This window comes from Catharus ustulatus, chromosome 6 (assembly GCF_009819885.2).
Source record: "Catharus ustulatus isolate bCatUst1 chromosome 6, bCatUst1.pri.v2, whole genome shotgun sequence".
Classification (NCBI taxonomy): domain Eukaryota; kingdom Metazoa; phylum Chordata; class Aves; order Passeriformes; family Turdidae; genus Catharus; species Catharus ustulatus.
In genome coordinates, this window is record NC_046226.1 from 15,753,395 (window position 1) to 15,896,802 (window position 143,408).

At 39.7% G+C, this 143,408-nt stretch overlaps 4 protein-coding genes and 2 long non-coding RNA genes across 9 annotated transcripts; 4 read left to right on the top strand and 2 right to left on the bottom strand.

The window, feature by feature from the left end:
- The first annotated feature begins 1,492 nt into the window (after positions 1-1,492).
- On the top strand, positions 1,493-11,957 carry LOC116997846 (alpha-1-antitrypsin-like). 2 transcript variants are annotated; one of them, XM_033062986.1, is made up of 6 exons: positions 1,493-1,539; positions 2,261-2,378; positions 6,235-6,900; positions 7,863-8,133; positions 9,895-10,042; positions 10,626-11,957. In XM_033062986.1, the coding sequence occupies exons 3-6, from the start codon at positions 6,252-6,254 to the stop codon at positions 10,818-10,820; spliced, it is 1,263 nt and encodes a 420-aa protein (XP_032918877.1). In that variant the 5' UTR covers positions 1,493-1,539; positions 2,261-2,378; positions 6,235-6,251; the 3' UTR covers positions 10,821-11,957. The 2 variants fall into 2 exon arrangements, with proteins under 2 accessions (XP_032918877.1, XP_032918876.1); XM_033062985.1 differs by having other exon boundaries at positions 2,261-2,360.
- Positions 11,958-27,721: 15,764 nt separating this feature from the next.
- On the top strand, positions 27,722-33,473 carry SERPINA10 (serpin family A member 10). The gene is made up of 4 exons (XM_033063507.1): positions 27,722-28,460; positions 29,409-29,682; positions 30,377-30,524; positions 33,282-33,473. Exons 1-4 carry the CDS (start codon positions 27,740-27,742, stop codon positions 33,471-33,473), a joined length of 1,335 nt encoding a protein of 444 aa, XP_032919398.1. The 5' UTR covers positions 27,722-27,739.
- A 2,403-nt stretch (positions 33,474-35,876) lies between these two features.
- On the bottom strand, positions 35,877-96,993 carry PPP4R4 (protein phosphatase 4 regulatory subunit 4). Of its 3 annotated transcripts, XM_033062881.2 has the most exons (24): positions 96,780-96,993; positions 96,232-96,305; positions 75,758-75,860; positions 68,585-68,732; positions 67,808-67,881; positions 66,714-66,820; positions 64,297-64,404; positions 62,210-62,331; positions 60,565-60,687; positions 58,234-58,403; positions 57,081-57,200; positions 54,119-54,196; positions 53,222-53,305; positions 51,923-52,105; positions 51,127-51,232; positions 50,223-50,370; positions 47,242-47,386; positions 46,313-46,354; positions 44,161-44,236; positions 43,707-43,787; positions 43,289-43,382; positions 42,780-42,850; positions 41,872-42,004; positions 35,877-37,036 (listed from the first exon to the last, which is right to left on the bottom strand). In XM_033062881.2, the coding sequence occupies exons 1-24, from the start codon at positions 96,891-96,893 to the stop codon at positions 37,012-37,014; spliced, it is 2,529 nt and encodes an 842-aa protein (XP_032918772.1). In that variant the 5' UTR covers positions 96,894-96,993; the 3' UTR covers positions 35,877-37,011. The 3 variants fall into 3 exon arrangements, with proteins under 3 accessions (XP_032918772.1, XP_032918773.1, XP_032918774.1); XM_033062882.2 differs by lacking the exons at positions 75,758-75,860; positions 96,232-96,305; positions 96,780-96,993 and adding an exon at positions 71,385-71,465; XM_033062883.2 differs by lacking the exons at positions 35,877-37,036; positions 41,872-42,004; positions 42,780-42,850; ... (15 more) ...; positions 66,714-66,820; positions 67,808-67,881 and adding an exon at positions 71,385-71,482 and having other exon boundaries at positions 68,600-68,732.
- A 653-nt stretch (positions 96,994-97,646) lies between these two features.
- Positions 97,647-101,104, top strand: LOC116997823. Its single transcript, XR_004418247.1, has 2 exons — positions 97,647-97,809; positions 99,831-101,104. It is a non-coding gene; the product is annotated as an uncharacterized LOC116997823 (long non-coding RNA).
- Positions 99,443-105,596, bottom strand: LOC116997824. The gene is made up of 2 exons (XR_004418248.1): positions 105,474-105,596; positions 99,443-99,928 (listed from the first exon to the last, which is right to left on the bottom strand). It is a non-coding gene; the product is annotated as an uncharacterized LOC116997824 (long non-coding RNA).
- A 35-nt stretch (positions 105,597-105,631) lies between these two features.
- DDX24 (DEAD-box helicase 24) lies at positions 105,632-120,976 on the top strand. Its single transcript, XM_033062942.1, has 9 exons — positions 105,632-105,995; positions 106,226-106,962; positions 109,945-110,322; positions 111,929-112,082; positions 112,435-112,950; positions 115,016-115,091; positions 115,679-115,867; positions 118,262-118,391; positions 119,848-120,976. The coding sequence occupies exons 2-9, from the start codon at positions 106,233-106,235 to the stop codon at positions 120,069-120,071; spliced, it is 2,397 nt and encodes a 798-aa protein (XP_032918833.1). The 5' UTR covers positions 105,632-105,995; positions 106,226-106,232; the 3' UTR covers positions 120,072-120,976.
- Positions 120,977-143,408: the final 22,432 nt, after the last annotated feature.

The window sequence follows — 143,408 nt, forward strand, 5'->3', positions numbered from 1 at the left end:
AAAGATTCCTTCTTTAATATACACAAGAAAAGGCATTTTCTTTACAAATAGGACATTGAGGTGCTTCAGCATGTCCAGAGAAGGGCAGCAGAGCTGGGGAAGGGTCTGGAGCACAGGTTTTATGAGGAGCAGCTGGAGGAGCTGGGGGTGATTATGCTGGGGAAAAGGAGGCTCAGGGAACACCTGATCACTCTCTGCAAATACCTGAAAGGAACTTGCATCAAGGTGGGTCTTGGTCTCTTCTCCCAAGTAACAGAAAAAGAAGCAATGGCTTTAAGTTGTATCAGGAGATGTTCAGATTTCCTCACCAAAAGGATTATGAACATTGGAACAGGCTGCCCAGGGAAGTGGTGGCACTACCATCCTCGGAGGTATTTAATAGATGTGTAGATCTGGCCCTTAACTACAAGGTTTAGCGATGGAGTTCTCAGTGCTGGGTTAACACCTGGACTTGATGATATTGGATTTATTTAGCAATCTATGATGTATATGATGTGTAGCACCTTTTCTCCTTGAGTCCCCTACCTCCCAAGGGGATGCTCCTCCTGGATGGAAGGTGTTCACTGGGGCACTGACCTGTGAACTCTTCCAATCCCTGTCATACCCACACTAGCACAGTCCCTGTGGCTGCCCCTCCATGGGTGCTGCAGGAGCACACCCTTACACACCCTTACAGGGGATCCTGTAAAACACAGGTGGCCTGACCAGGTGGGCCCAGCCCTGTGTAAAAGCAAGCTCTGGTGTCCTGGCTGCCCTTCCCTGGCAGCCATTTGGCAGTGCTGAGCCTTGTGCCAGCCCACACTGGGAGAACAAAGCAGCAGTTTGTCCTTCAATCCATTCTGCATGAGGCACTGGGTGACACCACTCTGGCTGAGGTGTGCTGAGTGCCATGGGGTCCTGGATGCACATCTGCCATCAGCTTCCCATCCCCACAGCAACCCCCAGCCACTGAAAATGTCAGTACTGCAGCTTTCATTTAAAAAGGGATGTCCCCAGAAATTGGCCCTTATTAATGGCAATGTACATAATTAAGAAATATGCCAGATGAAAACTATATAAAAGTCTGGCATAGAGGAAGCAAAATACCTAAACTGAGCTCTGGCTGCAGCATGCATCCACAGCTGTCTTTTCCTTAGGCTCATGTCTAGTATTATGTGTATGTTTCATTTTACTCACTTCAGTTACTTCTACTGTATGAACTCATGCAGTTTACAGAAGTTAATGATGCATGTGAACTATTTCCCAGAGTAAGTAGCTTAGATTACCATCTGGAGGATGTGTAGGAATGAAGGAGACTCTTAGGACTGTTCTAAGAAAAGGCTGAGTCTGGCCATGCATATACAGCAAAAATCAGGTGCCTGCCCAGAAAAATTGTCTTCACTGTTTACTCAGCACCATTCCTAAAGTAATAACACTTGTCTGTCCTGGTTAATGTTTTCTAGAGGACGTTTTGCTTTCATAATGCTATTCAACTGTATAAATAAGAGAGGGAGCTGCAGCGTAGTCCTGGTGAAGACAGCAGGATCCTTGGAAGCTGCTGTAAGTAGTGATTTTTTTGGCTTCCTATAAAGACTTTAAAAGTGTCTCCTCTTGTTGAAGGCAATCAGTTTTAAATCTTTTCTAGGGTTATAGCTTATACTGAAACCTGTCCTATATAATGATGTTTTTATCATGTCACCTGGATATAATGGACATAGGCATCACAATTGAGGCAATGAGTTGCCTACACATTGTCAGGACACTGGAAGAAGGAGTAAGAATTTAAAAGCAGAGCAGGGTGTCTTGCCAGAAAGCTAGGTGATCTCTGGAGCCAAGAAATCCTAAAAGGGGGACTGTATCTCCTGCTAGAAATAGGCCCTGATTCATTAAAAGCCTGAGGATGGGTGCTTATAACTTATTTTTAATGTATTGGTCCTTCTTTTTAAGTAACTCTGGTGATTTTTATACTGAAGGTCTACAAGAAATACCATTGCTTAGGGAGTGGTGTATCTAATGTCTACTTCCCTTTTACATGAGACATTATTGGGGTAATCACCAGATTACAGGCCCATTGAGAAGGAAGTGGAGAAATTGGTGATTTTTACACGTTCAGAGGATCACACTGAGGACAATATTTTTAATGAGCCAGAAACTGGGCTGGTCAGGTGTACACTGTAATGTAGAAACTGAGAACCTTGTCTGGTCTGTTCAAGAAAATCCCCTCTATCCTAATCACTGTACTCATTCTTTTTTGCTTGCTTTTTTATTCTCTTGGCCTCAGTGATGCTTCATCCCTCAGTGTGTGCAGTAACTCAGGTTCAACAGCAAATACTCATGGTGACCTGGTAGAAGAGTGAGAGCTCATGTTCACCTGCTTCCAGGTAAAATAAGGCTTAGAGGTGGGTGGTGCCACTTTCTGGGTGAGTTCTCCAATGCTAAGCTGGCTCAGAGAAGGGAGAAAGAACACAAAACAGCCTTGTGAACAGCCACATGCATTTCTAAAGGATGATGTAAACTAGGCTTCCACATTTCTGCTGCAATAGGAATTACTTTTAATGAAATATTCACAGTGGTTGGATTCTCTGAACAGTCCAATGCCCTTGGCTTGTGTTTGCCATCTCCTTAGGGGCTCAGGCATAGAGGTAAGAAAACTCTGAACAACAAGAGAAGTGAATGTCTAGATGATCAGTCTGGAATAGACCCTGGACCTGTTCAGGTGCACATGACTAAATATGCAGAGCTTTCTGGCCAGCCAGGAAAGCACATGTGAGTTTGTTGTGCTCCTTTGAATAGGTAGTCCTGGACAGCAGGCTTCTGAGGTCATGTTCTCGCACACAGGTATGGCTAGTCAACTCTTTCTTTCGTGATTTTTTTTGTGTGCTTGGGTGATTCTTTTTTCAAGTCTCTGACTAGCAGATATTTAGTTCAGCAGACACCACTGGTGGTTGCGGTGCTGTAGCTTGATGTGCCCGGTGCCCCCACAGTGCTGCTTTCAGGAAAACTATTTCTCAGATTTAATTCTTCAGAAACAATCAGGAGGGAAGCAGCACCATCTGGTGAGCAAACATATTTTCTATTTATGCCTTCATATATTTTTGAGTAGTGCAAATTTTCATGTTGTCTGAAATGAGATTATCAGTGAAGCCCCCTTATGGGAGTACTATGGAGTGAATATTCATCTCCTGGAATATTACATGGGACTCTAAAGGCAGAAAGAATCTCTTCAAATCATAGAGACAGAAATCAGCCCTAAAATGGACAAAACAGCTATATCCACAAAGAAGCAAGTTCTGTCAGCCAGAAAACTCAGTCCAGCCCACTCCCAGGTTTTCTGGTGGAATTATTCTAGGTAACTTCAGCTAATCCCAGTGTTCTCCATTCTCTTTCTGAGGTGCATGGTAGGGAAGAGGTAATACACTCAGCAAATGTTATCACCAAGTCTACTACAGATAAATTGCTGAAAACATTGTCCTCCAAGTGCTGGCATGCTCTTGTATCACTGTCAGGTTTGATTGAAAGCTATTCTTTAAAGCAACCTGTTCTTGAACGCCATAAATAAACTGTCATTGTGTAACACATACAAAGAAAAGAGGCAGAGGTTAAGGTGTTTCCTTCCAGGCTCAACAAGTCAGACTAGATTTGGAACTAGAATGGAAGTGCTTTTCACTTCTACTGCCATGTTGATGGATAAACTGGTTTTTTTCTGGAAATTATAGAAGTAAAGGCCTTAAAAAGCTTTCTGAAAACTTCACTCCTTCACTCTGGGAATTTCCTAAAGGCTTTACAGCGCAGGTTCTCAGCCCTTTGCTTTTAATAAATCATTAGCAACTATGCTCCATTGGAAAATCCATCAGTCCTTAAGACCATATGAGAATCTGCATCTTCTATTCCCTGCTGAAAGGGTATTTGCTGTCAATTTGTCAGTGGTTGATCACTTGCTAGCCCAGAAGCCACAATAACATGCAATGAAATAGTAAGTATCAAATATGAAATAATAATCTCCAATCATATTCTGAAGATTCAGAGGGTGCAAATCTTATTATAAAACTACCTCTAGGATTCAAAACAGGGACTGATGAAGAGGGCCACTTGTATCTCGAAGGCTTAAACAACAAAAAAAGACCTCTACAAATCACAGCTGCTAAGTATTTTATCATCTCATGCCTTTAAAACTAACCATTATCAAGATTTTTGTGAGGTCTGACTCATGAATCTTGACTGTTTGTGATTGGCCAGTACTGACTAACAGATGGATGATTCAGATTGTATTTAATTATCTGTGAATTCAGACCTGTAATAAAATGAAATTAATTCCATGAAAGTATATAAATTAACCACAAAATGTGAACATGTTATAACTACATGAGAAAAAAATATCAGGATAGGGAAAATTGCCTTCAGAAAACTGTAACTAATATTTTACAGAACCCTTACAACCAAACCATTCTATATCCTTTCACCATAATTTTGAGGTCAAGTCAGTTAAAACCACTTTTTAATTTGCCTTCCAAATAAATAGAATTGGCAGTTTGAGGGGTACAGAGAAAAGCCTATCTATCTGGTGCTATATTTTGTAATAAATATTAAATGTGATGAGATAGAGAACAGGTAGCAACTTATGTTTAAAATAAAATGTTTCTCTTTTTTGGAATTCATGTTATTCTTAATAAATTATGACTACAGCTGAGTAAAGAGTTCATAGTAAATAATTTATCCATAGGCAGCTTCTGAATCAGCCTGCTGGATATGTGGAAATAGATTAGGCTTAGCTCTGATGCTTTTGTTTGGGAAATGATTCCTCTTCAAAGTCTGACTAATACATTGGCTCACTGATAGCAGTTCTAAAAACTCAGAACTGTAGCTCTTGTGTTAAGTTACAAGTATCTAGATACATCGAGAATTATTTCAATGTCAAAATCAGAAGGGACCAAACTATAATTTAAAACTACTGTGTACAGTAATTGAAAATGCAGCTCCCAAGAACCCAACCCTTCTATTTCTTACACTTGTTAGTAATGCTGTTATTGCAAATAACCCTGCTTTTTAAAATTACTGATAACAAAAATGTAAATGTTTGAATATTTGATTACAGCTTGAAAATGTTTTGTTGTTCTCATAAGTCTAGCTGTAAGTGGATATTCAACTACTAATACAAATTGCTCCCTCTGATGATATAGAGAAAGCAGGACCAAAAGGATAGCACTTGCTAACGAGTCTCTCAAGTAGAGTTCATGCCAGAGATGAAAGGTGCAATTGGTGTAATACATCGCTCTGTGCACAATTTTAGCAAATCCGGCTCATTATCTCCTCAAACCCTGTGCAACTCTTGCATCATTTCTTCGTCCTAGATTCCTCCTCAGAAACGAGGCCTACTGGGACATTCATACCCCCCTTTTCAAGGTCCCTTTTTAAGAGCTTATAGAGTGCAGTGTCAGCCAAGTGTAACACGTTGATAAACGCTTCACCCTTTGACCAGTGGAGCAACTGATAAAAATCAGGCCTTGTTCTTTGTTAATGGCACTCACTGCTTCTGCTGTGCTGGAAATGAACCCACTCCAATGGTGTGGTTGAAGAGACAGCACATTGTTTCAGATTCTTATTTGAAACATTACATTATCCCCATTCAGAAAAAGAAAAACCCACCTATTCCTTGGAGAGGTAGGTGTTTATATCTGGTTTACTACTGAAGGACAGCACCCATTATCTGTCCTTTCTTTAAATAGGACACCTTATCAATCTGACCAAAAGTTTATTTAAAGATCTCCTGCCTGCCTGTTTGCTCAAATCCTGTTTTTATGTAGCTATTGATTGCTGCTCACTTGTATGAATTTTCTTCTTATCCCCTAGCTCACAAAACACCCAGACTTCTTCTATGATGAACTTATAAGGAATTGTTCAGACCATTAGTGTCAAAAGCAGAGTGGTACCTCAGCCTTTCAGTGATTACCAGAAGGTGTTTTCTGATGGGATATGCTCCATTCTCCAGCCTGCTGAGGGTGCTGTGTATTCAACTAACCCATGCTGAATTTTGTCTCTGCAGGTATTTAGGGTGGGGGTGGCAGAAAGAGTTGGCGGAGACTTGCCAGGAGGCCTGGGAAAATAAAAAAAAATCTGGCAAGAATTGGAGAACATGGAAACTGAGGACAAAAGAAAGAGATAAGACTTTATAATTCAGTGGTAATGACAAAATAACTCTTTCTACTTAATTAATTTACTTACCTCAGCAATAAAATCTCCTCTTCTTTTTTTCTTTAGGATTTTAATACGAGAACATGCAGACCACATTCTACCTAAGTTTGCTACTGGCTGTGTTTCACACTGCTGCCCACAGTCAGCTCCCACCCAGTGACCACAGTGGACATGATCCAAATGACCCTAAACACCACATACATCATGGAGGTGAAGCGATTGCTTGCCTCAAACTTGTGCCGAACAATGCTGACTTTGCATTCCAGTTTTTCAGGGAGCTGACACAGGAGACACCTAATAAGAACATTTTCTTCTCTCCTGTGAGCATCTCCTCTGCCTTTGCCATGCTGGCCCTTGGGGCCAGATCAGCCACACAGTCTCAGATCCTGGAAGGACTGGCCTTCAACCTTACAGAGATTCAGGAGAAAGAGATACACGAAGGCTTCCAGAACCTAATCCACATGCTGAACCATCCTGAGGGGGGAGTCCAGCTCAACATGGGGAATGCCATCTTTGTAACAGAGAAGCTGAAACTCCTAGAAAAGTTTTTAGATGATGCTAAAGTTCTGTATCAGATGGAGGCTTTTACAACTGACTTTAACAAACCCACAGAAGCTGAAAAGCAGATCAATGATTATATAGAGAGGAAAACACATGGGAAAATTACTAATGTGGTCAAGGACTTGGACCCACAAACCGTAATGCTTCTGGCTAGCTTTGTTTTCTTTAAAGGTGAGTTTCCTCTAGGGTTCCCATTCTCACTGTTCATTCTTATCAACAAATCTAATGTTGCCTACCTCAACTGAAAAATGGTCTGGGGAAAACTTCAAATGCTCTTTTCTGAGCCAGAAGACCCCCTAATGGCATAGTGGAGGTGGTGGAGAGGTAACAGGACCCCTCCTCTCGACAGAGGGAGGCAGCTGGAGGCCACACAGACTTGTTTCTCTCTGTGACAGCTCCAGGAGCTCTGCTCCAAGCCACAGCCTTCCGTGCAGCCTGAGCTGGTGTTCCTGGGTTTAACCATAACTCCAATTGTCCCACATTATTCTGATTTTCAGTGAAGGCACTGAGACTTATATATGACCTAATGCCTCTTTTCAAATTATGCATTATTCAATAGCCTAATTTACTACACACTGCTTTTTTTTCCCCCTATCAGAGTCCTCTGTACATGCACACTAAAATTTATATATGGGAGAAGCTAGTGATGAATAGGGGAGAACATTTTAAGGAGCAAAGCAGAAACATTGTGCTTTTCTGATGTGGGTTAGATGTGCCATTAAGCCTGACATAACATCCCTCAGATATGAGATCTTACATTATTTTATCCATTAATTGAGGCTTATGATAAAAGTCAATAGAAATTAATTGCATGCAGTATATGAGTAAACAGATGATGTTTACAGAGAGGCCACTTAGATCTGAACAGAAAAGCAGTGGTAGGTACAATAAAACCACCTAATTATTTCATTACTGGCACCTGAAACATAAATTGAAAGTAGAATACAATGCAGTCTTTTGAACAGGCAAAACATCCTTGTATTACTGTAATACCCATTCTAAAGTGTTATGTTTGAAAATTCTGTATTTAAGACATGGAGAAATAGGTGAACATCATTAATAGCTACAAAAAATTTAGTGAATGATGGGATAGAACATGGGCTATTCAGTTAAATTCTCCTTCTCTGTATCAGGCAGCTGGGAAAAGCCTTTTAAAACAGAGTATACTGAAGAAAGGGAGTTCTTTGTGGACGCTGAAACGACTGTGAAAGTCCCTATGATGCGCCAGACGGGCAGTTTTGACTTCTATTTTGATGAGGATCTGTCATGCACTGTGGTACGGCTGCATTATAACGGGAGTGCCACTGCATTTCTGGTTCTGCCAGCAAAAGGGAAAATGAATCGTTTAGAGCAAACTCTGGACAAGGAAACCATCCAGAAATGGTCAGACCATCTCTTCCAGAGGTAATCGTCTGCCAGTCAGCTGCAGCAGCACCTAATTTATAGTATTTTTTCTTTTTGGGGAATGCAAACACTATGAACGTGGCAATTCTGGGAACTGAGTGGGGTATTTTGGGCTTGTGTGACCTAGTTGCAAAAGTCTTGCAGCTGGTTGGTACTTAACTATTGTTCTGTTGATGTGACATGCTGCTCTCCCAATCAGAGTGGAGAACATCCTATTCCTCTCTAAGGAACACCAGGCCTAGATTGGTATTTCTAAAATGCTCCATGGACTGAAAGGAATGGTTGCAATTTTAAGCCAAATCCTCTGTACTGAGATTTCAGCTAATGTGTTTATCCTCTCTTATATCACTGATACACTGTGACTCAGGCATAAGTCTGAAGCTCAAATAAAGCAAAACTTTCAGTTTGCAGTAGTGCTTATAGACATGATATGTCCTACAACTGCAGCATTCAGTTGTTAGAACCGGCAAGTGATTAATTGTGGATGTCCTGATTTTCTGGCATTTTGTTTTGAAACTATAAATATCTAATGAGTTTCTGTTAGCTTCAACCATCGACACCAACATCAGCTAATGCATTTTACAACCTTGTTTGTCTGAGAGAGAGATCTTAGCAACAGTAGATGAGTAATATCAAGTTAATACATGCTTAATTTACCAAGCTCTGCCCTAATTCACAACTAATAAGGCTGTACAGTTCACACCCATATATCTCAGTGCATCATCACAGAAATACCAGCACAGTTAGTAAAAACATAATGAGTAGCAAACTGAATATGAGCTAATAATGTGATACCTCAACTATCAAAATAAAAATGTATCATTCTCAGCTGCAATATCAGGAAAACCTAAATGAATTTGCGCTGCAAGGTCATGAGGATCAATATAGGAATAAGTTCTTCATGGGATAAACTGTGAGAACCAACTGTCAATTTCTGTTCCATTGTTTTGTTGTTGCCAGTGCTGATAAACTTGGTTCCATCCTCTTCTAGAGGCTGAGCCGTATCAAATGAGGGCTACAGCACTGCAGTTTGGGTCCCATGTTTCATTATTCATTGCTGTTCATTATTCAACCTAAGCTATCTCTGGGCAAGGCAGCAAAAGTCTTGAGCCACCTAAAGGGTAATAATCACTGCTGTGGGTGACTTGGACACTCTGAGGATCCCTGGACAGGGTATGAAAAGAAATCCAGCAGAAAGCACACTGAGCTGGAGCTGCCTACAGACAGATCACAGTCAAAGGCAAACTTGATCGTGGCCAGCCCAGAGGGGGAAGACAATTAGAGGACATGGAATCTGAATGTACAGGCAGCAGGGAACAAACCTTTCCTGGGGCCACGCCAAATGCCCCAGTTACGCCAAAAATACTTATTTGATTTGAAATGCTGGATTTGCCACACTTCTCCCCAAGCACACTTTGTCAAGGCTTCTCTTCAGCTCTCCACCTTCCTGGGCAACATGGGTTATCCCTCATCTCTGCCTGTAAAGGACTCTTGTTACTGTTCTACTTAGCAGAGTGCTCTCAGATTTCCTGAAACAAAATGCCAGATAAATACCATTATGATTGCTATTATTGTGACTGGGAATGATAGTTCTTGTATCACCGTGAGAAGCACCAGCAATTGAATTAGTGCTCATTGTACATTCAGGGTCCAAACCCCTGGGATTTGAGACTCATGGGAATTAAGCAAATTTCTCACCATCATTTATATTGGTGAAAAAATCCTTCTCACCACCCTCTGTGTTTCTCTTCTACCTAACAGCTTTATGGACCTATACTTCCCCAGATTTTCTATTTCTGGGAGCTATGAAATAAGTAACACTCTTAAAAAGATGGGAATTGTGGATGTGTTCACCAACAAGGCAGATCTCTCTGGCATCACGGGTACCCCAGAGCTGCAGGTTTCCAAAGTAAGTCTGTTGCTGTTATCCCTTTCCTTTCTTTCACAAACATGCAGGAAAGCCCATCAGTGGCAGCATCCAGAAACACCAGGAAAATACAGCTCCCACCTTACCTGCAGCTGGGTCACCCAGGCCTCAGCCTGCAAGCTTACAAAAGGAGGTTGGCCCTGGGGGACACTGGAGATCAGATTAGATTGCGGCATGTCTGTTTTATCCAAGACTGGCATTGGCCAAGAATTTTTCTGTAGTATCTGAAACATGGGAGGAGCATCAACCCCTGACTCCTCAAGGAAAACCACTAATGCTCCCAGGCACAGCACAACCTGTCCTCCTCACCCTGGAGACTCAGTTTTGGAGTTGCAGACAATTACAGGTGGAGTCTTTATCCTTCATCCAGTATCTTGGATGTCTTTTAGATTTCTGTAGCTCCATCCTAACCCTCATTTAAGCAGCCATGACTACAACAATAGAGCTCTTCTGCCTCTACTGACTTCTCAGTGGATCCCTCAAAGTAGAGGTATTTTAAAAAAACTCTGATTCATTTCTCAAGAGGCTGTTGACTGCCCAGAGTGACTCTATTTTTTTTTCCTAGGTTGTTCACAAGGCTTCTCTGGATGTTGATGAGAAAGGTACTGAGGCAGCAGCAGCAACTACTATTGAAATAATGCCAATGTCTCTTCCTCCAACCATTGAATTCAGCCATCCCTTCCTCATGCTGATTTTTGATAGAGATACAAACAGTACACTCTTCATAGGAAAAATTGTTAACCCGACTATCACTAGCTGAAGTGACATGAATTTTGTTTGCTACTACTAATTAAAGATGTGAGAATGCATTACATGATTTACTTCCATTTGTACCAGCTCATATATGGTTCTTTGTTGGTAACAGTTTTTGTTTTATGTCATCATCAAAAACTATTGGTATTGACCATGACACTTGCTGAAGAGGAAAGAAGAAATTGTTTTAAATTCCGCTAGAATTTAAATTCAGCCTTTTTACCTGACTGAAAGACAAGGGAAGACGTAAGCTTTGCCAGGATTTGGAAATAGATATTTATATTACAATGGAATACTCCTGCTTAATATGAGGTAGTCAGTAGGTAAAATTATGAACATTCTTGCAAACAATGCAGAAGTAGTTGTAATTTACCATAAGTTAATCTGAGATGGGAACAGTTGAATCAACACTATAGGGACACAGAAACCTGAAACTTCCAATGGAGACAGCGCTGGGAATGGGAAAAGCTGCCTTCAACAGCTTTCTACACCAGAAACCTTTTATCAGTCTTTGTATCAATCTAGCAGCAAACCTTCCCGAGTTTCTTGCAGCTTAAAAGAGAGCAGGAGGACCAAATCTGCCTTGAATCTGAAGATGTTCACCAGGTGTTGCCAGTTTGACAGATTTAGATGGAGTTACTGACTTCTCACACATGTATCCATCAGTGGTGAGAAGGAGGATGTAGCTGAATGGCAAGGTGAGGTTTTTGGATGGCAATTACAAAAGCACACTGTCAGATGAGATTTGTGGAAAACCTATAACGAGACTCTGGAAAATCAGAGATCTTTTAAATGCTTTTGTCCTTTTACAGCCAAAAACGTAAGTAAGGAATGTGTAAAAAGCAAGTTATCTGACCCAGGCAGGAGTGACAGGTACCTAGGTAGAACATAGGGCAGCTTGAAGACTGGCTGGGAACCACCTGCAATGGACTTCCCTTGATAGCTGGTATCAGAAGGAGTACAATTGGCCCTGTTTTCCCTAAAGTTGTGGGGCTTGGGAAGAGATGAAATGGTGTCATGTCATTGGAAATGATGCTGGGTGCAGTCAAATGGCTTGGGAAGCAAAAACAACCTCAGCAAGGTCTTGTGCACCCTCTGTGAAATTAAGAGCAAGTGTGATTTTATTAGTGTAGTGCAAAGCATTGTCTCCCCTATTGCAGTCTAAAAGAAAACCCCTTTTTTCTCTGTGTTCCTAGTAAATACCCTCTGTTAACACAATGCTTGATGGTGTTTTTTGCCTAAATACAGTCTCAGTATGGATGAATATATCAACAGCTCCTAGCATCGAAGGCAGAACTCACAGTGACAGAAATGCATGTACTTTTCTGGCACAATCCTGCATACTCCTCCATCTGTTTGGGTGGCTTTGTGGCCCAAAGCCCCTCCCTGACTGCAGGTTTTTCATCTCCCTTAAACACAGTTGCAGGGTGCAGCCCCAGTGGGGTCAGTCTCAGCTGTTAACTGCTGTTAAGCAGTGGGCATCCAACAAAGCAACAGGAAAATCTTTATGGAGTAGAGAGCTCAGAGAGGCCAGATCCTTAGTTATGTGTTGAATTTGCTAGGGGTGCAGTTGAAAAATGGAAATCATGTATTTTAGTAGGGTGATTCTCAGTTTACATCAAGAAGTGTGGAAGAAAGAGGCCACAAATTAATTAAATACTGCTTGCTCCCTTGTAAACCACTTTTCAGTGGATGACAACAAACAGAGAAATACAGCACAGCACAAGGAAAGTTGTCCCCACGTAGCTCTGGGAAAGATTTGCAGAGGAAGAGAATTTCTTACATAAGCCAATTCCTTATTTTTGGAAGGAGATTCCTTCCTTTCCTACCCTGAGTGCCTTGGTGCCCTCACAGCTGAGCTCCCTTCTCAGGCAGGATGCTGGAATTCTGTTTTCCTCCCATATTCCAGAGAGGAGAGCGGCCAAGGCAGCGGAGGGAGGCACGGGAGCAGCTCTGCGCTGCACAGTGCATCTCAGGAGGGTTTTGCTAGCCTTGCTTCAGCAGGCAGTATCTCCTGCTGTACCGACACCTTGCTGGCTGTCTCCGGCAGGATTTGCCAGGGGCGGTGCCGAGGAGAGGCAGGCAGCGCACGGAGGAGCAGCCGCTCCCTGCCCAGCTCCGCATCCCCATCCTCCGAATCCTGCTCTCGCCAGCCTGCCCTCGTCACTGCAGACAACAAAAGGCTTTCCCGTTTTCCTCACTCTTCTCGTTTGCCCTCCGGACCAGCTCTTTTTCGCAGCCTCCCACTCTCCCTCCCGCACACGAACATTTTGTGCCTCCCCCTCGCTGGCACCGCTCGTTGTGCAGGAGGGGAATGCTCCTCCTCTCCTTCCCAAAAAACGGGGGGCAGCCATAGACAGAGCTCCTGCCCTCCACAGAGCACCTGGAGGGCACTTAGAGCGCACTGAGGAAGGCAGGGCTCCAGGTCACCGGGCCATTTGCAAGGTGGGAATTTAAATGAGCCAGAGACATCTCAGGGACAATTGATGACCAGGTTCATCAGCCACAGAAACAGCTGACCCAGCTACAGAGTGTAAGGATGGAATCACAGCTGTGCTCGTGGTGATCCCAGGTTTGGGTGCTTGTCTCTTGGCCAGGTGCCAGTCCTGTTTCACTGATCGACTTGGCACCAGCCTCCAAGGGCTCTGAACGCCCCATCCCGGACTGCAGCCTCCTGGGATCACACACTGCTTGTTGCAGCAGCTGTTCAGGGTTTTGCTCTTTTCTGATCATCACTAAGGCTGGAGGAAGGGAACCAAAAATCCCCTCACTTGTCACCCCACACCCTTCAGCCTCCTTACAAAGAGAAGTCAAGGGGAAAAACTCCGTATTTACTCTTCAGGCAGGTGTGATCTGATAGCTCCTGCTCAGCAGGAGGAAAGACACGGGTCAGTAAAACCTCTGACTTTGCAAATACAGTAGTATTTGCTGTATATTTGTTATTGTTGTATATTTGTATTTGTTGACGCTTGTAAGGCAGTGCCCTGCTTTGTGTTAAACTAACAGCACAGCCTTGGCTCTGCACTCGCCAGGTTCTGCCTGGACCTGCCCAGGCCTGCCTGGAGTTTTGTTTTAACTACCTTGTTTGTAACAGTAACTATCCAGCAATTTGGTTCTGTAACCCCATTTGTTTAAATTTTTCCTTAGCTTTGTATGATCGTACGCAGATATTCATCTAACTAGGAGATGCTAAGAACAAGGAGTTCTGCACAGAATGAAGTGTCTGTGGCCCTAGAATGAAAAATGAAGGCATAGAGACACAGTGGGATGATAGCAGGGGACTGGAGAGCCCAAGCAGAGATGATACAGAGCACCTCAGAGCTAAAACCACCTTGACAGTGCTCATCAAAGCTTTACACACCTGGGAGCTGGGTGAACACAGTTTGGGGCATAACTAGTAACTATGAGAACAGAGATTGAGTACACAGTGTATGTGGAACAGAGCACAGGAACTGTGTCCAAGTGTACTGTGGACCTGTGAAACACTGAAAAATATCAAGGGGAAGAAACATGAGCAAATGTATAACAATGAGCCCAAGTAGACCCCAGAGCACAGAGGTTACATCTGCCCCTTGCACTTCTGGCAAGGATATGGCGATACCTTTCCTTAGGTTGATGGTAGATGGATGTTTTGGAAAGAAAACATCCCCCCCTAAACACCCCTTTGTAGTCAGTCAGTGAGCTCTGCCAAGTGCTTCAAACCTTGTGGATCCGTGTTGGACAAAAGGCAAATCTGGTGCAACAGGGGGAAGAGGGATCAGGAGCCAGGAGCCAGCCCTGTGTGGCAGTCCTGGTTCTCCCCCAAAGACCCTCCCACCAAACCTGCTGCTGTGTGTTGGGCCACAGGACACTGAGCTCTTCCTCACATCTGGGCAGCAGGACCATGAGGAAGGCTGGCAAGGGGCCACATCACACAGGCAGGAGCTGTGATCTGCAGCCCAAGGACCTTCTGGGTGATGCTCTGGGGCTAACAGGCACAGAATTCTGTTGAGGGGATCTGTCCCACAGACAGAACCACACACTGCTTTCTTTATTAATCTAGAAAGTAGTACAACAGGCATCAGTAGGACTCCTTTTTCTGTGCCTCTTTTTCTTATCTGTTACAGTGATACTCTGTTATTCAGTCACTAGATGTTTGGCAACTTGACCAAAAGCGCATTTTTTTTTTTTTCCCCCTGGATAGCTACAAGAAATAAGTTGTCATCATTATTTATTCTGTTTTATCTTCAGGAGCTGAGCCAGTCAGAGAGACATTAGTGGAAGGTATCAGCATGCCTCCACTCACTGATGAAGGAGAGCAGTCACTGAGAAGAGATCAAATCACAACTAAAAACTCTAGTGGGTTGCTTTTTTGATGGTTACATGGAAAAACTATTTTAAAACAAATCTTCACAGCTGCAAATAACTGTCAGTCTTGTGACAGCAACACAGAAGCTGCTGTGGCAAAACCCCTGTGTGCTCATTCATGTGTCAGAGCTCCCAGCCCGTGACCAGAACCGATGCTGACACATCCAGTGGTGTTGGGGCACTGAAAACAGCCAGCATTTTTAAGGACACCTTGTTGCAGGCCACATGTGAATGTGGCTGTGCAGATAGGAAACAAGCATGAGAATCTGGTTTTCTTTGTTATCACTCCCTAGGCTATCTGGGTATAATTTGAAGCACTTCTATTACAGCTTGATCTAGTTCTATCCATTATTTTATATCCCTGGGTTGGCTATATTAATTTACACAGAAAAGCTATTTGCCTGGTAAATGGTGCAGCTGAGAGATTATCAGACTACCTGCTGTGTTGAAATAGCTGGCTTCAAAGCACAGGAAATAACTGTTTTATCAATTTAACATGTTTTGCCACAGGTAAAAGTCTAGCATGACTTAATAATTATATAACATTTAAAACTTTAACAAAAACTTTAGGAGATTTATTTTATTTTATTTTATTTATTGGGGGATTTAATTTTCAATATTGTCAAAATATATCTTGAGTCCTTTATACAGTCATGGGGAAAAGACACACGACTGGAGTGGCTCTGCAGTGGAAATGAGCTCAGCCTGTCATGCTGGCCAGTGAGGGTGATGCCGTCCCATGGAGCTCAGCAGCACCAGCCAAGAAAACCTGTCTGACTCAGAAGCCTTTCCAAATAGGCAGATTTTGTGTCCACGTTTCTTTGTCAAGTTGGTGTCCTTTGGTCACAGAAGAAAAACTTCCTAATGATTCCAGACTTTAGTAAAATATAAATGCAAAGTTCAAGGGTGTGTTTAAGCTGGTGGCTGCAGAAAAACTTGGCCTCTTTGGTTAGCAGAGAAGATAATCTTGCTCTGCTTCTGCCTATGGCCACCAGAACTGGCAGCTCTGGGGCTCAGCCTGGCCATGTGTGAGACCACTTGGTCAGAGAAAATGGGGCTATCCCTACAGGAAGGGCTGATGATAAACAGGAGTTCAGGTGGATTTAGGACTCAGTGTCCTATTTCTTTCTGACAGAAGTAGCCACACAGATACACTGACACACACTGATCTTTACAGTATGGTTTGGGGATATCAAAGTGTTAACCACTGTTAGCATAATTAAAGCAAATTAAAGGAGATGGTGGCTAAGGCACTCTCAGTGCACAGAGGAGGTTCTATGAGAAAATGCTTTGCTAGCTTATACCTTTATTTTCTGCTCTCTCAGGGCAAATTTAAGATAACGCTTATGTTTGCTTTGCAGTGAGCATGCTGACTTTGCATTGTTCTTCTACCCAGACTCCCTATTGCTTGATTTTAAACCAAGAGATAAAACTCTGGGCAAAGACTCCATTGCACAGCTCATTTTTCTTTTCAGCAGAACTGAAAAAAAGATGAGGCATTTGCATTTCATGCGTGCTTAGGACAAAATTTCTAGCCTTGTTTCAACTTTTGCTTTTGCAGCCTCATCTTTTAGAGCTAGTTTGCTTGCAGGCTTTCAGTGTCATGCTGTGGACTGGCCTCAGCAGCTCAATCTATCACATCTACTTGAACTAGACACGCTGTTACCAACATAAACTGCAGCATGTCCACAATTAATTACTGAAATGGTCCTTGCCCGAGCAAGGGCAGTTAAACCCTCAGCCTGCTCAGTGGGGTAATGCAGTTGAGTCATTGTACCACTGTTGCATATGGAGACTGTTTATGCCCCCTCCCCTGAGCAGCATGAGCTGTATTGGTGTAATGCAGGGAGTCTCCCACTGGCTCAGCTCTCGGTGAGAACTCAAAACACCATGGCAGGTCCGGGCTTGCCAAGAATAAGAGCTGCTGTGTAAGCCAGCTAAGCATGGGAGCCGCACAGCCACAGAGGGACAACAGACCTAATCTTGTGGTGCTGGCTAGCAGTGGAAGCTGTGAGTTTTGCAGGGTTCACATGTTGAATTTTGGTCAAAAAGGCAGAAAGAGTTAAATCAATTTCCCAAAACTATATTTAGTGATGTGCTCAATCATTTCATTACACTAGAGGCATACAAAACCAAGGTTCTGCTATGATCTAAAGGATTGGTTTAAAATAATATAGTTCTAGATTGAAAATTTTCTGTACAGAAACTTTTGTTCTGACATAAGAAATCTTTTTTATTTGTCATCTGGTGAAGTGTTTAAGAGTTTAAGCTCACTCAAGAAGTCATGCATGCTAGAACAAAAGTTCACACAAGGATTTAGGAAATTAACACTTTCCCATCACAGTTGCACTGCATTATTTCCTCAGGTAAACAGCCCTATGTCAGTTAAAATTTACTGATATAACAATAAAACATCCACACAGAAAGCACTGGTAGTTTTCCTCCCCTTACTACTGGAACAGTCTGTATCTTATATGTTTCCTTTTTATGTGAAGAGCATTAGTTCTCTATTTTCTATCTCCTGATTCATGCTCCTGATCTGCTGCAGCCCATCATGTTACACATTACCTGGGAGCAGCAATTTGATCTGGTACACACTAGCAGGAGGCTGAGCATCTGAGCACATTGTCACACATGATCCACGTTACTCATACACAAGTCCAAGGAGTTGAGACAGGACGTCTGCAGCAGGCTAAAACCAAAGATGTTTGCCAGACCAACCTACAGGAGTACAGGCAGGGTGGATTATCATTGGGTCTGACCTCCCACAAGCATCAAAGTAGGTGCAATGACTATGTTCTTCCTTTAGAACGGGAGCATCTTTGTGTCCAACCTTAGATTTTCCAACACCTACTATGGCTACGTTGTGCCTAAGCTGTAAGACAGCTGCAGTCGAGGGAAAGACAGGTTTGGGTGGCCAGTGTATGAACCATGATGTTCAAAAGTCTGTTCTCTTACAGTCTCTTGATAGAGTCCTCAATTCTTTGCTATTATTGCACTGTGTGTTCACAAGAGCACTTGTTTGCTTTTTGGTCAGAGAGAGCAAAGTCTTGTTAAATATAGCCACTTGCTCAATAAAACATAGCTGAAATATCATATTCACCCTACGCTTATCTTCTGAACAGAAATGTTGGCTGACAAGAAGTCTGACCACAGGACTGGCTGTCCTTTAGAAGCACAGTGACTGGAACTTGAAGACACCACTGCTCACTGGAGAAGAATGGGTGGTGGCTTGTAATTTAAACCTCCTGTCAATGCAAATGCTTCCATGCTCATTACAATGCCAAAAAGAAAAATGAATACCTCCATCAAAAGCAAATTACATGATGCAGAAATCTTGCATTCATTCTATAATCACATGCTGACCAAGGTTACTATCATTTACTATAGAGTGACTTCAGTGGGATCCAAAAATTGTTTCATTATATAGGGAGAAAAATAGGTGCTTTCAATCAAAAATGCCTAAGAAGGAACAAGTGAAGATGCTAGATGAGGCCTTCTGGGAGGTAAGAAGGATGTCTTGGATGTGTTCAGTCATTTATTCTGATCTGGCCACAGCCCCAGGAAGTATCTGAAGTAAGACTTCTCCCACACTGGAGATACCACTGTCTTTAAAGGAATATATAATATACAGTGTATTATAGGCTTTTAAATGCTTCAGTTTGGCACAAAATCCTGACTGTAGGAGGCTATGAATCTTTCCAAGGAAAGGCATAGAGAACAGTGCTGATATATTGTAGTTATGACTGTAGCACTGAAAAGCAAGACTAACCTACAGCTGAATCACCACCAAGGTCCTGACAGTGAAGGTGCTTTGAGCCGACCCATGGTCCACATCCTGTGGGAACACAACTTTCTACTCCAAGTGACCCAGAGAGTTCACTGAGAGACTGCATTGTCCATGCCAGCCACGTGGGAACGTGCTGTTACCAGCCAAGGAACAGACCTCGAATGGCCAGCTATGTTTCATGGATTGATGGAATCTTGGGCCAGGTTTTGAGTGCCTACAAGGTTACTTTTTCTGAGCTCTGTTCGATGAAGTCTCAGCTTTCTGCAACTCTGACTGTCATCCTTTTCTTCTCTCCTCCTTCCAGCTGTCCTATCACCCTATAGGAATGGATACTCATATCAAAACTGTTAATCATGAATGTATCTCACTACTCTTTGTTATCCTGGAAGCGAGTATTAAGATTTTATCTACCTCTGACACATTGATGGGATTAATTTACCAGCATAAAAATAAGTATCAGAAAGCAAACATATTTGCACTTTTTTGGTACATACAGAGTTATCTGGGCTGCAGATTCAGTGAAACCTGGTTTCCATAACTTCTCTGGTGTGGATAATCTGATGTCTGGCAAAGGTGAGCTCACCACTTCCCCCCACAGTACAGGCTGTAAAAATGTCCGCCCTGGATCAGGTCATTCAGCTTCATGAATTCATGATATGTTTCAGACCTTTATCATTTTGTCACAGTGGATGAAAAAAAAGAATACTTTCAAAATATATAAAGTGCAATTGAGAGAAGGTGAGAAAGAATGAGATAAGGGAAATATAACCTAAATCTCAGAAAACCTGAGCTGAAAATTTACTGACTCAAAGTTGAGAGTTAGATGGCATTTTAACCAGAAAATACCAAGAACTGGGAATAGCAATTCTGTAGTGGCCTAAAAGAAACCTCTCAAAAGAGCTTTAAACTTGGCACCTGGTTTCCATCAGGACTGAAAGTGGTTCATGCATTTGCTCCATTTGCCAAATTTTTTTTTCCAATACAAATTTTGTTCTCACTAGCAATGTATGTGCATCCTTAAGAAGCTGCATTTCAAAGATGAGTAAGGTTGCTAAGTGACATTAGTGCCTAAATCAAGGAAGTGAAAAATTAACACCTCACATCTGGCACTGCCCACATATTAAATGGAATATTCTTATGAAACATAAAGAAAGCCACATTTGAGTACCTATATAGCTCATAGACAGAGGTTGCTGTCCACTTAATTATTTCACTGTCTAAATAATTTTCCTTATGAGAAAGAAACAAATGGAAATGTAGATATTGTAGATACTGTCTTCAAAACATAGATACATAGATCACAACACAGATGCTGTCTTTGAAAACCTCAGGAAGGGCCTGGTGACAGACCAGCATGAAGAAATGTATAGAACCAGAGAGGCACAAACATGTCTCATGGAAGAATAAGTAAAGTGCTGGAGCAGCTTGAACAAAGACACCAATTCCTGTATGAAAACTAATTCCTGCTCAAATACTCCAAGAGAGCACAGCCAGCTAGATACAAACTTCCTTGAGGAAGAAGTGATGCTTTTGAATATCCAATCCAGGCATCCTCCAATAGGAAGAGCACGCTCAGTGCCAGTTCTGCAGCAGATTTTACTGCATTGATATTTGTGTTCCAATGGAAAAACCCATAAGAAACACAAGTACCCGACCCCACAATGCAGGTAGCACTAACTTGCACTCATTTGGTACTTAGAAACCCTCAGCACATTTCACAAGTGCCAGAGGGCACCTTTTGCATGTCTGCTGCAGAGGCCAAAGTGCAGAGATTTCTTCATTACATCAGGTAATTGCTTCAGGCCAGACAGTCAAACACTGCAAGTCCCAGGAACTTAGATTGATTATCTCCTCACAGCAGTAAGGAGATGCATGTGCAATGCATGTAAATATGGAATTTGTCTAAGAAATAGTGGGTAAATAGGTCATATTTCAAGTTCAGGTCATCAGAAGTTATTGATTGTAAAATTTTCTGCCATTCTGAAGGTGCAACAAAAAGGCTTTTTCCCCTTAGACCTACCAATCTCTTACATACTTGGTAATTCCTGCCTTTTGAGTTGAATTTTTTCCAGGAATTTAAAATAGAAATGCACTTGCATTTCACATCTACTGGAGAAACTTTGAGATGCCTTCCCAGGAGAACAGAAATATCTACCAGAGCCATTTTTTTAAGTTTGTGTCTCCTGGCTGCTCAAGTCCTGTCTCATGACACAAACTTAGCAAAGCACAGAGAAGGGCAGCTGTCCAAATACACAAAATTATCCTTCTTCCCATCTGAGAACTAAAGGTTGTGATGACACCTGCTGGCTCCATGGGGACTCGGCAAAAACCAGGCAGCCCCTTCTAGAGCTCTTCAATACTTGCAGGTAAAAATGGAGGATAAATAAATAATTGTGAATTAAAATTTTTATTGCTGCAAGTCAGAAAATCACAGGAAAAAGGCTTGGAACTTTAAAAGGTCATTTACTCCATCCCCTGGAATAAACCAGGGTTTTTGCTGCTTCCATCATACATGATGGATGATTGCTTTACTTCTTACTGAAAACTGATAGTGCTTTTCTGGACACAGCGTTACAGTGTTCCATCATTTTTGCATTTCCTATGTAAGGTTCCACAGTAAAGTGTGTTATTAAGAGACAACTACACTTTCATTTGTGTGTTCAAGGACAGTTAGCACTTGACTGTGAAGTCGAAAGCACAGTGGAGCCATTTCAGCCCTATTTATGAGCTACTACAGCTTTACTGCTTTGTCCACCTTGTACAGCAGTACACCCATCCCACGCCAGGTGACATGCAGCAACAGGAACCTTCCAAAGAGGCTTTCACTACAGGAACCCTGTCACATGAACAGTGGCATAATTGCACAGAAGGAGACAGGCTTATAAACAGTGTAGGCCTGGAGCTGCAGCTCTATCCTGATGATTTCAAATATATTGTGCCTTCTTGGAGTGGGAGAAGCAGCAGTCACCTTGATGAATCAGCTCGTTGACGAACTGTGCTCAGGAGACTGTATAAAGAGCTGTTTGATAACTGTTGGAGCATGTTAGTTTATGTGTTATGAGTAATTTCACAGTGAAAGAAGAACTACAGATCCCTGCAAATCATCCCCTGCACTCTTCCTGATATTTTGTTCAGTCTAAGAAACATGGAAGAGGCTTGATCACATTCAACCTAAATATTTTCCTAAATTGACAGGAATATTGATTTTTACTTTCCCATCTATGTCCAGTATAGTCAGTATTTCTAACTGGTTTTGTCTAGATCCCTCAAGACATCATAAATACCCTGTGTCTGCCCTTGAGAAATCAAAGGAGTATCCACTAGCTGGGGGCAGAAATGCATCTGTTTAGTTACTACCTTGTTTGAACAAGGCAAGAAACTCAGTTCCAGAAAATCTCTCACTGGGAAGCTGGTACAGATGCAATTAATAAAACCATGGGTCTCCTTCCTGGAACCTGCTCTCAGTAGTGCAGTCATGCCCACCAGATCTCACAGCCCACTTGGAATCTCAGCTGTGGTCGAGTTACAAACTGCTAAAATGGGTCATGGCATGTGGAACAGAGGCATTATTAAGGCAAGCACTATTGCTGTTCCAAGGAGATCATAACTGGGAGGAATCATACCCAGCACAGGGAACCTAAGCCCCCAAACTCTGAATATTAGGATGACTGGCTTCTTCAAGGTCACAGAAGGTTTCCTGAAACTGACTGAGGAAATTAAGTAATAGGAAAAGTAGCCACTGAAATAGAGGTGTTGCCAGTCCCACAAGAACTGCAAAGGAATAATTCTGTCTTATAACAGAAACTCTTTGATTATTTGGAACAAGCAGCTGAATCTGCCTCTGCAGTATCTACCCCCAGGTACTCAAGAGTCACAGAGTTTTGTCAAGCAGATTGGTGAGAACCTGGACTACATCATCACTGCCAAGTTTTTCAGAGTTGCATATGCATCCAGAAACAGTTGTCTATTAGAGAACAGATGGTCTTTAGCTCAGCTGCTGCCCAGCCTCGGCACTGGCACAAGCTCCCAGCAGAAACACGACTGGGCAGCAGTGCACTGTACTGGCCTTGCGTGTTCTGGTTTCAGAGGTGGTTTAGTCCTAAACTGTGGAAAAGTGCAATTCTGCCGGAGTCACACACTGTCACTCCTCTCACAGTAAGTCACTGAACATGTACAGTTTGACAGAGTGTTACCCATATGTTGTGTGGAGTTTAACTGCTCAGAAAGCTCTGTTGAATCCAAAGGGCAACTGGCAATATAAATAGGAGCTGGTGGGAGGAATACGTTACTCCTGATAGTGTATGGTGGATATGCTCAGCAAAGTGTTACCTGGCATAAAAAACTAGCAAGGGCTTTGTGAATAACTAGAGAGGAAGACAATTCTCTCAGATTTCTGTACACAGCCAATAAGTCTCATAACAGCCTTTTTCCTCTGGGTAAAACAGGATTGATAAGGACTTTGTGATCCAGCAAACGTTTAGCATACAGATTCAAAGACTTTAAGATTTCTTCAAACCCCTCTTTTCATACCATCTATAAACAATCTTAATCTTTTTAATATTAAACATCAATATTGAGTGTCTTAGCTTCCAGCAGTGACCACATGCATCAGTGTCCTGGTGTGAGGAGGAAGAGGCTTGTTTGCTACTGTCATGGTAAATAACTGCTGATTGTGCTGAGCACAAAAGCTGGGCTCTGTGCCCATCAGGTTCTCCTTGCATTTTCTTTTGGGCCACAACCACAGTAGCACAGTCTCCAGAAGGCACAAGATTCAGAGGCAGACCACAGTAGTGCAGCTTTGTTCAACCACATCAGATGCAAATTTCTTCCATGCAATGAGAAGACATTTGAATTCCAAATCCTACTGAATTAACCACAAATACGTATAGACTAGGAAGTAGGAAAAGAAAAAAGCCCAGTCACATGGACAGAGAACAGAAGTTCTGAAGTCACTGGAGCATCCACAGTGAAGCTTTTCATGTTTAGGGACTAGACTGCCTGATGTCAGAGCAGGGCCTTCAGTTTGTAACCCTATCTTATTTCCCATATTCTTTAATACAGTGCCTACACTCGTATGACTGGGATTGCTTCTAAAAGGAAGAATATTTTCAACTAATTTAAACCAACAAGAATTTAAGAATCTAGAGCCTGTGACCCCTCTGTTGAACTTTTTAAGAGTGTAAACCCTACAACCACCCTCCAGTATGGTGTCTTTGCAACAAGGATACAAATCTGGTTAGACAATGGAGGGGCTACATTCAGTTCTTAAGCCTTTCCTAATCAAATCTTGCATTTTGTAAGCAAACACTCTTATAGAAGCAATACTCATCAGCAACAAACAAAATTTTAAAATTGAGTCCTGGATGCTCTAATTCTTTATGGGCTTTCTAAAATGTCCAATACAACCACTTAGATTGCATATAATATTTTTTTTTCAGTTCAGTGGAAAATTAGAGACTAGTACCCTTATCTCACATTTTAATGCCAAATTATTTTTATTTTAGAATCCAAATAAAAATGAGGTGTTCTATTTCATTTGGGAGTGTTTTTGAAAATAATTTAGGAGCATGAGGGGTAGATAGGGAATTCTATGTCTATGTTTTATCTGGAATTAGGCCAATTATCAAAATAGTGAAGAGTTTAGACCATCCCATGCTACAGAAATTGTTGAATGAACTATCTGTCTTAAAGAATGTGCCTTGCCCAACTAATAAGGCTCAAGACCCAAAGCCAGCCTTCAAATTTGCTCAAGCAAGACTAACTGAAAATTAAAAAAAATTATTAATGCCTCCCATAGCTCTGTATGACTTTTGCAGGAATATCAGCTTGGCCCACGTTTTATTTTAGGAGAGAAACGTCCCTCAGTGGTTATCAGGTAGTTGATAATAGCAGACTGATGTCACTGAACACCTGGCATGCTCTTCAAAGAGGGAGTGGAGCCCTGGCCTCTCCTCTCAAAGAGTGGCCAAATTGCAGGGCAAGGGAGATGGTAACACCCCTACAAATGTTCTGTACCTTCTCCCTCCCTCCCTCCCTCCCTCCCTCCCTCCCTCCCTCCCTCCCTCCCTCCCTCCCTCGTGCTTCCCCTGCCTTGGTGAATATTGGCATATTCTCATATGTAAGGGGATAATTTAAGCAGGATTGGATACATCTTCCACTACTGAGTAGCTCAGAACCTGCCTGAAAAATAATTCTCACGGGCTATTGGATGTGAGGGGCCACATCCTGATAGGTGCTGAAGGGCTAAATGCAAAGAATTTATTTTTCTCTTGGTTCTCATGAAAGACAAAATGTATTTACTGGAACATAACCCTCCCTTATTATGCCATTTATAGGAAACACGTATCTAGTGTTTATAAAGCAGTTAATTTATAACAGACAAAACCAGATTATTGGTCTTTGGAAGAGCAAATATTTGTTCAAAAACTTCTAAATGGGACAGACATCTCCATCTCATTTTTAAACACAACTGATTGAGAAAAGTAACGGAAGAGCTATCTAGTAAATAGGTAAGATAAGATTTATATTAAGCATTTCAATTGTAAAGGAAATATTATTATACTTTATATATATATACAGTGCAATTTTATATAATTATCAATGATTCTCTAGATGCGATGTTTTAAATGGCTGTAGACCTTAATCAGCTTCTAACAGATTTCTCTCTTGCTCTAATGCCTTCAGAAGAAGGAGCTTTTCCTTGATATAACTAGAAATAAATATTTCTTAAAATGGAAATAATGTTCACTTTGCTCTAACACACATTTATTAATGAACTTTCTGCTCTATAGAGTTGTCTAAAATTAGCAATAAGCTTCACTCAGGTCTAAAAATACATGTCTATAATGCACATAAATTCTACTTTATTGTTCCCAGAAGTGTTTTTCCTAGTTCTAGAGGACATGCTCTATTTCTACCTAGTAATGGTGAATGATGCAGCTGCTGTAATGTTAACTTTAAATGTTTGCAGTCTCAGATTTGCAGTGATTACTTAGTGCAACTGCAAGGTTCTTACTCCCATGTTCATTACACCCAAATCAGTAGCATTTGTGTATGTGTTTGCCTGAGGATTCAGGAATCTTTGCTTGAGTGTTGAATCATTTGGGATAAACCTTTAAACAAGAGCTTCTGTGTTCATCCTGCCCTTTCTGTCCAAAACCCATCCATGCTGGGAAGGCAGAGCCTTCTGGAAGGCAACTCAGTCCCTTCACATCTCCTGGGGGAAGCTGGTGGCCAAGCTCTGTCCCAGCCCTCCCAGAGAGAGACACAACAGTGACGTCTGCCAAAGGCAACACTGCCAGAGGTTGTGGAGGAATTGCACCCTGCCTAGAAAAGATGAGGAACAGCTTGCACTCTGCAATGACTGGGAGCAGTTAGGCCTGATGCTCTTTTAGAGGGGCTGATGCTGCAGAAAATCCTTTCCTTGTGATTGAATATGACCAAAAGCAAAATTTCCCAATCCCTGCCTCTTCACTAGAGCTGACTCTGCAGTGTCCAAGAATGCTTCTTCAAAGTAGGGATGACTCCCAGAGGGAAGAACCTCCTTCTTTGCTGCCAGGGCAGGTGCAGCACTGCAGCAGGAACAGGACCTCTGTGCCTGTGTTACTTCCCACAAAAGTGGGTCACTAGATAAGCAGAAGGAATGCTCAGCAGTTACTGCAGTAGCTCTGAAGTGCACTGCTTCAGCCTGCCAGGGGACAGTGAGTATCCCAGCACTCCAGAATTCGCATGCACCGCTTGACCAGCAAGGCAGGAGCTGAAGTCAAGTCATCCCCTTCCCCACCCCAGTCGTGTAAATCCAGATACTGGGAATCTCATTAAAAATAAATCAAGGGTTAATGGGAAAGAAAAATAAAGAAAAAATATTCACAACATATTTGCTGCATATTTTGCTCTGTTCTCAGTCTGCCATGCACTGGAGAGCAGGCATAGATTCACCAAATTCACTGCCTCCCAATTAAGTCATGACAGCCCATCTGTGTTGCAGCAAGTACAGAACGTGACCTATTATCTCAAAAGAAAATAGCACACCACCTGACTGCCAAAAGCACCTCGTGACTTGGCACCCAAATGTCTCACTACTCACATCAACATACCTTTTCAGGACTAACTCCCACAGCCTGAATCAGCCAACTGTGAAATTCTGCTGAACTCTGAATAAATCGGATAAAACCAGCTTTCCCATATGCCAGATCACAAATTATACAATGACCGTAATTTTTGCTGTTACAGATCCTCAACTTAAAAGAATTGCCATGTGATTCTAGACTGTTGAATCAATTACTACTTTAATGACAGGCCATATAATCCATCTTTTAATCTCATTTATCCTTTGCCCACTGCTATACAAAAGGAATCTGTGAGGTCTGGTGTTCCTGTTTAATTTACAATGGCAAAATGCATCTCCAAAGATTGTGGCGATTCAGAATTTTTCCATAAGGTGCAATTCAACACTGTTGTATGGGAGAGAATTCATATATTGCTTTAATGGAAAGATGGATGATAATCATATTTGCACTTTAGGCTTGCAAAGTACATTTCATTTGCAAATTTACACAATGTCTGATGCTAAGGTTGCCTGAGGTGCCCTGTAAGATCTGCCGATTCTTTTCTGAACATTTTGTTGGCCAGGTTTAAAGTATATACCCTGATGATGCAAAAAGACCACTTCACTACATCTATGACCATTGTGAATGGAAGAACAATCCAAAAAGTCATTTTGTTTCCTTTCTTTTTTCCTAGGGGAAAAAAACCAAAAACCTCTAAAGAGCTCATTATTGCATATCAACATGAAAACACGAATCTATGTACTTCTCTTAAGTGAAATGTGTTTTGAATTCATCAAGGCTGATACCAAACTTAAATTTCCAAAGGAGGAAAAAGAGAGTAATTTCTTGGAAAGAAATAACATCAGTACTTCCAAAGACTGGTATCATCACAAAAATATCTCTAAGCCTTTTGAAGACCAAGGTTTTGAAGATCATTGTCTTGAAGACTTCACTCTTCACAACTTCACTGAAAAGACTGCAAATTTTGGATTTAACCTCTACAGAAAAATTGCAATGACGCATGATAACAACGTAATCATCTCTCCCCTCTCAGTGTCAGCTCTCATGAGTGTCTACATGATGGCAGCCAAAGGAGAAACATACAGACAAATTGTGAAAGGTCTAAACCTCCATGCTGTGAAGGACAGAGTGGACTGCCAGCATCTGCCAGCTTTGTTTAAACAACTGATAGGTAACATCACAATGAATGAAGAATTTCTCCTGGTGCAAGGTATGCTTTCTTTTATTCAAAAGGACTTCAGACTCAAGGAGTCTTTCCTGAATTTATCTAGGCAGTACTTTGATATGGAATTCCTGAAAGTGGACTTTGAAAACTTAACACAGGCAAAACTTTTCATCAATCAAAACATTAACAAAACAACCAAAGGAAAAATCCCAGGGCTATTTGAAGAGCTGGACCGCCATAATAAACTGGTGCTTGTGGACTACATTGTCTTTAAAGGTAATTGCTGTTTTTATTTTGCAGAATAATTATTTATTAGAAGAATCAAGACTCTAACTTAAGCCACATTAAGGGAAGTTTAAATTAATTTAGATGTAGTGTTTTCTCTATGTCTCTATCTAAGTTTACTTTTTTCTATTAAGCTTATTTAATAGGAAATTATTTTTCATAATAGGAAACCACAATTCTTCTATGCTTCTATTCTTCCATGCAATAGAGTGTCAAAGAGAAAAAAAAGCCCTGTATCAGAATATCTCAGTCCATCTCCAAATTATCTCTCTTTATGACAGAAAACAATGTTTCATTTTCATTCAACCATTAAAATGAGTAAGTCTTGATCACAATAGTCTTAAATGCTGGATACTGGGCATAAAATCATGGACTGATTTAACACAGCACACAAAATCATTGAAACAAAAATAATTTCTCTATTTCCATCAAGAATCATCTGCCCCAGAGGAACCCAAGCCCCCCATTATATTAACTTACAGGGAGAGGGAAAGAAATACCAGTGATGGGCAGAAACAATTCCATGGAGAGGTCAATGAATCCCCATTAAAAATATTGGATAATTAAATTAAATACAGGATACTGAACAGCTGGTAGAGAATTTCAGAGAAGATTACATGTTAGGAAAGGTCGGATGCTCACCAGGCATTTATAAAACAAAGAGAACATAAATTCTGAACTTGAGTAGCAACTAACCAACCTTAGTAAAAATATTTCCCTTCTTTCTGTGCAAATGAAGCACAGCATGATTATTTTGGAACTTTTCTGTAAAAAAATTTGTATACAATAAACATACAATATACTGAAATTGTCATCCACTTATCCCTGGCACAACTGACAGCCACTTCAACTAGATACAGAAAAGTTTTTCAAACTTTTCAGAACATTTTTCTGACCAAATTTAAACACACTAAATATTTAATTTCTTTCTTTCCTCAGGCAAGTGGGTCTATCCATTTAATTCAGAATTCACAGAAATGGAGACTTTCCACATAAACAAATACAGAAGCGTAAAGGTACCCATGATGTTCAAGACAGATAAAATTAATTCAACTTTTGATGAGAACTTAAGATGCACTGTGATAAAGATACCTTACAAAGGGAATGCCCACATGCTGATTGTTATCCCAGAAAAAGAAGGAGACTACATTTCAATTGAAGACCATTTGACTACAGAGCTTGTGGAGTCCTGGCTTGGAAACATGAAAATCAGGTATTTCTTTGACACCCATGGGGCCCTAATGTCTTTGATGTCTACTGCAACAAAGCAACAAAGTCCAGCAAAGTTTAGCTGGTCTTCCTAAGTCTTCTCCCATGGTAAAATCTCTGTGGCAAGAGGTATCTACAGAGTAGAGGTCCTTTAATGGCCTATCCACAGACCAAGTGGCATGTGAAAGTTTTGACTCCAAGGGGACAAAACTCTGACTCCTCTCAGTCAAAAATGTCTCTCTCTGTGAGGGCATGAGTCTTCCCATATTCTTCCTTAGGTCCCCTCTTTCCTTAAATTTAGTATTACTGAGCAAAAGCCACAATAAATCTAGACATTTATTAAACTTTATTACCAGGAGAAACCCAGAGGAATTGATAAATTTGAATATAAAAATGTAAACCCAAATGATTCCTGTGAAATACAGTTCCTGAAGTAACAGTTCTTTCCACCAGTCAATAGTGTATTGCCCTGGTATCACGGCACAGTAACTGCTGGTGGAAGTATTTATACAGAGGAGGAAATGATTCCTAGCATCACTGGCAATCCACAGGTTAGAAATTATTTTCTGCCAAACTAAATGCCAGCAGAGACTCTTCAGTTTTTGTCCCATCTTTTTCTGTGTAAAGCTTAATTCCTCAATAGTGTGCATATCAGCAGGCAAGTGACCTACTGTTTGCATTGAATTTTTTTTTAACAGAAAAGTGGATATTTCATTTCCAAAGTTTAAACTAGAGCAAAAATACAAAATGAAGAAACTGCTTCAAGGTCTTGGAATCAAAAAGCTCTTTACACGTTCAGCAGATCTTAGTCATCTGACAGATCATGAATATGTAGCAGTTTCACAGGTAAGCCTACTAAAGTTATTTGCTGTTTGGATTATAATAGCATACAAATGGCCCAGCCAAGACAGTCATATAAATTTATAGGGACACTAATAACAAAGTACCTCATCTACCAGGTATATACAATCTACATATCTCAATCAGGACGGATCCCAATTCAAGGTGTGTAGAGGTAAGGGGCAGTGACATCCCACAGGTGCTCAACACCTCCCAAAGCTAACCCATCACAGGAGAAAAGCTCTGCCTCTAGAGGAACATGGTTGGCAGGGAATGAACACAATTTCACAAAACTGTGAACAGAAAAGACATTGTAAATGACAGTCAAATGGTGAAAGCCAGGACAAGGAAGGAAATTCAAGCAAATAACTCCTCATACACAGTCCAGAGACAGGTATGCTTCTCAAAAAATAAAGAACCTTAGAAAGCTTAAATAACAAAATCTCAAAAAGGTAACAGTGAGGAAGAGAAGTCAAAGCACTCCTGCTTTTCCTTCTTCATACTATGGAAAAGAAAAAACAGAATCTCACAGCAAAGGATTGGCACAATATAGTTCAACTCCAGCCCACAGAGATGTTCCACTTTGTACGCTAAAACTTTTAAAAAAACCTTTACAAAGGTAAAGGCAAGGGCATTGAACAACCAGTAAGACAGAAACACAGCCCCATGGAAAAAGAGGAGCAGGAAGAGATATTTTGTACCACTGTTTAAGGGAGAGCATGGATGAATTTCAGAAGACTGATCGAAAACAGAGGCAGAATGAGAACCAGAAGAGAATGGAAGACAAAGGACTTTCAATCACATCAATATAAAGAAGGAATAGGTTTATGTGACCAGAGATGTCTTATGAAAAAGAAACAGCTTGTCTATAAAAAAAGACAATTTGCTGATAATAGAAAATTAAAAGGCATGGTCAAAGAAAGGAGATGAAAGACATAACACAAGGGATACTTGTGCACAAGAATGGAGTGTGTGGAACACAAGATGAAAAGCAAATAATTCTAAATACAAATTCATACGTTACAATAAAAGTTAAAAATTTCTGAAACCAGATGAATTTATAAACAAGACCTAAATGAAATTCATCTGGCACAGGATTTAGAAACATAGCTTTGTAAACTTAGGTAAGGAAATTGTAGCATGTAACTGCTTGTGGCTGTGGAGGGTTGTATGGCTCTGACAATCCAGGACTGTAACTCCAGGAGAGGCTTCCCAGAAGCACAGGATGGTTAAGGTTGGAAGGGACCTCTGGAGATCACCTGGTCCAACTCCTCTGCTCAAGCAGGATCACATAGAGCAAGTTGATGAGGTCCATGTCCAGACAGCTTTTGAGTATCTCCACAGAGGAAGAATCCACAGTATCTCTGGGCAATGTGTGCCAAAGCATTTCCCGATTTTGAGGGAACCTTCTGTTTCAGCTGGTGCCCACTGCCTCTGGTCCTGTCACTGAGCACCACTGACAAGCCTGGTTTCACCTTCTTTGCACCCTCCCTCCCTTTGGGTATTTGTACCCTGTGGGAAAGAATCCTGCCAGTGCTGCTCTTACAAGCCTGCCTACACCAAATCCTTATAGGAGCCTTTGTGATTAGCCAGTTACTGGGGTGGTATGATAATCAACTTCTATACTAGTTTCAAAAACTCCCATGCTTGACCTACAGGTTTTCAAAATTGCAGTGGCTTAACAAAACAGCCTTTCTAGGAAGATGTAACATCCTAAGAATAAACATTTAATGGATAAAATTGCAGTGATTTTCAGTTTGCATGAACTATTTCACTGTTGGGAAATCCTATGGCAATCTGCAGCACTTTTCTCCCTTCCTCTTGATCATATAATTTTCATGTTAATTCTCAGCAGTTAACTCTATTGTGTTATGAAAAAAATCACACTTTAACAGGAGCTGCTAACTGATATTAGAAGCAATATGTGCATCAGCTACACAGTGCCAGAGGAGCATCCTGTCCCTGTGAATTGTGAGAGACAAATACATTATTTAAGATTAGCAGAAAGCTTAACACTGGTGAAGTCCTTCAACTATTGTCACATAAGTAATTCCTACAATTAGGAGTTTAGGAGCTGAAAATCCACAGATGACCAGGCAGTTTGTACTGACACTAACACAGAAAAAGCACTCAGAGGTATAAGCAGACTAAAAGAACAAAATGGAAAAGATGAAAAAAAAAATGAAAAATCAGATTCTGTCAGGCTGCAATTTCAGTGGGAAAGGAAAATCTTCAAACCAATCCAGGACTGTACCCCACTGCTCTACATATTGAGTCTGTGCTACCATATGTACAAATTAGAAATATACAGAGGAAAAAGCAAAGATTGGTGCATTGCCTTAAGCTCTCACAAAATCAGCTGTGAATGACATATCCTGCCAGTGTTTGTGACTGGTGAAAACAGATTTCCTACAACTGAGAAACTCCTTTTAGATAGGTGTCAAAGAGGAGCACTTTACTCAAATGCAATGGTTGCTTCATGCAAAACCCCCAATCTCTAAGTGAGGTCAGAAACGTGGAAAAGTGCAGTGGACTCCTGAACTAGCATCCACACTGAGCATTGTGGGCACAGTGGCTGTGCTGACTCCTCTGCTGCTGAGGCAGACAGCACAGGGGGTTACCATCTAACAGAGGTAGATTGCACTGAATTGCTCATTTTAATCTTAACAGAAACCCACTTCAACTGAATGCCTTCACCTGGAAAAATACTCTTCATGTTAATAATTACTTCTGCCACATATTTATTTCTGCCTTGCACTTCAGGTTGTCCAAAAAGCAGTTATTGAAGTGGATGAAGAAGGAACTGAGGCTGCAGCAGCAAGTGGGTCACAAATAACTGCATTCTCAGTGCCTCCTGTCATCAAAGTGGACCGGCCATTCCTCTTCATGATTTTTGAAGAAACTTTTAAAACATTACTCTTTATTGGGAGGGTGGTTGATCCAACAGAAATGTGAATAAAGGTAATAGTTTCTATTCTTTGGTATGTAAGATGCTTTATTTTTATTAATTTATTTTAGAATACAAAGACACTGAAATATGAAATGTGAAAGCCTTATTTTGTCTCTCCAGCTAGCACTAGGTTGTCCCAGAAATATTTTATGAATGTCACATAACAAACTAACTTCATTAAGGCTCAAAGTAACAAAAATGTGACTTGTAAAATCTATCTTTGGTACAAGAAAACCCACCACAGAAGTGAAATTTTAAAAATCAGTATTTTAGTGATAAATCTGAATAAAAAGCCCTGAACATTCACATGCCAAAATATTCAGGAAGCTCATTCCCAAACACTGCATATTCCTCAATGTTATCTTCTGTTGCAAAGAGACTGAAGAGCCCAGTGACCTCAATGTTAGCACAATTTTGCCAGTTATAAAAAGAGAAGCAGTATCAAGCTCTAAAAGAGAATTTATAACCTTTGTCTAGAGATCTTTATTTTATACCTGCAGACAATAAGTCTATTAATAAGTCTACATTGTGAGTGTGACCTCTTTCAACGTGTTTATGCAGACTATCAAATCACCTCATTTTCTCAGAGTACATGATGTGCCTTAAAAATATTATTTAAATTAAAAACAAAATAGTTCTGAAAAATAACTTAAGTATTCTGATTTTGGAAAAGCTGGCCTGTACTATTTCATAGCACAAAGCTAGCCCTCTCCTAAACCCAGAATTTCTACCTAAAATATCATCTAGACACCAGAGTGAAATAGACACAGAGTAAACAGGACTCTGTAACTGAACTAAGGCAGACTTTGGTAGGAAAAAACACACCTCCATTAAAGTAGAATAAATCTATTCACAGAGTTGACCTAAAATCCAAAAGGTGTTGCCAAGATGTTTCAGAAAAATATTTCCATTACCAAAACACAATTTCCTTTTTTCAAGTAGAGCAGTGCTTCCAACAGAATGACAAGATCTTAAGATTCAATAGGTTTTAGTCAGCAGAATCCTATGCATGAAGTACAAAACAATGCAAAAAGCTACTTCCAGGTTTATGAAAGTAACAGATCTCAGCATTATTCTGCTTGCTTGTACAACCTTCACAAAATAATTGCCCAAAAAGGAGCAGAAGACTTTTCCAAATCATTTGGCAGGGAACTTCACAGGTGTTTATCGATAAGCACACATAGATACATCTGCTAGAGAAGATACAAAAGATGCATTCATTATAGGACAAAGCTAGTCAATCTCTAAAAATCACATCAGTTACCATTTGGTGTCTGCCCTCAACACTGATGTAAACCACTCACAAAAGGACCTAGGACACAGGCTCTGCTACCTGAATAGACTATGAAGGTACATGTAAACTAACTCCAGACTGGATTCCAAGTGTACCTAGAATCACTCCTTCCTGCCACTGGTGTATATGAAACCAACAAATTCCACTGCACAGTTGACCTTCAGCTGTTATTCCAGAGCTACAGCTGACCAGCAAGTATAAACAGTTCTCTGAAGGGTTCAAATGGTGAACCCCTTCAATTGGTGCTGTTTAACAGAACTAACCCAGGAGTGGCCCCTAAGAAGACTGCTTGGATGGAGGTCTGTAGTGCAAAGGACTGATGAAAGTATGCACAAGACACCAGAGGTATTGTACAAGGAAAATGCCCAGTCCAAAAAATGTCAGAAGAGACCATTTAAAGATTACATTGAAGAAATTTTGGGCTATTGAGTAGAGCACGTGTGATCAGCATTAAATAAATTAATCAGTTTAAAATGACAGACAGTGACAGCCAAGAAGGATCAAAAGACAGACTGCATACAGAACTCATTACATGATAATAAAGGGGAGAAAGAAGTTCTAATTTCCGAACTTACTGGCTGCTCTGCACTGCTCTAGTAAAGGCATCAAAAGGGCAAACACAGTTTTGAGTCTTGTTCTACAGCTGTCTACTGATGATCTGAGTTTGGTCCCTGCCAAAGGTCAGACTGAGAGCAGACTGAGCAGCCTCCTGTCCTGTGGGTGAGCAGCTGGCACTTGAGTCAGCTGTGCCTGGGGAACTGGGAGTATCTCTTTGCATCAATGAACCAAAAGCAGAACCCAGGAGGAGCCAGCCCAGGTCATCTGTACACCTATATCAATATTGAATGTTAAACATCATAAAACTCATAGAAGCTTTTAAAGAAATTCATGATTTACAAGATCCTCTGCCAGGCTGCAGAAAAAAACTGAAAAATTAAGTATTTCCACAGAACCCAAACAATGCCTGTGACAGGATGGAGAATACAGCTAAATCCAACTGTAGTGTAGGAAGCTTAAGAATTCAGACAGTGCTTAATCCAAAGAAACATTATGTACTTCACACAAGACAGCACACATCCAGCATTATTATAAATAAATACCCTCCATAGGTAAGTCCTTTTAATTATTTTAATTATAAAGATGCCCTGAGAATTTTTTTCAAGAACATGCATGTACAGCATTGTCCTAGGTTTTATTTTGAGTAAATCATCATTCATGTTTTTACATTATAAAAAGTAACCACACACACATATGCATACACAGACCAGATCATCTTTGTCATACATCAGTAAATTTTAAAAACCATATATTTCTGATATCAATATATTTATGGTGCCTCCATTCTGAAAGAGAAGCTGACAATAGCTTCATAATATCTCTCTCCAAGTATTGGCATAAATAGAACTTTTCAAAATATGATTGCATGTTTTTCCACATAAATTTTGATAGAAACATTAGCATTAATACAAACAAATGCAGATGACATCACTGAACCATGACAGCTTGCCAGAGCAGCTGATTAAAAACTAGATTCATTATTACAAATTATTAAAGTGAAAATACAATTTGAAATACTAAAATTAAAACAAGTCTTTATACAACAAAGCTTACGAAATAAAACTTTTTTTTACATCATCTGGAGACATTTTCTTTTAGATTGCTTTGAAACGTTCACAGAATTTTTATGAACCTAGTACTTGTAAAAACATTAATTCCAAATTCACAGCACAATGCTTCAAAAGTCTGTTTTTATATAGACTGATGAATAGTTCTGGACTTTGGTCTTAAATTAGGTTTGCAGATTCCTTAAAATGTGGAATTATCTTTTCATATTCATAACAATTCCTTCTATTTCTTGCTTAAAATATTGGAGCTAAGAGTTGCTAAGATTGTAAATAAGCCAATTAAATAATGGGAATGCGCATTCTAAATCCAAGACTTCAAGCTACAAAGGCATAACTGAAGAAAACAAAATCTTCTCCTTAGCTGCAGCAGTTAAGAGCACTAGCTGAAGATATATTTCATATCATTTCACTACAATGTTAGAATTCTGCAACCATTACATCATTTATCAGAACATATTTTACAGCTTAAAATTTTATTTAAAATATTTATTTTAAATTTTTAACATTGCAGGATGCATTTTATTCAGTCCAGGCATTAGAGAGTCCCATCTGCTGCTCCCACCTTATCCCACCAGAGTGTTGCTTCCTCCAGTCTCTGGTTCCCTCATTTCTCTGCCAGATGATCTAGGAGTTTGATTTTCTGTTTTTTCTTCATACAAAAGAAGAAACACACATAATACATTGTTACTATATTATCAAATTACATAACATATAAACTGCTATTGTGCACAACATTTTAACATAACCCTTAGCTGCTGTACTTCAAAAATTACAAGCTGCTCTATTGCACCCACTGAAAAAGAAAAATGGACATATTCTGAGGGCATTCTTCTCAGGAAGGGTGAAGTTCTCCATGAAGTTGTTTACAGAAGGTCTTGTAGAGATCCATCTGCATGAGGTGATTAAGGTGGTACAAGCATCTACCTAGGGCTATAAAAAGTGCCAAAAGTCTGGCACATTACACTGTGATTTTTAGGTGCTCTGTTGACCACAAGGTCATTTGGGTAATTTCTGGATTTTTCATGCCTTAATTTTTTAATCTTCAGACATACTGTTTTTCAGTTTCAAAGAGCTGTAGCTGTTTCAATTAACAACTATTTATATGAGTCAGAAATATTTCAAAGAATGGGGCATATTAGAACTCTTGAAAATACTGATTTGCATCAATGTTTTACAGCATCATTTACAAATAACACAATATATTGTTCTGCTTCACTGTTTTAAAGCATATATTATATGATACTGTATCAGTGTCAGGATACCTACTGGCTTCATCATAGAAATGGGACACCATACACATGCCAGTCCCACTGGAACTTGGAACTTCCAGCATCTTCAATGTCATGATGAAAACATGATTAAAAGCTGTAAGTAACTAACTCAAAGATCAGAGAAGATCAGCGGCAGAACTATTTCATCTTGTGCTTAATTTTCTAAGCAATTATATGACTGGATGAAAGACATTACTTTAAGATACTTATCTTAAACATGTAACTGGTACATCATGGTCACGCACCAAACGGGAGGTCTTATAGGTCAGCTGTGGACATCTTATAAAATACTGGTATTTCTTTAGATTTATTGTTGCATAAAAATTAATTTTATAATAATAAATTAGTTATTTTTTATGTAACAATAAATCTACTCCCTCTTTTTAATAGATGGAAAACCTGTACCACACATCCTTGAAGAAGGTTTTGATTCAAAGTGAAATAAAATCAGCCAATGTCTCTATGTCTATAGGCAAGATGCAAAATACTTAAATGCTATCTATAAAGTTTCTAAACAGCTTTAAACAACTGCATGTTGAACATTTGCAACCATATTACAGCAATATAAACTGAAGCAAAACATCTTATATCAAAATTAATCTCATAAAACTGAAAACATTCAAAATAATATAATGAAGCTACGTAGCATAATGATACAAGATCAGACTGATTGATACAACACAGTGTTTATGATTTATGCCAATGCCTGCACTAGGATGATTCATGATCTAACTGGCAACTCTTCAACAGGAAGTCAGAAAAACTACTCTGCTCTGCCTATTAAGAAAGATCTCTTGTGGGACAAAGTGCTCTTTCTGATTCTTTCCTACTCCATCAGGTATTTAAAGTCATCTCCTTTGTGATGCCCTCATTAAGTTATATAGGTGCTGTTTTAGCGTAATTCTGGCATTTTCTGTGGCCTAAGTATTACCTAAGATATAGCACTGACCCCAACACTAAAACAATATTGCCCTGTCACCTGCTTGTGAGCACTGGATCATGATTTACTAACTTTTTTTTTTCTTGCATCTATGTTATTTTCAAAAGAGATAAAACTTTAATTTTCACACACTTATGAATTAGTTCAAACTGAATGTATGGATGCGTAAGTGTGGCAAGAAAAGACTTCAGTTCTCCATCCAAGTAACTCTGAGTTTTGAAAAATTCCTGGAGCACTATCATATATGAAATCAGAAATTCTTCATCCCTGCAAACTGCACTATATTGTCAAAAGTGAACATTTCCCAATATTCTCTAGAGTAATTTTATGGAAAATATTAGGCTTAAGCAATTAAACAATATTTTTTCCAAACATACATCACTTCAAACTAAAAATCATAAATTTTGTTTGCTTATACTTTAATTTTTGTGTTACTGCCCACATATTTATTTAGAAAAAGAAATGTATTAGAAGTTACCTTAATTAAGTCGCAGAGTCAGCAAACTAAAAGTTAGGTTTTGCCAGAGTTGAGATGGTCAGTGCAAATTTTAACCAGCACTACGTAAATCTGCATGATGATACAGTCTAAAAAATACCCAACTATTATTTTATCACCTTAGTGAGTTTTCTACCTTAGTCAGTCCACCAAAGGTGATGCTCACTGATGAGCTTCTATTCAATTGTACCTCTCACTGCACAATTGTCAAATTATTCTCTCTGAGTGATCTCTGTCAGCTGTTTGTATATTTGCATATCAATTTTTTCCATCATTCAACTCAGAAAATTTGTTGTTTTGTTGTTCGGGTTTTTTTGAGTGTGCATATATTTAGCACCAGGCGTGACTCCCTGAGTAAAAGAAAGACAAAAAGTACAGCTGAACATATCTGTGATTGAATGCATTTACCACCAAACATTCCTGTATCTGTATCTCTGAGTATCTCCTTATAAAGCTGCTTCATTTTAAAATGAAAACAGTTAAGTATTGGATCAATTTACAAAAGAGAAGCTGAATCTACAGCACAGCAGACATTAGACCAACTTGAGAGATGTTTTTTCCAATAAGAACACAGAACACTAAAACTCTTATTCAGAACTAAAAACAGGAGATCCTGAGCTTCCTCTTCTTTCCCCAAAACTGTTTTTCTTCCCCTGGTACATCCTCTTTAGCTTCTGAACCTATGCAGTTCAGGGGCTTTTTGAACCAAAGCATCCAGATCACTGTGTTTGAGCTCAGATACCAACTTTCAAACACTCTGCTCTTAAGGTATTCATTTGGGAATGGTACACAGAGACTTGAAGCTGTGTTTCTTACATTCCACTCTCCTGCCTGAAGACAAAAGTGCAAACTGCTCTGTGTGAGCCTTTTCCTGTCCTTCTGTATTTAAACAAAAGATATCAGTTTTATTTTAAATGAAAGATAGAAAAACCTTTGAAATTCGGAAAAGTTTCATGTGATATAAAAAATATGTCTAACTAACCTTTGCACTTCACTGCTTCATGAATATTAATCCATTCATTTTCCCCAAATCCTTGTGGGACAGCAAATAATTGGAATTTCTACAGATTGCTAAAATATTTACAACATTTGAACTAATTTTCTGGTTTTAAAGCAAGGAAAAGAGGCAGTGATTAGGGTGAAAGAAAATGAGGTTTTGAGCACACCTAATTTCTGAAACCACGTAGCACTCCGTGACATTTTATGTTCTCAAGATAAATGCTCCATTTACTTTATAGATGGCTGAAAATGTCAGCATGTCTACTAATCTAACTGCTGACTTTGAAATGGTGCACTTTGAAATAAGTGACCCCCTAATGATCACCTATAAAAAGTCTGAAGTACTGTGGGTAGTATTAAGAGAAACCATCAGACACTGGCAAAGACAGGGACAGAGGGCAAAGTAATTTGGCACCTTAAAGTACTTTTCCTGTGAAACCACTTAACACAAAGTCCATCTGCATAAACAACTTACCTTCCAACCTTCTCTAGAAAATAAAAGCAGTTTTAAAACTATAGGTCACTATGCAAGCTTGAATTCATTCTAGAAAGCAATTTATCTTGTACAGTGAAGATGGTAGAATTCCAGCAAAAAAAAAAATCAAGTACACAAAGAGCTAAATGAATACTGTCCTGAGAATTTTTTTTTTTGTTTGTTAAACTTTTGAGTGTTTTATTTTACAATTTAGTAATTTTATTAACTTAATATCCTGAATAAACCTGGGGAGATTTTTTTGGTTTGTTTTTTAAAGGAAACTGAAAATACAGAAGTGGAAAAATATGTTCATACATATATATTCACCAAAACAGACCATCACTATTGTTTCCTCTTTATATCTGGCCAATCAGCATAAGATGTTTCCTTTTTCCTATCCTAGCTTCCAGTTGTAGTTTCTGGTACATTGAAGTCTTCTTTCCCAGACTCCCTTTCTTGCTGTAGCTGGCTCCATCCCTTTCTCCATTCTGCCTTGGCTAAAAATGCAAATCTCTGCTAGCAAAGAAAAGTCTCAGTTTGAGCCCACAAAATTACAGCTAGTCCAATGACAGTAATTTAGTTATAGTGTAAAAGGAATCTGCAGGGAATTTGTTGCTACAGTCTACAGAGATTTGGGTGAATATATGTCACAGTGATTTTCTATGACTTACAGTTTTAGCACAGGAGCAAAAAATACATCTTTGATTTTGTTCTTGTAAAATGCTGAACAGCATAGGCTGATGTTTAATGGAAAGCAGCCTGAGGAAGATGCCTAAAATGGAATCTTTGGTTTGTCTAAATGGCTATGGTAAGGCAAAGAAGGCAGCATTAATAACAAGTAGCACTACCTGTTCATCCTAAGCCTCAAGACTCATCATGGAATTGTTACATAATGTTACATAAACATATATAAGTCCACAAAAAAAAAGAAAATTAAAAACTAAGTAGTCTAAAAATAATTTTATTCTATTTCTCCAACTACAGGCAGCTAAATCACTGTGACTGTAGTTATTACATATCAAAGGCACTAACCTTCACTTTGTCCCATTCTACCCTCTCAATTATGTACCAGCTGAATGCAAATATGTGCAGGAGAAACAATGTGAAAGACTAATTAGAAGGTAATGCCATCTTAGAAACACTTATAATTGCACACATCACATTTCTACCCTGCTATTTTAGTATTTCAAAATCTGTGTGCAGAAGTATAATAAATACAGGCCTAATTTTACATGGCTCTTTTGAGCTCCTTTTGAAAATGTTACCCCTAAGGCTCCATTTCACATCTTGTCAAACAACTTACATGCTCATCTTTCGGGACTGACTTTCCTTGTTTCCATTGTTCTTTTGGTCAGCTGAGTTAAATAAATTGCGAGAACTAGAAGGGAAGGGAGCATTCCCACTATTACCAGCAGAATGAGTCCGGAATGAATCATCTGAAACACAGAGGTGCAGCTTAGAGAAAGAATTCTGGTTGAAAACAGTACACAGAAAGTAAACAGAATGAGCTGTTTTTCCTGTGGCAATAGCGGCATATTTCCAATGGCAGTAATCCAGAATTTTAATGGAATGGTTTCTACTTAACATTTCTTCAAGTATTTTTATGAAAAAGTCTCACTAAATAACTGGAATACGTTTTCAAAGAAAATATTAATACACTAAATGCATGTAAAGAGTGTCATTTCTTGCACCAATCTTCAGCTGCCTAAAGTTTAGGTATTTAATGTAATTGAATTGACTAGTGCCTATTGGTAGTGAATGGAAAAACAGGTTTCTCTAGGAAGCCATTCATCTCAGTCTCATCTTTAATATCCAAACCCTTTAAAATTTAGTGGGCAGAACTGCAAACAGTAGTTTTTCTCTCTTAATTCAGTAGAAGTTTTACATAATATTCATTCTCCTCATATCAAATAGGCAGGGGAAAACTGCAAACCTAACCTTTTTATGGTATCTGAAATTCCAACTGGGGCATGACAAACTCAGTTTATTTTGACTATATTTATATGTAAATTAAAACAAATGTATAGGAAAAAAAAGAATCTGAAAAATACACTTACTAGACTAGCACTTAAATGGCCAAGCATATTGGGTATCTATTATTCTGCGTTCTTTAGGAGAATGACATCTTAGAGTAGGCCTGTCTAATTCGGCCCATATATTCAACACCCACAAAAAACCCCTGAATTAAATACATTACAGTGATCTACTTACCACAAAAGGATAACATACAACTCTTTCCCATTCCTGATACTGAAGATGTATATCCTGTAGCAGAACTTTTACTTTAAGAAAACCAAACAAAAAAAAACCAAGTTGGTTATTTCCAAGTGTTCCTCTCAATTATATCATCATGCCATTTAATAGTATGGGAAGTTATTCCTGAGTTTTATATTAAAAAATTAAATGAGATAGTTATGCTGAAATGTCTTTAAGAAATGTGTGAAGTTAGATTTAGCAATTCATATAGAAAAGTATTTTTAATATATGATAAAAGGTGACATATATTAACTTAAAAGGAATTCGTAACCATTTCTAGGCTTCAGCACGCCTTAGACGGTATTTCTTCCCTCAGTTAATCAATTAAACAGCGAGCTGCAGATATAAGTCACAACTGAGTGAGCACATCACTACTTTCTGAGATCCACTAGCATTAATTTCATAAGAGCTGTCTATTAGCAAACATTTGCCCATGAGGTAAGCAATGAAGATTATAAAGATACTTAGGACACTTGTCTATGTTGCTGTATTTTGGATGCAGTACTTGAGTACTGAAAGATTGGCTTCGAACCAGCTTGGATTTTTTTTCTTCTTTGCCTAAAATGATAAAGAACATTTTTAAATATGAATATTTCATTTCTTCAACAATTAAGAACACTTTAAAATATATTTTTCTGTCACTCTATGGTAAATGAACAAGATGATTTAAATACTTCAACAAAAAAAATAAACCTTAGCCCATTATTTATGTACTACAGAGTAAAATAAAACTAAAACCATAGAATATACATTAAGTTCTAGGAAAAGAATCCTTTCCTCTGTGCAGTAGGTGAAATTTGGATCCACAGATGTCAACAGCTGGGGTTTAACCTGATGATGTGAGATCAAAGGATTCCAGGTGAGTTTTTGAACTGTTCTTACCTGCTGATGTACCAGAAGAGCTTCCAGAAATAGAGAGATTGATACTTTTTGCCAGCACTGATGATGTTTTACTGTCTCTACCTACAAAAAAAAAGTCCAGTATAATCCCTTCCCTCTTAAAACTTATATTTATAGAAAAGAGAGGACATATCACAGAGTAATAATATCTAATCCAGAGCTACTAGCACTTCAGAAATACCACAGAAAAGTACTTGCACTATAATCCAAAATGAAAAATAACAGAGAACTAAAACTGTAATGTATTTTACTAATAAAGCAAAAAAAACCCCATATATAATATATTATAGATAAATAACTTCAGAAATTTATGGAAACAATTTTTATTTCCAATTTCTGAATCTCTATTTATTGTATAGTGTATCCTGCTCCTTGTCTACCACCTTTGTAGAAGAGTTAACCATGAATAAATGTGTACACAAATAAAGAAACTTACGCTTCTTTTCAAACACTTTATCATTAATATTTGTAGATCTTCCTTCATTTTTCTGCTTCTCTTTTTCTAATTGTTCCTAAAAGAATGAATAATTTTCTTAGCTGTTACTCAGGTAAAAGTAAATAAATTGTGTTTCCAAATAACAGTTCACTTCTACTCTCTCCTGTTAGTAGTACAATACCTGATGAATATCCAGAGAACCAGTTAAGTAGTACAGAAAGAAATCAGTACAGAAAGAAATCTCATTTAGAAACCACAGTCTGAAGAAGGCTCAGAGTTGAAGTTCACATCTATAACTTATAACTAAAATTATGCCTGGCTTTGGGGGGTTTTTATATTCAAAAAAGATACAGACATTGGCAGCTGGCTATGTAAAAATTTTCTGTAACACAGACACTCTGAAAATAGAATAGGCAACACTTCTATTTCATACAATTAAATGAAAATGCTTTTCTTAAATTTTAAGGTGTGCCACATATATTCACATTTTATAAAGATCTAAAATTAACATCTACAGTTGATATAGCTTTATGAAAAAAAATCAACTATGTAAAATTGTTCAGTTACATGGAACTTATCTGCCCTTCTGTAACACTACCCAGCCTAAAGGTATATTCCATTTGGTGAATAGATACCACTCCAACTTCAAAAAACTATACAATATTAGCTTATTTTCTATACCATTTTCATAATAAAAATTGTTCAGTGAACCATAATTGCTCTAATCTATTTTTTCATGTAGTTCTAATTACTACCCAATCAAGAAAAGAAAGAAGTAATTAATTCAGGTCAGGGTTGCTGGAAAATAGTTTCTACCAAGTCAGCTACTATAATTAAGGAAACCTACTAACATATTCAGTATTAAAATCTTTATCAGCCAGATACATTTAAGTGGGCTGAATGGCTCTTCACCTGTTTGGGTCAGCAACATGTCACCATTCACTGTGTCAATTCTCAGGTTCCCCAAAAGCATGCCTCTCACAGACAATGCTTAATGAGGCCTTTGTGATACAGAAGGGTTGCACATATCAGTGCCTTATATCATAAAAACTCAGGTGCTTTTCTAAGGTATAGCTGTAGAAATGGGGTAAAAATTGATGCCATCACACAGTAACACAGAGCACACTGAGGCTATTTTGCACAAGGCAAATGCTTTCAGAATAAAAGCATTAACTGTGTCTACCTGAAGACTGCTAGAGCTAAGTTCAAGATTTGAGTGTGTGATGCAGGTTCTGAGAGCAAAGCTGAGCTTGAGACAATGGGAAGAGGCAGTAAGTTTGTGGGTCAGGTGCATTTGCTCATACTGACCTGCAAGAGCTATGGACATCAAAGTGGACCACAAATATAGGAAATAATGACATTTTTGGGATACTCTTGAATCTCTTCCAGATCATTACAAAGAAGTTCATTTACTACAAGTCAGAGGAACCATGTTAACAATGTTAGGATCTTCTGAATCCTATCAGCTGCTCAGCTTCTCCCATCTCAGGCTGGAGAGAGGCAGCAGAAGGGAGGACTGCAGTGGTCTAACCTGGCCTTTGTGGAGATGCAGTGAAGATACAAGCTGTTGTGCTGAAGTGCCTACTGCTCCTTTTGCTTTTCTCTTTTTTCTGGCTAATAGGAAAGCCTGTAACAGAGAGCATTCTCCAGCTCCTTGGGACAAAAGAAGTTATGAGATTAGTTTCTTTCCCTAGCTGTATGTGAATTCTGGGGTGTTTCATTGATCAGTTCACCATGTTATATATAGTATTTATCAAGAAACTCAAGTTTACCTTTCTAATTGCTATAGAAAAATTTAGGTAGTAAAGAAAAAAATGTTACATGTTACTTTGAGGGACTTTATTATAAAGTGTAAAATGAAACCACACAGATTATGAACCTATCAGGTCTCTCTAAAACATGTATTTCCCCTACCTTAAAATTATTGCCTCACTAATATGTACCTACAAACTATTTAAAATAATGAGTGTACTGATAAAATATATCATTTCCAAAAAGAGATGTTCTTGTCTCTCTTTTTCTTGATCCAATAAATCATTTTCATAAAATCTTTTCTGAAACTTCAAAATAAAATCAATAAAAATAAAAAAGTCACTACATGAAAATGGAAACTAAGAGTAGTTGATAAGTATTAAAGTTAGTAAGTACTTACAGCATCTACAGAGATCTCCATTCTGTCCAATTCTAACACCGTCTATAAAGAAAATTTTTTTTTTTTATTACTCAATGGTATGCCACACTTTGAAGCAAAAAATTGTCTTTTCTTCCTAAGTATTTGAAGCCTATGCTTTTATTTAAACCTATTTTTTATTTAAACTGCACGAATGCAGTTTAAAAGTGTCAGAGGGTATTCTCAGAGCCCTGCTGAGACTCACAATGAATAGATTCACAGAGTATCTACATGGAAATCAAAATACCCTCAAGGAAGCACCACAGCAAGAATAGCTATAGCACAGGCTTAGGAACCAGGACTGAAAATAGGAATCTGTAACTCAGGAATCTGTATAACTCAGAAGGTTCCACACAGGTGTTTACCCAGCCTCTCTCCTGCAGACTGGCCCTGTAAGGAAGCCACCTACTTGAGCTATTTCACTTCATGGTTTCTAAATTTGAGACTAAGCATGGGCATTCCTTAAAGATGTACTTTTCTGAATATACACATTAAAACCACATTTTTAACATTTTAAAATCTTGCAAATGCTTTGTATGTGTATTGTAAAATATATAGACTAACAATATATCTCTGTCTCACAGGCCTGATGAATTTTACTAGAATCAACATTCAATTTTTCTCTAGTCATTTGCTATTTTTTCATAAATGGTCATTGAGCCAAAATCCTGAATTTGAGTCACTACAAAATAACTGCAATATAAGTAACCAAGGAAACATCAACACTCCTCAATTTCACAGAACGTACTATACTACATCTTTTAATTGTTCAAAATTACATAAGAGAAAATGGATTTTTTTTAATCTCCTGTTCTTACACTGAGACAATCAACAAAAAGTGTAACTTTAGTCATCTTAACTTTCAGTCATAAACCCATGATTAAATGCTGCTTAAAAAGAAAAATGCTTACTCTTTTCACAATAGTCAGGACATCTTTGTCTTTCTCTTGACACAGAAGTTTCCTTATACATAATTCCAGCTGCTGAAGTAAATGTTTATCAGTGGGAATCTTCAGAGTAGATTTTACTTTTGGCAACAAACAGCATAGCTTCATTCTACAAATAAAACCCCAAACAAACAACCCAAATATTTACCTTTTGATACAGATATTTAATATATGTTATTAATTCTAAATGTATTGCATGCTAGTATTTGACACAAAATAAAGTGGTCTCATTTTTCAGAAGTGATTGTTGCTTATGTGTTGTTTCCAGACACTGTTTTCAAAAAGTCTCTACAGATCATGAATATAGTCCATAAACAATTTAGGTTTGTCTGGGTTGGTTTTTTTTTTAATCTAGAAAAATAAGGAGAAAAATAAGTTTTCCAAGTGATCTGCACACCTAACTTTATCAGTTACCTAAATATCCTGGAAATCTGGTCCATTGGTACAAAGGAGCCCAAGTCTCACCAAAAACCATGTTACTGCAATTCCATACAACTGTAAGGATGAAAATATATCATACAGACTAAAAAGAAGAAAAGGAAGCCCTTCTTTTCCCTTCCTCATCTTCCTATTTATGTCTGGAGGCTGCCCCTGCTTGTGCTGTTCAGCAAGTCCCAGTGCCAGGTTCTGCACTGGGGTCACAACAACCCCACACAGCACAACAGGATGGGGATAGACTGTCTGGAAAGCTGCCTGGTGGTAAAGGACCTGGGGGAGCCATTTGACAGCAGCTGAACATGAGCCAGCTGTGCCCAGGTGGCCAAGAAGGCCAATGGCATTCTGGTCTGTGTCATTAACAGTGTGGCCAGGGATTGTCCCCCTGTACTCAGCACTGCTGAGGTCACACCTCAAATCCCATGCTCAGTTCTGGGCCCCTCACTACAAGAAAGATACTGAGGGGCTGGACATGTCCAGAGAAGGGCAGTGGAGCTGGGGAAGGGTCTGGGGCATGTTTCTGATGAGGACTGGCTGAGGGAGCTGGGGGTGTTTAGCCTGGAGGAGGCTGGGGGAGACCTTGTCACTCTCTACAAGCACCTGAAAAGACGTATTGTTGGGGTTGGTTTCTTCCTCCAAATAACAAGCAATAGGACAAGAGGAAATGGTGCCAAGTTCCTCCAGGGGGGCTTAGATTGGATATTAGGAACAAGTTCTTTACCAAATTGTTTGTCAAGCACTGGAACAGACAGCCCAGGGCAGTGGTGGAGTCACCATCCCTGCAGTTATTCAACAGATGTGGTGCTCGTGGATGTGGTTCAGTGGTTGACTTAGCAGTCTTAAGCTAATGGTTGCACTTGACGATCTTAAATGTGTTTTCAAACCTAAACAATTTTGTGGTTCATTCCCTTGATTCTGAGATACTGTTTCTAAACTGTTTATGTAAAAAACGTGTTCATTGCTTTTTATCTCATTAACACCAAAATACTCTGCAGATTAAATTTAAAATATTTCATGCAATTGAGGAAATAAAAATTCCTTCATTTGACCAGACTCTAATAGCATGTAATAGTGACTAGTTTTAACCTACAGAAAGAGATTAAAAGAAACACCAAGAACAATACATGGTGATATTTTCACAGTCACCCAGCTTTGGATCAGAGACAACTCTCTGCCAGACATGGTAACTCTGATTATAAACATTAAAAAAAAAAAATCGTATGAATGCATCTTACAATTTTTATAACTTCAAAATATTTTAATCACAAATTAATCACAATTTTCCATTACCAAGAGTTACACCACACTGCAGAAATCCAGAATAGTATCTCCCTAAGTCTGTTTCAAAACCATCAGCTAACAATGTCTAACCTGTGAACTGCACTCCACTGGAGACAGTGCATTTCTTTTGTACAAAAACAATCCAGAAAAGAATTAAGACAAAATAAATTTTAATGTCAGCTAAGGGATTGCAAGTTCTTTAAAGTTTCCATTAAATTTTGATATTGTATCAATAGAGCATTTAATTAAAATATTTGTTAAGAGGAATAAGCTATTTCAGATTATATACAAATTTAGTTTATTGTTTTAATATAATCCTCTTAATTTAATGACATGAGACATGAATGTTAGTCTATATGTACAAAATGATTTAATTTTTAGGATCCTGCTGAGTTGAGATGTGGTAGTTATACTAAACACAGTATCTGTTTAAACAGTTTCACTTGGTAATAAACAGTATGTGGTGAAGCTTACTGAGTGCACACATGTATGTGCAAATTATGCTTACATAAATCTCTGTGCAGCATTAATATTAGATGTTCAGATATGTTAATGATGACAACGTGAATGACACACATCAGAAACAAGATTAATCACACAAAATATGTGACAAAAAAAGACTTTCCTAATGGTAATAACTGCCTGGTCCCTATCTGTTTAGAACAAAAAGAAAAAAAAAAGCGGTTACTACAAAAGTAACAGGAAAAAAACACTATATAAAAATGAGCAACAGACAAAATTCCTTAATATTATTGTATTGTTTTTCAGTTTTCCTTAACAATGAAGTAGATGCCCTTTTCCATAACATAAAATCTGTTCTAAGTTGTTCAATTCACTGAAAGAATTGCTTGAGCGTTTTACCTTATCTATAGTGACAATGAAATGGATGGGAATTAATGGAGATTGAAGTTGTGTTCTCTCTCAATGCCCATGAGACAGTGTATTACTTTCTTCCCATCTATTGCAGGCTCTCCTCCGCCTCATTGTTCCCTTCACTCCCAAACCCCAGGGCTTTTGATCTATCTCTCAAACACTCAGAACTGACCTGCATCTGGGATTTTCTAGCACCATTTCCACACTCCCCTGCATTTTTAGTACTGGTCATTCTGAAGGCTCTTTACGTTTTCGCTCAAGTCCCATTATTTAAGCAAAACATAAAATTTCTAACATTATTTCTTATTATATTGTTTAAAGCTATTTTCATGTACACTGCTACATATTCTTCATACCTGACATTTGCCACTGGGTCATGTGTAAGTTCAAGCACAGGTAAAAAGAAGTATTTACAGAAGAATGATTTTGAAAACAGTTCCATAATGAATTCACAAGTATCTAAAAAACGAAGTCTGTTCCAGTAACTTTTTCCTTGGCCCAGTTCTGAAAAATAAGAATTTGCAGATATTATCTGTCAAGCTTTCAATGTCAGATAGAAAACATTTCACAGGTTGACCTTTGACTTAAAAGATGATAATCACTGGCATCAAAAGACAATTTCTCAACCTACCTCAATTCTGCCTTTTAGCTAAAAACTAACATTCTGAATTCAATTAATTCTGTCAGTGAGCACTTGAAAAGGCAAAAGAGCAAGTGAAATAGCTACTGTGTTTAAACACAGTCTGGTATGCCTTTCTAACCTTGTCACAGGAGTATCAAAATTACATTAAGGAATGTCAATGGGAACTGTTAAAATTTCTAAGTTATCTTTAAAACACACAGCATACACCAAAACATCAAATTTAGGTGACCGATTAATAAATTAATTTCTGAGATTTATTTAGCACTTCTTATGCCAAAGCCTTGAGAGAATTTTACTTCTACAGAGGAATTCTGCTTGTTATATTGCTGCACCCACAGCTTAGTAATTTTGGCTAAAAGAAGTAGGGTTGGAGGGGTCTTGGCATATTATCAGTTTCTGCATTCTGCATTCTTTCCCAATCCCTTTAGATAAGCTCCAGATACATTCCTCACACATGCGCAGCACATTTTGTTGGTGATAATATGAGCAACTGAACATCTTCCAAGCACAGTCCCTCCAATGATGGAAGGAAATCACACTGAATAAATGTAACTGTAAATAGATCTTCAGTCAAAACCAACTTTCATTTCCCAGTAATCGAGGAAAGATCATCTTACGTTCAATCAGTTTCTGAATAACCTCATGTCTCTGCTCTTGTTTGCGATTGTAGCGCAAATAAACGCACAGAGTCCGAGCAGCTGCTTTTTGGACTGGCAGGACATTCTTGAAAGAAATAAAGGAAACACAATTAAACACATTGGAAAGAATATGACTAAAATACATATAGAATTAGAAAAAATAGCTAAAAAGTAGTCAAACTTTGTAAATTTTGAAATAAATGTCATAATGGAAGGAAGAATAAGGAAGTTTGGCCAATTCATTTGCCCAACTTGTAGATTCAACTATTTTATAAGCACTTTAAAATATTCCATGTTTGCAAGGCATCTTCTGTATTGCAAGTGTTAGAAATAAAACTTAAAAAATCTTCTCTTACAACAGTTTTATTCTTGAATTAACCCAGTAAAATTTCTGACTATAGTTCTAAATGATAATTTACTTTAGAAATGCAAAGTTCTTTCATAAAGAACAAACACAATGTAATGTATGGAATCAGGGAATAGAAGGTGTATTTCAGAGAAAAAAGTTTTGATTTTAGTAGAAACGAACTGATGATGAGCACAAGGAAAGGAAGAAGTCTTGGGTAGGATGAAAATTATCAATCCAAATTTTGCTCCTCAAATGGGGGCAAGTTTTTGGCAAAAATTCTCATTAAAAAAATGTCGCATCTTGATACACCATAAGAAAGGGAGAGTACTTTCATATAACACAGGAAGTACTACATATAGCAAATATCCAGGGGTGTAACTTGCATTAAAAAATAAAAACAAATTAGAAAGCAACAGGTGGGCTCACATTTGTCAAAATGATTGTCAACATCCTGTGGAGAAAACGGTAATAGATCTGATCACTTGATATGATATGAGGGAGACATGCATATTTTTGTAGTAATTTCTCATGTGTTCTCCATTTTAAAGAAGTCGCTGCTCTCTGTTCTGCTGTTGTTAATGCAGGAATCAAGTCAGGAATAGAGAGTAACTAGAACCAGAAAAACAAACAATGATTTTACATTTTCAAGCTGTGCGTCTTGTCACTATGCTTAAAAAGCAAATCACAACAATGTAAGAATGGAAGACTAATCCAAAAGCTATTTCAGTACCTAACTAAATACACTTTCATCTCCAGTGCCTTCTTCTGACAAAGGAAACCTAAACACTGTTCTCTTTGTAACACCCTTTTACAGATATTAAGACCATTATGCCAACTCTCCTAAGCATTCTCTTTCTCAAACCAAATGAATCCCATTTCTCTTTTATCCTCTTAATCTTTGCAGTTATTGTTCTCAGTCCCCTAATTAGTTTTAGTAGGAATTAATTTTAGTAGGAATTATATACCTTTTCTCAGTAGAATTTATAGTAGCCAAGCTAAATTCCCTTTAGCATTAAGAAAAATGGAACAGACTGCCACACCTGACATTGCATTTGCTTTATGTTATATGTATTTACAGCTGTAAACGTGACAAATTCAAATTTTTAAATTACACTGTCAACTTCTGTCTGTTCAGGAAAATAAACTTCTTCAGTTCTTATACTGCTGCAATATCTCCATTTATCATACATTTAGGAAGTATGCTCAAAACCAGCATCCTTTCTGTTCCATCTTGGAGGTGAAGAGTCATGGAATAAACCATCATCCAGAGCCACATACAATTAAATTAGAAAAGGTGGGAGCTGAGTTCAGATCTCTAAATTCAGTGTCTTTACTTCAGGAAATAGATTTCTTTCTAGCAGAAGTCTGAAAATGGCACCCATGAGCAATTGATACATCAATATGAAAAATATTTAAAATAGATGAAACTAAGTTTTGTTTCCACTTAACTGTGGTTAATTAGAAAAAGAAAATGTATAAATTGTTCATTTTCATATTAACTCTAATCTTTCCAAATTTCTTTTTAATGTTAAAGCTTATAAAGTCAACAATCCAAAAAAAAAAAAAAAAAAAAAACCAAAACCAAAAAAACCACCCCAAACAGAAACTTCATCTCTCTCCAAAGCAGAAACTAATCATGAAAGCCTTTTCCTATAAAATTTGTCTGAAATTTCTTTCTATTTTCATTTAGAAAGAAAATTCTTAAAACCCCATGAGAATACCCACCTTGCTTTCTGATCCATTGTTTTCTCCTCCATTAGTCATTAGTTCAAGGATTTCAGGAAGGTGACCTACTAGGGCATCTAACACCTATTTAAAGAAAGTCTGCATGAAAGAGGTCTGTAAATTAACTCAATTCCATTTTTAACTCTCACTAACATATCCCTGCTGGCACCTTAAGTTATTGCTCTCTCATGTTGAAAAAAAAAAAGGAGATTAGTTGCACTGATTAGTTGCATTGATGGCTGATATTTTAAAGCAGTAAGCAATGTAAGCATTACAGGTCTCAGTTTTCATTCGCGTGATCAGATGAGTTTTCTAACTGGCGCAGTCTAACTTACTACTGGAGCACCTGGTATCATAGGAAATGGTGATTTTTTTCTCAAATATAAATATGTCTCTTTTTTCCATCCAAAAAAGTCTCACTATGTTAACTGCAATACAACTGATTCATGTTCTATGAAAGTTACCTGGGACCAAAACTCTTTCTGTAAATCTCCATCTTTGAACCATACACAACTTCTTTATCTCCTCTTCAATTGGACAATAAAAATAAAACACAGTAAAAGACCTTGAATCCTACAAACTATTATTTTAACAGTATAAAACCCAAAGTTTTTTAGAGTTTGTAAGGTAATAAGTAATAAAGCAACTACAACTATTAAGAATTAGTATTTTTAAAGGCTAATAAATTTAATGTGGGTTTACTAAATTCAAACACCTTCCTATTTTCTTCCTTTTTGATCACAGAAGGCTCGCATTGTTATGCAGTCTGTGCTATAGAAGTAAAAGCTGTTAATCATTTCAAATTGTTACTCTACTGTGTTAGTGAAGAGTTATTAAACATGAAGATAATCTGCCTTGATGTAACAAGCAAAAAGAGTTCCAATAAAAGTGTATTACCTCCAGTGACTCATCCTGTAATAGCGTAACCAGTTCTTTATGTATTGTATACACATCAGAATTTAAAAGTTTAGCAACCTAAAAAATGACAGTAAGATAGCAAGGTGAAACATTCTTTAGTTCCATGGTACAACAGTGCTTACTTTACAGCAAGCATGAAGAGACACAGAAAAAAGTGTTTAATATCAGTTTCCTAAAGTTGTGTACTTTCCCAGTGATCACATTAAAAATAAGCTTATATAAAGAACAGGAGTCAAGAAACAGGCCTATTACCTAACTATGAAACATGCTTTTAGAATTAACTCTATTTCACATTTACCAAAAATGTTTTAGGCTGCACTGCAAGGCTAGAAATTTCCTTGCGGAATATTCAAATATTGTAAATTAGGAGAGTTAAGAGTCAGCCTGCTGTATAATTTACAGAAGATAAAACACAAAATTTTCTTAGCCTGTGCTGGTTTTTAAGTTTCCCCAACCTTCTACCCGAAGCTTTCACTCCTCACTTCTTTTGGTTTTTGACTTTGACTTATGTGGTTCATAAGTCTCATGTAAATTTTTTAAAAATACTAGCAGTCCATCTCCATGCTATTTAAAAGGTTTTATAGCAAGTATAACACGAATGCGAGGAATGAGATTTTTCTGCCACAAGAAATATTTAGATGATTTTTTTAATGTTTTTTTAAGCAAAGTGAAAATAAGAGCTTATTTCCAATCAAGACGAAGCTTTAAGGAAATGGTTACAAGGACTTTTATTTTTTGGACAGTAATCCAGCTAGTAGGGAATGCCATAAATTACAGTAAATTCACGAATACAAGCCGCACTGACTATAAGCCGCATCTCTGGGTGTTGGCAAATATTTTGGTTTTTGTCCATAGATAAGCCGCACACGAATATAAGCCGCTCTGTCGTTCGCAGCGAGGACCCGCGTGCAATTATTAACAGAACCGCGGGAGGGCGGGGTTTACTGGCTGAGCTAAGGCTGTGCAGGCTCGGCCCGCTAGGGGCCGCTGATGGGGCCAGGTGGTCCAGCACGGTGCTGCAGCTCGGGGCCGGCCGCCGCTGCCCCTGGGCTCGGTCACCCCGGGTCGGCGCTGCCCCGCGGTGGCAGGCAGGGACGGAGCTTCCCCTGCTCCTACGGCAGCGGCGGCGGGCGGGGACGGAGCTTTCCCGTGCCCGTGGCGCCGGCGGCGGGCAGGGACGGAGTTTCCCCGCTCCTGCCGCGGCGGCGGCGGGCGGGGACAAAGCACCCCGTCGGCTCCCCGAGCCGCGGCAATGGCTGCGCGGGGCTCCCGTCGGCTCCCCGGGCCACAGCAATGGCGGCGCGCGCTTCCCCCCGCCTCCCTGGGCCGCAGCAATGGCGGCGCCGGCTTCCCCCCCCCTCCCCGGGCCGCAGCAATGGCGGCGCCGGCTTCCCCCCCCCCCTCCCCGGGCCGCAGCAATGGCGGCGCCGGCTTCCCCCCCCTCCCCGGGCCGCGGTAGGGGCGGCCCGGGTCCCCCCCCCCCCCCCCCTCCTCCCCCGGCCGCGGTAGGGCCGGCCCGGGTCCCCCCTCTCCTCCCCGAGCTGCAGCAATGGCGGCGCCGGGCCCCCCCCGTCTCTCCCCTGGGCTGTGGCAGAGGAGGAAAGAGAGCTCTCCCGCCTCTCTCCCCGCCCCCCGTTCTGCCTACACGGAGCCAGGCTCCACCCGCGGTGCAACAAAGTAGCGATTTGTAACAATCGCAAAATGCCGACTTTGCAGCTGCTCGGCTCAGCACTCTGGCAGGCACTTCTGAGGTTGTATTAGCCGCTCCTGATTATTAGCCGCATTTCCGGTTTAGGAGCAAAATCTTAGTCAAATTGGTGCGGCTTGTATTCGTGAAATTACTGTACTCAGTTTTGTCTGTCATGTGGTTGCCAGGTTAGGCTATTAAAATTAAATCAACAAGAACTAAATGTACCTTTAGACCAAGGTATATTTTTACAGGCTGTTTTAAATGAGCAAAAATACTTTCCTCATATTCAGGCAGTACCTTAACAGTGTTACACAGCTAAAACAAAATATTATGTAGAATTAGATGCAAATTATACAATTTCAACAATTATGTTGCACTATCATTCATTAAAACAAGATATCAATAGGTAATGAGAACAGGAAATCCATATGTCTTTATTAAAATGGTGGAAATAAAGTCATTTTCCCCTCTACTATTCATTTAAATGTTTTCGGCAAACTGCTTAATTTACCAATTTCCCCAGCAACAAAATGGAATCAAATCTGAGCTCAAAGACTGAAACACAAGGATTCTCAGGGAAATAATATGAAAACATTGAAGATTTCCCTACATTGGTTGCTATATTCAGAAGACTGTATTTTAATTTCTGGAATTCATTCCACATAATTAATATTACCTATGTATTTGTACCTTTTTTAAATTTTATGAAAATAACAGAGTAGAATTTATATAAGCTGAATGGAAATATATAAATACATATGCTGTTACACCTGCATAAATTTCCAAGTAGTTTTGTATTAAATTGAGCATTTCATTTAGATTTCTTCCACATATATATTCCTCACATACACCAGTAAACTACAGTTCTACAGGTTTTCAGGCACAAAAAGGGCAAGTTCCTTTCTCCCATTTGTCTAATATTATTGAAAAACTTCAAATATTATAGTTACTGCATTTGTTTATGTTTGTGGTACTAGATCATCAAAACTTTCTTTTAATTTTGCTCCTTAAAATCTGACCTAGCAATAATCTCTTGTACTCACATGTTACACAACTTTAATAAAATAATGTGTGCATATATGGGGGCTATATACAGACTTTAGAAGGAACTGAACACCCTTGATGAACTAAATAATATCAATAAATTTTCTGAAGTCTTCTTATTTTGGCTGAACAGTCAAAAATACAAGCTTAAAGACGAAAACAAAATAAAATCATGTGAGCATTAACAAAGAACCACTATAGACTTACTTCAAAGAAGCTTATGGCCATGGTATATCTGACAGAAACTTCAGGGTCATGACAAAGGCAGAAGAATATAGAATAAAGTTCTAAATGGAAGTTCTTAGGATCCACAAAAACAATCATGGCCTGGGGAAGGATAAAGTCCTTTATTAACTACACAGCTAAAGGATGACGCTAGCAGAGATTATCAAATGAACTTGAGAGAAACAGGTGCTATTTGAAGGAGAAGTGTAGAGGTTTTGCTGGCCTTGTTAAAATACAGGCACCAAACAAAACCCAGAGTTGAGAACTAGACTGAATTTACTTATCTTCCAGACATACTGCAGGTTGTTTTTCTGAAGATAAGGACGAAAACCATGAGATATAAAACTTCAGATTTATAAATATTGTTAATGTTTCTGTACACTAGCAAAAACTGCAAATGCATACTTCAAAAACAAACAACATTTTAGCAAGCAGCAAAGCAAGAATCTGAATTTCAATATGATTGTGTTTGTACATACCTTGGTTTTGCTCAAATAAACCAACAGATGTCTACCTACATACAGTGTGCTTGCCTTTAAAAGGCAGAGGAAAAAATAGGAGTCTACTGGTTCCTGGTGCAAACATGTTTTAATTGAATACAAATGCAGAATGTCAAAATACAAAGTAGGTTTACAGAAATATTACTGGTGTATTTAAAGATCTCACATAAAATTGAAAAGACTTTCTCTACTCAGGCAGGAACATGACTAAAACATCAACCTGAGCATTCAGTTTCAATCTCCAGCTCCCTGGAATGATGTGACATGCAGCGAATGTGAAAGTGTAGATTCAAGTGGTTAGAAACTGGGGACTCTGTTTCACACACCTTTTCCAAAATCCTCTGTGCTAAGCATTTGGAGAAAATGTGTAGGAAAGAATAAGACCAGTAAACTCTTAGAACACCATTTCCTCAGCCAAAATTTGCCATTAATTTTCTGAGGCTCTGCAAAGAGTAGTATTTCCTGCTAACTCTTTTGGACAGCCTCACTAACTGAAACTTTGAAGGAAAGAGCTAAAATCTAGCTAACAATGAATAATTTGGGAATAACTCCTCTATCACTATCAGTATAGTCCTACTTAATGAACTATATGCACAACACAAATTAATATTCAATCTTATATTAATATTACTTACTGGAAAATTGTAAGCACAGTTCTTCCTCACTGAAATATACTTCTTTTCCTGTTCCAGAGTTTGCAGATGTAGTTGATTATCATTATGCCCATTTTCCTGCTGTAAACCCAGTGTGGAAAGCTTCTTATAAAATTCCAAAAACCGCAAGTGCTGTTCAGGAGTAAAAATGCCTCAAAAAAAGAAGAAAAAAAAAAACCAAACAAAACAACAAACTTTCCTCATTACAAATGCTATTAATAATTTACCCAAACATATCTTCTTTTCAAATCCATCAAATATTTTTAATTTATCCCTTCTCTCTCCAATCCCCCTTGAATCTAGCAGAGTATAATCAGTACACACAAGTACTCACAACAAACTGGAGTAACTAGCAAGAAGAATTCAAAAACTACAAGTACATTAGTAATAAGAGAATAATCAAGAAAAGGCTAATTTTTCTATTCCAGAGAGGGAGGAAAACTATACATGATATGTATCAAGAAGGTTGAAATGCTTAATAATCTTATTTTTTATTTCAAATTCCATTAGTATCATCAGGCTGAGTGCTATTAATAACTATGATAAAGATTTAAGCTTGAAGTAGAGAAGCAACAGGTCAATGGATCTTAAACAAGATGTTTTCAAAATGTGTAGTCAGACATGCTTCATTCCAGTATTCAAAATACTTTACTAGTTGTTGAAATCTTAAATAAGTCAAATAACAGAACAGAAAATGGTTGAAGTGGCACTGATGTTCAATAGCTGCAGAGGGAAAGGACAAGTCATGTAATTAGGTAAGTCAGCTTACTTTCATATGTTTGAAGAAACTGAAACAAAAAAAAGAAATTAAAAAATCTAGTACTAAATGCCAACACACACAAACACCCACATACACCCCCCAAAAAATAGCAGTAGTCAACATGGCAAAAGAAAAACCTGTCAAACTGATTCAATTTCCTTCTAGTATGGGATAACAGGACCTATCAAACAAAAGAAGCAGGAAAGGTCATAACTTTCCCAACAGGGGAACAGGAATGACAGATTAAAAAGTATAAAGGTGCTCCAAAGCTGATTGGAAAAACAACTGAGAGAAAACTACCCATGTACGACTGACAAGACAGGCAACTGTATAAAGTAAGTTCTATCCTAGTTGTGGTACTATTCAGTGTTTTCATTGAATTTCTGGATGCTAGTCAAGAATCTGCTTATTCAGTATTCTGAAAGCATCAACCAAGGACAGAGACTGCTTATTCTTCAGAAGACAGAATTTAAAATGATTTTCAGTAACTGGACATATGGTCTTAAAACTTCAGACTATTATTCCAGTAGAACAGCAGTAAGGTACCATGCTTAGCTTGACCTGCATCACCTGCACGAGGGCAGGAAAGAGGAAGACTAACTAGCTGATGGATTTTTTTTAAAAGGTAATTTTTCATACTGAAAATTGTGAACAGAAATATATCTGACAAGACACATGAAGTAACCCTTTCACTTCATTCAAATGTCCTAAGGACTAACACTTCAAGAAAAATGTGAACTTGTCAGATGGAGTTCAGAGGTGAAGAAAGGTCAGGAATTAGTCATATAACCTAGAGAAAAGAAGACTGGAAAAACATGATAAACACAAGATGGGCTGTCCTAGCTCTGTTTCTCAAAATAACATTTTGACACTGTGGAACAGCCATTTCAAGTAATCTGCAGTGAAGCAATAGTTCCTTTGATAGTCTCTAACATAATCATGAAGGTTCACTTTAAAGAACTGTAGGAAAGATCAAAGGTTTTAGGAGTCTAGGGGGAAATTATAATGCAAAGCCATGATTCTGTGCTCCACAGGTAATACATGGGGAGCAGAATTATCAGGGAAAGTTGTGCTGTGCTCAAGTGAAAATTCAAGCACAAATTATGGGCATAAAAATTGAGTACAGACTTGGCCTCAGCTGCAGCTGGGGAATCCACATGGTATCAGATGCCCTTTCTCCCCTGAAGTTCCTTATGGGCCCCACTCTGCACTGTTCTTTAAAAGGAGATCAAGTACAGAAATAAACAAATTCAACAGCATAATGTTTTCAGAGGCTTCTAGTTTCAAAAATTTGATCATCATAAGCTCCAGAACACCCAAATAAATCAGGCAAACCAACAAAGATAAAGCACCATGTTTCCATCTTTGACCTTGTCTAAACAAAACAAAAACAACAATAAGCAATATGCAGATGGTCACCCTAAGAAGAATTTTCCAAAATCTCAGTGACTACCATTTAATTTGATACACTCATATCAAGATATTTTCCAAGGGGTTCAAATTCTCCACTCTTCCCTTATTTTTAAGATTTTTAAAAAGAAATTAAATCATACCATATAATCCATTGCACAGTTTCCCTAAGTGGAAAGATAAAGAAACTAGGATAGATTCATCTGCTTTGAATGATTTTTCACAGAATGATTTCACTAATGGCAGAACAGTTTGACTCCGATCATCTGAAAAACAAAAGAAATTTTTAGTCAGACATTTGTCAACATTTTAAAAAGAGCACAGAGACTGAACTTCTGCAATAAATTGAGAAAAAATTCATTTAACATTCTCAGGATTACTTTTGGCAGGCACTCACTGAGGGTACAAGAGGTAGAGAAAATGATCCTAAATTAAGTATAGCTTTTCTGTTTGTTTGTTTGCTTGTTTGTTTGCTGTTAGTGAAAAGGCATCCCCCAGTAAAAAATGAGGCAGAGAATAAATAAACAGTGACAACCTTCTCCATTCACCAAGCATATATAGAGAGAAAGAATACTGCAGTATTCCTACAACAAAATTTCCTACAACAGTAGGAACACAGGGAGATCAACACTGAACATGACTGTTGCAGTAAATAGAATATGCTGCAAGTTAATTTTTTTAACCTACAAAGAAGTGTTTAAAAATCTTTTGGTATACAATAAATTCACAGAGAAACAAAATAATTAAGGACACAGGAAAGAAATTAAATAATTTAGAAACTAAAGCCAAATCCAAACACTCTGCATCTTTATAAAATAGCAAATTTTTGAAGAAATTTATATCTTTGGACTTATTCTAAGCAAGATCATTGTATTAAAATGCTTGAGTTTTAAAGGGATCATGACTTTTTAATGGTAGATCAACAGCAAAATTCAGCAAATAATTGTTGCTGAACAAAGTAAGGTTGCCCTGAATAAATATTTTGATATTTGAGAGAAATACTAGGATGTAATTTTGGGTCATCTACCTTCAAAAGTGTTCATTTTCTAGTTCAGCCATGAAAGCAAAACCCACACAAACCCAATTTTTAGAAACATTCCTTAAAAACCTGTAAATAACCCCTGATTGCTTTCTCCAAGCTTCTTACAGTAACTCAAAGCAGTAGCTACAGCAGGGAGCGGGGGAGGAGGAGTGAAGACTGAGAGGTGCAAAGAGAGGCACAAACTTGATAGCATCAATACAGAAGCTCAAAAATTGGAAAATTAGCCTACTATCATACTTACTGATATAAACACTAACTGCTAAAAGTCTATTTACAGTATTCCCCCCAAAACTGTATTATTTTTCTTTTCCTTATCCACTCCTCTATATGCCTTAAATACAACCATTTATTGCAGTAATTCATCACCAAGTTCCTGTACAGTACATTTTTGTTGAGCTAACACTTTGTATTCTGTGTACTAACAGCTCTACATTAATTAATTAAATATTGGCAACACAATATTCCCGTAATTTATACTGATTTTCACTCATTCCCTCTAGGCATTCATATTAGAAACTTGGAATATGATAATTGATTTCATGGACAACTAGCTCACCTCCCTTAAAACTTTCTGCATATAAAGCACTGCAAGACATGAAATATAAGAAAATACAAAGGACAAAGCAATAAACAAAATAAAATCAAATGCCTGAATAATGCCGTCAGAACAAAAAGCATTTAAATACAATTAGAAGATGCACTAGAGCACTAAGAATTGAACTAGCAAGCCTAAATTAAATTCTTACCTGCATCAAACATATCGAGTAGATTCACTAAGGTCTCAAAAGCCGCCAGGCGCACACTGCTGCCCTCATCTCTTGCCAGTTCCACTAACTCAGGAAGCACCACAGTTTTTGTTAGTTCTGTCCTGCAACATGAAGCAAGCAGTCAAAAGAAAACTTACAACGAAACAATACTGCCACTGCAAAACAGAATTCGTCCTTGAGATACTCATTCAGATATTTTTTGGCTAGTCAATAAGAAAAAAGTGACAAAGTTGTAAGGAAATTGAAGATAAATAAAAACCTCCAGTCAATCTCGGGACTTTTCTTCTCTGTCAGCCAAAGAAACATGCAAATTTTAAATGCAAGACTTTATCATTAAAAAAGCATTCAAATTAGCTCAAAATAAATTAGAGAAAATGTAGTCTGAAAAAAATCAAAGGACTCCAGCTATTTCACTGTATCACTAAGAAAATTCTTATGATCAAATATGCTCAATATGATGGTCCAAAGCCAAAATTTAATTAGTATGAGCCATGTTGGATTAAAATGTATGGAAATTTTATACATCAAAGATAAGCGTTCTTTACTGAGAATATCTACTGCTCAGAGAAAATATGATTCTCCAACTAGCCTAAACATTGGGTTTGGTTTAAAGTAGTAAAGAAAGGTTCTGCTTGTCCTATTTTGCCTAGGCATGTATGACCTACTAGCATACTTACAACATAATACTTTACTCCAGGATGCTGAAATGAAAATGCTCAAAATATCCCTTCCAATCAGACTACAGCAGTAACAGTTGCCCCTTTTGTAAGTCAATATAAACAATAATGCTTACCACCAAAGTCATTTGCACCCTACAGAGTTTATTATACCTACCAGCAAATCAAGAGGTGCTAACAGTATTCTTCCAAGCAAATTATTAAAAAGTCAAATAAAATTACGAGAAAATTATAGATCATTTAGCAGCAATAACACCAATTAGTAAAAATAAACATTTGGACTGTTGTCACATTACATCTTCAATATTTACCTGAAAATTTGCTCATGACTGTTTCGTTGCTTTTTTTATTTACCTACTACCTATTCATCCTCAAAATGACACACTGGAATAGCTTCCATATTAAAAGTACTCAATGCTCACCATTTCTCATGAGATTAAATCATCTAAGAGAAGGGATTAAGTAAAAACTACATTAATGCTAAACACAAACGTTGGTGAGGAAAGAAACAAAGGAAAATACACGGAGCAGACCACTAGTTGATAACAAAGCATTTAGCCGTATCAAACCCACTATGCTAAGGTGGGGTAAATTACCAGTAATGCTGCCATTTGCCACTGCCTAATATCTATGATTTTTTAAAACTTTCAACTCCCAGACAGAATAAGTGAAATTTAGTTCATTTTAAAGACACTAAACAGAATTAAGAAAAATTCCTTTCCAGTATGGTTACTTATTATTATAAGATCTAATCCATCTCTGCTGTCTAGCATTGGGTAAGGAATGTTACTTGATAAATTTTCAATTCTGTAAAAGAAGTTACTGCTTTTTTTTATTCCCTGACAAAATAACAGGTAGAGAGACACCTTGAATTTTAAAATATTTGTTCTCTCAGTGACCAACCCTGTGTGTAATTAACATTTTCTTTTATTAAAGTTCCAGACTTTTTCAATCCTATATAGGAATATTGAAGGCCTTCCAGCTTTGAGTAAAAGCTGATACTGAGCTGAAATTTGCTTACAAAAGCCATTTAGCATCCTTTCTCAAAGCACTGCACAGTAATTATTAAAACTGCTAATACTTGACAGAATTTTTAAATAACCAAATACCACCAATGGATAATTGAGATCATTTCAAGAAGCTATAGAGGGAGTCATTATTTACAAAAAACTGTTGGGTTCACAGTTCAGCAATTTTACTGTAAAAGAGAAAGAAAAATCTAAAACTGGAAAAGAGACAACTGCCAAGAGCCAATTACTAAGAACACATCTGTACACTCCAAACTCATTACTGAGTATGCATGAATTCAGCAATTTTATAAGGAGTTTTTAGGTTAACATTTTAGAGAAATATTTTGCATTTAAGATCAATCAGGCAAATTGCACTCACCCTATTCCTCGAGCTACATGTTCCAGCTGCCGACACATGCAAGTTCTAACTTCATATTCCACATCCTGGCACAGTGATTTCACCAATGGAAGAACCTCTCTTTTAATACTAAAAATGTGAATATTTTTAAATTAATATATAATGCTATAAAATATGTGCTACAAACAGGAAAAGGAATATTTACTGTCATTATTATTTGCTCATATTTCATCTATTATTTCTTATAAACTACAAAAATAGAAGGTAGGTTACTGTAGTAGAATGCTGTAGCAGAATGCTAATAACCATCTGCAATACAATTTTGACTTCTGAACAGCCACTGAAAGAATAAAAAGATTATATAAATGGAAATGCAAATCCCAATTAAATGTCTGTAATACCTCATCTTTGAGATGCAGGTATCATCCAAGACATAATTAGGAAGAAAGGAGAAAAAGAATTTAAGATTAAAAGCTTGAATGTTGCAATGCCTTCAGGCAAGCAGACCAAGTATTCATGTAAATCAATGGCAGATACAAAATAAAAATTTTGACTCCTATTTCAGTAAAAACACATATTACAACTTGTGTTTCCCTTCACTTCCCAGGGTTCTGTCATAAGTATTCATAAAATAGCACTATAAAAATCCTTATGTTACTATAAAACTCAAGATAAATAATATGTAGACACTGACAAGCAAATTTTCAAGTCAGCTTGCATAGCCTCCATTCATTCCAGTGAAAATTAATTTAGTTCGTACAGAAAAATTCAGTCTCAAATTTCAAAAATTTCAAGTTTCAAAAAGTTACAGTCTTGGAAGTTCAGCATTTTAGAATACACTAAATTAGGGGCTACATTAAAGAAAATACTTTTTAATCTGGAACACTGGAACAGAGGGTAGAAAAACTAATGTTCCGTGACAAGGACAGGATATAAAATAACCTGGGAGTAACATCAAACACGAAGTTTTTAATTATAGCATAAATTTTATGAGGAAAAACTGTGCCATTCTGTAGAAGAAAGTGAAGATATGCTTATATATTGCCTAATGAGGACAGATATGTCTTCTGGGCCTGTACCAAGAGCCCTTCTGAAAGGGAAATTAGAGTGTGCCCTGAATTTCAGTCTGCCACATTCTAAACCTGTGGACCCAGCTCTCTTTTCAGGCCTCTGAACTGCACTCAGAGCTCTCTACCAGAAGAACAAGATGTCTCAGAAAATTCTGAGTTATCTTCTTAAAATGTAATGGTTGTGCAGGAAAGGTGCTACGACCTGTTTACTGAAATGAGGAGATTCCTGCTCCAGAATAGCAAGGAATCATATTGAAGAAACACTACAAAAGATGTGATTATTATGGCTACTAATTAACACTACTATATTTTCACACAAGATTCCAAATGACCCGTAAAATCACTTATTTCCATGAGAATGAAACAAATAAATAAATAAATAAATGCAACTACTATTTTGACAAAGTCCTAGAGACTTGGAATATAAAATTTGGTAACATTCTAAAAAAATACTACTATACCATTTTCATTAACTTCTGAATGCCCAACAGGTATATTCTAAACAGCAAATGTGGATTTGGATAGTTTCCTTTTGGGTCTTTCCAGTTCTTTTTTTACTCTAGAAAAAAACATAATCTAAAGAAATTTATTCCTAAATGTCTCGTCATATTTCCTGCTGTTGTTCTTTACTGTTATACTGAATTCTTACATTTTGGGACAGATGAAAATCATTATTAGAGTGGACTTCCTCAGCTGGACAGTTTCTGAGGATTTAGTGGCCCACAGTGGATTTCTGTTGTAATTCAGTCGTGCTGTGCCAGGTTGCCTGGATAGCAAACACATTTGGTGAAGTGGTCCTACCTAGGTAAGCTGACCAAGGAATGTACCACACCAACTGCTTTGGGCACACGAGTGACTCAGATTTACTTTCATCATTGCACCCTCTTCTGTCACAGACACTGAATCTAAGGGCTGGATAATATCAGGGAACAGCAGTAGATATACCTACATTTTAATTAGGGATAGAAAAAAACAGATCTACATGTTAAATTTGGTTACATAACAAAAAGTTAGGAATGGAATTCCTCTTTTTATGACAAGAAACTCTTAGGAGGTGAAGTTTTGTTTTGTGCCTGTAAGTTTGCAGACAAATTCACTGTGCAAATTTTCTAGTAAGAAAAACAATATGGAAGAAGGGCATGAAAATGGTATCAATTCAAATCTGTGAAAGAACATACAAACTCAATTTATAAAATGATGAACATCAGCAAGTCTGAACATGCCAGCTAAATAATGAAAGGGATTTTTGAAAAAAAAAAGTATTTCATTTTTGCAATAAAGTCTATTTTTCTTGTAGTAATTTTAGTCCACTAACAAAGAAATACTGGTTTACACTGTGGAATGAAAATATATTGACAGTCTACTTACATATGAGCTTCAAATTTGTTAGCCACTTTTCCCATGATTTTACAACTAACTAAGCGGGACTGAAGTGTTTGAGAAAGCTGTGCTTTGGCAATAAGTGGATTCAGGATCTACATGAAAAAAAAAAAAAGAAGAAATATGAGCAGAAAAAATTTGAGCATTAAATAATTCCTCTTCTTAAAAAAAATCAAGAAAAACATATCCCAAATGTCATTAACCTTTTCACTGAATTAATCAGTACTAACAATAACGACACCTATGCACATTAACAGTCGATTTTGTTTAAATTACATCTTTAAAATTACATTGCAATTAGATTTTGGAGGTGATTAGAATAATTTCTCTGTGATTCTTCTAACCAAATTTTTTACCCTTTAGAAGTTGATTTTTTAAACAGTTCTGGATTTTACTCTTATTTTAATGAGAATCTTTATACCACACAAACAATGATATATTTAAATTTCCATATTGTTTTAAATTATAAACACAGTCAATATGTCTGGTGCAAAGCTTTTAAACTTAACAAAACATGAATACTTAAAAGTGAATTAATTAGCTGACTAAAGGGGACTGGCATTATAACTTAGTGACAGATTTTCTTCTTCTTACATGAGCAACACAGCAAAAATTAGGAGTGTTTGCAGTGCATGAGAATTTTGGTACACCAAGAACTACTGAAATACACTAAGAAATGGATCTCCAGCATTCAGTTCCATTTAGAAGATACTGGAATTTTAGTCCAACAACAAACAAAATGCAGTTTCTTCATGAAGACACAGAGTGAAATACCATCTTGTAAACCAAAACAGGATGCAGGAAAACATGTTATAGAGAATACAAAATGCAGTGGAAGTGTTGCAGTGCAGTGGAAGTGTTGACTTTATTTGCTGAAGAACACTACTCTTTTTAAGGTGACCTTCCCATCTCACCTCTTCACCCATTTGTCTCTTACAGTGTGTTCCACAACCATTACCATTTTCACAGGTATAGAACTGCCATAAATCTGACTGAGATAAATATAAATTACAGGAAAATACAATCTTAACAATCTTACAATCTTAATATTTTTCTTTGTTAGTATGAGAGATTAGTATTACCTCATGTCTGACAGTTTCTTTTGGTAAAGCTTCTATTACAGCAAGAAGAGTTTCTAACCATGCATTGCTGACACCTGTTTAAAAGAAATTAGTTATATATGATGTTTTATATGGTACATACAACAACTAAAGCAAAACATACACCAGTTTTACAAAATTTGCTCTAACATTTTACACACATCTTCAAGCAGCAATATGTATCTGAATCTGTAATCTGAAATATTAACATTCAAGACTTCAGAGTAAGAAGTAGGATAGGTAAGAAGCAGTCTGCCCCCGTTTCTCTTCCCTTTTCAATTCCTATATAAAATTAATTACTGCTCTGATTGCTTTATAAAGCTAATTTCCCTCATTTAGAAGCATATTCTTCTCTTATGCCCACTGAAACTTTCAAGTTGCACATCAAGCCTTTTTTATCTTTGTATTCTAAAATTAGTGTCAAAGAAATTAAGAAAAAATAATCAACACAGAAGAATGTCAACCATCCTCCCTCCATTTTCACAGCCACAAAATGTTGGTACTTCAGGAGAAGCTCAGACTCAAAAACAACTTTGGGATTTAATTCTTCAAACAAAGTGAGAGGTTATTTGGGTCTTTTTGCTACAATCAGAATGCCATTTAATTATCAGTGAAAAGTGGCCATCCTGCAAAAATCTTTTCATTCATGCAAGTCTAGATACGAAGTCACAGTGACTGCACTCACTGTTGACACAGGGTCACTAAGGAAACAAAACATGTAGAGGTGATCAGCCATCAGAGTAGTTGTACAGCCCTGACCTGCATCTCTGTGTTCCAGGTTCTGGAGAATGATGTGTAGGAAGGAGTGGGAGTACGTATGAATGGACACCGACTCCTCTTGCAGAACAGTCAAAAAAGAAACAGCAGCTGTTAACTGCATTTCCACTCCTGCAACATGCAGAACCTCCTGTATAATTACAAATTATAACAGTTTAGAGTGTGAGGCAGAAATGTACTGACAGAACACCCAAATTTTTACATTCACTTTCAGAATTAATATGCAACAACCAGGGTAAATTACAAAATTTGCTGGAAAATTATTTTCTCTTAACAGCAATTTATTGTAGACATTAAATTTTCTTATCATGAATCTTCTAAGGAAAAAAAGTTACTTAAAATATTTTCGTGACTTTCAGTTTCATCAATGCAATGCGTGAATTCTTCTGCTTTACAAAATGAGAGGTAGAAACAGACCAGTCAACAAATGCACTTCTGCTGTTTATGCGCATGAATTAAAAAGAAGTATTTCATTCATTCATCCAGTAAGAGATACTAAAATAGCAGAAAGCAATTTAAATTTTAACCCTTGACTAACATGGAATGCAAATGAAAAGTACATATATATATTCTTAAGAATACAGCAAGATACACTACAATGTTGATCTAGCTAACTAAACATTTAGTACTTCTGAGCTCTGACACACAAGAATGTCATTAATTAGCTTGTCTTTAAAATCATCCATTCAAAAGTCAAACAAAGTTAATATGTTGAAATGAAATTAAATATTACTGTTCTTTTTTTTTAATTTAAAAGCAGGCAATTTAAATTTCAAATTTCAGAATTATGCACGGTCCATGCAGGATGCAATCTTTGACATAGCATTCACTGTAAGTATTAATAATTGTAAATATCTATCAAATAAGTAAACATTCCATTTGTTTACTTTTCCAAGTGTGTCTTTCTATTTCATGAGAAAACAAAAAGTTTATTATTCTACCACTAGAGCTTTACACTCATCTTACAAGTGATTCCAAATTCAGTAGGAGTCTAAAGCCCATATTTCCTACTTAGCACTTTATAGATGTGGTTTTGTTTCTTTTTTAAAGTGCTTGATATGAAAAGAGTTTTCTTAGATCACTTGCCAAAAATCAAAAATAAGCTGGACTTTTAGTTTAAAATATAAATAAGCCTGGATCGGATACTAAAAATAGTCATTTACCATCTAAGTGCATGGTTCTTTACGGATTGGAGTCTTCACTGGGTTACAAACTGGCTGCATGGCCAGGTCCTGAGTGCTGGTGAATGGAATTACACTAATTTCACGATTACAAGCTGCACCATTTTGACCAAAATTTAGCTCACAACCCAGAAGCGCGACGTACACTCCAGAGCGGCTAATATATTAACAAATTTAGGAAATTTCCAAACCCAGAAGTGAGAGCCTGCAAGCGCGGCGGCGCTGCCCATCCCCAATAAGCGCAGCAGCGCTGCATGCCCTCCGCAAGCACAGCAGTGCCGCTCGCCCCCTGCAAGCGCAGCGGTGCTGCCCTGCCCTGACAAGCGCAGCGGCAGTGGCAGCCGGGCACGCCGCTCTCCTGCTTCCTGGCAGCTGCCAGTAAACCCCGCCATGCCGCGATTCTGTTACTATTTGGCAACTTTGTTGCACGCGGGTCCTCGCTGCGAACGACCGAGTGGCTTATAATTGGGTGCGGCTTGTGTACGGACAAAGAACGAAATGTTTGCCAACACCCGGAGATGCGGCTTATAGTCAGTGCGGTTTGTAATTGTGAAATTACTGTACATCCAGTTGGCAGCCAGTCAAAAGTGGGGATCCCCAGGGCTCAGTGTTGGGGTCAGTCCTGTTCAATGTCTTAATTAATATCAGGCCAATGGTCTGAGGTTCAACAAAGGAAAGCACTGGATCCTACCCTGGAGTCACACAAACCCCATGCAGTGCCACAGGCTGGGGACAGAGAGGCTGGAGAGTGGCTTTCCTCACTGAAAAGGTGGTCAGGCATTGGAACAGGCTGCCAGGGACGTGATGGAACCACCACTCCTGGAAATGTTCAAAAGGTATGTGGATATGGAACTCAGGGATGTGGTGAAAATGGTGGTGCTGGGTAAACAAATTGGACTCGATAATGTTAGGGCTTTTCCAAATTTAATTCTATGACTCTAAGCATTGCATATCAGGAAATTTGCTGAGAAAACAGTTTGTGGAATGCCTCTGAGAAATTACCATTTGACTCGGTAAAAACCAGGAAGTTTTAATTTTGCAAATGTCAAACCATTTGTACATGCAAATGTACAATAATTAGCTTATTTTATTTCAAGGAAAATCATAACTTATCTTTCAAGACATGCCTCAGTTTACAACCATGTTTCTTTCTAAAAGGATTCTCTGTGTCCTTGCTCCCACAAATGAAAAATGTAACAGCACTGTGCTGCTTTCCAACAAAATATTTCCATTCAACACACTTCCCCAGACTCTGTCCTTGTTCTGCCCTTGCTCTTACAGCCACAGCCAAGAAAGAATAACGACACCCACCAATTTTGTATTTTGAATATTTTTGGGATTAGAATACCTGTCCATACTTTTCAGGGAATCTGGCTTACACTTGTTCAAAAAAAACCATCTTCAAGAGAACCAAGAGCACTACCTACACACTGTAGATGCTAACACAGCAGTGCAGACCAGAAAATTATGGAGCAGTGCCAGTTTAACAGTTGGACTTGATGAACTTAAAGGTCTTTTCCAACCTAAATATTTCTGTGATTCTATGAATTCAGTTTTCCGTACGTATTTACTTTGTACGCAATACAAGCAGGGTTACTTACCAACAAACAAAGTTTCCAAATAGTCTCTTCCACTGATCCACATAACTCTGGATAGTCATGTGTGAGAACACATTCTCTGGATGTGCCTCCTCATGGACCTCGGGAGACATTGAAATATAAATTTCTAGACTGCTTACACACTCGCCTGCACTGATGTTTACACTCAGAACTGTACAGTTCTGCATTTGGAAATGTATGGGTCTCCTCCTTCTGTTTTCATACAACCCAAACTGAATAACTTACATTTACTTAGTATAAATTTATTTATTTAGAAAGTAATGTATTTTTCTATACATGGATACTCCACAAATTTTCCCTCCAGACTAAAATAGCTCTCCCTGTCTATCTTACTCAGACAAGCGTATTTAATGGAATTTAAGAGTATGAGCATGTTCTTAACTATTCTAATGTCTACAAGGTAAACTCAGGCATCAAAACTTAAAATTTAGAAAGCCTGGTTTATTCCATTAATTGGAAAAAAGAAAATTCTCCTGTAGTTTAAATGCGCATTTTGTCCTGCAACAACAGAATTCTCATGAAAGAATGCTGCAAGTAGAGACATAATCAAATCATTTTAGTAATTGCATTGGTATAATAGAAATTTTCATTTAAGACTAAAAGACACAGAAATAATGGAGATTACAGAAGTTCAAGGATACAATGAGAATGAACCTTGAAATTAATATTAGGGATAAGGAGGGATGAAAATCACCCCACCTTTTCTTAAATTATAAAATCAGCCAAGGAAAAGAAAAGCTTTCAAGAGGAGGTTGATATATTAGGAAAATAAGTAACTGTGAAAATGAGTTTGGAACTAATCAGACAATGCTGAATAAAGCTTGATGTATACACAACAACAAGAATAAGTATGGTTTGCTGCAATCACAGCATTTGGAAAAATGTCTTATTAGTCATTCTGACAGACACCTGCAATCTCCCTCCATCACTTTCGGTTGCAGAGCCCAAAGATGGAAAGCAGGAAAAATACTATTAACATCATTTGAAAAGAACCATTTTGTGTACAAAGAGAAATGCTTGTAAGAATGCCTAAGCTTTCCCTAAATCTGCATTTCAATGACTTCCAAGGTTCATGAGGAGGTGCATGCAGAAATCCAGAGTGGGGTTCTCTGTGCAGAACACATACAAGGATCTAACTTCATTTTAACAGCGCAATTTAAAAAAACCAACTTCCTAATCTCATTCCTACATCAACATCTAAATGATATACTGTATGTTTGTTTAAATAGCATAACCAAAATACTGACACTTTATTTAATAATTACTTATGTATGTCACATTTATTGATGTACTGATTTTATCCATCTCAGACCTAAAACACTTGTGTTAAATATACAGTGTCTTTTGATGCAATTTTAATTTAATCAGATTTCACAGAATGATAAGCAATTTGCATACACCCATTTCTATATTTCTAGAAGTAACCAGGTTTATCAATTTTTCACAAATTAAATACAAATTTGCAACGTTATCAGACTGAACACTCCTTGCATTCATTTATTTCTTCACCTGCTTTACCCTCAGCTCCAATAAAAACATTAATTTTGCTTTGGGTGTCTGCAAGTATGCTAAGTAAGTACACTGGTTTCCTTATGCAATTATATGGTGACAATAGTTTCAAATAAACAGCCCTCTGAAACTACTAGACAATTCACTTTTCATGTGCCAATTTGATTTCACAAATGATTACTCCCAACCTAAAGAAGTAAAACCAAGTGTAGTAATTTAAATCAGTTTATTTCCCTGCAATGGCAGATTACATTTGCAAGACTCTAATCACAGTCGAGTTCAATTCTGCCTTTACAGACTATAAAAGTTTGCATTTAATGGTCAGGATGATTCCTTCAATAAAAACAAGGTTAAGAAAAAAAATAGACAGTTAATAGTTAACAGTTAATGATGTCAAATACTGATTTGCAGTTAAAAGTGCAGTGCAGGTGGCTACAACATCATTTCTATCACAGATAAATAACATTAGATAACAGGACACCATTGAAAAACTGGCTTTATAACAGCATTGTCACAGAAAGGAACTTAATTCATATACATTTCACAAAGTTTCAGTTTATAAAGCTTAAACTTGAAAGGAACTCTTTGATTCAGACTGACCTCATTATATTTTACTTTTTTACCACTGTCTGGAGCCCATTAACTTAGGTTTCATTTAATTTATCATCTAGGAAGGCATCCAGTTTGGGTTTAAATGACACTGTAAGATGAAAACCACACTACTTTTCTCAGTAATTTGCTCAAAGATTGATTGCATTTATTATTAAAGTTGTCTGCCTCGTTTCAAATATTTCTTTCGTCAATTCCTCATGCTTCTTTTTTCACAGTGTTTTCAGTTGAATGTCTTTAATATTATACAGGAAGATACTTCTACAAAGTAACTAAGTACAGCCTGATCAAAGATCACACTGAGATCCAGCTCCCACTATACAAATACTTTCCAGGCTCTAGGCCCCATTCATGCAAATGATCATACTTTCAAATATTTTCTTCATCACTATATAAAAAAACCTTAAAACTAGAATCAAAAACTGTATTCCCATACTAGACTTTTTATTGAACACAGGCCAAGACCAGCACTTCTCTACAGCCTAAAAAATAAGGGTAGAAAATTCCCAGTTTCTTATTCCTCCTTAATTTCAGGAAGAATTCTGCTCTCTAAGTAGAAAACCAGAGGCAAAAATGGATTCAGTATGGCAAGCATAAAAAAATAAGCCAGCTTTTCTTGAAGTCAGTAGGTTGGTTTAGAAAGACTGCATTACGTATGTCAGAATAATGTGGCTGCAACTGCAGATATTTGGTGCAAGTTGAAGGGTTACCAATTTGCACCTTCAAGTCATTCTTCTCAAAGCACTTTTAAACTCACACATATTTAAGCAAAATGCCTATTTTCCTGCATCTTGTAGCACAGAATGCAACTAGAAGCACTTTAATGTTTTCTAAACAATCTGCCAGTCTATACCAGTCCTTAGTGCTGAGGGGAGCTACTTCTTGACCATTTGTTGAATCTAAATAATCAGACAAAAGTTAGAACAGCTCCCCTCAAGAAATAGCTGTCTCCTGAGATCACAGATGTTTCAGGAGGCAACATGTATTTGAGAGGCGATGTCTGATATGCACAGAATGCTTGAGGTTGGAAGGGTCCTCTGGAAGGCACTTTGTCCAATCCCCCTGCTCAAGCAGGGCCAGTTACAGCTAAGACATGCCCAGGCTGCTTTTGAATACCTCCAAGGAGGAAGACAATAACACCTCTAAGCAACCTGTGCCACTGCTCAGCCACCCTCACAGTGAAAAAGTGACTGCTGATGTTCAGCAGAAACCTCCTGTGTTTCTGTTTGTGTGCACTGCAACAACTTCAGCTCTGTCACTGGGTACCACTGCAAAGAACCTGTCTGTGTCTTTCCTTTGTCAGGTACTTGTACACATTGATAAGGCCCAAGCCTCTTCTTCTGCAGGCGTCCTAGGGGGCTTTAGCATTATTAAGTTTTGCATTTGCATTTGTGATTTAGTTTGTTTTTATTTGGCCAAGGCTGCTCCTTAAACCACACCTTAAATGAAGTTGTACGTTTCTTCTGGGGAGGGGTTCATATGTGGGACAGAGTGGAAATACAGAGACAGGTATCTTCTCCACAATCACAGAATCATAGAATGGTTTGGGTTGGAAGGGACCTTTAAAAGTCAGCTAGTCCACCTCTACAGCAATGAGCAGGGACACCTTCCAATAGCCCAGGCTGCTCAGAGTCCCATCCAGTCTGACCTTGAACATCTCCAGGGATGGGGCATCCATAACTCTTCTGGGCAATCTGTTGCAGTGTTTCACCATCCCCATGTTAAAAAATGTCTTTCTTATATCTAGTCTGAATCTATCCTTCTTTAGGTTAACACCACTGCCTCTTCTCGTATCTCAAAAGGTACTGCCAAAAAGTTTGTCCTCATCTTTTTAGAAGCTCCCTTTTAGACAGCTAAAAGCAAACTCTACTCTTGTGGACAGCACCATGAAGATCTTCATGTTTGGATGAAAGGAGATTGAGAACATCAGAATCAACCATCATGACTGGATATGACTTCCTCAAAAAAAAATTCTCAAAAAGCTGTCAAAACACTGGTAAATCTTTAGAACATTTAAGCCGTATTAATTCTGCCTTTTTTTTCCTGTTGTAACAATTTTTAAAAACTATAATACCTGTAATACTTTGTAAGATCAGTGAATTAATGCAGAAGACCAATTGGACATACATCTCCTAGAGACCGAGCTTGCATTAAAAGTGGGATTTTTTTTTTCCCTTTGGTAAAGTTCTTAAACTGGGAGAAAAAGTAACATTCAAACCTCAATAGACAAAACTTACTCTGATTTTTGGCAAAACTCGACGAAGTGTTTCTGCAGGATTCTGTCGCATAAGGACTGGAAGATTTGCCACCACACTTGTTCCTTGGATATCCTGACCAGAACTTACAAAAACATAAACATACAAGACATTACTCACTAAGATGATTACAAGCTCATGGTTTTCATTAAAAAACAAAGCAAAGCCAAAAAAATAAACCTACACTACTCAGGTCTTTCATGCAAGCAAAGAGGCATGATTTTTTTTATAATACATGGTAGAAGACCACATTTAAAAATATCAAACTATCAAGCTATTATGTATCATTCCTACAAGGAATGTTTTGATTTTTAGTTTTGTTTTGCATAAAAATGTGAAACTTATGAAAGATCTTTTCAAAGCAGATGATCAAGGCAGTGGTTTCACTGTGGAATCTTCCACCTTACAGCAATAAAAGAGATAAACCATAGGAAGGGGGCAAATAGAAGATATACATGAAAACAGCATGCAATGTACAAGATTTTAACAGAAATCTACCATTATGTCCTTTTAGTAGGGAAAGCAGTCAGATATATAGTCATATGCACACAAACATGATTAAAAAAATATGCAAAAGCTTGGATAAGTTACAGATCTTTTACCTTTCTCCTCATTCTATCTCTCTCAATGGTATCCCACAATTGAAAAAGGAAACAGAAAAAAAGCAGGATGGAAGGAAATGGTAGGCAGCAATGAAAAAAAGTATGAGGTGGAAAGAAAAATTACTCAAGTAGATCAACTCCTAGAATAGAATCATTAAGCAAGAGGGTCTGGATGCCAAAATTAAAACTAAACATCATCACATCCTTTTCCTTTGGCATGCATATCTTTGTGTTATCCAGCAGTAATGCAAAAAGCCAAGGCAACCTGGAGAAGCTATTTAATTGAAATTTTATTCATTTTGTATCAAGATTGAAGAAACCCTAACTGCTAAAAAAATGCAAACAAAATATATTATATATGAAAATATATTAAAAAAGGAAGCATTTCCCTTCAAACCAGAAATTCTTAGTATCTGGCTTATAGCCATCTAAGAATATGAAGCAGGAGGCATTTCAACACCTCCACAATCTGTAATTTTCCAACTGCAGATTTTTATTCTATTTCTACTAAATGAGCTGCATCATAGATTTTTTTTTTAAACATTGAAGACTTCAGAATTCTAGAGAATTATTGCTAAATGCTCAGATGTACACATTTTTGCACTAATAAACAAATTAAATGCTAGATCTTTTCTTCAGAGTCACAGTAAGCTCAGTGTTATGAAGGCATTATTCCTTTATTAACAGTGTTAACTACAGAAGAACACAACAGAACCCTATACTTAGAAGCAATTTAGCTCAGCCACTTTTGTGCTAGCAAAATCCACATACCATTTAAATATAAAACTTTAGGACTCATCTTCTGAGTTCCTCCTACAGGAGATCCCAGTGACTTAGCAATGCTGGGAATCCCATGCAGGGAGGGAAGTTCTTGGGCCCCAACACTGCCATCCTAATACTTCCTTCCTCTGTGACAGCAGCTGCATGGTGCTGACCAGTGGCACCAGACCTGGTCTAACTGCAAGACCCACTGCAAAGCACTTTTCAAACACTTCTCAATCATAAGCACAGCACTAAGCCTTCTCCCTCTAACCCCTGCATTTGCTTTTACTTGTTTCTTCTACTATCATAAAATGAAGGCCACATAATATTAATGATGTCATGAGACTGAAGCAAATCCTCCTAGAAACCATTCACAAACACATGAAGGACAAAAACGTGCCTGCGAGCAGTCAGCCTGGATTTGTGAAGGGGAAATCAATCCTGACCAGCCAAGCTGACAACATGATAACTGGCTGAGATGGTGGAAGTTGTTTAACTTATTTTAGCAAGGCTGGTGACATTGTTTCCCATCATATCCCCATGGATAAACTGATGAAGTACAAGCTGGACAAATGGAAAGGGATGTGGACTGAAAACTGAGTGAACCTAAAGGGATGTGATTAGTGACAAGGAAGCCAGCCACAGGTGGCTTACCTCATGGTTTACCTTACTGAGGGCAATAAAGTTTTCATTAATGGCCTGGGTGATGGGACAGAGTGCACCCTCAGTATGCAGATGACACAAAACCAGGAGGAGGTGTTGACAGATCAGAATATTCTGGTGACTCAACAAGCTGGAGCAACAAACCAGCTGTGATCTTATGAAGATCAGCAGCAGGAAAGGCTGGTTCTGTAACTGTGGCACAACAGCCCCATGCACCAGTAGAGGCTGGGGGCCAGCCAACTGGGAAACAGCTTGGCAGGAAAGGACCTGGAGGTCCCTGTGGACACAAAACTGACCCGGAGCCAACAATGCATTCTTGCAGGAAAAGTAGCTGACAACATCCTGGGCTGCACTCCAGCATCACCAGCAGCTCAAGGAACATGATTACTCTTCTCTATTCAACACAAGAATCTCACAGACAGGCAGCAAGTTCATCACAATATGTGTGCAGAAGCTTAGATAACAGGGATTTTTAAACTTGAGAGGAGAAAGCTGGTGGGTCTTATTTGACATGTATAAACTCGGATGTGAGACAGGAAAGAAGACAGAGGCAGATTCTTCCAAGTGGCGCTCAGTGATAGGATGCAAAACAACAGGAACAAATCCAATACACAGGAAATTCCACTTAAACCTTATAAAAACACAAATTCTTCTATGTCAGAGTGTTCAAATATTGGAATGAGTTGCCCACACAGATGGTGCAGTCTCCATCCACAGGATTCAAAATTCTGAGTTCAGGAAAAGTCTCTGAATATACTGACACCACTTTTGAGCAGGGAGGTGGACCAGATGATCTCCAGAGGTCCCTTCCCACAGCTACAGCATAACTATGTTCAGAGCATATGATGCCAATTTTACAAACTTTCTGAAGTTTGAAGGAAGCTCAAGGAAGACAACAAGATTTCTTACATTAATTTTTAAAGCATTTTTTAAAACAGATTCTACAAGGTAAGAACAAAGAAAATGTTAAAAGTCCCTGGGTAATCAATTAGAAACATTGCTATCTGGAAATGGAATGACTACAACTCCATCTGCAACAGGAAGAGTGAAGATTAGTCACTGGATTAGTACTGCAAGACAATACTACCACAAAGGATTTAGAAAAAAAGAAGATAGATTTACAATTCTCCCTCCTTCACTCACACTAGCCTACAAAACACGATGGCAGGAGCAGAACACAGTATGGAAAGAAGATTGAGGGACAATGTTTACCCAAGCTCTCACTGAAGCTCTGTTTGTGCAGAGGCTTTTCTTTCACACCGTGGCTAACTGCCCCAGTTTGGCATAAATGCGTCTGCTTCTGAGCCAAAACAAATACATTATAATGACACACTAATTTCTTTCTTCCTAATATCATCAGTTTCTATCAGTATATACATCAATTATTATGAGTAAAATTGAGGTTTTCTCACTTGAATTTTAAGAAAAGTTTCAAGAATGTAAGAAGTGCCTCAAAGGAATGCATTTTTCCTCTCACATATTACCTCAATATCAACATTACAATCCCCTAGAAGATATATGTTTCCTCTTCCTTACAGGGCTTATAACACATATTGCATTTCACATGGCTTCTGAGTAGAATTCATTTTGATACTTTTTATTTTGAGTCTGAATGTGAAAAGTAAAGCCAGTCTTTTTACTTCAAGATCAAGATAATGCCATTTCCCATTCCCAGGTGATTTAGCAGATTGAGCTAGGAGCTGGTATTATCTTTCAGTCTCCCAGTCTTCATTCACTAACCCAGAATTTATAATTTTCACATTTGACAAGATTTGTCATTTTCACAGCATGCATTATGTGCTATAAGAAGTCTCCTGAAAAAGTACAAGGCTTGTAATCTTTCTACATTGAAAGTGAAAAAAAAAAATCACAGATGCTAACTGAATTCTAGAAGGGTAAATTACTTCTGTTGACCTAAATTTCTCTCATAGTCTAATTTAGACACAGGATATCTTCTCATTTTCCAATCTTTTTTTTTTCTATCAGTATATTTCATGCACACAGAGAGGAAAACTTTAAATGACCTAATAAGTATTAAAATCTACTTAGACTGTGTGTCTTACCTCTGTGGAGCCTTATAAACAACAGATCCCAAGGCTCCCACTTTATTACTGTGGGTTTCTATCATGCCTTCTCAGTCTTTCTGACTATAGTATCTTCCATCTTGTATCAATTTCATACTCTTCTTTTCATAGCAATTCTAATCTAATAGTCATAGAAGCTGATGAAAATTTCTAAAAAAAAGAAAGCTGTAGCTGTACATTTCAACCTCTCCTTTCTAAACTGACTCACAGGTCTAAAAAATTGTTTATTTTTTCAAGATTTATTGACAGCTCTAACAGAAGCTGTCACTTTACCTCAACCCTTGCTATGAGTCTCCTCAATCATCTAAAAACAAATTATTCTATGCTAAATCCACTTCCAATTCCTCTGCATGCTATTAAGAAAAGCACATTAAAGGTTAGGAAACCAACTGTTAACTGATCTTTCTGACTATATCTGCCTGGCTTCATAAAAAAGCCTCTTTTGCATGTGCAAGAGTTGAAGGCCATGGTAAAAGCCGGAATAAACTTAGCCTTTTAAGAATTAAAGTACAAGTAGAACTTCTTACCAATCATTAAAAAAAATCAAACCTTTTAGAACAGGCTCATAATCCCTGTAACAAAATCTTACTAACAGCAAAACACAGACAAATGGTAAGCAAATTATACTTTGTAAATGAGTTCACCAGACCTTTTCAGAATCACAGAAACTGGATCAAAAGAAAATGCAAATATAAAAGACCCATAGAGACACTATAAATAAAGTTGACTACAGAATGAAAGTTCAGGGTATTAGTACAGCGACTGAAGGAAAAGCCACATGAAAATAAAAATAAAAAAGGGTCAAGAGAGGGTTTGAAGCTTTTGATCACAGCATTTCCCCCACATGCAAGACAACCATAACTAGATACCTCTAGTATATTTTATATAAATATCTAGATATTTTAAGTAGATAAGCATCATATCTAATAATACAAGCTAAGTTTATGTTCTAAATTGAAAAATATAGGAGCAAAATTGTGAGCACTGAAAAATATATCTGAAATTCTATAAACAATTTGAAGTTTTAGCTGTAGAAGCAGCTTTATTCTCAGCCAAGGAAATCTAACTGCAGGCTCAGAATGACTTCCAACAGTTCATATTAAATTTCTATCAAATTGCTGTTATACTCAAAGGGCCTGATGACTCAAAAAAAAAAATTAGAAAATGAACACAAAACAGTGAATTTACTCCTTATAGGAGACAGGTTTTAGACAAGTTAGAACTGGAAAGCTTTGCTGGTTCACATTCTATTCATTATTCAAGGAGTATACATAGCAGTAATACTCATATTTTCAAGTATATTGGACAGCTACTTCAGACTGATGCAGTTCCATGCATGAGCAATACAGTCAAACAGTTGACTCTAGTGCTGCTTTCTCACACAGCAAAAGCAACCATAGACCCAAGGCAGCTTTCTGAGGTAAATACACAAATCACTAAAAACTTCTTCAATTTCAAGCTGTTCCTGATTCATGTTCTGTCAAACAAAAAAGTGTTTTACTTGCTTTATGTTAACTTTGTGAAGTAGGATAAAATTCAGTTACTTAATTAAATAGAAGAGCTAGAGTCATGTCTCTCAAACAAACAAGATTTGTTCCATGTTGGAGTAGACAACCAAACCAAGGAATACAATTAACATAATAAATAAATAGAAGTGGCGACACAAGTCTTTCAAATTTCCACCTCTCTGACAGAATAATTTCAAACAGTAGATAAAAATGAGATTACATATACAGATAATTAATCTGCATTCTTTATAAAATCATTATCAGCACTCCATCAGAATCCACCTGCCTACCTGTGCTGGTTTGAGCTGCGGTAGAGTTAATTTTCTCTCCATCCAATGGCTGGTACAGGGCTGTGTTTTGAATTTGTGCTGAAGACAGGGTTGATAATAAAGAGATGTTTTTGTTACTGCTGAGCAAGGTTTACACAGGGCCAAAGCCTTTTCTGCTCTATGCTAGGGAGGAAACTGGGGGTGCATGGGAGATTGGGGGAAGACACAACCAGGACAGGTGACCCAAACTGTCCAAAGGGATATTCCAGACCATACGGAATCATGCTCAGTGTATAAAGGGGGGAGAAGGAGAAAGGGGGAACATTTAGAATGACAGTGTTTCACTTCCCAACAGGGCCATGCTCTCCTGGAGATGGCTGAACACCTGCTTGCCTGTGGGAAGCACTGAATTTGCTTTGCTTTGCCTGCGTGTGTGGCTTTTGCTTTCCCGATTAAATTGTTTTTATCTCAGCCCACAGGTTTTCCAGCTTTTACCCTTCTGATTCTCCCCCAAAGAGTGAGTGGCTGCGTGGGGCTTGGCAGCTGTCTGGCATTAATCCATGATACTACAAATTACATTTAGGTAACTGTAGTCCTAGTAACATTCCCTATCTCCAAAATCACTACAATAATCTTAAATAGCCTTTTGTTACACTATTTTTTTCCTCACATAGTCATATTAACTTATATCTAGTGGTACAGTTATCTGAGAGGGAGTTTGATGTTCTGCAACGGAAAGTATAAACAAAAGTATTTACCAGTAATTTCACCCACATTTACAAAATCAGTCCAGAATCATCCCTGAAGAAATTAATACCTCTTTCCTTTGAATGCATGTCAAATGTGCTCAGTAGCATAGATCCTTCACATATATTCAGTGCTAACCGCCAGAATTTCTGGCTTATCTATTTACTATCAGTAAATATCAGTATCATTCTATGGAATAAAAAGTAACACAGAAAAACAAAAATTATGTTAAAAAGCATCCACTGTTATCCATGGCTATTTGCATGCCATTCCCCTGTCCTTCTCCCGATGGTTTGTTTGTTACTGAAAAAGAACTTTATTAACTGATCACTAAAAGGTTTGGGACAATGAATTTTTAGTCTAAGCTCATAATATTAACACAATATATTATTTCCATCTACAATACATTTATTAGTTTTCTGATGAGGCATCCATGCAAATGGATATGGACTGGCAGAATTTACCACAAACACAGCCCACAGTGCTTAAGCTATCAATGTTATTCTAGTAAGTTCTACACAACTTCCATTAGGCCAACACAGTCTTTACAGATGTCCCACAAACCATCTCAGTTGGTATTCGGTGTGCAGTCCCCCAAAAATAATGAGCTTAAGGCAAACTCTCAGTCACAGCAGTGACGGCAAAGAAAATGAAAGTAAGAAAGGCGAATGAATAACGTTTAGGGAAAAATACATCATTTAACAAAAAGCAGGTAAAGTGAGTCATGAACATCTCAAAGGACATATCAAGTACTAAACTCTAGTTAGAATCTTTTTCAGCTCACAGGTTTTACAGGTGTGGGACATTATACCCAGTAGATCCAAAAGCTGCCATGTTCCAATGGTCTTCTTTAAAAAGACCAAAACCAACTTCTTCATTTAATAAGGAAGTAAGATGTGACACTGAAGAAGTTTTTACTTAATGCCCTCAGAATCTGAAATAAATACGAAAGATACAAAGATCTGTATATTTATTTTATTGATCTATCTACCCTCTAAATACGTCATACTCAAATAGGTGGGACAGTTTAAGAGATCAAAGCATAAGTGTATTTATCCACAATAAGAGTTGATTTTTACATATCAGTATGCATCTAATGATTTACTACAAACTCATGGTGCAAGTATTTTCTTGCAATACAACAAGCATGCAGGGTTCAAAAGAATCTGCAAGTAACCCTTAAAATACACCTAAGCTGGCTTTACAGCTGAGGTGATAAAAACAAGAAGAAATAGACATAGTCTTGGGCTAAAACCTGTAGTAAAGAAGTAAGTTAATTTTAAGTAGCTATCATTCTTTTTCTCCATTCATTTACTGACTATCAATTGCTGCAGTTGGAAAAAACAAAAAAGAGAATTAAATTTTGTCCTGAATCTAAATAACTATACTCTAACTAACTTCAAGTTCCCAAAATGGAAGAGAAAAAGATGTCCTAATCCTGAGTTTGAAATGAAATTACATAAAAGAGATTAGCTGTTTATAACAGAAGAATTTTGGTGCGAGCAGCAATCAGGCAATGACTCATGTTTTGCTATTTAATATGGACATAAATCCTCCCCCTCAAAAAGCTCAGTTACAATTTCAGCAGTGAAAATGGCATCTTCTCTGTTTCTCCCTTTAAAGACAGGATTTTTATCTCCAAGCCTGCCCAACAATGTAAGCAATATTATCATGTAAAAAAGTGCATTAAAGTAGATGTCGTTCACATTTCTCTTTTACATATGTTTATTCTGCCAGAAATAATGCAATCAACCCCTCCTTACAACAAAATACAATTAGCATGTTTAAAGCATTTTCTTTCTGTCCCTAGTTGAGCCTTCTCAACACACTCTTGGTAAGAGAAGTTACCAAGCAATTTCACTAAGGAGCAGGGGAAAAAAAGCCAGTATATACTGCTTTAGAACATTTGACCACAAGCTGGTCAGCTGCACTTCTCATGCAGCACAAACAGTAAATCATCCCATTTTGTAGGCATAAACTACTGCAAGAAAAATGCAATGGTATTATTGAGTACAACATCACTTTGGCTGTGCAGCTCTGTTAATATCAATTGTGTTACCAAATGCTTTGATCCACCTTGGATCCAACTTTCCTGGTCTACTCCAGGTAAAGAGAAATGCTTTGGAATTAAAAAGTAGCTTTGAACAACCTTTAATCATAGCATAAACTGGTGGCTCCAGTGCTTAATGTTGTTCTTTGTTCAGCAATAGCCATGGGGAGGCAGCAAGGGTGGGGAGAGGGAGAAGCTGATTGATACCTAGCCAAATTAATTTACTGGTTTAACTTCAAAAAATGTGGATTTTTTACACAAAGGATAATTGACAATTTGGGCCCAAAGCTACTCCAATAAACAAAAAACACCCCAAGTCCTCCACGATTTTCTGTTTATATCTTTTCTCTTGGACAGTCACATAAAACCCTGTGGAAGCTTATGTAATTTTATTTAAATTTACATTGCTTTGCCATTTAAGAAACCTAAAAACTAATTATATAATTCTGATTTAAGATAGACTGGGGAAAGAAAAAAAAAAATTCTTTTTTTTTTCACTCAGCAATCAAACAGGAGACTTAACTCTAAAAACTTATGAGAAAAATGCCCTAGGAAAAAATGTTGTATTGTTCTATTTCCAAAGCTAGAAGCATTCTCTTAAACTGGATGATTCTTGAAAAATGGATAAGGACAAGAAGATTGCATAAATTACTTTTTTCCTGATTAGAAAGAATGTAAGACTAAGCTCTTTGAGACTGCAGCCTTTCTTTACCACTATGCATTATATTGACTTAGCAAAGTGGGTCACCTTCATTTATATAATCTTACAAACATTGTCAGTTTAAAAAAAAGTCTGAAGTCCTATAACAAACCTCTGTTACTATACTCATCTTGGACTCACACACACCTAAAATGATGCAATTCCATTCATTCCAGTTCATCTATCCCTGCTTACACACTGCCTAAATCTGACTTTCTTATAGTAAATTCAAGAACAAGTAGAATAACTTGAAAGTAGGCATTGCATAGAGACACTGAGGCTAAACTCACAATGCAACGTGTTTCTGTAAACAAAGCAACTGCAATTTTGGAATTATGCAATGACTAAGAATGTGTACCTATGGGTAGTCTGTCAGGAAAGGTAATATATAATGAAGGGATAGATAGGCAAGACGTTTCAGTTAATGAGTTCAATAAAGATTACCCTTGGTTCTGCTCTGAATTGATACAACTGACAAGGAATCACTCAGCTACTCTGTACATGAGAATTGCATACATTCTCAGAACCCACAGCCACACAACATGGAATAAACAAAACTGCTGCTGGAACAACTGCTACCAAGTTACAGGGACATATCCAAAGCCTGTTATTTTTATATTTTAACATTAACCCCTCATAGGATAATGTTTGCAAAGAGAACATGCAGAAATATTTATTTGAATGTAAAAGAAGCTAAATAGAATAATTTACATAAGAATATCTGCATCATCAATTGTCCATTCAAATAATTACAAGGATGTGAACATCTGGTACTTTCTGCTTGTGTAAAAGTATCAGGCAGCAGCAAAAAATCTCAGACAGATGTATTCAGGAGATCAAGCAGAAGTTTTCAAGTGGCTTTTTGTCCCTTTCTTCATTCTGTTTAATTATCACTCCTAAACCAGAAAGACAACTTTCTTCCATATACAAGGGTGGAGAGGCTACAGGGAATTAGCATTCAAAGGCAAAGATTCCATCTTGTCCAAGAGTGTCTCCATGAGACAGTCAGGCTATTCACAGAGAGAGGAGCAACTTCAAACTGCAGCGGAAGTAATGGCCATGTAAAACCAGTTTTAACAGACTTAGGCCTAGGAGGTAGGACAGCCCTGGTTTTCAAAGCCTGCAAAGGATATTGTTACTGTTCAGACTGCAAAGACACGTCCACAACTCGATCTAGGAAGGTAAAGATTCTTTGGGGGGAAGGAGAGGAGAATCAAGATATAAGGATGCCAGTGACACATTAATTCTCAAAGGGTGAATTTCAAGAACAACTCAGTTAGGAACAATTCCCATCAATGTGCTTTTGTATTACTGGTCTTTCTTCAAAAATCTTTGCCCGAGGACATAACTGTCTTTGGCTAGAGATGCTAGTTTTGGCCTCATTTTTTGAATCTGAAGCAACCTTCTTATTCAGGTACAGAGTCCTATAACTGTGTATAATTAAAACAGTTGGTTCCTTAGCTGACTATGTCAATAGAAGCCCTTGCTATAGAAATCACTTCTGTTTCCTTTTCTGTTTGTCCTCAGGAACTAAAGATAACTTATTTTATACAAAAAACTGCCCCTAAAAGATTAAATAAGATGCTCCTGCCAACACTGGAGAACTTTCCAATGAAAATGTAGAACTCTTTAAGTTGCTTAGTCTCAAGGATTGCCTACATTCCCATTCGGTTTTCCAGAGTGAAAAAATCTCTGTCGGAGTGGTTAAATGATCCTGGGTTTGCTTCCTGTGACATAAAGTTTTGGGCTTCAAGGCTTGACAAAACCCAGGGAAACTCAGTGTTGGCATTTAGAGTACCAGCTGGTGGAACAAGGACAAATACATGAATATGACTAAAGGTAACTCTAAAAATAGCTAAATGAACTATTATACAAGTTTACCCCAGAGAGCAAGATTAATTTTAAATCTCAACAAAGATACTCCTTGTCTCGTTCCAAATTCTTCTGTCATAGCATACCTGCTAAGGCACAGAGGCACGCCCAAGACTGCAGTCCTAGTTCCTGAAGTCCTAAAATTATAATCAGAATTTTACCTCAGTGAAACAATTTCCCTTCACATGAAGTTTACAGTGTAGCAGTATGAACTGCTACATAATGGAGTTCTATCTACCTTGCTTTGCGGAGATTCAGAAAAGCTTTTAAAAAAAGATTCAGAAAAGCTTTCTAGCCCTGAATGCAAAAATCCAGGGTGTATCAGCATATCAGCACTAACAGCCACTCTTCTGAAGAGTCTCAGAGTACTCAGATTTTTTGGGACAGGTAGTGGTACATGCTACTAAACTGCTTTTAGAGAAAGAGTAGCTGAATCAATAACTGCTGTTTCTTTGTGCTAGCAGCATATGGAGTCAGAATGCAGGGTCACTGAGGCATCACATCATGACATGTGACGGGTTTCCTATGCCCACAACAAAATATCCTCAAAACACCAGAAGGAACTTGCAAGAAAAACATAATCAGTAAATAAGGAATTGGTTGGATGTTCACATTTAGAGGATAGTGGATGGACATCAGTGATGAGTGGTGTCCCTGAGAGGTCTGTACTGGGACCAGTGTCATTTAGTGTCTTCATTAATGATACAGATGAAATGATTGAGTGCAAGCTCAGCAAGTCTGCCACCAACACCAAGCTGAGCATCGCTGGAACATCATGAGGTTTAACAAGACCAAGTCCAAGGTGCTGCACCTGGGTCAGGGCAACACCCAGTATCAACAGAGGCAAGGGGATGAACAGATCGAAGCAGCCCTGCTAGGAAGGATTTGGGGTGTTTGTGGGAGAGAGGCTGGATGTGAGCTGGCTACTTGCACTGTGCAATAGCCCAGAAAGCCAATTGTATCCTGGGCTGCATCTAAAGCAGTGTGGCCAGCAAGGCAATGGGACTCTGTCCCTCTACCCTGCTCTCATGTGATCCAACCTGGAGTGCTGGGTCAGGGCTCCTCAGCAGAGAAAGGACATCAACATGTCTGAAGGAGTCCAGAGGAGAGTCACTAAGACAGCTAGAGGGATAGAACACTGCTCCTGTGAGGAAAGGCTGAGAGAATTGGGGTTCTTCAGCCTGGAGATCAGCCTCTTACAGAAACCTTACAGTACCTAAAGAGGTCCTACAAGAAAGGACCTGAAAAACACTTCTTACAAGGGCATGCAGTGATAGGATAAACAAATTGCTTCAAACTGAAGAAATTCAGTTGTGAGGGTGGAAAGGCACTGGAAGAGGTCACCCAGAGTCCCCAACCCTGGAAGCATCCACAGCCAAGTTGGATGGGGCCTTGCGCAAAGTGGCCCAGGCAAAGGCGTCTCTGCCCATGGCAAGGGTTTGGAATTAGATCACCTTTGAACCCTTTTGACCCCAGCCATCCAACAGTTCTATAAAAACTGACTAGAGATTTGTGTTTCAGTCACTAGCATACAAGTGTCATCATTTTACAGGGTACCATCATGTGAAAGTGTATTCAGACTAGGCATAAGTGGACAGCTTGATCTACTCTTTGAAGAGTCTGTACCTTGGATGTATTCTAACACAAAATATTATATTTTCTAATCTACATCTTCATAGAGTTTCCACTGGATGCATTTCCAGGCCTGACAAAAACTAGTCCAATATTATAATCTCTTGCCAAATCCAGCAAATGATAAATTTTTAGTAACATTGAGCAAGCATGAGGATAAAAGCTCCTTATGCCCACCAAATGTTTGTATAAACACTAGGAACTTTCTGAGGAAGGTGATATAAAGAAGAATTACTATATTTATACATTAATTATGTGACATCTAAAATGAACTGTGCAACTGTTAAACTTATTTATTAAATGCCTGTGTTCATCCAAACAAAAACAAAAGAAACACACTCCCCTGCTGGGCAACATGCTATTTATGTATGGGACCTATCACGTAGAAAGAAATAAATATGGGAAATATGGATATTCCTATGTTGAACATTTCTAGGAGAGGACAAAAAGATTTGCCCAGGTCAACAGAAAAAAATTTAGAAGTTAAGAAAACCCACATATTTTTCAACTGTGTTTGATATTCAAAAATATATCAACAGAGCCACAGTTTCTTCTTACTATGTCATGAGCAAAATAACTGACATCTCCAGAGAAGTATCTGACAATACTTAAGGAAGAGATACCTGGTCTCATATATCACAGCTCAGGCAAACTTCCAAATCTCACACAGACCTAATCTCCCTTTTATGAACAGGTGAACCATGTAGGGGGGTGCTGTATGGTGTGGCTATAGACCACCTAGACTTCAGCAAAGCCTTTGACACTGTTTCCCACATCCTTCTCCTGGGGAAGCTGACAGCTTGCCACTCAGATGGGTGTGATGTTCACTGGGTTTAAAACTGGCTGGAAGGCTAGATGCAGAGAGAGGTGGTAAATGGTGCTGCAGTCAGCTGGCAGACAGTCATTAATGTGTGTGTTCTCCAGGGCCAAGTATCGGAGACAGCCCTGTGTGTTATCTTCATCAATGATCCTGATAAGGGGATCAAGGGCACCCTTGGTCAGTTTGCAGATGACACCAAGTTTGGTGGGAATGTTGCTATGCTGGAGGGTAGGAAGGTTCTGCAGGGAGACCTGGAGAGGCTGGGGGTCCATGGGTTGAGGCCAGGGGTATGAGGTTTAACAAGTTCAAGTGCCAGGTTCTGCACTAGGGTCACCGTAACCCCACACAGCACAACAGGCTGGGGGCAGAATGGCTGGAAAGCTGCCTGGTGGAAAAGGACCTGGGGGTGCCATTTGGCAGCAGCTGAACATGAGCCAGCTGTGCCCAGGTGGCCAAGAAGGCAATGGCATCCTGACCTGTGTCAGTAACAGTGTGGCCAGCAGGATCAGGGCAGGGATTGTCCCCCTGTACTCAGCACTGGTGAGGCCACACCTCAAAGGCTGTGTTCAGTTCTGGGCCCCTCATGATAAAGATATTGAGGTGCTGGAGCATTGAGGGCAACAGAGCTGGGGAAGGGTCTGGAGCACAAGTCTTGTGAGGAGCAGCTGAGGGAGCTGGGGGTGCTTAGCCTGGAGAAGAGGAGGCTCAGGGGTAACCTTATTACTCTCCACAGTCACCTGAAAGGAGTTTGGAGCCAGATGGGGATCAGCCTCTGCCCTTGGACAACAAGTGACAGGACAAGAGGAAATGGCCTCAAGCTGTGTCAGGTGAGGTTCAGGTTGAAGATCAGGAAGAATTTCTTCACTGAAGGGATAGTTAAGGCTGCCCAGAGAAGTGGTGGATTCTCCATCCCTGGAAGTGTTCAAACAATGACTGGGCACAGCACTTAGTGGTATAGTTTATTTGACATGCTGGTGTTTATTCAAAGGCTGGACTCAATGACCTTAGAGGTCTTTTCCAACTTTAATGATTCTCGAAGTGCATTTTATGTCAAAGGCCTTGTTATACAAACGAGCTCATACTTTCTATTCTGTGTTCATTTCAATCACTACTTCACAGATTCAAAGTATACATTCAAAATTAGAGTAACAAGAACTAAATCTGGTTTGCTATTAACAGAAAAGTCATCTACCAGCTGTGACTTCTTGTTTATGCTCCCATTTATAGCAGCACAAGCAGTTGCATTTTGTTCCACACTTCATTGTAAGCAAGCATCTGAAAAATTTGTTAGAATTAGCATGCATTCCCTAATCTGGCTGAGATTGCATTGCTGCAACAGCATCATTGCTGGTACACAAAACTTATCAGTACCATGCAGTCACATAATGAAAGGAGAGGAGAGCTCCTCTCTGGTATCAGGAAACCTTCTTCCAGATTAACTGGACTGTGAAACCAGACAGCAGGAAACCATAACTTCATAAATACCATAAGCCAGCCAAAGTCTCAGACATTTCACGCCCCCAACCATTGTTGCCATGCTGCTATTCAATTCCTTTGTGCTGGCACAGGTCTTTTTAAAGTATACAAAGTCCTGGACCACACAATCGATCAGTTTTAAAACTAACCATCATTTTCAAGGTTTGCCTCAGGTAAAGTCCCTAGTGTGCTGTGCAGGCAAAAGGGCAAACATAGCACAAACACCAGAACAGGGAGAGGACTGGCGCTGCCATCTTCCTGCACTGTAGTCTGAAAAAGAAAACTGAGGTAGATTCTTCTCTCTCCATTTTTTTTTAATGCTTCTCTATGCACTATATCAACTCTGGTGTGTGTATTCACAGCTGGTGCCTCAGTTTCAGTTTCAACTCAGCAAATATGATTAACAAGTATTTGCACAGATCTAAATTTAAATAAAAGTATGTGACTTAGCAACACTTTAGGAGTCTACAGGTGCACCTTTTACTTTAAGGTGAAAGAATCAATTTTATACTCATTACCTTATGTGCATAACACATTTAAGGTCAAACAAATAGTTAATCTGTCCAACCAAGTGAATCAGAATGAAACTTTTATAAAACTTAAGTTGCAATTTGAAAAACAAAGATGGGGAAAATGAAGAAATACTTTTTATGTTCATATTTACAGCTTGGCAGGACAGATGTAAGAACTGTTTTCCAATATGCTGAGCATTACAGCTGGATCATTCAGTATACCATGTATGCATCAGGACCATGAACTGTATAATTGGAATAAAGTAGCAAGTTTTCATTATTATGTAACACAAAAAAAATTGATATCACGAAGAAAATCAGCTCCTAAAGTTACATGTAAATGAAAGCTTTCATTTAAAATCAAATCATTTTAAAGTGATTTGCCTGCACCTAAAGAAAAATTAAATTTTCTAAAATTAACACCATCACTAAAAACTAGACAAAAAAATTTAAAACCTCACAAACTTTTAAACAGTGGTTTTGACATTCACAATCAACAACATATAATGCATGAAAAGATGTTTAGAATTTGAGTGCTCTAGCTAATCAAGGATAGCTTGCACAATAAAGTACAACTTTTTTTGTTGTAGCTGTGGTCTTTTTAAATCATCATAAGTTTAGAGACGTTGAATTCTTTCCAATCTAGATAGAGTATCTATTGTGTCTTCAAAAACTGTGTTACATATTTTAGAAAGGGATCGTGTTGTTTTCTACACTGATAGATAGGATCTCTCCAAAAACAAAGGTTTTGTTCCCAAAAGGGCAAATAATTCCATCTCCACCTTGATAACTCATTATTACCCTGTTATTTTGAGTAAGACACAAATGTCAAGGTCTGGAAGCTTTAGCACTATGCAGGCACAAATAAAATTTTTTTAAAAAAAGTAGCTGAATACAAAATCATACAGTACACACAACAATGGGAAATCTATCAGAAAAGTCCTCAGAAAACAAACCACTCTGCAGTGCACATGCCAGTAAGCAGATTGCCATCAGGCAAAGAATACGTGCTTTGGGCTGCACACCATAAAAGAGTGAGCTATAGCGACACAAATTAATGTAATAACATGAGTCAAGCATCAGAAAACATGGAAACTAAGATTACTGGCAAAAGTTAACAGCAGGAATAAAAATTATTTTCCCTGAGCTGCTTATTGCCACTGTCCTGGTACAGGTCACAACACCCTGAGGTAGAATGCAAAGTATTCCATTGCTTCAGTGTGTCCTGGCAGCTTCTCTTAATGTGCTGATGGATGTATGACAAGCCATCAATCTTGACACTGACTTGGTTGAGATGCACAGCTGTTTTGCTGTTCTTGTTCTTCTGTTGGTCCAGCATCATGCAAAGCACAGACAGAACACAACTCTCCAGTGATTCCTATTCGAGGCTCCAGAAATCACCAAACACACAAGCTGAAGCTCTAAAACATAGATCTGAGGCACTCAAATGTCTCTCCCTCCCTAAGTCCCTAAACCCATCTCATTCCAATGTGAAGTTCATAAACATCCCTGACAATCTGGTCTAAGGAAGCCTAGCTTCTCCACCAGAATCAAGGTTAAATGAGATTAAAACAAATTACAGTCCACTTTGTTACCACATTCTTATTAAATTAGAACTTGATTGGTCTAATTGCAAATGTTACCTAATTAAAACCAAGTATTCTGAGCATCAGTGATTTAAAGCAGAAGTTCACTTATGCTCAAGTCAAATTAAAGTAACTCTAGCCACCAAGAGAGCTACTACATACTCTCCTTCTGCTTGCAGAACTGTTTCTATAGCCACATGATGTAGCAAATCAAAGAGTTGATTTTTCTGAAAATTAATGTGATTAGAAATTATTTAGCTAGATCTTATCAATCTACCTCATTAGTTACCTGAAAAACAGTACTAGCAGAAAAGGGGAGACTGAAAGCAAAGACATTTACTAGAAATAACGAGAGAGAGATTAACTTTTCAGAATTATCAAAATTACAATTATCACTTTAGAACATGAAACATTATGATAGGGAACAACGAAAAAACAGTTACAATAAAATCATGTCCCTATGGAACTGAGATCTCACACAAGATCAATGTACTTACCACATGCTAAAAAAACATTTATAGGTATATAATTACATCATACTAAAGAGAACACAATCAACACTAATTTACAAAATCTGTGGCCATACATCATGGCTAGACACAGACAAGACACTGTGGAAATACAAAATAATCATTAGATGGTTACAAATACACACGAGCAAAACAATTAACTTTATAATATCAGTAAGTTAAATACCTTGCCAGAAACTCTACAAGACTACTGGCAAATGACAAGCAAAGAACACAAGAAGTGAAGAGAGAAGAATAACTTATGAAACTCTGAGAGTTGGGAAATTAATACCTTCTCATATATGCAGTAAGCAAGAATCAGTCACTAGGAAAAAAAAGAAAATCTATACTCTCCAATTTGGATCTCAGTGCATCCATTTTCAGACTACTATAGTACAAGACTTCAGGAGCAGAAATCTTCTAAAAACAAGTATCTGGTAAACATGCAATAACTGCATATAAGCAAATCCAAGTTCAAGGACGGAGAGAAGTTAGGGGGCAGGTTTTAGAAGGAAAGGATGTTAAAAGAGAAGAAAGTGGTTGATGTTTTTTGTCAGAATGAAAGCCTTTAAAATGTGAAGACTCTTTCTGAACTTCCCCAGAAAATCATTAGTAAACATTAGCTTTGCTGTAGCATACAAAGGTTTCACTCAGTTATTAATCAGCTCTGCACTGTACAAGCAACTCTGAAGATACCTCAGTCAATTTAAAACCTTCAACTTGCAGATTAGGGTGCAATACCTAAATGACAATACAAAAGACATTGTGACAAAGGTAGTATTTAGATGTTATCTGTAGATATTTAAGGTGAGAGATTTGCTTTCTTTCATTGTTCTTGTTTATTTTTAATGCATATGGAGATAACACCATCCTTTCCAAACGGTGTCATTAACAATTTGCTTCAATCTCAGGAAAGCTATTTCCATAGACAGATTTCCAGAAAAGGCAATGGCTTTTTGGATAAGATCAAGGAGAGTCCCACACAAGGAACAACCTGAAGGACAGTGAATAATGCATCTGTGTGAGAAAATGAGGCATGGAAAGACTGGACTAACATTACTATCAAACAGCAACAGGCAGGGATATTGTATTAAAATAGATGAAAAATTCCTGACAAACCAAAAGTACACATTCTTGTACATTATATAAAAGGTACTACCGGGTTACAGGCAGTTTTTCAACTCTGCTTTTACTCCACTCAGTCCAAGGACAGCAATATGCTATTCAACAGCAGCTGGGTTACTGTATTAACATACCTGCACAGTCAGACTACCTTACAAAAAGCCTATCAAGCAGAGCTGAAGGTATCTTTCAGCAATGAGAACAATGCAGAGGAAAAAATGAAAGCTTCATTAAAAGAAAATGAATGTTATGTCTCAAGAACAGCTGCTCCAGTAGAGAAAACCAGATAAAGATGTCAGGAGAAGGTCAAGGCCAGGTTGAAAAGCAATTGATAAGATGAAAGACATGAAGTGGAACCTTCTGCCATTTAAAAAGGCAATGATCTAGTTAGGACACACATGCTGTAAATGTGATCTTTAACAAGAAAGAAAAAAAGAACAAAGAAATTTGCCACCACACTGGAAAAGAAAAAAAAAAATCACCTATGCTGGTTGTTGTGAGGTAAAACCCAGAACAGATTCACATCCTTTCAGTGATACGTACCACATCCAAACAGTTTCCTCTGAATTTCCCTACAGTTAACAGACTGCTTTGATTACAGCAACTAAAAGCAAAGCAAGTTTTAAAATCCTCTATCTAATAAATTTCAACATAAAAAATACCCAAACCACAAATAGAAGTCAATATCAAAAGCAGTATCAGTGGACAAAAATGATAACTTAAAAATACTGCCATGCACCCCAAAAAGAGAATATTGTTTCAACAAGAGTATCTATTCTAAATACTGAGTGCAGGCATGGACTAGAAAAGCACTTAAACCAGCAGAATAAGCAAACGAAGAGGGAGCTGCAGCTGGTTCTCCAATTACTAGGTATTGTTTAAAAATGCATATTCAACTCAAAATTCCCCAGAACATTTGTACTCTCAAAGATAACTTACACAATAATTGAAAGAGCCATATTTTAAACTATCAAATTTAAGTTTTTAAAGTAGCTGCAAATACTTTCAACAAGAACGAAATAAAATGAAGAAAGCAGAACAGAGGGAAGTATTAACATAGTATCTTCTACAGTGATTTCTAAGGACTATAGAATTAATGTCTCAAGTTTTCTCTTCTGGAAGTCCAAACACACACAGGATGCTAGAACAGCTCTGTTACCAGCGTGTGTTAACTGCCCATGAGTGAATATTTGCTTACGGTGAGTATGAACTCCCTGAATTATTGGTGTTAATAACATTAGCACCAGGGAATCTTGCAAAATCAATTGCAGGGGAAAACATGATTAAGTACAACTCCATGCTGGTGAGGAACATATCAAAAGCTCAGAAATTCTTATACAGGTACACAGACACCCCATTATAGGGTGACTTTTTTTTTTTAATTACAGCACCTGTTTTTATCTTGCCTATATGTTTAACATAGTTGAAGCTAAAAGAGCTACTAACAGACAGAAAATTAAAGGAGTGAAGAGTAAAACACTAAAAAAGCTCTATGTAAATACGATGGTCAGCAATGTTTCACAGCAGCATTTTACGAAATACCTGAGTAGATAAACAGCCCTTTCAATATCACTGAGTTCTTCATCAACTGTCAATCTTTCTATTTCTTCTGGTGTCTGTAAGTGTGAAATGGACACATGAGTTTACAATGCCTTACTATTTCACTGTTTTCATCTTAAACAACCCCTTTTTTCCCACACATAGAGAGAAAGCTTCATTAGTAATTTCAATTTATTCATGAAACCCCTAGCCAACATTTCAAATTCAAATAAATCCTTCACCAGGAAAAGGTGGAATGAAGTACAATTTCAAGTCAGGTACTATAACTATTAAACAAGTGGCCCATGATTTAATCTTAAAACCCAAGTTTATTTATTCCCATTTCAATATTCTTATACTGAAAACACAAAATCTCTACTATGTAGAATTCGAGATTGTTTATTCTAAAATGACTGACAACAATGTTTCGTATTCTGGTGCTGTAAAAAAAAAAAGAAAAAAAAAACCCTAGCTATTCACTTATTTATGCATAATTAAAACAGACAATTTAAAATGGATTTTAAAGCATCGATCTTTTTCGAGGTATATACCTTCAGGCTCCTGCGTACTGGCCGCTCTATAATAGTTAGTTCCTGGAGGTCTTCTATGTATCCGAAAAGACTGCTATGACTAAAATCCATCTTGGAGAAGATTTCTGGGCGCATGTAACAACTACAACCTTCGGCAGCCGACGCCGTCGCCGAGCCTCACATCGCACCGAGGGCGGCGGGAGCGAAGGCGCGGCCGGGCGCGCACACTGCGGCAGCGCCCGCCGCCCAGCCCAGCCCAGCCCAGCCCAGCCCAGCCCAGCCCAGCCTCCTGCCGCCAAACTTTCTGCGCTCCGCCCGGGCGGGCCGGCGGCGGAGCCGGCGCCCGCAGCCCCGAGAGCCCGCTGCAGCCGCTGCTGCCTCGGCGGGCGGGACTTTCCAGCCAAGTTTGCTGTCGTCGCTGGCCACCCCCGTCCGCAGCGAGGGCGCGGGGACCGCGGCGCCCCCGGGCGCCAGAAGGGCGAGGCGGAGCCCTCGCCCGCGGGCTCGCTCCTCACCGGCGGGGCAGGGAGGACACGGTGGGGCGGGGCGCGGCGCGAAGCAGCCCCGCCGCGGTGCGCGGTGCCGCCTCCCCGCCCGCTCGCCCGGGAGGAGGAGGGACGGTCGCTGTGGTGCAGTGACGCTCCCCGCCCCCGTCCCCGTCCCGCGGCGCAGCCCCTCGGCTCCTCCCCGGGTGAGCGCCACAGCCCCCGGCCGGTCTCCGGGGCAACGCGGCGCTACCGCGGCCTCCGCGCCCGGCGCTGCCCTGCCCCGCCCGGCCCGGCCCCGCGGAGGCCGCGGTAGCGCGGAGGCGCGGCCCCCTCAGCGCGGGCCCTCAGCGCCGATCCCGCTCCCCGGCCCGCGGCGGGCCCCGCGCGGCGCCCCGGCCGTGTCCGCAGCCCCGGGGGCTCCCCCAGCACAGCTGCAGCACCGCGTCCGCCGCTCCTCCGCCTTCCCCCGTGGGGCGCCGCGTTCCTCGGCAGCGGCGCTGGGACCCCCACCGGGGCCGCCCGTCTCACAGCTGTGCCAAAGCAGAACTGCGCCGGAGACATTGGTAACAAGTGCTGTTTTATTGAAAAGTCCAAAGCAGGTTCCTCCCCCAATGAACTTTTATACTAATGTTTCTTAAAAAAATTACTTCTTTGTGAAACTCTGACGAAGACATCACTTACACTCTTCATAAATTCTTATTCTTCACCTTTTGCATTCACACTTTTTGCGGTGAGTAACCCAGGTTACACACCACTCATACAGCAGCACGGATTTCCATACAGAGAGTTTTCCTGATATGTAATTAGGCCTTGGATGCCTTTACCATTTTGGCTCACAAATATGGATTGCCTTGGGGGTTGAAGGGACAGTATTTTTCTTCAAAATATATGTATGCTAATTACCTCATTCATATACAAATAAACATGAATAATCTTTAAAAACTTAGAGGGTTAGTGATGCAAAATGCATACAAGAACCATCACACACAGTTAGGCTCAGCATTTACGGATGTAAGTAATTCAGTGGCCTTTGCAATGGTTATATGAACACAACAATCACACTCAGACCAGGAATTAAAAAACCTGTCAGTACTTTACAAGGGCTAATTTGAGATGGTGTGATTTTTTTTATCCTTGTGAAATGCCCATGTGACTGAGTAAGCTTTGTTGATAAAAGATTAAAAAGTAATTCCAGAAATCCTGAAGATTATATGATACTATGTAATATATTGCCCAGAATTATATTAATTTTTATTCTATGACTGGCAAGCACCTCAGCTTTTGTCTAGCAAAAACTAAACATTGTCCCCTATGTGTTACTGTGTTACTTCTCTGTCTACCAGATAGGCCAAATTGTGTGCTTGGATAAATCAGTAAAACATTAAAAAATTAAAGCATCTGCATTAATTTCCAATGTACAACAGAATTATTAGCAGAAAAATCTAATCCAATATACATATAAATAATTAAAATGTTATGTAATAGAAAACTAACACCATTTGGAATTTTCAAGGCATGATGATTAACATGAGAAACACTTTTTTGAAAATCTCCTTTGCAAAAGATTTTTAACAAGGAGCATCACTAGACAGCAAATACAATAAACACCTGTAACTGAACCTAAGTCCTCTCAGAGTAGGTAAGGAATTAGGTCTATGAGAGGAAACAAAGTTTTAGACAATGTTCCCTCCTCAAATTTAGAATCCTGGCATGCAGGCTTCTGCCAATGGTAAGTATTAGGCAAACATACTGAAATCCCACACACAGTTAGTTAGGAGAATCCTCTAGCAACTTCTTTAACAGCCAATCTGTGGTTATGTCATCTTGCAAGTACTTCTCATCTTAGAGATTTCTGAGATCAAAAGTATTTTCTTTTGCATGCCTTGAACTGGGAACTCAATGCAGTTTTCAAACAAGGAATTCCAGAATTCAGTTTTAAAGACTGTAAAATATTGGGTTCAGATACGCAATTAGGCTGATTTCTCATGTTATATTTTACATAAACATTGTAAGTCACTAAGGAAAAGAGTTTTTTATAAATGTGTAAACATTTAGAAAAACATCTCTTCCTTATTGCCTTTAAAAACCTGTCCTTCTAACTCAGTCCAGGAAACACTGAGCAGACATGATTCCCATCAACTTTAAAATCTGTAGATATATCAAAGAGCTTTACAAATGTCCTGGAAATGTGAAAAGTAGAATTAATAAAATCTTTATTTCAAGAAATATAGTACTGAAACACAGAATAAAGAACACAGAAGGAATTAAATGTAAACATATCTCATTTTGACCCATACATTTGACAGAAAAAATAAAGCTTGCATATTTTTTGCCAAACCGCCCCTCCGACAGTAAACCTGCAGGCAAGTGGTCTCTCATTCTCATCTGTGATTAAAGTCACGTATGACTTCTTTCTGCTGCTGCTGCTTTCAGCTCCTCCCTCTTCCACTCCTCTCTTCTCTCAAATAAAGCTCTACCCTCAGCTTCCCTCTAACCTTGTCATAGCTATTGTATTAGAATCAAGAGCTATTTCGTGCTGCTTTAGTGAAATCCAGACTGAATTGGAACCTTCATTTTAACACAGGAGCTGTGTAACCTTGAAAAGACAGTACCAGGCTGATTTCAAATAATCCTTCCTTGATGAAGACAACTGCAGAGCACCTGAGAAAGTGGCACCCATACCTAGTGGAAGAAGAGAAAGTGTTATTCATGCCTTCTGAAAGCAATAAAGACAACATAGATGGAAGGATTTTGTACCTGAAGGACTCTTCAGGTACTCTGGCTCTACCTAAGGATTCTGGGGTGAAGTGGTTTGTAGGGCTGGACAGAATGCACAGTTCTCCTTTGCTACCCAGCAGCTAGGTGTCTGCCTTCTGGAAACTGCTTGGAAAAAGTCATGTTTCTTACTGTACCTGTTACACGTACCAAAAGAAGCTACCTGTAAATTAAAATATTCAGAGAAACTGAAAACTTCTGAGGTCTCAGAATGTATTGTAATGCCTGAATCAGATGAAATATGAAGGAACTGGTTTGAGGGATATAGAAAGACGTGCCAAGAAATGCTTTCAGGCAAAATGTGTGTGCTCCTGATTAAGAGGCAGAATTTCTCATGCGATAGCCAAACCAAAAAAGAAGGAAAGATTCAGGGAAGTATTTTTAATTCTATTGGGGGGAAAAAATGAAATCATTCTTCATTTCCCATTTTCTCTAATTTAATAGTCCAAAGAAAATAAATACCATTTTGTAATGTGAATTATGTAGGTTTTGCACTGTGTAATTACAGTTCTGCTCAGGACTCAGCACCTGAACCGTGCAGAAGTTCAATTCAGAATTCTGTCTGTTCACCAACACTGAGAAACAGCCAAAGCTGCAGCAGCTGTCGCTCACCATTTCCAAATGAGCGACCTCTGGCTGGAATTGGTTTTTACAGTCCACCAGACTCTTTAAAAATGCAATTTTTATGTTCAATTTAATGTCTTAGCTTTACAAAACAAGATAGTTTTTATGCCATTTGTACTACAAGCAAAAATGTAGCCATGAAAAGTGGTTCTTCAGAAAATCTCCATGTCAAGGCAAACCTGTAACAAGATTAATATAAAAGAAACATGCTCAAAAATATGAATCTACTTCAGAACAATGCTTAGAATGTAGCACACACAAACCTCAGCAGGGAAAAGATATTTTTTAGCGTATTTTCCAGTTTGTTGCTAAGAAACTGTTGCTTCATTTCACTACTGTCACTTGCAGAAAATTTTTGATTGTTCTTTTGCCATTTCGGACATCTCATTTTAACAGCTATATAAATAAATGGGTTTAAAGGGAAAAGCACTGGATTATGTTCAGTGTGCTTTCATTGTAGCCCTGTCTCCCATATTTTTTCCTCTAACTTCATTCCCTCCAATAAGAGCTAAAAAAATGAAATGGATTATTTTATGAGAACACAGAAAAGCTCCTTGAATTTATTTTTCTGTAACGTATAAAATCTGTAAGATTGCAGTCATTGTGCTCACCCTTTCTCTAAGAACTAATAATGTTCTCCTGCAGTGTCTAATCTGCTGTCCTCTGTCCAAAAGTAGTTAAAAGCACAGGCAAAAAGATAGAATAACAGCAGGGATAACTGAAAGTGTTGTTTTTCTTCAAATCTCCCCACTATTTGTATGATTTTTTTAACCTGGCAGAAGGACCTAATACTCAACTACTTTACTAAGTTTAAATGAATGATTTTCTCTTGTAAAAACTGGCTCTGCTATACTCATAAGAGGAAGCTGATGAGTCCAGTTCCTTGCTATGACAACCATGAACACTCTGTCGTACTCACGTCAAATATTATATCAAAACTAACAACTTTTTGCCTTCAAGTATTCTTTACTCATTAGTTACCATAGACACTTAAGATTTCCTACCTAAAATTACTGTTGGCAAGTTTACCAAGTTTCTTCTTGTGCTAGCGTCCTTTATTCTTCTTTCCTGGTATTTAAAGACTGCAGTCATATCTGCTCTAATCCTGGATTAAACAAACTAACCTCAGAATTTAGTTTTCACTCCTAAAACAGGCTCTTCATTCTCCTGATCACCCTAGCAGTTTCCTTGGCATCTGCTGCAGTTTACTTCACTTCTCTTGAATTAAAGTGATCAGAATACAGTATTGAAAATAAAAATATCTGGGAAATAATGTCTCTGGCAAAGAATGACTATCTGTACAGGAGTTAGTTTACCAAATATACTACATTGGCAGCTCACAGTTAATCTTGTGGTCAATTATTGCTGTCATCCACAGTGACCTAAAACTAATTAAGTCTCATCCTAATGGTATACATTCTCAGTATTAGCTTTAGCTGAGCAGCGCTGTACTTTGTATAATACAATTAATCCAATTATTCTGGTCCTCAAGGTCCTTTCAACCAGCCTTGATATCACAGTTCATTAATAACTGTGTCATCCACAAATTTAATATTGTATCACAGTTATTCATTAAATAAGATTAGTCCACAAGAATTTAAGAAACACAAGTAAACACCATATAGCTGAGAGGTTAATCTATCAATATATACACCAATGTGCTCACCCAAAACAAACATGCATTTCCCTTCCTCTTTAGCCAACTTCTTTCCCCTTTGTTCCAAAGTTCTGTCCCCAAAGTTCTGTCCTTTTCCTTTTTCCCCTATGGAAAATACTTTCAGGTTGTCCAGATACATTACATGCACTTTATTTTTCTGCCCAGAAAACCAGTTACCTTCTTAAGGGACATGGCCTGATTTCCCATTTCCCCTTGGTTAACCATTATTGACTTCTATTTAATTTCCTGTTACCTTCATAACTTCTTTAGCATTCTTTCTTTGAAAATACATTCTGAAGTATCTACTGCATCTGACTGCATTTGCAACCATTCCAAATGTTCTCTCAAATTAAATGGAGTTGTCTTTGCTATTCTTCAATCACACAGAAGAATCTTCACCTTGATAAATCTGTACTTGAGAACATCTTTGCTACTGTAACTAGAGTTAAACATGCCAGTACTCTTAAATCTCACGCTTAGAGATTATCTTGTTCTCCTGGCTTTATGAACACATTTGCTGAAGGAGGAGTATGATGTCTGACAAAAGGCTTCACAGAGGTAAGAAATGCATTTGTGAAGTTGGAAGAACAAACAGAGAAAAAGGAAAAAAAAGCAGCACAGGCAAGGGGTATATATTTTCAAATGAGGTTTAACAATAGAGAGTTATTATTTCCATGGTGCCATGCTGTAAGATCTTGTCAGTCCTAGAATGGTATTCCAGAACTTCTGAAAATGACAACAAAGGCCTTAAGCCCGAGAACCAAGGCTTTGCCTTGCCACTTCAGGACCAGAAAAACAAGCCTCGCCTGTCTGCACGCCAGAAAAGAGAGAAGAGCAAATTTTACAGTCTGTAAAGCACAGGAAGCATCAGGTCCCCCACTGGCCAGCAGCTGCATGTTTTTCAGGTGCACAGTGCACTGTGGGTATTAATATAAATCACAGTATGGTGACATTCTTTTGTTAGCAGTAATAGCTATCAGAATCAGTAATTAAGCACATACTGACATTCCTGCAAGAGACAAAAAAAAAAAAAAGAAAGAAAACAAAAAGAGAGAAACCAAGGAATTTGATTACTAAGTGAAAGCCTTCATCACTTGCTGACATGCACATTCAGCTGTTCCTGGTGCTGAATTCAGCTATATGAATCCCAAAATTAAAGGCATTGGTCAAAACAATCTCTGGCTTAACCTTCCTTAGGAGAAGTCTTCCATATTGTATAAAAAATTTAAAAATTAATTGAAAAAACATATAATATCTGTTTTGTAATACTGTGTAATAGCCACCAAACCACAATCCCTGGGCTACTGATCTGCAGGAATGTAAATTTACAGCTGGGAAGAACAGGATCTGTTACCAGGTAAAGTTCTGTAATGAGGACATCAAACCCTTCAGGTTCTCTTGGGCTCTCATACTGGCTTAAATACCTTGGAAACTATTGATAAAATAACAAAATATGCATGTACTCACATGAGCTATGCAAGCAAATGACATAATTCATTAACTTATTAGTACAGATTATTATCTTCACAATTTCCTGGTATTTAAATAACTGTTGATCTAAAGAAGCCCCAGGGGGTAAAGCAGACCTGTTCCATTTGTCACTGATATTTTTACTAAGAGCTCTCTCAGCACTGTCGATAATTGAATTGTGTTTACCAGGAGTTTAACAGCTGACTGTCTGTTAGGACACGAAGGTGAACTTCTCATTGACAAAGCCTTGTCACAACATACCAAAGCTGTGCCTCTTTCAGGTCACAAAGGCTCAGAAAGATTAATGTTACAAAGGCTTAGAAAGATTACTGTTACTGCAGTACTAAGCAAATGTTTACTTCCTTTGGTTATCCCATCTCAAAGCAACTCAAATAACCGAACACCTCTTGTACAACCAGTTCACACGTAGCAGTGAGAAAGTTACCGAGTCTGTGTAGGCTGTTCTGAAGCTCATTGCTTATTACAAACAGGCATGCCCCTTATTTCAAATTGAGATGTTAGGACCTGTAATTCAGTCCCTTAGTCTAGAATAGAGCTCAATACTGATCAAGAACTCAGCTGCAACCCTCTCAGGAATTCTTACTGAAAAAATCAGAATACTCATATCTCCTGTAAAAAAATGTCCACAATTACATTAAAAAGCACAATTCAACATAATTTGGTAAGTCATTTCCAAATTAAATCTTTCTTTCAGGACAAAGCTGGAAACTCTACAGCTACAAAAGTACATATGATTATACCTAGGAGTAACAGCTAAGAACTCTTCTGTCCAAGCTTTTTTCATTATTTTTATTCAGCAGCAGTGTTAAGTCAACCAGACCAGAATTTCAGAGTAATCTGTTTCTTTTGCTTCTGCAAACTTACTTTTGCTAACATGCAGTAAATAAGAGAGAAAATGGAAAAATTGTAAACAAGCTGTTTCGTCACTTACAAATTTGTATCTAAACAACCCGGAAGGAAAGGTACCTTTAATGAAGGAATGCATGAAGATTGCTGAAATCCTTCATTAAGGCTGGCATTAGGATACAGTCCCAATTGCTGTCAGTGAGACAATCCTATTGGCAATCACTGCCTCCAGCTCAGTAGCATATAAATAAGGTTTAGTGGCTGCAGTGTTAAAGGTACGGTGTAAAACCCTGCTCCCTGAACTCCCTCCTGATTGTCACTGATTTAAACTGCTCTCCCACAGAACATCAGGACCAAGCATCAAATGCTCTTTAACCTTGCTCATGGAATATGAATTAAAAGAAATTCCTCATATGGTGATTAGTAAGTCATTAATGGTTACTACCTGGAACTGAAACTGTCATTGGAAAAAATTTAATATGTTTATTTCTGCCTTTGGCCTAAAAACATAAAAAAACCAAAAGTAGAGAAAAAACCCTCTCCGATCTTCTCACAGAACCAGGAAAGAACTGCAAATACCAAATATAAGAAGTAATCGTAACAGTTGCTGCAATTGTACTTGAACCTACTGTCCTGGTCTCTATCACCTACAAAGCTCCTGGTTTTTAACTCGCCCTTCCTGTCTCACAGCAAGATACTCTTCTGAACATCAGCCAACCATTCAGAAGAAACAAAAATCTTCCATTATATAATTCATTACGTTCTCTTCCTACAGCAGGACACGGCTGCGAAGAACATGGATCACACAAGAGGAAAAAAGAACTTTGCTGTGACCTCGGTGATGTTTGCTCCTTTTCTGTAGCTATTTGCAACTTCTCTCCAAAAAGCCAGTGCCGGGTTCCCATTCCACAGGCCTCTCTCGCATTCCCCGCGGGATTTGCCACGCGCGCCCTCCCACACCCGGCCGGCGCCGCGCTCTGACGTCACGCGGCGGGTGACGTCACGCGGCAATGGCGGCGCCCAGCAGCGCACGCGGGGAGCAGCGGCGGTAGCGGAAGGCCGGGCCTGGGCAGCGCCCGCGGTCCCGCTCCGTCCTCCTCTGTCCCCCTCCGTCCCCTTCCGTCCTTCTCCGTCCCCCTCCGTCCTCCTCTGTCCCGGGGCTCCTGAGCGCCGTAAGCGCTGCGCGGGGCGGGGGCAGCCGGTGCGCGGAGCTCCCGCGTGTGGCAGCGGAGGCCGTGCCGGGCCCTGCCGCGGTTCCTGCGGGTGCTTCCCGGGGTGGGAGCCCTGTGCGGCCTGCGGGGATTTATCCAGCGGTTCTGCTTTTATCTCCAGAGGTGTTCCAGGAGGGAGCAGTAGGTCTGGTCTGCCTGTTTTATTTAGTTACATTATAATTTATTACCTTATATTTTAGCTATATGTATATATATATATATAAGCTCATAGTTATATTTAAGTGTGTTATTGATATATTTTAAAAAGAAGTAAAATAATTATTCCATGGATTGCTGTTTGCTTGAATATCAAGATAATCTCCATTCCGTAGATTTGAAGGCCTTCTTTTTTTTCTCCACCTCTTTCTTTTTTAGGTAAAAAATGAAGGCCAGAAAAGGAGGGAGATTTCGATCTTCCTTCAAAATGAAACGAAAAGGCATTGAAGTAGTAGGGGAATGGAAAACAGTGCAGATTGACCCCAATCTATTTGCTGAGGAGGAGTTTCGAGATATAGTGTGCTTGGAGGAACTCACAGACTACAGGCTAGTAAGTTCTTCCAAAGTGGGGAAAGTAAAAGAGAAGAAGAGAAAGGCTGAGAGTGCTTCCGAAGGAGGTATTGAGGAGGTGGAAGAACCTGTTGTCCCTCCCAAAAAGAAAAAGAAAAACAAAGATTTGAGAAGCCAAACAGATAAAGGCAATGCTCCTAATGCAGCAGAAATTGATGTGCTGGTTGATAAAGAGGCAAAGTGTAATGAAATAATTGAAGAAGCTAATTGTGAAGACCATGGGCATGTGACTGAGAGCATGTCAAGCAGAAGGGACACTCCAAAGAAGCAGAAAAAGAAGGCACCTAAAAACAAGGCTTCTCAAGCACAGGAGGCCCTTCCATCAGTAGCTACTTCTAAAAAAGGAAAAAACTGGACAACAGAAGTTTTATCCACCTCAGCTGATCAAAAAGCTGATGTGTCTGCATGGAAAGACCTGTTTGTACCTGAGCCAGTGCTGCAGGCCTTGAGCTACCTGGGGTTTAGTGCTCCAACTCCTATTCAAGCCTTAGCCTTGCCTTCTGCCATTCGGGATAATATGGATGTTCTTGGTGCTGCAGAAACAGGTACAAATCTGTTAAACTGCTCATGTATGCTGGCATACACGATACACGTGTAGGCTGTATCCATTTAAGTTTCTCTTAAAGTGTAGCCCATGGCTGCAAGTTCTTATATGTACAGGAGGCAGCTTTTGTGTATTACAAGAGAAGAGTTTTTGTCTTTTGCATATCCAGCATCTTAGTAAAGTTTTAAAACTTTGTAACTTACAAACATGGGAACATTTTTACAAAGCATGCAAAGCTTTGAAGTCTCAATGAGTTTTTATGCTTTTGGCAGAAATCTCTTTTCCTGTTTCTCAAACTGCTTCCTGTTTTGGGAATGGTAAGGTGATACTCTGCAAAAGGCAGAATTAATGAAGCAAACAGGGTCATTTCTGCAGCAGCCAAACACATGCTCCTGGCGAGGCAAAGCAGACAACCAGATTCCTGTGGAGATAATTCCTACTAGTGTGGAGCAGTAAAAGAACACTGTGTTAAGTGTGAATATGACCCAGGTCCTACTCAGAGCAAAACGAGCCCACCCTGTGCTCTGTCCCCCAGCTTTGCCTGTATGTTGTCACCAGCCCTTCTCCTGGCTTGTGCTTAAAGTGAGTAATTACATTAATGATTTGAGAGGTAGATTCACATCCCTCTTGTGCTCAGCTCATGCTTTGAGCATTGCTAACCCTCATGAAATTTGTTACAGCTCCTTGTTTACTTAATGTATGAAGTCTCAGAACATTATGTTCCCTCAAACTTTGTTTGCGGCTCATACCTTTGAAGTTTTGTCTTTACAACGTTTTTCCCCCTAAAACGCCTAGAGATAGGAAGCACAATTGGAAGCTTCCTTGGTTTAAAAGCTTCCTTTACACGGTTTTCATCTGTTCCAATTGCTTTATCTCCCTCCTTCTCTGTAAGTCCTTTACTGCTCTTGAGCAAGAAGGTGTAGTAAACTAATAAGATATGCAGTCATTTGCATTTTTATTTTAATTAGAAGCTGCGTTGATGCTATTAGCTTTAGTAAGATTAAAAAGGCCCACAGGGAGTGTTTTTAAAAACGGAACTGAAAATTTAAATGGAGTTTTTGTACTGCAAAAAAGTGCCATTTTGGCAGTGCTGGTAAGCAAATTCCTCTCTAGCTGCAGAATGGAAAGTGTGGTTACTGGCAGGCTGTCGTGTTGCTTTATAATTCTGTATAACCCTGAGGTAGTAGGAATGTGTTTTGCTCATTTATTCTTTCATGAGTGAAATCCAGATTCTCTCCAGAGAATCTTTTGGATCATCATGTTCCTATAGAAACTTGGGAGATGTGGACAACTGCCTGTCAGGAGGTGCTGCAGTAGTGAGAGTTTGAAACTCTAGGGTTTTTTTCTGCATCCTGCAGCACCTCTTAGCATTGGGCCTGAGGGAGGAATGTGTGAACTTAATGAACTATTAATCTTTTTTGGTAGCAACATTGGGAAGACTGGCAAGATTTTGATAGGACAGTAGATCCATGTACACAGGAAAAGGAAATGTCAGGACTTGTTTTTGCAGTGGATCTAATCCTTGCTGGTCATTACTATGTAGAACTAGTGAGATTTCTGGTTAAGGAGCCAAATCTATGTGAAATTATACAATATGAACCTGTTTAAAAGAGCTTGAATTGGCTTGAGCTGTAGTACCAAGATATTCTTTCCTCCTGGTTTTGCATGCCTGTGGTTTTGCATGGTATGTGGTTTGTGTGTTATAAAGATACCATGTACTGTGAGGTGATAATTTGTTCAATTTGTGGATGAATCTAGTGCCTGCAGAATAGTCCTGATTATCACAGCTGTAATCTGTCTGGGTGCAGCACTGACATTTGCACCAGCAAACTGCATTACGTTTAATTCAAAATAGCAGTGTTCTTCACCTTCAAAACAGATATTCTGTATTACCAGAACCTTATTGTATAAGTGCTCTAAATACAGGTTATAACCATTTTCCACTTCAAGTGCAGATAGAAGTCTTAAAATACCTCTCAGCCATGCAGAAAGGTGGATAAGTGGATACAAGGCTTTGCAGCAGTACTGGTCAGGATGATGACACTGGGCTTATCTGTATTAACTATGGTAAGGTTCTCCCCTTAAATAGGCAAAATTCTGTGTTGCTGAATTGGCAAACCTTTACAGCTTTTTGATATGCACAGGAATTGAGATGAGATTTCCAGAGGACTGTTTTCCAGCAGTGTCCTATCACAGCAATGGTGTAATAGTATCTCGTACTCTAGATGCTGCTTTCGTGTCTACTGAACTGCTACCTCTGAAAAGCTTTACTGGGGTGGATGTGCTACCAGGCTTTTCCTAATGTCTTTATTACAGAAAGATAGTTCAGAAGGGAATACATGGCAGTGATATAACTTGCAGTTGGTACAGTGAATCCTTGCAATTAAACTTGCTTTTGACAAGCCATGTCTCTCCAAAGTGGATTCTCTCTTTTGAATTAGATGTATGTGTTCTGATTATAAAAATGTGAGCCAGTGCTAGATCAGGAAATCAGATGGTGGAGTATTTCAAAATACAGTATCTTACAAAGTTGTAAATACAGGACTATAAATTGAAGATGGAGGCTAATCCTTCAAGTGCATTCCAGTTTCTCCTTGGCCTCATTTGCTATTCTTTTATTTGGAGAATGTTGATTAGGACTTTCAATTAGGGCATAGTATTCTCCTTATGGGCATACAGTTCTTTAAAAATATCTTGAGTGCAACTGCTAAGGATTTAAAAAACCCTTTAGAACAAATAAATATGCCAGACCTGCTAGAGATTGGAAAAATACCTGTTCCCCAGGAACAGGGGAGTGGAACTGTATAAAGGGAACAGGAGAAAAGATGCTAGTGCTGCAAGTTTTTGGTCTTCCAAAGATCATGAGTTTGCATCTGTTACAATGGTGTGTTTTAAGAACAGTGTGTGATTGGCTGTTGCTTTTCTCATCTTTTCAAATAAATGACTTGTCAGTCTGTGTTATTATTCTTGTTTGTTTTTTTAGGAAGCGGCAAAACGCTTGCATTTGCAATTCCAATGATTCACTCTGTGCTGCAGTGGCAAAAATCAAATAACTCAACAGCCAGAAATGACAGTGTTTCTAAAGAGTCCCATCAGCATCATGATGAAACAAGATGGGAAAATGAGGATGAAGCAGAAAAAGTAACCCATCAGCAGGTTGAAGATAGCGGAGATGAAGATGATGCATCTTTCACAACAGGCTGTGTGAAGGTGCTGGAAAATGTTGAATTTGAATCCGATGATGAGACACATACTGTTGACTCCCATAAAAAGAGTCCTCTTTTAGGACTGGTCCTTACTCCTACAAGAGAATTAGCTGTACAAGTAAAGCACCACATTGATGCAGTTGCAAAGTTTACAGGTATGTAAATCCCACAGGCCATGTCCCACAGCCAGGTTGGACTGTGTTTGGATCTTGGCATTGGTGTTGAGCCAGAATGTGTGCCACGCTTTCTTCCATAAAATCATAAAGTGGTGTCACTTTTGAGGGGTTAGAGGTTTTAGCCACTGATGTGTGAGAAATGCTTGGAGATTGTTCAGTGAGATGCACGTGGAAGTCGGCAGTTAATGTGAGCTATTTTGCTTTAAAATGTGTCTTCCTTCGAATAGGTATTGATTCATGCTCTCACAACACAGAATCAGTACTAGATACCTGGTGACAGCTAACTTTGTTCTAGTTTTGGATAATGTAAGCTATATATAATTAATAATTTAGTGATATATAAATTTTTATTATATAATAATTTAATTTTTAACAAGTATATCAATCTTTGTATATACTGTATAACTTTGTTATAGTTTAAAAAAAAAAGTTATGGCCATAAATATGGTAGATGGCATTGCTAGATTGTCTGACTTGCCTCCTGCAGCAGTCAAGCCACAGAGGTATTACTGAGTAACATGCCTGACAAAAGCAATTCCCCCTTCTTCTTTCCTTTCCAGAAGTCAGTACATCTGTTAAGTGAATGAGTGAGGACATGAAACTGTTGAAGATGGCGAGTTTTTCCCAATTCTCTCCACTTCTCCAGTGCCAGTAATTGTTTATTTATTAAATAGGATATGTAGTGCAACTACTTTTAAGCCCATCTTCCTTTGGTGTCTGTATGTCCTGCTGTGCTCATCAGTCTGCATCTGATTACAAAGCTTATTTTAACTGCTAGGCTGAAATAATCAATGTATGTCACACAGTTTTGCTAGGAGCAATGCTATTTATGTATAAAAATCTGCTGCCCAAGTGATAATATAGTTGCTGCAGCAGGAGAGATGTTTTGATGTGGACTTTCTTTATCGCCTCAAACTCCCTTTGGGGAAAAAATAAACGGTGTGGTGTTTCACAAGTAGTCCAGAAGAGAGATCAGTGGAAGCTTGGATACTGGAAGGGTCTTGCACAGTGGCATTGAGTATGGGCCAGTGTATTCTTTGAAGAAGTAGGGTGAAATAAGCAATGTGTGGAGTCTGCTTCCAGAGATAAACTCCTTTTAGTAACTCTGCAGGCTACTTAAAGCTAACAAGGTTCTGTGCTACTGTGCAAGAATCATTAATCGGATGGAAGCATACTTGGTAGGATTATTCCATAGCAAATGAGTTATATAGCAAGACAAGCATTTCTCAGTCTTATTCTTGAAAGGATCTTCTTAACAGGAATATGTTTGCTCATGCAAATATAATTGAGAAAACACGAGACTCTGAAATATGTGTAAACAAAACTAACAGCTATGGATGTGATTCTTCATGCTGTTGAAAGACAGGTGCACTAATTCTTGGCATCTAACTATAATGAGAATTTTTCTGTAAAACTGAGTGCATTTCTGTATGCTCAGTGTTACATAAACCCCCTGAAGTTTCCTGGCCAAAATGCTCATTGAAAGTTGCAGTGTAGACTGCTCAAAACACTTCATGAAGTATATATATATAAAAACATTCACTGGTAAATTAATGAAATAAAATCTGTTATTTATATGTTCTAGGCATTAAGACTGCAATCCTAGTAGGAGGCATGGCTGCACAGAAGCAGGAACGTGTACTGAATCGAAAGCCAGAAATTGTAATTGCTACACCAGGCCGTCTGTGGGAGTTAGTTAAAGAGAGACACCCACATCTTTCAAATCTTCGTCAGCTCAGGTAAAGGTGCCTTTTCAGATAATTGCTGGATACTGAACTGGGCAGCCCTGCATACTGATAAGGTTACTAACAGATTAAATAATTTAGACTACACGGGATCACCTATTTCTGTGTCAGTGTTTTATTGAAATGCACATTGGTTATTTTGGTGGAGGGAAATGTCAGTTAAAGACAGTAGTAAAAACTTGATATTTCAAAAAGAAATGGAGAAGGCTACTGTAGCTGCCGCAGCATACCTGGTGTTCCTTTCAGTTTTATATGCATAATATCCTTTATGTGTTTAGCAGGAAAATTTGTTCTTAAATGTATCAGTGCACAAGTGCATTTTTACTCTGTGTTTTCTACTTGACAGGTGCCTTGTGATTGATGAAGCAGATCGAATGGTTGAGAAAGGTCACTTCTTAGAGCTGTCTCAGTTGCTGGAAATCTTAAATGATTCACAGTATAACCCTCGACGACAGACTTTTGTTTTTTCTGCCACTTTGACTTTAGTCCATCAGATTCCCACAAGAGTTTTACAAAAAAAGAATGCTAAAAAGATGGACAAGAAGACCAAACTAGAATTGCTAATGGAAAAAGTAGGAATAAAGGGCAAACCCAAAGTAATAGACTTAACAAGGAAAGAGGCTACTGTTGAGACTCTGACAGAAACCAGAATCCACTGTAACACAGATGAGAAGGACTATTACCTCTATTACTTTCTTCTCCAGTACCCAGGAAGAACCATGGTCTTTGCAAATAGCATAGACTGTGTAAAACGCCTCAGTTCTCTCCTCACAATCTTAAATTGTGATCCTCTTCCTTTGCATGCCAACATGCACCAAAAGCAAAGGCTGAAAAACCTGGAAAGGTTTGCTGAGCGAGAGAGGTGAGTTGATTTTCAACTTCCTAGTAGAAAAAGAAAAAATTGCATAAAGGGTGGTTGGGAGGGGAAACAACTCTGTTAGTGTAGGAGTAGGAGGGGGAAGTTAGGTGAAGATGTGAGTCCCCTGTTCATGAGCCCAAAATATTAGCAATTAAGGATGAGGTTTCACAGTTAAGGTGATGAACTGGGGCAAGTTCAGTGGAAGCCACCAGGATATTCAATAAGCACTGGCTCTGCAAGAGAAGAGACTGAAGGGGACAGGGTGTTTGTATTACCTGGGCAAAGTTGTTTGTGGGGAGCTAATGGCAGCCCTCTGACACCATCAAAGAAGATTATCCAGAAGATGGACCTGGGCTTTTCAGAGTGGTGCTTGATGTGAGGATGAGGGGTAATGGGTGCAAGTTGAAATAAGAGGTTCAGGCTGGATATGAGAAAGGGCTTTTTCTCTGTGAGGACAGCAGAGCATGGGAACAGTCTGCTTGTCTTGGAATCTTTTTGAGGATCAGTTGGATAAAAGCCCTGAACAACCTGATCCAGTCTTGCAGCTCATCCTACTTTGAGGAGGTTTTACTAGAGACCTCCTGAGGTCCGTTGGAGCCTGAAATGGCCTGTGGTCAGGAGCTTGTTGCTGCTGAAGGAGCTGTTGCTTGCCCTATTTTCAGACATGTTTTTAGAACTGCCCTGCACAGCTCTGCCCATGTCCTGGCAGGTCATTTGATCCTCTGTAAGCTATTGAATCTCCCTAAACCATCAGAAAACTTACTCATTTGCAGGTTTAGTTACATAAATTAGTATCCCAAGGGTCAAAGTATCTTTGACAATGCAAAAGAAGGGCAGTTGTGCCTTTCAGCAGTAGTGGGCAGCCAGGGCTTACCCAAGCAGACCTGTCCTGCCATTTTGGGAAACATTGTTTGGGTTGTCTTTGGCGTGGCCTTTGGGAGGAGATTTTTAGTGTCATTACTTTCACAGTCCAGAAGCCTCACAGTTTAGTCCTGCTGTGAGCTGCTGCATGCTGTCTGGGAGTTTGTACCTTGTTAATAGATTCAGGCATGGAGAACAGAGGTTGAATTGCTGTGAGGGAGCTGCAGCATCCCTTGGCAAATGTATTGATAGCATTTGCATAGGTCAGGTGAGGTGTTTTCAGACTGCTGATTTTCAAGGCAGGAAAGAAATCTATGAGACCATTTCTTATGCCCTTCTGCAGACTGCAAGCTGTAGAATTTTCTGTTGTTATTTCTGCTTTGAATCTTGTAGCAATAGAGTATGCAGTCAAATGCCATAGAATCTTAACAAATTTCCATTACCTAAAAGTTACTCATTTCAGTTGCTGGAAGATGTTTTTAAAACAAACTGTTCCATATCCTAGGGAGACTTTTGTCTCTGTGGAGACTGTTTATATAAAAGAATAACTACTTTGAGTAGTTCATCTTGTCTAGGGATAAGGAGAAATAGTAATTGTTAGAACAGAACTCCCCCCTTTATTTCTTGGTTTTAATTTACTGAGAGTTTATTTGAGTGCAAGCTGGTAGAAGATACTTCACTTCCAAAAAACTTTTATTTAAATAGATAATGTTAATAATGTGATTTTTCTCAACTGGTAAAACTTTTAATAACATGTCTGTACTTCCAGAGGGTCAACTGTTGTTAATGGTGTGGTCATAGCAAGCTAAAGGAACTGAAGAGTGTAATGCAGGGGGACTTACCTCCCCTTCCTCGTTGAATAGCATTTTTTTCTAGCATTCTTATGAACTGAGAGAGGAACAACATAGGAAAATAGGATCCAGCAAGGTAGTGCATTTATTTATTGAAAACAGAATAGACCAGCTGAAGGCAACAACTGCATTTTTAAATTTTACTTTAAGAATTATTGTTTCAAGACTGCCCTTGAGGTAGTAAATTGGGTATCATTTCTGTAAGGGCAAACAGAATTCATATATCCTACAGATAATACAGTATGAACTTGTTCCTTAAGCTGCTGTGGTAGAATTCTAGGTTCCTGTATTTTATGTTCCTTGGCAACTTATTTACTCTTCAATCTTATGTTCACTGAATTTTGTCACTTTCTCAGCTGTGTCCTCCTGACAACAGATGTTGCAGCTCGTGGTCTTGATATTCCTAATGTCCAGCATGTCATCCACTACCAGGTTAAACATTTTTAATGTTTTTCCTTTTACTATTTTGGTTTGATACAAGTTTTTGCTGATCCAAATCCTGAACACTGTAAAGCTGTAATTCTTGGTCCCATATAAAGTACAGTCCCAAGTACAGAGATTAAATCATTTGCCTGTCCTTAGTGCTTTATAGTTGGAGATCTCATTTCTGCAGTGACTGACTGCAGTAGGTAGCACCTTATGAATGTGTGATTATGTATCAGAAATTACATAATAGATACGATCCTCCTTGCTTTTTGCTTACCTTTGATATCCAAAGGTGTCCAATTACTCAGCCTTATAACTCTTCTCTGAGGACACAAAATATTTTCCTGTTTTGCAAATGAAATGACAGAGGGTTAGAAGTTGGGAGAGACTCAGAAAAGACTGCGCAAGGAAAAATTCTGGATCAGAGAACGCAATGTGTCTCAAAACATCATCTTTTACATTACTTTTACCTGTGTTGCATGCAATGTACTGTGTGTGTAAAGCCCAATATTCTTTGGCAGCCTCTTGTCCAAAGCATGCAGGCTGCTGCAGCTGTCCATGGCCAGCTGCATGGCTTCTCTGAATTCCTGCAGGTCCCTCGTACTTCTGAGCTGTACGTGCACAGAAGCGGCCGAACAGCCCGAGCTGCCAATGAAGGCCTCAGCCTGTTGTTGATTGGCCCTGAGGACTTGATCAATTTTCGGAAAATCTATAAAACATTGGAGAAGAGTGAAGAGCTGCCATTTTTCCCAGTTGATGCCAAGTGCATGATGTCTATTAAGGTAAAGAAATAAGAGTCTTTTTGCAGTGTGAGTAGTTGCTTGCTTATTTATATTACTGATATGATACTGCCGGTCGTGTTCTTTCCAGGTTTCAGATGAAATTTACTCTTGAGAATATGGGTTTGAAAATTAAGTTAATTGAACTTTATATTTTTGTTATGATTTCTTCTCAATAACTGACCCAAGAAAGGTGTTGAAACATAAAATCACTTATATTTTTCCAGAAACAATATAGGGAAACGAATATGTTTTGTGGCAGAGGAGCTAGGATGGCTCTGCTAAGTACTTTGTTTACAGCCTCTCACATTAAGAACAGACAAGACAGCAGTAGCAGGTCCAGGATTATTCAGTGGTCTTCACCTGCCTTTTCCCATCTTAAGTTGTGAGTTGTCTGCTTTCCTGAAAGTTCCTGTACTGTGAGGCCACAGCTGCCACTGAACCCTGTCAAACTGAGTGTGTTTCCCTGTTCTAGGTTATTGCCCATTTTAAAGAGTATTCAGTCATTCACTTACTCACAAGATAGACAATGGTTAGAATTTACAAGACAATATGTTTTAGAAAGCGTCTAGTCACTGCAGATTTTCTGTTTGAATAAGAGACTATTTCATGTCTCAGCATTCTCTTAACAGTTTGGATGGTCAGTCACATACAAATGGGACATATTTAAATACTAGATTTTAAGGGAATCCAGCTGGGGTAGAAATGTCTGCATATTGCACAGTCATTGAGAACAGGGAAGAGTGCAAGCAGCCAGATAGTGCAGCAGGAGTCTTCCTCATGGTATTCTGATTCAGGCTTACCTAATTGGATTGGACTGAGACCAGGGTCTACCCCAGTGGCAAAAGCAGTATCCTCACCTTGGGAATAATGACAGCAAGTTTCAAAACTCAGGTTTGCTGCAAATAGGATATTTCTTTCAGGAGATGCAGCTTTCTGAAAGAGGAAAGAAAATCAAATAAATGCTTCCACGGACTCATTTTTTTCTCTTCTTGGTAATGAAGAGAATCTGATTTCCACCCTTATCTCCCCCACTGCCCCCTTTCACCCACTAAATGTTTCTAGTCACTGAAAGAAATCTGTTGTTTTGAAGAGTGTTGCTTCAGAGGTTCCTTCTGTGTTTCTTGATGAGTAGTTCTTGGCTCTTACCATGCTCTGTCAATTAATGGGCAAATAAATACTGTTTCTACACTTTCCTTTTCCTGTCACCATCTCACAGTGATCTCTCCTATCTGTAATAGTGCTCCTCTCCCCAGAAGAGATCTCTGTAATTGTAGTTCCAGGACTGCAGCCTCATAAGCCCTTGCAACAGTCAGGTCATATTTATGCTTTGTCCTGGGTTTAGTCACAAAGTCATTGTAGTTGGGAATGGTACTGCTGGTTCTTTATGTCCATGCTGTTGGCACATTCCTTCCCTCCTTTTGTATGCCTTTATTCAAATTCAGGAGAAGTCTGAAAGGGTTTCACACTTGAGAGGAACAGAATTGAACCGGGATAGACTTAAAAAGGACTTAAATTTTACAGAGATGGAAGAGCTTACCTTAAATTTCTTGTAAAGATCTAAGAAGTGACTGACTTAGTATCCACTGCAAGTGTTACTTCTCTCTCTCTCTGTAGTAATTACCTGGCACTCCTGACTGGTGCTGTACTGTGTAGCACCGACTATTCAGATTCCTGCACGGGTTTGTTTTATGAAACTGCAGGCACATTTCAAAGAGCAGAACTTGCTTCTAGTAGGTTCATATTTACTGTTAGTGCAGATTTTCTTTCCACAGTAAATTAGTTAGTTATTTGGCTGGAAGCCTGCAGGTCAGGTTAGGTTTGCTGGACATTTTTGTATCATCTGTGTGCAGCTGGGAAGAAGGACAGGACATTCTGTCCTGTGCCTAAACAAAATCCAGGTGTATTCCTGAAAATATGATTGGTTCCTTCCATATGGCATGCAGGAGTTTACTTTCTTCAGCATGGAATGAAAGTAGTGGCTGCTCCTTACTGCTGAGACTAATTACTCTGAGATCAAGCTCTACTATATAAATATGTAACTTGGAAATTACTGGTATCTCAATCGTGATTTGTTCTTGATGTCTCTCAAGTGTGCATACAATGATGCATTCATACAATGTTGAGTTAACATTCAGGTATACTTAGTAGTTGAGATGTTCTACTATGGATCTAAGGAAGGAAAACGCTAGTGAGTGATGATGTTCATGTGATGTTGTTTAGTGATTATGATGATGAATGGTGTTTATTAGGTGGAGCATCTCCTGGGACATGAGTAGGGAACAAAAGTGTCTCTGCACCCCAGTTGCATTGCAGTGCATGCTCTCAAACACTTATTCTGCTAAAGTACCCCACATTTAAACCTGATCATAATGTCTAAATGTACTTTCATTGCAGGAACGGATGAATTTGGCAAGGCAGATTGAGAAGGCAGAATTTTTCAACAGTCGGGCAAAGCAGCACAACTCCTGGCTCCAGCAAGCTGCAGAGGCTCTTGAGATGGATCTTGACGATAACATGTTGATGGGCAAGTAGAAAATGTTTTTCCATGGGTGTGCTCAGTAGGGCCCATAGTGCTGGTGTCCAGAGAAGCCTCACTGTGGCAGAGAAGCTTCAAAAGCTGCAGGGCAGGGGTGGGGGGAAGGAAAGGAATGTTCTTGATGCGTGGTGTTAGTGGTGTTTTCAGGATGATCATGCAACAGAGAGTGCTGGAGCTGAGGGAGTGAGGTGTGACAGTTCTGGCAAGTCACAGACAAGTCTACATGTTGTAGGACAAGAATGGTTGAGCTTCTGGCAAGCATTTCAGAGTAATCTAAGCAGCCCAGTACATCCTGATTGAATCTTGTCCTCTCTTGTCATAGAAAAGGCTGTTTCCACACTTCTGCTTCTCTCTCCCACTCTCTTAGTAGTCAGGCATCAGGACAGGAGCCTGACAGCTCTGTGTGGGAACACCCAGGAAGTGCTAGGGAACACCAAATATTATATGAGCCTTAAATAGGCTGAGCTTGTGGGCTGAATGGCCGATACATGTATTGAAGTTGATGAGGTTTTTGGTGGTTTGTTAGAAGTAAATAATTTCTTACATTTTTAAAATTAAATATTTTGCAGGCTGTAGCTGAGAGGATATGTAGGGCTGTACAACTACAAGTGGCTATTAGTTCAATGCCAGTTTTGCAAAGCTTAGATGCACTGTAAAATGCCCCATTGTGTTCATATTTTGGGAGCTGAAGGTATGATTTCCTACCAGTTCTTTGAAGACAGACTGAATAGGGTTGCTGCAGAGCTCACTTCAGATTAGTCTGGCTCTAACCTGTTAGCTGTTAAATATGCCAATGCCTTCATTTTGAAACATATTTAGATTAATGTCTTTATTCATGCCTGAACTAGCTGGTTCTCAACCACTTTACAAGAGACACTAACCATCTCTGTCTAAATTGTTCAGGAGTGCTTTCAGATAATTAGCACTCTGCTGTCTTGTTTTGACATAATCTGAGTATGCTATGCTTTGGAATGAGTTTCCAAACAGCTCATCCAGTCCAAGTAAGTTGTGACTCTCAAGTGAAACACTTTGTAATTGCTACCCAGAACCTTGCCAGGTTTATGCTTTAAAGTGTGCTCAATCTCTAAATCTTATGTAGCTTGTTGGAGACCAATTAAACTCCCAGTCATTCCTGCCATAAGTGAAGTGCCTCTTACACAGTTACAAAAGATTTAGTAACGTGCTTTCAGTTTTACCTTACAGCAACCTTGATTTCATTTTTCTCCTCGGGCCTAACTTAACTTAACTATGGTCACTCAACAGTCAGGATTTTTCTTGAACTCATTACCATGTGAACAGCCTGGGTGATATGAAAATGTCACAGATCACTGGGAGTTGAGTTGAGAGAAAGCTGGGGTCAGCATCTGCCCCTATCACTACAAAGGCCTGCAACGCAAGTTTTTTTCTTGTTGTAACATTCTGTATCTTTGATTTCTGCCCCAAGGAAGAAAAGCTAGTGAGCAAGAAGAAAGCCAGAAGCAAAAGATGCTGAAGGGGATGAAAAAACAACTGAAACATATGTTGTCCCAGCCACTGTTTAAAGTTCTTATGAAAACCAAGTACCCAACACAGTCTGGAAAACTGCTCTTGCCTCAGACATCAGTGAGCATTTCAGCTCTAGGTGCTGTGTCCAAAAAGCAAGCCAAGAAGAAGAAATCAAAAAAATAAAATCAGATAACAGCAAGATCAGCCAGTGTGACAGAAGCAAGGACTATCCTCATCAAGGCTGTCAGTGCTTATGGAGGAGCCCAGCTAGAAGACAGATTGTATAAGGATGTTGCCAGTGTATTGGTTGTACAGGCACAAAACAAAATGCTGATTTAAAGAGCTCAGTTAACATCTGGTTAGTTACTGTTGAATCTTGTCTTGGATCTTGGTTTTTTATGTTCTTATTTTTTTTCTTAAATCTCTATATTAATAGAAGTTAATTAGTTTTCACATACTTGTGATAATTACTCCATTTTGTGAGATGGGTAAGAGTTTCTGGGTTGAATTCACTATGGGCATACTCTAGTGATAAAACTTGGTTTTAATTTCAATGTCTTTGAAGGACAGGGGAAGGTCAGCTTTATACAGTGGGAGTACAGTCTGAGCTAGTGGTAGTGGGAGGTTTGGCTTTTACTGCCTCCAGCTCAGTGTGAAAGACAAAAAATACTGATAATGTTACCAGTAAGTCTACAGTTCTGGTTATGGAAGTGTCCCAGTTTTCTTTCTCCTCTGATAATATTTCCCTGTTCTGTTCTCCATCAGATTAATTCTCTTAGTTCTGTGTTAATACATGTTGAATGTGCAAAAAGAAGTTAAGGTGGCAATGGGCCAGGACTGACCTTGGGAGATGTGTAGATTTCTGAGGAATAAGTGTTGCTACTCAGTGTTTTCTTGATTAATATTTGAAGTTAAGCCTATATTTGAAAACATGTTAGAACCATGATCTTTACTGTAATGGAAGAGATGATGTTTTGAATTGTCACTTTTGAAAATTGTTCCATGATAATTATGCTTCTAAATAATTTTAACCTAATCTGGGCAAATATTTTTTTAAACTGTTTTAAAATACATGCCAGAAAAATATATTTTAAATTTTTGTTAAATTATATCTGCCATAAACTCCAAAGCCTGTGTCTGTTTTCAGTTACTTGAGATTTCTAAATCCTTTATAGCTGGTGATGTTTACACCTAGGAGGCAAGGAGAGGGGAAAAGCACCCAAAAGATAAGACAGTGGAATCTGTGTTGGTGGGAGGACAGGTAACCTTCACCTGCTGGCTCTGAATGAGGCTTACTTTCTGTGTCTCAAACAGTGTGGATTGAACCAGTGTCACTGCCATGACAAGAAACACCAATTTACTCAGCTACTCAGGGAAATTTGTCTGTGGAGTTGAGTGCCCCTTCTAACCACTTGCTAGTTATGTGAGAATAACAAACTCTTTATTCTTTCATCTCTGTAAATAATTGAAGCCCTCTATCTCTGGAGGGCTTTTCTCTTGTTTTCATGCATTACTGAAGAAGAGCTGTGACAATGTAATCATAAGCATACAGAACTTGTCAATTATGTATGAGACTTTCCTTGCTATGCACTGCTTGTCTCATGCCCTCGGGAGCAGAGGGGGAAGTTTTGGGGAGAAGAGATGGTAAGGTTCTGTTTCCTCTCATGTGAGGAGACACATCTTTGGAGTTAATGTGACATCTGAAAAATAACAATTCTATGACAGTTCCTTGTAAGGAAGGCTGGCAAAAGGAACTGAACAAAGTAAGCATGCCCTCATTTCTTTACTGTGCCATTTTAACTAGACTTACATTTTTAAAAGGAAACTTGTATTGCTTTTGCATCATGAAGGGTTTGAAGACCAGGTAGGCCTTTTCTGCATCTTATGATGCATTTCTGTTTCCATTTCATCAACAAAATCAAGGCTGGATCCTGACAACAGAGCTCAGCATTTCCCTGTCTGAATCTGCATGAGTTTCAGCAATTTCTAATTCCATAAGATCATGAGGAGAACAGAATTGGGGGACAGTGAGAGTGTTATTACTTCATTTCTATCATTGTTATGAAGTTTTTCAGCTGCTCCTGTTTCCCTGTGTTTAACAACCCAGTTCTCAGGCTCCCAGCCCACTGTCCTGCTAAGTCTCTCCAGGACGGAGCATGGCACTTGTGCCCTCCTTGCTGCCTTCATAGAATCATAAAACTTAATGCCACCATGCCCGTATAGCAGAGTGCCACATATACTTGTGTTTTGAACGCTCCGGGGATGGTGACTCCACCACTTTCCTGGAGAGTCTGTTCTGATGCTTAATGGTTCATGTTTGCTTGTGGGACATGCTCTGGGGCTGGTTTTCTTCCGCAGCCTCTTATGTGCCCTGCATGAACTCTCAATTCTTAAATCTACTGATGCTGCACCCCCACAGTAGCTAAAGCAGAGCATGGACCTTAAAAATATCTCAGTGTCTTGAAAAGAATACTTGTCTAGAGCTCTGAAAGCTCTCTTGTGGCTACCTGTTTTGCTTCATCATTATCTTACCAGTATACCCTGAGTCTTCTAGCTAGAGGAAAAAACCTTGTATTTGCTTTAGCTAATTCTAAAAAACTGTTAAACCAATAACTGAAAGATACTATCATTTAGCTGCCCCACTCCTATGTGAACGATGCTACTGCAGAAAGAGGACAGTAAAGCAGAATGTTTTCTCTGTCTCTGATTTGTATGTGTACTACTGGTGCAAATTAGACATGAAAAATTTTGCATCAAGTCCGTATGGGCAGTGCAATCTGCGTTTATCAAATACGTAGTATCAAATGTTCTCTATAATGCTCTGCTGGCACAGCAGTTATACTGAGGCCTCAAACCAGTAATCTTGTGTTTTGTGGCAGCTTATGTCTGCTGAAATACCCATAATTAAAGGACTTATTAAGACTATTTGAGATGTCAAAGCAACTTCCAAGTAGTTTAATAAAAGCACAACTTCAGCAGAGTGCTGGTAGGGTACAAGCTGATGCAGAGCAACCAGTACTACCTAACAGAAAAGTGAAATAATAGCTTCTGAACCTTCATTTTTATTTTCTGAATACATGATGCCAGTTGACTTCATCTCTGCCACAGAGTTCCTGCTCTGTCATACTCTATAAAGAAAAGGAAGAGTCCCTGCAGTTTAAGGCATCTGCTGAGGAGAGAGTTTGGACAAGATCTCACATATTAGACAAGAGTTTCCTGACATTCCCCATGCCTTTTCTTTCCTCCCCTGTATGTTAATAAAACAGCAAATTAGCAGAGCAGAAGCTGGAGTGGTGCCTTGCCATATGCCAGCAGCCCAGGCACAGGGCTGGCCATGTGGCACAGGGGAGGTAATTCACACCTTCCTGAGAGAGGACTGGGTACCACACACTGCATCCCTGAGGGGAGAGGAGATTGGAAATAGACACTTTGACAGCCTCACCTCACACAGCCTGACACATGCAGGAATATGTGGTAAGAAGCACTGTGCTTTCCTGGGTGTTGAAACACCCACTGCTTTGTCCTGTGCTAGCAGGATGTGTTTTTTGGGTGCCTGAGCTATTCCAGACTTTTTGATGAATGGCTTGGTGCAGGAAGGAGCTCAGAAGACCATGAAATGAGTGACTGATAATGTAGCAAGCAACAATCTGTAAGTAATACCCAACAGTCATTGCAGGAAAGTAGGATGTTGTCAGTGGTCATAGGTTTGGGAAGTAGAAGGGAGGCACAAGACAGAAGGGCTCTCTTTAGGAAAATTATCCTGGTTCTGTAAACCTCTCTAGATCCCCTCTATAGCCCCCTTCTGGCACTCAGAAAGATGTTGTCTGATACTCTTCTGGCCTGTGAGAGATTTTCTATTTCAATTTCTTTTTGTGAAAGGTATTGCTTCTTCTCAAGTCAATCATAAGCTCCTCCTGCTGTTGGCTTCCCAGAGTGAGTAAGAAAGAGGAAAATAATCTGTCACTCATGTGGCAAGTTTATTGGCCTGAGGAAGCAAGTGAATAAGAGATGCTATGCTTCTTTGCCTTGGAGTTCAACAGCTCTTGCTGTGCAACTGGAAGAAATTGTAGCCAGTTTCCAAAGCAACCAACTTTAGATGGTACAAATTGCCAAATTTCTGTAGGTGAGAGTTGCACTTACAGAACAAAACCTGGCTTGGAAAAGCAGAACAGGCACTAAAAAAATGGGCTTTAGTACCACTGGGCTAATTACAGGTCTGATTATTTTTTATTATTGATGTAATATCAGTCTAATCACTAGTAGGGATTTTTTTTAGAAGTAAAGTTTCTTTTTCTTTACTCGTGGCAATATCTATAGTGTTATAAGCTGACAGGTGTTACAGATTTGCACACACTGGTCATCTTAACAGGGCCCAACCCTAGCATGCCACCGATTAATGTCAGTCCAAGTGAAGGTTTCCATTCCTCTTTTGTTAGTTCTCAGGTTACAGCTGTGTGTCCCTCTGGAGAGGTACCCCTTCCCCAGACCATGGTCCCCATATGTTATACCCATACCACCCATCCCCCAATCCACACATACCTTCACTTACAGTAATTTCACGACTATAAGGCGCACCCTTTTGACTAAAATCTCCCCCCAAAACCGGAAGTGCGCCTTATAGTCCGGTGCGCCTTATCTGATCTACAAAGTTGCGACATTTGCCACCCCGGAAGTGAGAGCCCGTCGGCATCGGGGCCTCCCCCGTGTGGGGCGGGTCCGCCGGCTTCGGGGCCTCCCCGCCGGCATCGGGGCCGCCCCCGCGCGGGGCGGACCTGCCGGCTTCGGGGCCGCCCCCGCGTGGGGCGGACCCGCCGGTATCGGGGCCTCCCCGCCGGCATCGGGGCCGCCCCCGGGGCCACCCCCGCGCGGGGTGGACCCGCCGGCTTCGGGGCCTCCCCACCGGCATCGGGGCCTCCCCCGCGCAGGGCCGTCCCACCGGCATCGGGGCCTCCCCCGCGCAGGGCCGTCCCGCCAGCATCGGGGCCGCCCCCGCGCGGGGCGGACCCGCCGGCTTCGGGGCCACCCCCGCGCGGGGCCGGCCCGCCGACATTGGGACGGCTCCCTTGCGGGGGGTGTTAAAGCCGCAGGAATCGGATCGGCTGCTGCGCGGGGGGGGCGAAAGCCGCAGGGATCGGATCGGCTGCTGCGCGGGGGGGGCGAAAGCCGCAGGGATCGGATCGGCTGCTGCACGGGGGGGGCGAAAGCCGCAGGGATCGGATCGGCTGCTGCGCGGGGGGGGCGAAAGCCGCAGGGATCGGATCGGCTGCTGCGCGGGCGGGGCGAAAGCCCCCGGAATCACGGCGGCCGCCGCGCGGGGGGGGCGAAAGCCCCCGGAAGCACGGCGGCCGCCACGCGGGGGGGGCGAAAGCCCCCGGAATCACGGCGGCCGCCGCGCGGGGGGGGTGAAAACCCCCAGAAGCACGGCGGCCGCCGCGCGGGGGGGGCGAAAGCCGCCGGAATCACGGCGGCTGCCATGCGGAGAGGGGGAAAACCGCCAGAATCGGAGCGGCTGCCACGCAGGGAGGGGGCAAGCAGCTGGAATCGGGGCAGCGGCGGCACGGGGCAAGCCTGCCGGCATTGGGTCACCCGGAGCGCCAGGGAACTCCCGGAACAGCGGGGCCCTGGGGATGCTTCACGGAGCGGCGGTGGGCATAGCCCGGCCCTGCCGGGTACAGGCAGGCCCGGGAGCCAATGGCTGCCGGATTGAGGCGGGGCCTCGGCCAGCAAGCGTGCGGGAGGAGCTGGGGGCGGAGCCTCGCTGCAAAAAAAAACCCGGTGCGCCTTATAGACCGGTGCGCCTTATCTGATCTACAAAGTTGCAAAATGTGCCGGCTCCCGGGGGGTGCGCCTTATAGTCCGGTGCGCCTTATGGTCGTGAAATTACTGTAATTCTGCTCAGTGGTCTCTCGGGTTCTTACTGGTTTTCACTGTTACTGGGCTGGCCTTCTTAAGTTACCTCATTCTCTTGGAATTTTCTCCTTTGTCCTTGCATTCTAGAAAACAAAAGGAACCAAAACAAATCTATACAATGAAGAGTTTGATACAAGAATGGGAGTAACCATTCTAGTGTCTTAAGGTATAGAAGACAGCCCAATAATAAAACTGGTTGAAACCATCTGTCTTATGCCTTTTTTTCTTGTAGATGTTTTTGTGTCCCTGGTATAAATTTGGTAATTTGTTCCTTTCCATCTAAGAGGCTGGTCATAGCAGGGACAGAGGTGGCAGATACAGCTAAAGGCCTGCCAAACACTATTTCTGCTAGGGGTCACAAAGTATTTCTAATAGCCCATTGTGCTATTCCTAAACGCCATTCAGGTAGCCATTTCAAAGCTACCTGACTACAAATCCAAGCAATTTTATTTCTGAGAGTCTTATTCATTCTTTTCCCCTCTCCTGAGGACTGTGAATGATACCGAATGTGTAGTTGTCACTGTGTTGCCAAAATTTTATAGATGTTGTTTAGTGTTGCTGCTGGAAAGTGAGAATCTGTAGCAGGTTCTGTATTTTCAGGTATTTCATACCTGGCAAGGATCACTCCCACAGCAGCAGTTTTCCTGGTGGGAAAAGCTTCTATCCATTCTGAGAGCTGATCCATGATTACCAGTGCTCATAAGAGGCATGTCATCATAACCACTTTGAAAAGGGGACAAACTAATATGATCATACTTCAATGGCTTGTTTGTGTTTTGAGTTGGAAAACTTTCAATATGTGGGAAAAGAAATCACAATACTTTTCATTGCCATATATATTCTGGGGACTGCCCACATTTTTTCAATTTGGTTAACAATTGCTATGATCTCTGCCTGTACTTTATCATGAAACCAAAATCACTAAATGCTTTCTTAGTAGAATAAGTTATCTCCCAATAGTCCAAATTCCAGTTTCATCTTTCACAGCCTCCCAACTCTCCCATCAAGCCCATTCTTCCTGAGTAACCTCTGCATACATTTGAGCTGGATTACTGATCTCTAGTAAACTGTCAGCAGAGGGGGTTATTATGTTGCCACACTCATTATAGGTTGCTGGACAGCAGTTTTAGTTGCTTTATCTGCCAGTTTGTTATTTGTTCTGCTTTTGCTGGACGCTTTGATTTGGGCTGGACAGTGCACTACAGCAATTTCCCTTGGAAGCCAAATAACTTCCAAGAGGATTTAGATTTCAGTTCCATTAGAAATATACTTTCTTGCTGAGGTAAGAAACCTTCATTCTTTCCATAGTATACCAATTGCATGACACATTCCAAAAACTTACTTAGAATAAGAATAAACACTGCTGATGTCCCCAACAAGCTGCTCTTGCTAACGCAGTCAATTCATCAAGGCTTGCAGAGGTTTTTCTTCAAGTACTTATGACTTTTTCACCACTACATAGTCTACATATTATTTTCCATTCATGTAGCATAAAGATCTGTCAGTGATAAGGGTTAGATCTGAGTTCTCTAGAGGCTGATCCAGCAGATCTTCCTGTGTGCAGTTGGAGTGAAACACAGCCTTAGCACAATCATGACAGGGCCCATCATCATAAGGAGCAGACAGTAAAGCTGATGGATCCAAAACACTACATCTCTTAAAAATAACATTATTCTCATTTAAGATAATTAAATTATTTTAAATCATAGCGTTGTGCCGTTTGTGGGGACAACGCTTGCGTTGCATGTTGCCTCAAAATCAGTTTTACTTCCTGCGGGCCATGGGGCTGAGCCGGGGTGATGCTCTGCCGCTCGCTGCGGCTGTTCAGGCGGAGTTTTCCCTGCCAGGACCCGGCTGCGCGGGGCGCGGAGCCACGGGGCGGCGCTGCGGAGAGCGGCTGAGCGCTGCGCCCTGCGCTCACACAGCTCTCGGGATTCGAACAATGCAGCAACCCCCGTGCAGCAGCTGAAGCTCCTCTTATACTTTGGAAATCCTCCCCTCTCTCTGGACCCCACTCTATAGGCCTCACTTCCTCTGCCTTTGGAGCTTCTCCCCCAATATCCAGGGTCTGCAGTATGCTACTGTGCCTAAAAAGACACACAGGATCTTTTAAGACATCTTTAAACAAGCCGAAGAACATAGCAGGAGAACTCCTGGAGCAGAAGGGGCCATGTTAGTTGTTTTTTCCACATAAATGCAAACAGAAGCTCGGTGCCTTCTGCTGCAGGAATGTTAAAAGCTAGTAGTCCCTGCAGAAACCCAGATCAAGCCCCTCACTCACACCTGTACCACCCACGACTCAATCCACACATCCAGTCACTTCATTCGGGTCAGTGGTCACTTGATTTCTTACTAGTTTTCTCTCTTGCTGAGAGAAGCTACCTCGTTCTGAACTTAGTTCATTTTCTTGGAATTGTCTCCTTCCTCCTTGTCCTTATCTTCTTAATTTCACTCACATCTGCTGGATTCTGCTAGTTCTGTGTTAGCAGCATTTGTTTTCTCAAAAAATTTGCTCTCAGTGACCCCTTGCAGCCTAGAGCCTCAAGTGCTTTAGTTACTAGTGTTACTAGTGCAATTAATGCTAAATGAGTCTATTCAGAAATAGCTAAATGTCTTCTACAACACATGAATAAGGTTTAAGGTGTAGTCACTACTTTCTCACCAAGTTATTTCTAAACTGGCTCAAGTGAGGCCATTTCCATTGTCACAGTTCTGAGATGATGTCACAGTGTGGTTTTCTTGGCAAGTTAAAAAAATTGTGAGAATTAATTTGCTGAAATACTTCTCACTAATTTTCTTTCTTTTCCTAGGTTCTCTAAATCTGCTAAGTTCCAGCAGGGAAAAATGTTTATTCTTCTACATATATATGCACGTATAAACATGATGGGAAATAATGTCCCTTTCATCATAGAAGTTTTCAAAAGGCTATTTTCTAGTACATCATTAAACTATATATGTGTATATACGTGCACACAGTGTGACTTTTTAGCTAGTTAAACTACATATTTTTATAGAAGAAGAAGTATTATCATTATCTCCATTCCCCCAGGAGTTGTTTCATTCATTAAAAGAATGAAGTATATGTTTATCAAATGATAAATGAAAGCAAACTGGAAAAAGTGTTGCCATAACTGATTTCAAAGGAAACAAGAAAATTTTGATGTTCTATCTCAATTAAATCTGAGCCAAAAAATGCGGCTTCCTTTAAGCCTTGAAACAGGATTCCTGATATTTGCCTTTTTTCTTTCTATTTTCCATACAAGGACAACAAAAATTACATTGATATATTGGCAAAAAAACCCCAAACAAACAAACAAAAACAAACAACAAAAAAACCCAAAACAAAACCAACAGGCAGACCTGATATTTGGGGTATAAAAACCCTAGAACAGGTTTATCAAGTAGAAATTTAATGGTTTTTTGTTTTTTTTTAAAATATGATCCATGTGAGAACAAATATAAACACTGTGAATTCATCACAATTCATCAGGAACTGTTTAATTAGGAAAAAGTACCACAATTTCTGTACACAAAAGCACTTTTCTGTACACAAAAGTCTTTGTGTCACCCATAACCAGGGGCAACTTCCTCCTCTGAATCAAGAAAATGTTTGCAGTTTCCATTATATGGCATTCATATTTTACTGCAATGCCTTGTTGTTTAAAAACAAAATCAAATAAGAAACCAAAACCCTAGACTGGGAAATGTTTATCTATTGTATATAATTGGAAGCTGTCTTTGTTATTCCTGTATTTTAATTAAACTGTTCCTTACACAGATGGTGAAGCCAGAACTCAGTTCATGATGAATTATGGCCTCCCAGAGCTGAGTTATGGTGCAGGAGCAAACAGCCAGACACTGATTCCACTGCTGGGCTATCAATGCCATAAATTAACATTTCTGCTCCTTGGTGTACTTATATTTATGACCATTTTATATGCTCTGAAAAGCAGGTCAGGCCCTTGTATATATGGCACTCTTTCCCCAGCAGAGGACTAATGGACAGGGCACAGGTACACACAGGGCTGGTAAATGTGCCTTGCTCTACACAACAGCCAAAGCAGAGGAGTTAGCGAGGAAGCAGTTAAAGAAAAAAATTTCTGTGACCTTGCAATTACTAGAACTTCATGTTCTTCTTATCTGCTTTATTTTTAAGCTATTAGCAGAACTTTTCAGATGAGTTAATGTGAAAAGTAAACACTCATTTAGAAAAATTTATTAAATACCTTAGAGTGTGTGGAGAGAACTAGATTTGAGTGACAGCTTTATAAGTGGTATATGCTAATTCCTGATAGCTCTCATTAGTTACTGTTCCAGGACTATTAATACAGCCAGAATCACCAGCTGCAGGTTCTTGTGTGCTTAACAAGCATTGATCAAAAGGTTGTTCACATCCCCTAAGTCAGAACCTGTTTGGGTGCCAAATAATTTGTCACTTTAAACCCCTGTTTGTTCAGCAGGCTGCATGGTATCTAGGGGATAGCCAGGTGTCTTCCTCTGTTAATAAATGGTGACTGGTGAATATCAGGCATTGTGTCTGTGTGCCCTTTGCAGAAAAATTCCATGATCCTTCAAACCTTTTCACAAGTTTTGAAAGAAACCATCAAATTCAAAAGGCTGCTGCTGTGAGTAGTAAACAGGTCTTCTCTCTACTTTAGCCACTGGTTTTATCCATCCTGGCAAACCTGATAGTACATCTTTCCCTACCCAGCATGGAATTGAAAGTAAACAAATTCCCTTTGGTGTTGGATTATAAAGTGTACAGCTCACTGCAGCAGTGAGAGGTAAAGCTGGTACAGTGATTAACACCTGTACTAGTTTCACACGGAGGTGCTTCGTGGACATACTGTTTTGTCCCATGTACAAAACTTAAGCAGCTGCTGCACAAGCAGTGGTTATCCTCCTTCTGGAATCCTGCATCCTCCTTGCAAGAGGGAAATGAAATCCATTAAGATGAAAGGAAGAGCCTTGCTCTCCTTTAAGTTCTGCTTCAGCATCTTGTATGTCAAAAGTTCCTCACCACTGCCCATAGTTACCACCCACCTTTCTGCCTTGCTTCCCTGAGTGTTATCACTACAGAAGTCCTTCTCTTTTTATATTTTTAGTTCTTATGTTTATTTGTTCAGTTATTGCACTAAAATCAAATCTTGCCAAGTGTTGTTGCATTGCAGTGATGGAGAATACAAGGAGAGGTCCTGAAAGATGATAAATACTCATAGCAAAAACATCTGTTATCTTTTGTTAATAGGATTTAAAACAAAAATTGCAATAGGACAGTTGTTGTTTAAATTTAAGTGACTACAGCTAGGTAAGTCCTACTCCAGGTGATATAGTTTCCTCCAGTATCTCCCTTTTTCAAGCAAAATGCTCTGTACCTGTCAGCTCACCTCTGAAAAGAGTCTCTTCCTTAGCCCTTTTCCCAGTACGCGGGAACACGCTAAGAGAGGGATTAAGCTTGGCCTTTCTCCTGTTAATCCAGCACTAATGCAATAAGTATTTATATCACCAGAACCTCCCACATTTCATCTCCTGGACAGCTGGCATACCTTGAAACACTGACTGCTGTTTCCATCATCCTCCCACTGGCAATAGCTGCGTTTGTGCTGGTGGCTGCTGCCCTCTGCCAGCACCCACCTGCACTTCCTACAGCAAAGAGAACCAAAATGGGGCAGGACTTGGGACAGATCAAAGTGTTGACAGAAAAACGAGAGATTTTCACAGCACAGCTGAGTTTGTTTCAGATCTACAACGTGGCTCCACCAGCCTCAGCTGTAGTATGAGTCTTGCTGATTTCTTGAAGTACTACCTTTGCTCACATTCTGTCTCATTTTCTGCATCTGTTCATTGTTCCTTGGCTTGTTCAAGCAGGTGATCCTCTGGGCTGTTTGTGAGCCGGAGCTGCAGCCTCTCCTGGAAGTGCAGCCGCAGCAGTGCTCAGCTTAGCACATTACTCACCGCGTAAGGATGCGATCAGCTGCTCTGTCCATAAACACCACAGCCTGGCTGGGCTGTCTGGTGCTTTTTTCCAACACCCTGAAAGCATTACATGGCAATAAAGATGTCTCAAGATGCTGCATATACCAGCTTAGGCATGCTCTTTAGGTTCCCATTAACACATCAGCACTGTTTGCAGTTTTACTTGGTATGTGACTCTGTTTCTGTGTCAGGCAGTGCTCACTGACAGCTTCTCTGGCCAGGTCGCAGGCCTGCCTGGGCCACTCTCCTGTCTCCTGCAGGAGGCAGCAGGCTCCATATTTCAGTGTGCTGATCTCCTGCAAGCCTCAAAGAAGGACTCTTCTGTAATCCTTAAGCTTTTTTGTGTCTTCTGATGCCATATAGATGTGACGTCAGATAAAATGCTCTATTCTATTGGATTGGAAAAAGAATTGAAAACTCTGATGCCTTGTTTAAACAGTTAAAAGTAAAATTCAGGCTAAAGAAATTGATGAATGGGGCAGGGTGGTGAATTAGTCAAGGCTTTTTTTTGGGATTTTTGGTTTTGTTTCTATTCTTTCCTGTGTTGTGGAGTATGATTACCTTTTAGGTGAAAATACAGGATCACAAAATTGCTTAGGTTGGAAGGGACCTTAAAGCTCATCTAGCTCCTGCCTTCCTGCCATTAGGGACACCTTCCACTAGACCAGTACTTAAAGGGCCCTACAAGAAATTTTGGATTAGCTATTAGGAAGAAACTCTTTCCTATGGGTGGTGAGGCACAGGCACAAGTTGCCCAGAGAAATTGTGGGTGCCCCACCCCTGGAAGTGTTCAAAGCCAGATTGGACAGGGCTTTGAGCAACCTGGGATAATGGCAGCATTCATCCCTGGTGTTTAATGTTACAGTGGTTGCATATCATGGATGTGATAGAGAGCTTGTGCTGCTTCTGTCTCAGATGTATCTTCACCCAGCTAAACTCATTATCAAATAGCCACCTCTACCCGACTGTCCTCCCCGCACCAAGGCCTGCCCTGAACCAGGGGCTGCTTCACACCAGGGCCTGCCCCTCACCACGGCCTGCTCCACACCAGGGTCTGCCCCACACCAGGGCCTGCCCCTCACCAGGGCCTGCTCCACACCAGGGCCTGCTCCACACCAGGGGCTGCTCCGTACCCAGGGCCTGCCCCGCACCAGGGCCTGCTCCACACCAGGGGCTGCTCCGTACCCAGGGCCTGCCCCGCACCAAGGCCTGCCCCGCACCAAGGCCTGCCCCGCACCAAGGCCTGCCCCGCACCAGGGGCTGCCCCGCACCAGGGCTGCTCTCCGGGCCATCCCGGCAGTGCCGGGAGCGGGCGCTGGGTGGCACCGCTGGGCTGGGAAAGCAGCAGCAGCCAGGCCGAGCCTCCCGCACGCAGGGAGCCGAGCCCGGGCCTTAGAGCCACAGCGGCGTCAGGGACTGTACCCAGAGCCATTGCGAACCCCCGGCGGCATTCCCTCTGCTCCCTTAGCCTCTGAGAGGTGTCCCTGGCCAAGTGTACTTATCTGTAATTGTTCCTGCTTTTGGTTCACCAATGAAATGAAGAGCTTGCGCTACCCCTTTTACTTGGCCCAAATCTGCCACTTTTTGGTAACTCATTTGTCTCAGCAACAAAGACGAAGCAGACTAGATTTCACTTCATGTAGGTCCTCAGAATCTTTCAGCCACTTTGTTCCTGTGCCCTCATGTTGGTCTGGTTACGTTTAGTCCCAGGGATGGTGGTGATCATCAGAGTTGTTCCCTATACCCTCCCCAGTGAAGCAGGCTGAAGGAATCTGGAAAACTTTTGACTAAAACAGTGGTGTGAAGCAAGCAGATGTGGGTTGAGACAGCAAAGACTGGCATTTTGTAATCAAATGGACAAACACTGTCCCAAAGCTGTCGGGACACAGCAGTTCTGGATTGTTTTCCTCATTTGCCCCCTGCCTGAAAAAAGGACTGTTTAACTCTCCTCACTTCTGTTCATAAATAGTTTCAGCAGACACTTCTTGTTCATTTTTTTTTTTTGAAATCTCACTCAGATGCCTCAGTCGTTGGTACTCATACTCTGTAGACTCCTAATTGTGACGGTCTCACAGTCTGAGAGCAGCCTTCCATAGGAGCTGGTTAGCTGTGTGTAGATCTTTGTGGGGCAGCAGCAGGGCCATGGGAACCTGGGCGCATGCAGTGGGGTGCAGTGGGGCAATCTGCAACATGACCCAGAGGTGACATTGCTAGCCTCTGTTTGGCTTCTCCCAAGAGGCTGGGGCAACTAAACCCCAATTTGCTCAAGTAGGTAATGACCTGGGCTAGATTAAACCATATTCCTGTAGTGGGCAGTGGTGAGTGACTGAAGGCAGGAATCTTGATAGGAGCTGGAAGAAGGTGGTGGGGAACTATAGGTGAGGAATAGCAGCACCTGGTTGCTACTGCCCAGACCCAGAGCTGCTTGGGGCCAGTGCAATTCCATTGCATTTTACATTGCACAGGTTAAACAAAGGTGCAAAGAGGAGGAATGAGACATTTCTGAGTTTTGTTCATTTCGTTGTCAGAACTCCTGATTTCCACCAGAGGAACTATGTTGTGGTAGAATGGGCATGGGCACCATTCTGCCTTTGCAGGTCTGTCACAGAAAGAAAGACCACAGCATCTCCAAAAATCTGTTTTTTTTAGACAAAAAGGACTTAGTGGCCTAACGCAAAAATAAGAAAATAAAAATTTTATGTGGTAGTTTATAGTTTTAATTGAAATCCTTCCAAGCATTTTGGTATAAGAGGGGAAGCCATGGAAAATGTTGCTGAAACAGAACATTTCATTCAGTGGAAAATTCTGATTTAATTTATGAAAACATGAAAGACTGCAGTCAAAACAGGAGCTGTCATGCCGCTGAAAAGTCACATTTTACATTTGCAGCTGTCATTCTTGTCTGAGGGCTGAGATCCTGAGGGACCCTTCTGCTTCCTTTCCCTGGGAGGTGCTGGCCTTGCTACTTGCCAGAGAGAGGGTGATCCTGGCCTCTAGGAAAGCTGAAGGATACAGGGAGCAAAGTGCAGCTCTAGTCTATAGACCCTGTGACTTTCATTTTCCAGGTATTTACATAGGTGTTGTGGTTTCTCAAGGGTCAGTTCCATTTTCTATCAAACGTCACAGTTTCAGAAAGTCCTGTTTACATCCTGAAGCAGTTTCAGCATTAGGAGTGCCTATTAACAGTTAATGAGAGTCACTCCAGGACTGGTGCACAAACAGCCTTTTCCATGTGCCTGATGCTTTGTCCTCTCTTCTGCACACTGATAAACATTGAGAGGAGAAACGCCACAAAGCAGTTGTGGGTGAGGACACTCCAAGTAAAGAGAGGAGATCTGGAGAAGGACAGACACATCCAGATAGTGTGGGGAGCATGCAGTTACTTTTAAGTCCTAATAAACTGATTACATAAGATGTGGTGCTCTCCCTGGTAAATGAACTTTTGCGTAGTACTGTGGCACTTCCAGCAAATCACACTGTCCCTCAGCTGACTGAACTGGACAGAGTTACTGGGGTCATGTTTCATAAGTACAAACTGTTCTTTAGTTATTTGTCTTAACACGTCAGCAGCAGGAACACCTGTCTTCCTCAGGTCTTTAAACATATTCCTGTTTTCTTCTTAATTTTACTGCACAACATAATTTGCAGCTGGTTGATCTGACTTGGTCCTGGTTGGCTGTATAGGTATTTGTTATAAAGGGGATGTCTTTTAAAGGAGTCTAAGCTGTGAACTGAGCTTTGATAATTCCTACTTATCAAATAATATCAACTTTCAATATTATTGAACTGAGCCTCCAACATCAAAGAAAAATCTATGTACTTCTCCAAATGAGCACAGGTGATGTGATTTCAGTGATTTTATTTGGAGTTTTATTTATATCTGTACAAACCACAGGAGTACTGGTTCATTCTGGGTCTTTAGCCATATGCTTTTACCAGCACTATATGTAGTAACTATGGTAACATAAATTAATTAAAAAATCTGAAATGTGGAATTTAGCAGAATCTGGGGTGACTGACTTGGGTTGAGGGACATGACTCTCCCTTTCTGCTCCATTTTCTTGAGACCCTGCCTGGAGTACTGCAACCAGCTCTGGGTCCCCAATATCAGAAGGACATAGACCTGTTGGATTGAGTCCAGAGGACGGACACAAAGCTGATCAAGAGGACTGGAGCACCTCTGCTATGAAGACAGGCTGAGAGAGTTCAGGCTGAGAGTTGTTCAGCAAGGAGAAGAGAAGGATCTGAAGAGACCTTGTATCACCTTCTTGAGCTAAAGGAGCTCAAGAAAGCTGGAGGGGAGCTTTTTCAAAGGGCACATAGGGATCAGACAATGGAAGAGGTCAGTATTAGATTGGATATACAGAAGAAATTCATCCCTGTGAGGGTGGTGAGGCACTGGCACAGGTTGCCCAGAGAAGCTGTGGATGCCCCATCTCTGGAAGGGTTCAAGGCCAGATTGGATGGAGCTTTGAGCAACCTGGTGAAGTGGAAAGTGTCCCTGCCTATGGCATGGAGAATTAAAACTAGATGACATTTTAGGTCCCTTCCAGCTCATTCTATGAGTTAACTGCTGCATCACACTTTTTTGAAAGAAGCAATTGTTATTCATTTACCAGTCGACTGCCTGGGTGCAGGGCTGTGGTACAACTGAAGAAGAGGTGTTACTTTCATCCTCTCTGTGATCAGAAGAAATTTCATTCCATACATCATTCAGTGCAGTCCAGTGGCAGTGCAGATCCACCCAGCCCACTATGCCATGCTTTGGATGAAGAGCCGTGTTTACCACATCCCTGCTGCAGACCATGAGGGGGTCAGAGACAAACCTCTCACCACCAGTACCTACCCAGGTCCCTGTCATCAGGCTGAGAGGCCAAATGACATCTCATGGCAGTGCCTGGGCAAGAGCAAGGTGGAGGCAGTCGTAAGCCCTGCTTCTGCAGCTACCCAGGGAGCAGCTCAGGATTCATGAGGTGAGAGAGGAGCAGGATCTGCAGCACAGTGGTGGACATTTTGGAGAGCATGTGTGAATCTGCGCTCTTTGCTCTGGACACAGCTCCACACCTGCCAGCCGAGGCACAAGTGCAAGCTCTTACTACCACATGCCTACCTGTCCTAAAAGTTGGCATCCTTGGCACCAGCACCACTCTTTGTTGAGTTTGGCAATAAACATGGAGCATGAACTGTTCTCAGCTGCTGTCCCACAGGGCTTTTACTAGATGGGATAATTTTTTGTGACTCATGGAGGGCTGGTCTTGACAAGTGGTTTTCCAGAGCTATTAAAGCTGATGCTACCTTTGGACTGAGACGAAAGACAAGGGGTTTGATGCTAGATCTGAAAGACTTTTATGCTACCTGCAATGAGTGCCTCCAGCTTCATCTGCTGGTGAGTCACTTAGGAGTGTCTAATTCCATGACTCTTTGGAAATAAAACTTCACCAACCAGCTTTTCTGTTTAGAATGGTGTGAGGGAGGCTTGGTTCCCTCCAGCCTGGTGCAAAACAATGTTAGATGCTTCCTTTCCAATTTGGTAGGGTGTTCTAGCAAGCTTGCCCAGTGTAGAGATTTGGCAGCTTGCAAGAAAACTGAATCGAACATGCTGTTATGCCACTGGAAGTCCTGGGTAAGGTATTCACCAGGCATAAGTCAGCAGAACCCCTGTGTTTCATAGGTAGTGAATAATTTCTCATACAGAATGATGGATGCTATGATAATACAACTCAGCATGTGTTACTGGCCAGTACTAAAGTACTGTCATGAGATCAGTGATTCTGGGTTTGCATCTTTCCCTTTCTTGTTCCTCCATTGCTATTCACATCTTGGGTCCCTGGAGAGCCTCTGGTCCTGCTGCCCTCCTCTCCCCCCCTGAGCTGAGGAGCCCCCCAGAGTGGGAGTGTCATTAAGCAGGGAGCGTAGGAAGAAGGATGAGCAAAAGAGAATTGCACCCTACTCTCTTTTTGTAGCTTCTGGTACCCTTGGAGCTACTGGCTTGTCTCAGCCTTTGAATAATGGACTGGGAAGGGCACTGTGTGCAATGGAGAGAGGGGTGAGGGGCAGAGCTGTCTTTTGCCCTTTACTCTGACCAAGCATGTCTCCATGTCTCTGTTATCTCTCTGTTAAGACAGGATTATTCTGCTAAACCCCTTTAATACAGGGCTTTGGAAGAGGCTGGAGAAAAATCTTGAAATACTGATGGAAAAACCATGGCAGTTCTCACTTTCTAGAAATGTCCGTATATAGCTAAACTTAGGCCATCTCCAAGTGGATTTATTCATTTTAGCCGATTGCATGCTCTATGGCTTTCTCCAACACTACTCTGCTTTCCAGGTTTACATTCCCAGGGGCTGAATCCTGAAAAATCAGTTTTGAAGAACATGTTGTAACACATCCCGGCCAAAAAGTACAAGTCTCCCTGTCCTGCTTTATGGCCTGTCTGTTGTCAGGTCATCTAAAAGGAGTTAAATCCACCAGTACTGTTAGAGTTGCAGACTGGGAGCAAGATGAGATTAGTAACGTGCTTTGTGCAGTGTGCAGACCGCATATGCATAGGTGCATGTGCTGCTGGTGATGTGCAGCCATTTTCAGCACATTTCCCCCACTATTTCTGTTTTTTAATGTATCTATTAATTTTCAGAGAAAAAGGAAGAGCTGGAGAAATATTGCTCTTTGTGAAGAAGTTGAAGCATGGCATTTATGTCACCTTTTCCCAGTCTCTATGTAGGTTTGCTGGTAGAGCAGAGAGATGCTTTGGAGCTCCTTGTTCCTGGCTGTTTGTACTCCTGCTGTCATCAGCAGTGCTGCTAATCTGAGGGGGTCTGAAGCTGCCAGAGTGCTTTGATGAGCAGGACGATTCTCCAGGGGTTTAGCTGGAGGTATGTGTAGTCCTTATGAAGGAGTGCCACAGATGTGCCATACTCAAAGTTTGTTACTTACCTGCCTCATGCTGATGAAAATCCCACCTCCTCACCAGGGCTGTTTATGATGAGGTGTCTGACAGCAGCCTGACTTTCTCCTGGTTCTGCCTTGGCACAAAAGCCCTGTGTGAATTTCTGCCCCCTGCAGAGAGTAGGGGATTGCCAAGTTCCCAGAAAAGGCCATTCTTCCCAGATTGACAGACCAGGTTTCAGCCCAACACAGATCCCTTTGGGAGTTTCTCTTTTTCCTGGCAGCTAGCCAATGTCACTTATACTTTTGTCTCTGTCCCCATTTCCTCCCTGTGACTGGCTGACCTCGTGCAATCTGCTCACCTGCTGTCTGCGATGACCTTTCTCCTGGGTGGTGTGTAGCTCCTGCTCTTTGTTTTTTCCACAAGATGCTGCCCTTCTTCTGGAGTGGGAAAACTCCCTCATCAGCATCGGGATGAAAGGGCAGCAAGCTGACCCACTGTTGTGCCTCTCACTTGCAGAGCAATTGCTGGCTCTGGCAGCTCCCAGTTACCGAGTGGGTTTCTTGTGACTCCAAGAGTCTTTGCAAATTTGCCAATCCTGCTCTGGGGCTAGGCAGGGACAAGCATAGGCTGGGCTGCCCCACAAGCATCAGGGCTCTGCACAGGGTGGTGCAGCTCTGTCCTTGCTCCTTTTCTCACTGTCGAGGCTGAGGTAAACCTCGAGTAGCTCTGGCATCTCAGCCATTGCTGAGCAGGAAGGTCAGTGATGAGATTAGTGCCACCTGGACACAGCCCATGCCCAGTGGGCACCACTGGAGCCTCCCTGGGACCTAGCCTGGAGTACTGATCACACCAGGGTGGTAATGTGAGGAGATAGGCTTTTTGGGGCTTTCTCTCCCAGCAAGCACAGAATTTCTCAGTTTATCCCAATTAAAATAATAAATAAGGATGATTGATTGAACCAAAAATAGTAAGAGTATTCTTTTAATCATAGAAATCAGTCTCAGTAGCAACATTTTGTAAACATGTGTTCAAAATAGGCTTCAGTCACCATGTTTGTGTATCACCACGGCCTGGATTGCACTTGGCCTCCTTCCAGGAACCCACTTGATATCCATGAGAGATTCCAACAGGGCATGGTATCCAGACTGTGCAGTGGCCACTGACACTGCTCATTTGACAAAAGGGATTTTTTTCTTTCCTGTTCAAATGAGGGATATATATTTTATATCTATGGTCAGCCATAGCTAAAGAAATGTTCTCCTGTTCAGCTGTTACACATGAGTCTAAAGAATTCTCTTAAGAAGATGAAATTCAGCACCACAAAGCATTTGATTTTTAGGTGGTGTGACTTGACCTAAATACCACCTTATAAACCATAAATAACCTGCTTAATAACATTACAATTTTTGTGGTATCATGTTCCCATGGCATGTCTTCAGGGTCATGCTGGTTTATTTTTCTGGTCATCTGACAGGATGACTAAATTCTTTGTCAAGATCTGGTTTATAGGTGAGTTTTGTGTTTCCTGATGGTAGCTCTTACCCTGGGTTCCCAAATGTTCCAAATAATTGGTGAAGGACAGAGGGAAATGAAGTGCCACCTACCACCTATAACATATACATTATGGCCCTTTCATGGCATGGTAGGAGCCAAATCCTGCTGATGTACAGACTTCTTCCTGCAGGACTCTTATGGACCTCTCAGGAAGTGACTGCACTTTACAAAGTCTGCGAAAGACCAGGACCTCTGCATAACAACCTGATCTCACTTTTGGAGAGTGCATCTAGTAGTGGGAAGCAATTCAAGGTGACTAATTAGGAGCACTTGTGTCTCAGCGCTCAGTTTGCTCCCTTCTACCACATCCGAAGGTCATCTCAACAGTGAAGAATTGCAGAAATGGAGTGATTTGTGCTTGTGAGTTTTTAAATGTGAGAGTTTCACATTTTCAGGTGTAACTGCAGGTTTCTCTGCTGCTTTGAAGAGGCTGGAAATAGACTCCTAAGGAAAAAAAACTCTACGCTGTCTTCTTTCCCACTCCACCTGAACAGGGGGAATGCTGCTTAACCTGCTGAGTCCAAAGCATGAGCTAGATTGAGAGGTGAGAAAATTATGTAAAGTACCTGTGCTGGTAAAGTCTAACCAAAGGAAACAAGCCTGTTCTACTCAGAGAATGTGAAAGGTAAGAAAACAAGGCAGATGAAGTGATTTCATGTCAAAGTTTTGTCTGGGAAATGAATGGGACTTTATACCCATAATCTCAGGGAACTTAATTTCTGTAAAACATGGTGATAAGGACAGAAGGAAAGAAAACTCTCCCCCAAGTAAAATATTGCTCCATCAACAGAGGATGAATACAGTGGGACTCAATAGTGATCCAACAAGGAAATAATCCATTGTGAGGCTTCACACCAATGAGAGAAATGGGTTTTTAAGAAAAGCTGTTTGGTTTGGATTTTGGCTTGGTTTTGTAGGTTGGGGGTTTTTGTTGTTTTGGGGTTATTTTAATGTCTGCATGGATGCCTCTGTGTCCTTTAAATGGGTCACTCCTTTAAACAGACTTGACCTGGCAGTGAAAGCAAGCCAGTGACTTTTCTTAGCTCAAGGTCTAAATGTTGCCAAGAGATAAACTATTTATAAGCTTAACACCTGACTAGGTGCTAAATAGCTCTGGCTGATAAGGCTTTTGGTGCAAAATTATCACTCCAGATTAAGACTGGACTGGAAACCCAAAGACCTGGAATGCTAGAAAGGTTTCAGGTAGGATTTAAGATGCATTTAAAAATCTTCTCTAAGGTTGTGTAATTCAACAGGATTATGGAGTTTGATAATGATAGACAGGTCTTTTACCTGTATGTAAACAACACAACAGGAAATTTATTTGAAAGAAAATCACCTAAATGTTTGAATGTGACATTAAAACACAAATGGGTTTGTCTACACCCAATGAGCCTTCTGCAAGCTGAATCTGTGTTTAACTGGCCTCCAATGGATGGTGGCCCCTCATTCTAACATAAATATTCCCTTGACCCTAGTATATTTGTTGTAAAAACAAGAGGAAAAAATATCAAATCTTGGACTGTTTTGCTTGTTTGGAGAAGCTGACAGAGCATAGTTGACCTTAGAAATGGTGAGGAGGGGGTCAGGGAGCAGGACTGTTTTCATTTTATCATGTAATAAATGTTTCAACATATCACAGCCCTCTTGTGTGGGGCAACAAGGGTCACAACTAATTTGCTGAAAAACACTGAGCAATAAAACAGTCTGGAGCCTCTTCTACTGCAGCTCTAATCCCCTAATAAAGAAGTGGAAATAATCAGACTGTGTCATTCACAAAAGGGCAGAAGTAGAATATCAAGGCTGTCTCCCATCCACATTGCTCCACGCATGTGCTGTGGAACCATTTTAGGGCAAGATTCACAGTGACCTGGAGCAAGGGAATCCAACCATAGTCAAAACCCAAGTCTTGGGACCTGAGGATGTGCCTGTGTGGTCTGAGAAAAGTGCTGAGTGAGGCCATATAAAGGTTGCAATTTGTACAGGCAGTTTTCTTCAGGTTGGCCCCACCTGAGTGTTGCATGGTTGTGTGGAGCCAGGAGCAAAACAGAACAGCCAGCAATGGAAATGAGAAACAAGGGGGTCACGAGGCTCAGGATGCTTATAGTCACTTTGAGTCCAGTCTGTGCTTGAAGGATAATGTGGTGCAGCTGTCCAAGCATCACTCCCCACTTCTGCAGGCTCAGCAGACCTGCTGCCTGTGGTAAATGGTTGGAGGTGCAGGTCTAAGAGCTTCCTGTGCAAGAGGCATGCATTAGAGCCCACCTTCAAAAGCAAGTTCAGCAAGGCAGAAATGAACCAGACACTTTGTTAATCTTTTCAGCAACTTCATGTCATCTTGGTCCAACCCAATTCCTGAGTGAGCACCATCAATTAATTGTGGTGATGCTGCTGAGCTGCACTACGCAGTCCTGACTTACTTTCTTCCCAAGCATGGGTCTATTGGTAAGCTGAAGAATTCTGCCCCTTGTGCTGGTATCAGCTGGAGGAGTTTGTGCACCCAGTTCCCAGCTATGAGGCAATGCAGATCCCGGGGTCAAACCAGGCTGCTGCTATCACTGAAGGGATCTGTCTCTCACCTCTACCTGCCCCTTGAGTGTGCTGACCAGGCACAGAGGCCCAGCCCATGAAATGGGTCTGACTCACTCCCTGCTGCTCCTGCCATCAGCTGCCAGGTGCACCCCAGCACAGCCCTGCACAGCTGATTGCTGGTAACCAGACCCGGCTCAGGAGCAAACCCAGCAGTGCCAGTTGCTGTTATTACAGTAAAGGAGACAGCAGGTGCCTTAGAGTAACACTGTCAGGCAATTTGTTACTGTTTTTCAGCAGGAAATCCTTCATATACTTTGTATTTAGCAGTTTTCCTCTGTAGCTGTTGCAGCTTGCAAAGAAAATGAAGAAACACAGGAGACAATTCTGTAAGAGTCAGTTCAAACAGTAAGAATGAAAGGTGTCAAAGGAACTTTTAATCATGCTATGCTTCATGAAGAGAATCTCTATGATGTTGAAGGCGTATATAAAGCAACTATCCTTTGAGGGGGAAATCCAGCAGTTCTGAACAGTTCAGCCTCCCAGTGGTCTCCTGAAAAATAGTAAGAATTTAATAACCATAATAGTTAGTAACAGCAAATATTAATGTCGTGTGGTACTAGCCATCTATGAGATCTACTCCCAAATACTGCATGCAGTGT

Bases quoted from the DNA above. Each gene is read 5' to 3' on its own strand.
- DDX24 (XM_033062942.1), top strand. From the start codon at position 106,233: ATGAAGGCCAGAAAAGGAGGGAGATTTCGATCTTCCTTCAAAATGAAA. The intron at 106,963-109,944 runs GTACAAATCTGT...TTGTTTTTTTAG, and splicing joins TCTTGGTGCTGCAGAAACAG to GAAGCGGCAAAACGCTTGCA. The intron at 112,951-115,015 runs GTGAGTTGATTT...TCACTTTCTCAG, and splicing joins AGGTTTGCTGAGCGAGAGAG to CTGTGTCCTCCTGACAACAG.
- PPP4R4 (XM_033062881.2), bottom strand. From the start codon at position 96,893: ATGCGCCCAGAAATCTTCTCCAAGATGGATTTTAGTCATAGCAGTCTT. The intron at 60,688-62,209 runs GTAAGAATTTAA...TTTGTTTTTCAG, and splicing joins ACTCGATATGTTTGATGCAG to ATGATCGGAGTCAAACTGTT. The intron at 44,237-46,312 runs GTAAGTACTTAC...TCATTCTTTTAG, and splicing joins TGGAGATCTCTGTAGATGCT to GAACAATTAGAAAAAGAGAA.
- LOC116997846 (XM_033062986.1), top strand. From the start codon at position 6,252: ATGCAGACCACATTCTACCTAAGTTTGCTACTGGCTGTGTTTCACACT. The intron at 8,134-9,894 runs GTAATCGTCTGC...TCTACCTAACAG, and splicing joins TCAGACCATCTCTTCCAGAG to CTTTATGGACCTATACTTCC. The intron at 10,043-10,625 runs GTAAGTCTGTTG...TTTTTTTCCTAG, and splicing joins CAGAGCTGCAGGTTTCCAAA to GTTGTTCACAAGGCTTCTCT.
- SERPINA10 (XM_033063507.1), top strand. From the start codon at position 27,740: ATGAAAACACGAATCTATGTACTTCTCTTAAGTGAAATGTGTTTTGAA. The intron at 28,461-29,408 runs GTAATTGCTGTT...TTCTTTCCTCAG, and splicing joins GGACTACATTGTCTTTAAAG to GCAAGTGGGTCTATCCATTT. The intron at 29,683-30,376 runs GTATTTCTTTGA...TTTTTTTAACAG, and splicing joins CTTGGAAACATGAAAATCAG to AAAAGTGGATATTTCATTTC.